At 43.7% G+C, this 144,179-nt stretch overlaps 1 protein-coding gene across 1 annotated transcript; it reads right to left on the bottom strand.

The window, feature by feature from the left end:
* Nucleotides 1-67,100: 67,100 nt before the first annotated feature.
* LOC147427747 (uncharacterized) lies at nt 67,101-132,955 on the bottom strand. The gene is made up of 3 exons (XM_086497483.1): nt 132,694-132,955; nt 67,858-68,177; nt 67,101-67,755 (listed from the first exon to the last, which is right to left on the bottom strand). Exons 1-3 carry the CDS (start codon nt 132,868-132,870, stop codon nt 67,236-67,238), a joined length of 1,017 nt encoding a protein of 338 aa, XP_086353609.1. The 5' UTR covers nt 132,871-132,955; the 3' UTR covers nt 67,101-67,235.
* Nucleotides 132,956-144,179: the final 11,224 nt, after the last annotated feature.

The following is a 144,179-nucleotide window of genomic DNA, read 5'->3' as shown; positions in this document are numbered from 1 at the left end:
TCCCTTTCTTGGATGAAATTATGAATGAAGTAGCGGGTTTTGAATGTTATACCGTCTGTGATGGTTATTCTGGATACTTTCAAATACGCATAGCCTTGGAAGATCAGCTAAAAACCACTTTTATCACGCCATGGGGTTGTTTTGCATACAGGGTTATGCCATTTGGTCTCACAAATGCACCTGCCACATTCCAAAGATATGTCACATATGTTTTTCAACCGTTCTTTGGAACATCCATAAGAGTGTTCATTGATGATTTTTGTATATATAGCTCCCGTATTTCACATTTAGAAAAGGTAACTGAAGGTTTGGCCAGGTTGCAGAGCCTAGGTGGGAAATTAAATGTGGATAAATGCCACATTGGGGAGAGTAAAGTCATTCTACTAGGCCATGAAATTTCATCAAAAGGTATCAATGCCGACCCAAGTAAGGTGTCCGCACTCATAGCCCTACCTTCACCAACGACCGCACGTCAACTGGTCTCTTTTCTACAGAAGGTGAGGTACTTAAGTAGATTCATACATCTACTATCACAACTTGTTCTACCACTGCAACAACTCACTCAAAGATCAACTTTCACTTGGGACGAGGAAAGCGAACATCACTACAACAAGGTAAAGGAGGTCTTAGCCACTCTGCCAACTATCTCACCACCTAAGTGGGATGAAAAATTCTATGTCACCTCAAGTGTTGGTGATGACTCATTGGGGGCTGTGCTACTCCAAAGGATACGACGACATCTTTCATGAGGCCAATCTACTTCTCTAGTCGAATGATGACAGCAGGAGAGAAAGGTTTCACCCATGTGGAACACTTAGTCCTAGCTCTTAGATTTGCAACTACAAAGTTTAGGTCATATTTGCTGCCTAAGCAATTTGTGATTCTAACCACCGATGAAATATTTCCCTATGTTGTACAACACATGGATGTGTCTGCTAGAATTACTAAATGGCTAGTTCGTCTGCAAGAGTTTGACTACACGGTACAGGACTCATGACCTACCAAGTCTTTGAAAGGAAGGAGAAGCAATCTAAGGAAGGAGAAGTATGATTACCTCCAGTACCACCGATGGTAGAAGGAGCATACTCTCTCTACTTTGATGGAGCCTACAAGCGAGCGTCCGACAAAGCAACTGCAGGCATAGTGGTCTTTGATGACAAAGGGACAAAGGTATTTTCGTTGGGCCAATTGTTAGATTCACATTCTAACAATGAAGCTGAGTATGCAGCACTAACCAAGGGTCTACAATGGTGCGTCTCACAAGGTGTACAACGCCTTAATGTATTTGGAGATGCTCTACTTCTGGTAAGGCAAGTAAATGGAGCATGGACATGCAAGAATCCTAGTTTAAGGACTCACTTAAGTGGTGTAAAAACCTTGTTGGATAAGTTTGAAGAAGTTCAAATACAGCATATCCCAAGGGCTCAAAACCAAGAAGCAGATACCCTAGCAAGTGAAAGACTACAGGAAGTGGTGGTTGGAGCAATAAAACTAAAGCTCCCTCTATTTCAAGGAAGTGATGCCTTGCCTGACATCATGCATTTTTTGGAAACAGGGGAATGCCCATCAGATTTAACAAAGGGACAGAAGCAATGGCTGACGCGGAAGGCCACAAGGTATCGACTCATCAATGACGGTTTGTACTGTAAGGGTAAGGACCAAATACTCAGGAAGGTCCCTCTCTCTCAGGAAATCACGGGAGTAATTGCTAGCTGTCACGATGGGGTTTGTGGTGGTCACTTTGCCCTAGACATAACAAGTAGGAAAATCTTGCAAGCAGGCTTCATATGGCCTAGCCTCAACCGTGATGTACACCACTGGTGCAAAACATGTAAGTTGTGTCAAAAGGCCGGCACTAGGTCACTTATGCCTGAACCACAGACACCTATTCTCTCATATGGCCCATTTGAAAAATGGGGTATCGATGCCATTGGGCCATTACCTAGGGCCAACTCAAGAAAATTCTACATTATCATGGGGGTCGACTACATGACTAGATGGGTAGAGGCTACAGCCACCACTAGAATCACAGCGGTAGAGGTAGCTAAATTTATCTACGAGCACATATGTTGTAGGTTTGGCACACCTTTGGAGATCATCTCTGATAGAGGGCCAGGTTTCAGAGCAGACTTGGTAGGAGAATTAATGCAGAAACTGGGCATTACAAGGAGGCACTCTTCACCATATTACCCTCAATGTAATGGCCTAGTTGAAAAGGTAAATGGAATGGTTTCTAAAATTATTACCAAGCAGGTAAACAATCATCTTGGAGACTGGGATAAGTATCTACTACCAGCTTTATGGGCCTACAGAACTTCATTTCGTACATCCTTGGGATTCACACCGTATCATCTAGTATTTGGTAAGGAAGCAATCTTGCCCATTGAAGTGCAACTACAAAGTCTCAGAGTAATGGCAAGCCAACTTCAACAACCCAACATGCATTTGAGAGATCACATCATCAACTTGGAAAGACTTCAGCTGGACAGAGAAGAAGCAATAAATTATTATGCAGCACAAGCAAAGCATAGACGTCTTAGCTTTAACGAGCATCTCCGGAAAAAAGAATTGAAGAAAGGAATGTTGGTGCTCCGCTACGACAATCGCTTCGACACGCGCAAGGATAAGAAACTCCTGCTCCGATGGGAAGGCCCTTTTATCATCAGGAAAAAGTATGCCAATGGAAGCTACCAGCTTATGGAGGCTGATGGAAAACTTCATAAAACCAAGGTAAATGGTTGGCAACTTAAACCTTATTTTCTTCGATTTGACCAGGCTCCACCAATTGACATTCCAGATGAGGACACACCATCAGCCGCCACCTCCGACGATAATGATCAAACAGATGAGCTAGAGACATGAATGCCTCTAGCCAAAAGGGGAGGGCTAATGATGGGGGCTTTTCACAAGCCAAGCTCCCATACCCCTCTTCTCTCTTCCCCACCCCATGAAAACCGCCTCTTATGGAGGGAGTGATAAAAGGCATTGGAAAAAGTAAGAAAAAAATAAAGTATGATTATGTAAATATATAAAAAAGGTAAAATAGGCCACCTCATGCCTGCGGGGTAGCCCATCCCCACCTTGCCTCCTTTTTCTTCACTGTTGCCCCGCCGGGTGTCCCTTTTCCTCTCCTCCACTCAAAAGGTCAACCCCCTCTCTCTTCCCTTTGTCCTTGCTCCCTTCTCTCTCCCCTCAAGCTACCCCACCTCTCACCAATAATGCATTATAACTCACCAATAACGCACCCTAACTCACATGCAACTTACCCAATCTTCCAAAATAGTATACCCCACCCCCTCTTTCTCTCTCCTATCATATCCCATGACCCAAATACCCCCCTCTCTCTCTAAAGGGCGCCATGTCTCTTGTCTTGTAGCTAAATAACCTCCCCCACACTCACACACTCAGTTTCACTGAAAAAGGTGCCCATAGACCCATCCCCACACGATGGTTACCTGATTTTTCTTGTGTTCACACACATCTGCACACAGATTCACCTCTGAGCACACTCCCCTCTCTCCCCTCTTGTAATTACTTTATTCTCCATGTCACCTCTCACTTTTTTTTCATCAATCCATCTCTCTCTCTTAGTCTCTCTCATGAGACTGCTGTTCTGGCACATATACACACAGCCAGACAAGTGGGGCCCACAGTCACATGGCCTATGTAGATAATGATTTCTTCATTTCTAAATTCTAGAATTTCTCCCCCCTCCTCCCCTATATAAAGAGGGGTCACCATCACACAAAAACACACAATATCACCAAAGAACACACTATGCACTGTGTGTGTCTAGTGCACACACACACACACCCACACCATCACCATCACCGCAATCACCATGCTTGTCTTGAGCATGACCTCTACACCCTTGGCTATGGAAGATGAAGGGCAACTAAATGAAGGATGATGGCCATAATCCTCGTGCGAGTCTTCGCCATCAACTCCCACCTATCCGCCATGTGCTCTACCACTCTCTCCCTTCTCATTCCCCTACCCTATGCTCCCCATTTCATCGCCTTATTCTCTAAATAAAGCTTGAGGTTTTGTGAGTATGTTTTCTTCCAATGTTTTGCCCATGTGAGGTGTGCGGAATCGCCACCTAGTCTTGTGTTTTGGAGTGAGCTGGTGTATGTGTGAAGGGTGTGCGGATTCGCCATCCTTTTGTGGTGCCTAAGTACTAAGCCGCTATACCCCCTCCCTCACTCTCTCTCTCTCTCTCTCTCTCTCTCTCTCTCTCTCTCTCTCTCTCTCTCACTCACTTGATCTCATTCCCTTTCCTCTTCATCATTACTCCCAAGCATCCATCTCTCTTGGATGAAAACTTTGTTATGGTGGTGTGTTGTTTGCGTCCTAGCCGCTGAAGCTAGCTGGTGCCCCCTGTTTGCTTTACCATGACAGGCTCGAGGCGTGCCATTCGGTCCCCGGTGTTTTAGAGGCCGTCGGGGTTTGGGGTTCGCTTTGCTCCCGTCAGCACTAGCTAAGGCTGCCGTTCCACCGGCATGGCATCCACGATGCCCTCTTCAGTAAAATTTGTAGGTTGTCATCATTTTTTTCCAGTTTTCAAACCAAATCTTGTAAAAAATCCCAATTTGTAAATTATCACCTCTCTCTAAGTGATGGCCACAAAGGCCCACCTAAGAGTTTTACTTTATAATATTCCCCAAGACAAAGCAAGGGTCAACCATCCAGGGCCCACCACCTTGCTTTGTCTCCCCGGATTAGGACCCTAAACCTAATCAAATTACCCTAATCTAAAGCAACCAGCACCTATAAAAAGGCACTGAGAGGTCACTATCAGGGGGCGGCAATTTCATCAAAGGTTAGCACTTGGTAGTATTTTGGCGGGAGGGATTGGCAACACTTACATCACGAGAGAGGAGACTTAGTGTAGCAATTTTGGGAATTTGCACTGTAAAAAAGCTATGTTTACATCTAGAATCCAATGGTCACTATACACACACTCATGTTAGCAAAGTCTCCGTGTCTATGAGTCATCTCTCGAGAACACACTATTAGGCTCACTATCTCTCCCTCTATCTCTCTATCACCATGATTGCCACCTCATCCGAAATAAGGTTGCTATAAATATTGCAAGAAAATAGTTTTCCCTCACACCCCAAGGGTTTTCATCACCTGTCTTATTCTCTCTCTCTCTCTCTCTCTCTCTCTCTCTCTCTCTCTCTCTCTCTCTCTCTGTGTGTGTGTGTGTGTGTGTGTGTGTGTGTGTGTGTGTGTGTGTGTGTGTGTGTGTGTGTGTGTGTGTAGAGTTTGTGATATCTCCAATCACCGTTGTCTGCGTCCTAGCCGCTCAAAGCTAGGCAGTGTCCCCTGTTTGCTTCATTGTGGCCGGCTTGTGGCGTGCATCGGCTCCTCGCATTTTCGAGGCCGTCGGGGTCTATGTCGTGCTTTGCGCTCATCATTTGGTGCCCCCAGTGACGAGGGCTTCTCGAAAAACTCTAGTTTACAATGTTGAAGACAACGCACATCATCAACCATGGATGAATAGCTGAAAGAATTCTCTAACTAGAGAACGGAGTAGAAGGAGACTAAAGAGGCATTGAAGTACTACTGCCAGGCTATAGTGTCATCAATAGTCAAGAGGTAAGCTCCCCATCTCGTGTTGCTCGTTCTAACTGCAAATTAAGATCATTAGGTGGGAAGTCTATGAAGTGCCATCACTGGCTGTCAACCAAAGCACACGCACACCTTCAATGAGTGCCAGCAATGAAGGTAACGAAGGAAGTGAAATCATCTACATCAACATTCATCGCGAGAAGGTCGTCCATATCAAGGGAGGAAAAAGATCAGTAAGGCCTCTCTATCCTAAGGAAACTGCAAGCAAAGGTATAACCTCTACTCCTAAGTGGCCAAAAGAGGCTGCTCAGGGCCAAAGGGAAGGAAGGGCTAAGCCAATCTGGAAACATATGACCCCAAAGGAAGAATCATCTGGCCACACGAGTGCTTCAAGTTCGGGAAGCCGGGTCGTACCCAGTTTGCTAAAAAGAAGGTCATCCGAGGCTAAGAGGTAGAGTTTGCCTACCAATTCGCACGGCTCATGCGAGCACTGCCAGTCCATTTCGACAATCCTGAAGCAAAAGTGATAAGAAGGTTTCCATGCCCTAAGGAGGAGTGGTTTGGCTACTGCTCTCGCTATTTTGGAGGACGGGTAGAGGGCCTTCCTCCTCTCCCCATATAGCTCATCCTGAAGAAACTCTCCACCACAGGTGAAACCTAGTGGGCTGGAGACGAGTTACAGCTGAATGGAGTGGAGTTCATGCAATGCGCCGACTACGGTAATTACCTGCAGCTCTGCTGCTAGCTAAAAGGCTAGGAGTAGTTAAACACGTCGCCATCACCCCGTACGTATTGAGCGATGAAGGAAAAGTGGAGCCTATGAGAGGCGACGACCTCCTGTGGATGTGTCAACTCATCAACACCGGCATGGTAAGAGTATAAGTAAGTGCTCCAGCCTCTGTGCATGATGGAAAACGGACCAACAGCGTTCCCGTTTCGATTTCTGCAACACATGCATGTGAGTATTTATGTAGATAGGAAAATCTTCTACCAACAGAAGATTGTGTATATGTTTGGTGTTGTGGTGATAGGAGAAATCCTTACTTCCCCAAACCCTATCATTCTCCCCATATTGGATTACCACCACTCCTTCAATGTTTCCATCTTTATCTTGTTTTAATCTATCCACCCAATACTATAAAAAGCCGCTATGAGTCGCTAATGTCATTAATGTTATATAAAAAAAAGTTTGTAATTTCTTGAGTTACTACCATGGCAAGTGTCTCTTTTCCCACATTCAGTGGAAAGAAGGGAGAAGACATCACCACCAACTTTCTGGATGACTTCGACATCGCTTGTGTGGTTTCCAACAAGGATGACGATGCCTCATGTCTACGAATTTTTCCTCTATTGATGAAAGTAGAGTCCAAGTCTTGGTACAATGCTTTGCCCCAAGCTACCAAAAATGCATGGGATATACTACGTGCTACCTTTGTGAAGAGGTTTGGTGGAGGCACAACCTCAGAAAAGTTATGGCAGCTACTGATAGAATTAAAGCAGGGAGGTCTGCTAGAGTATGCCACTTACGGGTCCAAGTTTTTGGATTTGTGGGAGAAATGGGTTGCCTCACTGGAGGGAGGTGAAGGAGAGCCTAATTTCTTGAAAAAGGACCGTTTCATTGCTGGCATGTGGTCACCGCTTAAGGAGAAGGTGAAGGGGAGGTTCCCTGCAACGTATGAGTTGGCAGTGGAAGTAGCCCGTCTTAAAGACAAGAAGTTGCGCATGCAAGCAAGAGTCAACGAGTCAGAGGAATCGAGCTCAGGCCGACGAACCCCAGTGACTGCAACAGCCGTTCATAGAGCCCAACCATAGGAGGCATCAGAAGAGCAGCAAGACCTGCTGAGTTGCATCACTACTCAGCTCGAGAGTTTATCCATGCATCTGGTGTAGTAAGGGCATGCACCTGTCACAAATCCAGAGCAAGGAAGAGGACAATGAAGGAAAAACCAAGAGTACCACTGCTATAATTGCGGGAAAGACGGCATGGCATGTACCACTGCCCACATCCAAGAAGACAGAATTTCAATAGAGGAGGAAGACACAATCATATCTCTCCACCAAGGGCAGTACCACCACCACCCAGGCAACCAGGGTTGATTCCACCGGTCCAAATCCTTTGACCACATGTACAACAACCACCACCACAACCTCTTATTCCACCACTACCCCCACCACCTGTTGTAACCAAGCAGTGAGTGTTATTAGCTTGGAAGCTAAAGGGAAGGCAAAGATAGAAGAACCGGTTCGAGAGAAGCACAAAGGGAAAGCAAAAGTAGAAGAAGTGGATGCCATGGGAGTGAAGCGTGCCAGGCATGAAGAAACCTCTCAAAAGGAAGAGAAAATGAAAGGAAAAGGCGAGTCTAGAAAGCAGGCATCTAAGCCTCGACGGCAGATTGACATCGTGGATTTTTCACTGGGTGAGTATGCTAAACCATATGACTTAGTTCAGGATGTGTTGATGCAGGGACCAAAGATACCAAGGATGAGGAGGCAATGGACGAAGATGGTAAGTACAAGAAGATCAGGACCAAGGATAGCTGGGGCTATTTCTGGGAGGTACCTTGACGACATCTTAACAACCATGGATGCCCACATCAAGGCACAACGTATCTCAAACGTCTACATAGATGGTGGCTCACAGATATGTTTCGTGAGTGAGAAAATGATGCACCATCTAGGCCTAGAGGTGAGTAGGCCAGCACCCTGCCGAGCCAAAATGGCCAATAACATAAGAGTGAAATGCATAGGCATTGTGAATGCGGTCAAAGTAAAGGCATTCAACACAGAAGTGGAGGTAGACATTTTTGTCATCCCACACAAAGGGGAGGGCTACCTTATCATTCTTGGAAGACCCTAGCTCATGGCTATGGAGGCTAAGCAAGACTGGAGTACCGGAATGATTCAGATGAAGGACGCAAAAGGGAAGTCCATATTCTATGACATGACGACTGAGAAGCAACACAGCATGATCTTGGAGGCTTCGGAAGATGAGTCCACCAGTGACTATTCGTCCACCTCAGGAGAAGAGACAATAAAAACTGAAGAAATTGATAGTAGCATCGAAGTGATGGGGGTCATCCTTAAAGACCCAAAATGATTGACACGATCTGAAGCACCACTAACAAACCAAGCGGGACCATCAGGTACGCAATCCTTAGAGGATACAAGTAAGTTACATCGGATGCTCTCCAATGAGTTAACCTCTGAAGAGAGGAAGGAATATGTCTCCATGCTAGGTAACCTCACCACATGGTTCATTGATGGTTATGATAAGATCACAGGAATCATAGTAGTACAACACCGCATAAGACTAAAGGAAGGAAGTAAGCCCGCAATGCAAAAGCTTAGAAGGCTTGGGGTAATCCAACAAGAGGCACTACTCAAAGAGGTGAGGAATTTGCTACCGGCAGGTTTCATTTACCCCGTCAAAGACTCAGAATGGGTCTCTCCAGAGAGTCTGTGTGGACTACAAACCCCTCAATGCAACCACAAAGAGCGATCATTTTCCCCTCCCATTCCAAGATGAAATTCTCAATGAAGTGGCAGGTCATGAGCGCTACACAGTATGTGATGGCTACTCATGCTACTTTCAAATTGGTATTGCAGAAGAAGACATGAAAAAGACAACTTTCATAACACCCTGGGGATGTTTTGCTTATAGAGTGATGCTTTTGGCCTCACCAACGCTCCAGCCACATTCCAGAGCTATGTGAATTTTGTCTTCCAACCATACTTTAGAACATCAATACGGGTCTTCATAGATGATTTTTGCATCTATAGTTCACGCTCCCTCCATTTGAGCAAAGTCTATGATGGCCTGACCAGGCTGCAAACCTTGGGTGGCTAGTTCAACGTGGATAAGTGTCACATTAGTGAAAGCAAAGTCACTCTCCTTGGCCATGTAAATTCAGCAAAAGGGATTGAGGCTGACGACCCTAGCAAGATTCAAGATTTGGTATCTTTGTCATCACCCACCACAGCTAAGCAGTTGGTCTCTTTCCTTCAGAAGGTAAGATACTTAAGCAAGTTCATTCACTTGCTATCTCAAGTGGTTCTCCCTCTACAACAAGTCACCCAGAGAGATGTCTTCTCATGGAGTGAAGAAAATGAGCAGCAATTTACCAAGGTAAAGCAAATCCTAGCCACGCTTCCCACCATTTCACCCCCCAGATGGGACGAGCCATTTTATGTGAACTCCAGTGTAGGAAGTGATACACTTGGAGCTGTACTAATGCAAAAGGACCCCCAAACTTCTTTCATGCATCCTATCTACTTCTCTAGTCGTGTCATGACCCCATCAGAAAAGGGATTCACCGCAGTAGAGCACATGGTGCTCGCATTAATGTTTGCTACTACAAAGTTCCGCTCTTATCTACTGCCTAGACCCTTTGTAATTCTGACAATGGAGGAGGTTTTTCCGTATGTAATGTGACACATGGATGTCTCATCTAGGATCTCTAAATGGGTGGTTAGATTACAAGAGTTTGACTACACCATGTAGGTAGAAAACTCCATCAGGGCTAGTCTAGCAGGTATTCTTACTCATCGTCACTATGAAAAGAAGCTGAAGGTCAACACGGAAGGAAAAGAAGAGACACCAATGGTAGAAAATCCTAAGCTAGAAAGAGCTCACTCTCTTTTATTTGATGGAGCATACAAGAGAACAGTGGACCAGTCTGCAGCTGGCATCATCATTTTCAATGAGCAACAAGAGAGGGTATTCTCCATTGGGCAGCTGTTACACTCCCACTCCAACAATGAACCAGAGTATGCAGCTTTAATTCTTGGGTTAGAACATTGTATTTTGCAAGGGATTCAATGCCTAAATGTGTTTGGCGATGCTCTACTTTTGATAAAGCAGATAAACGGCACTTGGGTTTGTAAAAGTCAGGTTTTACTTGGTCAACTACGCCAAGTTAAGGATCTTTTAAGAAAGTTTGAAGTAGTGCAATTATTTCATGTCCCTAGGACAGAAAATAAGGAGGCAGATGCTCTAGCCAAGGAAAGAATACAAGACGTTCCCATAGGAGCAATTAAACTAAAACTACCCCTCTTTCAAGGTAGTGATGCTATGCCTGATATCATCAGCTTCTTAGACACAGGAGAATGTCCTGAAGGATACACTAAGGGCCAGAAATAGTGGCTGGTAAGTAAGGCTACAAGATACCGCCTTGTAAACAAACACTTGTATTGTAAAGGCAAGGATCAGATTCTTAGGCGAGTACCAACCTCTAGTGAGATCACGGAGGTAATTTTAAGTTTCCATAATGGTGTCTGCGGTGGTCATTTTGCTTTAGATATCACCAGTAGGAAGATTCTATAGGTAGGATACTCTTGGCCTAGTCTGAACGGGGATGTGCATCATTGGTGTAGAACATGCAAGGCTTGTCAAGTGGCCAGTGATCGCACACTAACCTATGAGCCACAGACTCCTATCATCTCATATGGTCCGTTTGAGAAATGGGGAATAGATGCAATCGGTCCTCTAACAAGGGCCCAATCAGGTAAACTATACATTCTAGTTGGTGTAATCTACATGACCCGATGGGCGGAAGCAGCAGTCACCACCCGCATTACAGTCCAAGAGGTAGCAAAGTTCATATTTGAGCACATCTGTTGCCGTTTTGGCACTCCTCTTGAGATAATATCTGATAGGGGACCAGGTTTCAGAGGCGATCTGGTGGGAGAACTGATGAAAAAGTTAGGCATTACACGCCAACATTCCACATCGTACTATCCACAGTGCAATGGCCTAGTGGAAAAGGTAAACAGAATGATCCATAAAATCATCACAAAGTAGGTGAATAACCACACAAGTGACTGGGATAAACATCTCATGGCCGCTCTATGGGCCTACTAGACGACATTTTGAACATCATTAGGTTTCACCCCTTTCCATCTAGTTTATGGAAAGGAGGCAATTCTACCCATTGAGGTACAGATAGCCAGCTTGCGAGTCATGGCTAGCCAATTACAGTGCCCAATAGTCAATCTCCGCAACCACATCCTGGATCTGGAAAGGCTCCAACTAGATAGGGAAGATGCAATCAATCACTATGCAGTGCAAGTAGATCGACGCCGGCTCACCTTCAATCAAGGGCTGAAGGAAAAGGGTGTGGAAAAAGGCATGTTAGTATTGAGCTACGACAATAGATTTGACACCAGGAAGGACAAGAAATTTCAACCCAGATGAGAAGGACCATTCATTGTCAAAAGGCACTACGACAATGGTAGTTATAAGTTGATGGAAGCAGATGGGAGAATTCACAAGACTAGAGTCAATGGATGGAGGCTAAAGAGGTATTTCCTAAGGTTTGATCCAAAGTTCATGCTAGATATTCCAAAAGAGGGAGAACCCTCCAACTCCGTGACTAAATAATCAGAGGTAGGGCTAGAAGCATGAATGCCTCTAGCCAGACGGGAGTCCTAATGACGGCCGGTTTACGAAACCGCGGTCGCAAGAACCAACCCCAAGAAGGGGAGAGTACATTACCAAGGAAAAAAAAAAGGTAGTTTTTTTAACATTCACCACCCCTCTAGGCTTAACCACTAGCGGACCACCACCTGTTGACTTCATTCCCCCCTCTCCCTCGTTTCCATGGGCGGGACACACCAGGCTGCACCATCTCACCTCCCCGTCGTGTCTCTCCCTCGCTCTCTGAGTTGGCCCAAAGGCGCAGCAAGAAATCACCGAGCACGCTCTCTCTCTCTCTCTCTCTCTCTCTCTCTCTCTCTCTCTCTCTCTCTCTCTCTCTCTCTCTCTCTCTCTCTCTCTCTCTCTCTCTCTCTCTCTCAATCCACACACACACACACACCCTTACACGCCCTATCTCTCTCTCTCTCTCTCTCTCTCTCTCTCTCTCTCTCTCTCTCTCTCTCTCTCTCTCTCTCTCTCTCTCTCTCTCTCTCTCTCTCTCTCTCTCTCTTCGGCCTGTGCAGGCGCCGCATCAGAGCATAATTTCTCTCTCTCTCTCTCTTATTCACACACGCAACACACACACACACCCTCATTGCATCACTCTCTCTCTTACTCTCGCCATCTCACCTCCCCGCCTTGTCTCTCCCTCGCTCTCTGAGTCGGTCCGAAGGCGCAGCAGGAAAGCACCGAGCACTCTCTCTCTCCAATTACACACACACACTCACTACACACACACACGCGCGTGCATGCACTCACACACTCTTCACCCCCCCCTCTCCCCGCGCCCGCGTTCCCTCCCTCTCTCACTCTCGTTCTCTCTCTCTCTCTCTCTCTCTCTCTCTCTCTCTCTCTCTCTCTCTCTCTCTCTCTCTCTCTCTCTCTCTCTCTCGCCATTGCCAACACAATAATAAATAAAAAAACACATATAGTTTATTATATACATAAACATAGTAAATTTACTTTCTTCCCCTCTCTCTCATTCCCACTCACTTTCCGAGCACACTCACCCGCATACTCACATACATACACAAGTACACGGCACGCGCACCCACACAATCAAACAACACTCACGCATATACGCACGCACACAAAATAAAATAATAATAAAAAATGAATAATCAACATCGATGCCAAAGAAAAAGAAGACGGTCAAGTCACGCGTTGCCGACACTGAAACAAGAAAAGATGCCGAAGGCATGCCCCGACCGACCCCGAAAATGACGAATGTCCTACACCAACACACCAGCTAAGGCCGTCATTCACCGGCATTGCATCCACGACGTTCTCTTCAGTAAAATCCATAGGCTGTCATCATTTTTTCCCAATTTTCAAACCAAATCTTGTAAAAAAATCCCAATTTGTAAATTATCACCTCTCTCTAGGTGATGGCCACAAAGGCCCACCTACATGGCGAGGTCACCTAATAAAAATGTAAGCTATCACGTGAGTTCAACAGAAGGGCATTTCAAGTTCTTGAAACTTACATAAATATATATACAGAAGGGCATTATTTTTTCAAATTTGAAAAAACCTTATAGATTTTAAAAGAAAAGGGTATATTATATTCCTAACAAAATTCACAGATAAGGGGTTTTACAAACATGTCTTGAACGCACGTGATATGGTAGTTTTACACATAGTGAACTCCGCGAGCCCACCTAAGAGTTTTCCTTTATAATATTCCCCAAGACAAAGCAAGGGTCAACCATCCAGGGCCCACCGCCTTGCTTTGTCTCCCCTGATTAGGACCCTAAACCTAATCAGATTACCCTAATCTAAAGCAGCTAGCACCTATTAAAAGGCACTGAGAGGTCACTATCAGAGGGCGGCAATTTCATCAGAGGTCGGCACTTGGTAGTATTTTGGTGGGAGGGATTGGCAACACTTACATCACGAGAGAGGGGACTTAGTGTAGTAATTTTGGAAATTTGCACTATGTAAAGAAGCTATGTCTACATCTTGAATCCAATGGTCACTACACACACATTCATGTTAGCAAAGTCTCCATGTCTGTGAGTCATCTCTAGAGAACGCACTATTAGTCTCACTATCTCTCCCTCTATCTCTCTATCACCATGAGTGCCACCTCGCCGGAAATAGGGTTGCTGTAAATATTGCAAGAAAATAGTTTTCCCTCACACCCCGAGGGTTTTCATCACCTGTGTTATTCTCTCTCTCTCTCTCTCTCTCTCTCTCTCTCTCTCTCTCTCTCTCTCTCTCTCTCTCTCTCTCTCTCTCTCTCTCTCTCTCGGTGTGTAGAGTTTGTGATATCTCCAATCACCGTTGTCTGTGTCCTAGCCGCTCAAAGCTAGGTGGTGCCCCTTGTTCGCTTCACCGTGGACCGGCTTGCAGCGTGCATCGGCTCCTAGCGTTTTTGAGGCCGTTGGGGTCCGTGTCGTGCTTTGCGCTCGTCAGGAGCAACCAACTCGGTTGCACATATGATGAATGGGATGAATAAGATACTTTTTGAGGGATGGCTACTTGTGGAAGCATCCTAAACAAAAAGATGTTTAAAAAAGAGACTTAAGTAAAGCTCATGCAAGAGTTTTATGAAAGTCTATAGGCTGGACACAGGGGTGCGTGGGCAACCTTCTCCAAGTTGAAAGAAAAATACTGGTGGAAGGGTATGTATAAAGATGTATCTCAATTTGTAGAGTCATGTGTAACTTGTCAAATGTATTCAAATGTCCGACGTCGTGATGGATTGCACCCTACATATCCACTAGCCATGCACTATAAATGGTTGTAGATCTAGTCACAATTCCTTTAGGACTCTGGCAAATGAGATACTTAGTTCTTGCACGAGAGGACCTAACTAATGAGGTTGAAGGTAGCATTAAGAGCTAAAACCACAGAAGCTATATGCAAATTCCTTCTTGATGAGGTGATTTGCCGTATGGTTGTGTGGGAAAGATCATTGCAAACAGAGGTGGACTAGATGCCTAGGAAGCAAGTGAGTTCTTTTCCAAATTAGGAATCAAGCTTTCTCTTACTACAGCTTACAACCTTGAAAGCAATGGAAAGAGTAAAAGAGGGCATCCACCTACTCACGAGTGCAAAGCGCAACACGGACCCCGATGGCCTCTACGCCAGGACCGTGCACGCCGATCTCATCACAGGAAATGGAAAGGGGGCACCACCTAGCTTTGAGCGGCTAGGATGCAGACAATGGTGATTCAAAATAGCACAAACATGACAGACCGAGAGAGAGAGAGAGAGAGAGAGAGAGAGAGAAAGATTTAGGTGATGAAAATTCCTCGGGATGTGAGGGAAACTTGATTCAATGCAATATTTACAGAAACCTTAGCTTTGGCGAGATGGTGACTATGGTGATAGAGAGAGATAGAGAGATAGAGAGCCTATAATGCGTTCTCTAGAGGTGTCTCATAAGCACTGAGATTCTTCGTGTGTGTGTGTGTGTGTGGAAACCCTTGGAGTCAGGGTGTGGACATGGCTTCCTTCTCATAGTGCTACTTTCCCAAATCCCAATGCTCAAGTACCGCCCAAAATGCTACACCACTCTCCTAGAGTGCTCTCCTAAAATGTTGCCCCCCTTATAGTGACCTCTTAGTGCCCTTTTATAGGTGCAGGCTGCATTAGTTTAGGATAATCTGATTAGGTTAGGGCCCTAATTAGGAGAGACAAATCAAGGAGTTGGATCCCAGATGGTTGACCCTTGCTTTGTCTTAGGAGAATTTTTAAAATGATATCTCCTAGGTGGGCCTTTCTGACCATCACTAGAGAGAGGTGGCAATATACGATGGGTTTTTATATAAGATTTTGGCTTAAAACCAAAAAATAATAATACCCTACAGATGTTACTATGGAGATGCATCGTGGAAAAGATACCAGTGAATGGCAGGCCCCTCGCTGGTGCGTCGGTGTACCACGTTCGCCAGTTTTGGGGCCGGTCGGGGCATGCCTTCGGAGTCACTTCTTGATTTGGTGTTGCTATCGCGTGATTCGGTCGTCCTTCTTCTTTTGTGTTGGGCATCAATGTCAAGTTCCTTAGTTTTTCTCTTTTTGTGTGTGCGTAGGACGTGTGTGTAGTGTGTGTTTGATTGTATGCATGTGTGTGTGCATGTTATGTGAGTGTGAGTGTATCTGTGTGTGTGTGCATGTGTGCATGTGTGTACGAAAAGAGAGCGGGAGATGGGTGAGGTAGACGTGATTGAAAGATGGAGGGGGGGGGGGGGGGGGGGGGGGGGGAATGTGTGTGTGTGTGTGTGAGAGAGAGAGTGTGTATGTGTGTGTGTGTGTGTGTGTGTGTGTAGATGTATGTGTTTGTTCGTATATGTGAGTGTGTGTGTGTGTGGGAACGGGGTATAAGCGGGATAGTAATTTATTTATATATTTTTTTAACGCTTTCACGTCAGATTGGCCGACCAAAGAATGAGGGAGAGAGGGCGTGAGTGAGGAGTGAGAAAGAGGGGAAGAGGCTGAGGGAGTTGAGGTGAGTGTGTGGGTGTGTGTGTGTGCACCTGTGTGTGTGTGTAGGGGTAGATGTGTGTGTGTGTAGGTGAGAGAGAGAGAGAGAGAGAGAGAGAGCAAAAACTATCTGCATCTGCATGGGCTGCCCCTGTGCCGTCATTGAGAGCGAGAGAGAGAGTGTGAGAGAGTGAGCGGGGGGGGAGGAGAGAGAGGGAGGGGGTGAGGAGTGTGAGTGGTGTGTGTGGTGGAGGTTATGAGAGAGAGGGGATTATCCTCTTGCACCCTGGCTAGCAGGAAGGATAGAGAGGGAGTGAGCGTGAGCGAGCGAGAGGGGAAGAGAGGGAGGGATAGGGTGAGGGAGTTGGGGAGAGAGATGAGGGGAGAGAGGAATTTGGGTGCTTAGAGAGAGAGAGATATATACTCTTGTTGGCCTGTAGCTGCCGAGGACAGAGAATGAGAGAGAGAGAGAGAGAGAGAGAGAGAGAGAGAGAGAGAGAGAGATTTAGAGAGAGAGAGAGTCAACTATGGAGCGAAAAAGGGGGGGATGAACGAGGGGAGAGAGAGGGAGAGTGTGGTTAATGGGAAGAGAGGGAAAGTGGGTGGCCCATCGTGTTCAACAAACAAGAGGGAGAGAGAGAGAGAGAGAGAGAGAGAGAGAGAGAGAGAGAGAGAGAGAGAGAGAGAGAGAGAGAGAGAGAGTATCTTGATGAGGACAAGAGAGTGTGGATGAGAGGGGAGAGATGAGGGAGGAAGGTGTGAGAGTGTGTGGGAATAATGAGAGAGAGAGAGAGAGAGAGAGATACTCTTATCACATTGTATGGTGGCCCTTGAGAGAGAGAAAATTTGTTTTATGCGCCCATTGGTCTTGGTGACACAGGAACAAGGGGGAGAGAGGGAGAGATAGTGGGTTGGTGAAGCCAAGCAAGAGAAACAAAGAGAGAGAGAGAGAGAGAGAGAGAGAGAGAGAGAGAGAACTTGTCCTCTGGTGATAATGGAGGAGGGATAGAGTGAGTGTGGCCAAGCTGAGAGGCGTCCCACTGCATGCAAGCATGGAAGGGGTGGTGTTGCACTTTAAAAACGTTTTTTTTATTTTTTTCCTTGTATTATTGTCCCTCCCCGATCGGGGTTGGTTCTTGGGGCCGCGGTTTCGAAAACCGGCTGTTATTAGCTCTCCCTTCTGGCTAGAGGCATTCATGCTTCGAGCTATGCTTCTGATTCTCTAACAGCGGAGTTGGAGGGTTCTCCCTCTTCTAGAATATCCAGCATGAACTCTGGATCAAATCTTAAGAAGTACCTTTTGAGCCTCCATCCATTGACTATGGTCTTGTGCATTTGACCATCTGCTTTCATCAATTTGTAGCTGCCGTTGGCGTATCTCCTTTTGACAATGAATGGCCCTTCCCATCTGGGTTGAAATTTCTTATATTTCCTAGTGTCATATCTCAACACTAACATGCCTTTCTCCAGACACCATCATGGAAACTTGAGATTACGTCCTTTATTTCACTAGAGATTGGCACTCGCCTAAGAATCTGGTCTTTGCCCTTGCAATATAAGTTGTTGTTTACAATGCAGTATCTTGTTGCCTTTCGGACAAGCCATTGTTTCTGGCCCTTGGTGTACTCTTCAGGACATTCTTATGTATCTAAGAAGCTGATGATATCAGGCATAGCATCGCTACCTTGAAAGAGGGGTAGTTTCAGTTTGATTGCTCCTATGGAAACATCTTGTATTCCTTCCTTGGCTAGAGCATCTGCCTCTTGATTTTCTACCCTAGGGACATGAAATAACTGCATTGCTTCAAACTTTCTTAAAAGATCCTTAACTTGGCGTAATTGGCCAAGTAAAACCTGATTTTTACAAATCTAAGTGTCATTTATCTGCTTTATCAAAAGCATGGCATCGCCAAACACATTTAGTGTTGAATCCCTTGCAAAACACATTGTTGTAATCCAAGAATTAAAGCCGCGTACTCTGCTTGGTTGCTTGAGTGGGAGGGTAGCAGTTGCCCAATAGAGAACACATTTTCCTTTTGCTCATTGAAAATGATGATGCCAGTAGCCTTGTCCACCGTTCTTTTCTATACTCCATCAAAGAAAAGAGAATGAGCTCTTTCTAGCTTAGGAATTTCTACCATTGGTGTCACTTCTTTACCTTGTGTGTTGACCTTTAGTTTCTTGTCATAGTGATGATGAGTAAGAATGCCTACTAGATTAGCCCTGGTGGAGTTTTCTACCTGCATAGTGTAATCAAAATCTCTTGTAATCTAGCAAGTCACTTAGAGATTCTAGATGAGACATCCGTGTGTGTTGCATCACATATGGAAGACCTCTTCCATTATCCAAATTACAAAGGGTCTAGGCAATAGATAAGAGTGAAACTTTGTAGTGGCAAACATTAATGCAAGCACCATGTGCTCTACCTCGGTGAATCCTTTTTTTGATGGAGTCATGACACGACTAGAGAAGTAGATAGGATGCATGAAAGAGGTTTGGGGGTCCTTTTGCATTAGTACGGCTCCAAGTGTATCACTTCCTACACTGAGGTTAACATAAAATGGCCCGTCCCATCTAAGGGGCGCATTGGTGGGAAGTGTAGCCAAGATCTGTTTCACTTCGATAAAGTGTTGCTCATTTTCTTCACTCCATAGGAAGACATCTTTATGGGTGATTTTTTGTAGAGGGAGAACCACCTGAGGAAGCAAGTGAATGAACCTGCTCAAATACCTTACCTTCTGAAGGAAAAAGACCAATTTCTTAGCTGTGGTGGGTGATGACAGAGATACTAAAGCTTGAATCTTGCTAGGGTCAGTCTCAATTGCTTTTGCTGAAATTACATGGCCAAGAAGAGTGACCTTGCTTTCCCCAATGTGACACTTATCTACATTAAGCTAGCCACCCAAGGTTTGCAGCCTAGCCAAGCCATCCTAGACCTTGCTCAAATGGAGGGAGTGAGAACTGTAGGTGCAAAAATCATCAATGAAAACTCATATTGTGTGCTAAAGTATGGCTGGAAGACAAAAGTTACATAGCATTGGAATGTGGCTGGAGCGTTGGTGAGGCTAAAAAGCATCACCCTGTAAGCAAAACATCCCCACGGTGTTATGAAAGTTGTCTTTTCTTTGTCTTCTTTTGCAATGCTAATCTAAAAGTAGCCTGAGTAGCCATCACATACTGTGTAGCACTCATGACCTGCTACCTCATTGAGAATTTCATCTTTGAATGGGAGGGGAAAATGATCCCTCTTTGTTGCTGCATTGAGAGGTTTGTAGTCTACACAAACCCTCCACTACCGTTCTTCTTTGGTGTGACTACCACTGGAGAGACCCACTATGAGTCCTCGACGGGGTAAATGAAACCAACCTGTAGAAAATTCCTTACCTCTTTGAGCAATGCCTCTTGCTGAATTACCCCAAGCCTTTTGAGCTTTTGCACTACTGGCTTACTTCCTTCCTTGAGTCTTATGCAGTGTTGTACCACTGTGATGCCTGTGATCTTGTCATAACCATCAATGAACATTGTGGTGAAGTTACCTAGCACAGAGATATACTCTTCTCTCCCTTCACTAGTTAACTCACTGGAGAGCATTCAGTGTAACTTACTTGTGTCCACCAAGGGTTGTGTACCTGATGGTTCCTCTTGGTTCTCTGGTGGTGTTTTAGATTGTGTTAATCTTTTTGTGTCTTTGAGGATGACTCCCATCACTTTGATGCTACTGTCACTTTCTTCGGTTGTTGTCATCTCTTCTCTTGAGGTGGTCAAAGAGTCACTGGTGAACTTATCTTCCAATGCCTCCAAGTTCATGTTGCACTGGTTCCCAGTCTTCATGTTGTACAATATGGACTTCCCTTTAATATCCTTCATTTGGATCATTCCGGTACTCCAGTCTTGCTTAGCTTCCATATCCATGAGCCACGGTCTTCCAAGAATGATAGGGTAGCCCTCCCCTTTGTGTGGCATGACAAAAATATCCACCTCCACTTCTGTGTTGAATACCTTCACTTTGACTGCATTCACAATGCCTGCACACTTTACTGTGACGTTATTTTCCATTTTAGCTCGGCAGGGTGCCGGCCTACTTACCTCTAGGCCTAGATGGTGCATCATTTTCTCACTCATAATGCATATTTGTGCGCCACCATCTATGTATACATTTGAAATACGTTGCCCCTTGATGTGGGCATCCATGATTGGTAGGATGTTGCCAAGATTCCTCCCAGAGATAGCCCCAGCTATCCTTGGTCTTGATTTTCTTGTATTTGCCATCTTCGTCCATCATCTCCCCATCCTTGGTGCAAGATGGAGTAATTGGGGCCAGGTTATCTTTGGACCCTGCATCAATACATCGTGAACTAGGTCATATGGTTTAGCATACTCACCAAGTGAAAAATCCACAATGTTGATCTTCTGCCAAGTCTTAGATGCCTGCTTGTTAGACTCGCCTTTTCCTTTCATCTTCTCCTTCCTTTGAGAGGCTTCTTTGTGCCTAGCATGATTCACTCCCATGGCATCCACTTCTTCTACCTTTCCTTTTCCTTTGTTCTTCTCTCGGATCGGCTCTTCTACCTTTGCCTTCCCTTTAGCTTCCAGGCTAATGACACTCATTGCTTGGTTTCCAGCAGCAGGTGGTGGAGTTAGCAAGGGAATGAGAGGTTGTGGTGGTGGTGCTGGTGGTGGTTGTATAGGTGGTCGAAGGATTTGGACCGATGGAATGGGCCCTGGTTGCCTGGGTGGTGGTGGTCTTGCCCTTGGTGGAGAGATCTTATTCTATCTTCCTCCTCTATCGAAGTTCTATCTTCTTGGATGTGGGTAGTAATACATGCCATGGCCATCCTCCCCACAATTGTAGCAGTGGTATTCTTGGTTTTGCCTTCATTGTCCTCTCCCTTGCTCTGGATTTTTGACAGGTGCATGCCCTTGCTGCACCAGATGCACAGATGAACTTTCAAGCTGAGTAGTGATGCGACTCAATAGGTCTTGTTGCTCTTCTGATGCCTCCTGTGGTTGGGTTCTCTAAGCGGTTGTTGTAGTCACTAGGGTTAGTCAGACTGAGCTCAATTCCTTTGACTCGTAGACTCTTGCTTGCATGCGCATCTTCTTATCTTTAAGGCAGGCTACGTAAATTCCACTGCCAACTCATACGTTGCAAGGATTCTCTCCTTTACCTTATCTTTAAGCGGCGACCACAGGCCAGCAATAAAACGGTTCTTCTTCAAGAAACTAGGCGCTCCTTCACCTTCCTCCAGTGAGGCAACCCATCGCTCCCACAAATCCACAAACTTGGATTCATAAGTGGAATACTCTAGCAGACCTCCCTGCTTTAACTCTGTCAGCAAACCGCAATAACTTTTTTGAGGTTCTGACTCCACCAAACCTTTCACAAAGGCAGCATGTAGTACGTCCCAGGCATTCTTGGTAGCTTGGGGCAAAGAGTTGTACCAAGACTTGGCCTCTACTTTCAACAGTAGAGGAAAGATTCGCAGCCGTGAGGCATCATCATCCTTGTTGGAAACCACACAAGCGATGTCAAAGTCATCCAGAAAATCGATGGTGATGTCTTCTCCCTTTTTTCCACTAAATGTGAGAAAAAATACACTTGCCATGGTGGTAAAACAATGCGCAAGAAATTACAAACCTCCTTTTTTTCTAACACAAATGACTTGGCGGCTTATAGCAGCTTTCTTACAGAGTCGGGTGATAGATTTAAACAGGAGCTAAGAGGATCGCAAAGCTAGAACAGAATGAATATGCTTACATCAAAAGAGTGGTATAATAAAGAAGGGGTAAGATGATGGGACGTGGAGATCTCGGGATTTCATCAAACATTTTTTCTCTGAATAGGAAAACAATCTTTTGATGGTAGAATATCTTCCTATCAATATATATGTTCACATGCATGTGTTGCAAGAAACGGAAAGGAAAGACTTCTGGCCTATTGTTATTATCCATGCCGAGTGTAGGGAACTGATTACTAGAGTTGCATACCTTAAGGGTTGACAAGGTGACACCTTCACCACATGCCTCTACCTCCTGTTGAAGTCCACACAATCCTCCACATTAGGTTCAAAACAGACTGGGCGAGAAGATTCTACCTCAATCGGCTTTCCATTCTGCATGCGGCGGCGGCGCTTGGGTGGTCGCACTTCACTTAAACTCTCTAGGCCTAGAGAGAGCATAGGCCCACTTGCCTCCACCGAATGCTTTAGGCTTTGTGTCTTGGACTTTGTGGTTGATATAGCTGACAACTCTTCTCTGACCGTTTGGAGAGAAAACACTTGGTGCTACACAAAATCTGATTGACCTGAGAGTGTTGCGGTTTTCAAAAGAAAAACTCACCGTTCTTTCTTCACCTCCTCTGTCGGCACTCATTGATAGAATGCTTTGGTTGATAGCAGTGATAACATTTCGTAGCCCTCCCACTTGATGCTCTTGATTTGCGATTAGCACGAGGAATGCAAGATGGGGAGCTTACCTCTTGGATATTGATGACGCTACAACCTAGCAGTAGCACTTCAATGAAGGCGGTCAGTGTCTCTTCAATCTGCTCCTCCTCCATTCTCCAATTGGAGAGTTGTTGTGGCCATTTGCCCATGGTCGATGATGTGCATTGTTTTCAGCATTGTAAACTAGAGGTTTCTGAGAAGCCCTCCTCAGTGGGGGCACCAAATGACAAGTGCAAAGCACAACATAGATCCCGACGGCCTCTAGGCCAGGATCGTGCATGCCAAGCTCATCATGGGAAATGAAAAGGGGGCACCACCTAGCTTTGAGCGGCTAGGACGTGGACAACGGTGATTTAAAATAGCACAAACACGGCACACCGAGACACACACACACACACACACACACACACAGATGTAGGTGATGAAAACCCCTTGGGATATGAGGGAAACTTGATTCAATGCAGTATTTATAGAAACCTTAGCTTCGGCGAGATGGTGACTATGGTGATAGAGAGAGATAGAGAGATAGAGAGATAGAGAGCCTATAGTGCGTTCTCTAGAGGTGATTTCATAAGCACGGAGATTCTACTCTTGTGCGCATGTGGAACCCTTGGAGTTAGGGTGTGGACATGGCTTCCTTCTCATATTGCTACCTTCCCAAACCCCAATGCTCAAGTACCGCCCAAAATGCTACACCACTCTCCCAGAGTGCTCTCCCAATATGTTGCCCCCCTGATAGTGACCTCTCGCGCCCTTTTATAGATGCAGGTTGCATTAGTTTAGGATAATTTGATTAGTTTAGGGCCCTAATCAGGAGAGACAAAGCAAGGAGTAGGGTCCCAGATGGTTGACCCTTGCTTTATCTTAAGAGAATTTTTAAAATGATATCTCCTAGGTGGGCCTTTGTGACCATCACCTAGAGAGAGGTGGCAATATACAATAGGTTTTTATACAAGATTTTTGGCTTGAAACCGGAAAATAATAATACCCTACAAATGTTACTGCGACGATGCATCATGGAAGAGATGCCAGTGAATGGCGGGCCTCATTGGTGTGTCGATGTAGTGTGTTCGCCAGTTTCGGGGCCGCAGGGGCATGCCTTTGGCATCACTTCTTGATTTGGCGTCGCTATTGCGTGATTTGGTTGTCCTTCTACTTTTGTGTTGGGCGTTGACATTGAGTTCCTTCGTTTTTTTCTTTTTGTGTGTGCCTATGACGTGCGTGTACTGTGTCTTTGATTGTATGCATGCACGTGTGTGTGTGTGTGTGTGTGTGTGTGTGTGTGTGTGTGTGTGTGTGTGTGTGTGTGTGTGTGTGTGTGTGTGTGTGTGTGTGTGTGTGTGTGTGTGTGTGCGTGTGCTAATGTGTGTACAAAAAGAGAGCAAGAGATGGGTGAGGTAGGCGTGAGTGAAAGATGGAGTGTGTGTGTGTGTGTGTGTGGGGGGGGGGGGGGGGGGGGGGGGGGGGGGGGGGGGGGGGGGGGGGGGGGGGTATTTTGTGTGTGTGTGTGTGTGTGTGTGTGTGTGTGTGTAGATGTATGTGTGTTCGTATACATGAGTGTGTGTATGTGTGGGAACGGGGGTATAAGAGGGATAGTAATTTATTTATATATATTTTTATTGTTTTCACATCAGCTTGGCCGACCAGAGAATGAGGGAGAGAGGGCGTGAGTGAGGAGCGAGAGAGAGGGGAAGAGGCTGAGGGAGTTGAGGTGAGTGTGTGTGTGTGTGTGATCGTGTGCGCGCACACCTGTGTGTGTGTAGGGGTAGATGTGTGTGTGTGTGTGTGTGTGTGTGTGTGTGTAGGTGAAAGAGAGTGAAAGAGAGAGCGAAAATTATATGCGCCCGCATGGGCTGCCTGTGCCGACATCAAGAGCGAGGGAGAGAGTGTGAGAGAGTGAGCGGGGGGGGGAAGGGAGGGAGAGGGAGGGGGTGAGGGGTGTGAGTGGTGTGTGTGGTGGAGGTTATGAGAGAGCACCCTGGCTAGCCCGCGACACAGGAAGGCGAGAGAGGGAGTGAGCATGAGCGAGCGAGAAGGGAAGAGAGGGAGGGATGTGGTGAGGGAGTTGGGGAGAGAGATGAGGGGGGAGAGGAATTTGGGTTCCTAGAGAGAGAGATATATACTCTTGTTGGCTCGCAGCTGCCGAGGACAAAGAACAAGAAAGAGAGAGATTTAGAGAGAGAGAGAGAGAGAGAGAGAGAGAGAGAGAGTCTACTATAGCCAAAGCCTGGTTGCCCTGCATAATACCCAAAATAGCACACTGCAAACCATAAAACAGACTAATCGACATACCTGACAACCACATAGATGCATAATCGCAAGATACACGAACAGAGAGAGACAGAGTGCGAGAGAGAGCAATAGGACGCGTGCAGACGCACCTCCTATAATGGAGTGCTACGCCGGCACGACGAGAGAGAAGAGAGGAGAGGTGAGAAGAAGAACGCAGACACTGGGTGCAATCTCCCCTCGTGCAAGAGTGACCATTTCCCTCTTGCACGTATTTGTTTTATAGATTTCGTAAATGGTCAATTGTGAGTACAAATTGGCCGAAGCTCATAAAGAGCACTTGAATAATACATGAAATATATTTCCGTATGCATAGGCCTAGCTCGGTCAAGCCTTTTCCACCTGTCAGCTACAATAATTAATAGAAATATCAATTCCATTACATACCTCTCCGTTGGAAAGCAATTGTCCTCAGTTGCGAAGATAAAAATCTGCAAACCATACTTGTCAAAAATAGTGATTGGTATTCTGTGTCAGAAATAGCATATTGAAAAATAAAAAATTTATGAAACGAGATAACATTGCTTATGCTTGCCATCATCGACATACTGCCTATCCTAGTGTCCCATACCACTAGAATAAACAGTATATAGCATACCTTGATGAAGCAGGATATCATTGGTCACACTCATCATTCAATAATTCAATTCTCATCATTCTCAAGTTCAATACTATCGCGATAGAAAATCAACATATATCCATTCCAAATCCAAATCAAATGATCCATTTCAAATTCAATTTCAAATATCCTTTAATTTGTGTACCCAGGTAACAAAATCATACCAGTCACAGTGGTGGCCAGCCACTGCAGCATGATTTTGTGAGCGGTGTCGCCTCAACCTGCGAGTCTACACCAATAAGAGGTGCTGCCTAAATCAGAAAATATGCATCTGATATTGTGTTAAAATTAGTAATTTGCCATGTATCCATGTGCTGCCTAAATCGACGGATCTGCACAAAGATGATTATCTACACACTACCTAAATCAGCGAATCTGTGTGTTGGTGACCAATGGACTAGGCTAGACATAAAAAGGACAAAAAATGTATTACCTGTGTGATGCCACATTGAAGTATAGTTGAGTAGCAGAGTACTTACAAATTGTTGTTCATTAACTCAAAGAACCGTAGCTCATATGAGTAGCTGCATAGCTTAATGCAAAATCCTCTCTATAGAAAGTACATGCAATGCAAGCACACTGAACCAAAACTTTAGGGATGCTTAATTTCATATGCCATAAGAAAACACAAAGAAGTAAAAGATATTTTTTCTTTCAAATTGTCCAATGGTATTATCCCTATTGCAAATTGCTTGACTTTGGGTCCTTAAATATATGCACCAATTACAAAATAAACTTCCAAGCAAGTAGAGAAAGTGAGTAATATTGTAGGAGTATAGTAAGGGATGGCATTGTAGTATAGGCAAATGAGATCTTAAGAAATATGGTAGCTATATATATATTTATAGGAATGGATTCATTAAGGAGAATTAAATATCATGGAAAACAATGATAAAAGACGTACCTGGAGGTGGTGAGAAGAAGTGACTAGTATTCAAATCGTCAAATGCTAAATAATTTCTTGAGAACAAAGGTCAACAGCAAAATTCATCATTTGAGTAATATTATGCAAGTTAGAACAAACCAAAGTACAAATGCCATAAAGTTCAAGTCATACAAATGGGTCTCAGATATCGGTGAGGTGGATTGTATATGTGAGTAAGTTTTTAAACCATTGATTGTTGTCGCAAGAAAATTAAAAGCTAGTAAAATTTCACCAGTGTTATTGAAACTAGCTAAAATAGCAAAACATCGGCTAGATTCCATGATTTCTTTCAAGTAAATTGGTAAATTTTTACAAATTTTAGTGTGAATGCCTGAAAATCTTTGAATTTTGGCCTAAAAACAGAAGAGCTTTAAGTGTACCCTTGTTGTCTGCAGTTAGGAAAATTGTTTTTCGCAAGCCCTAACTCGATCAACAAACATTGCTATGAGTACTCTGATCCCAAGAGAATTTCTCGTGAAACATTTCTAGGAACTACTTTCGATGGTCATCTTTGAATGGATACAACAGACACTAAAATACCAAGAGACATAGCAGCGCTTATCGCGACCTTAAATATAGACACACAAATCTCACACCACATAGCCACGAGTATTAACATCAAGGTATGAAAGACCATATAGAACACTTACAATGTGTGTGTGTGTGTGTGTGTGTGTGTGTGTGTGTGTGTGAGAGAGAGAGAGAGAGAGAGAGAGAGAGAGAGAGATTGTGTGTGTGTGTGTGTGTGTGTTTGTGTGAGTGTGTATGTGTATATCATCGGAAGTGACGAGTGAGTGTGTGTGGAGGGTAAAAGGTCATCAACTTGCGAGGTTGGGAACAATCGAATACCAAGAAAGGGCCCGTACTTTGGTGGAGGGGGGAAAGAGAGAGAGAGACAGAGAAAATGAAATGAAATGTTATATTAACCGTCTTCAAAATGCTAAAACTACGGATGAGACCACACTAATACAATCCTTGTGGATCGAAACCAATGCCGCGGTACAAAAATAAAATGAAGTAAAGTGAAAGACGGAAAAAAAAAAACTTAAACCAAAAGCCTAAAAGCGTGAGTAAAATCAGCATCATCGTCAATGCTCGAGGATACCTGGCAAAGGGCATTATCGTTCGATCTTGAGTAGTACAAGTGGAAAGACCGACGCAACCAATACGATTGTAATCCTAACAGAAGTAGCGTGAGATTTCACCCACCACCTTTGATAATAAAAAAATAAAAATAAAAAATAAAGTGAACATTAGTAGGGGAAGAAGAATACTGGAATTCTTCCATCTCCAAATGATTACATAGAATTTACTTGCAGCCCTTCTAATGACTCTCCTACTAGCTCCACATTAAATAAAATTCTAATAAAATTCAATATTGTGTCAGATTTCGTCTAAAACACCTCCCCTAAAGTAGTGCCCTCTGGATAGGTTGAAAACAACCCTTGCAGTTGAATTTCAGCTAGGAATGAGTATCCTAAAGCTTTCAACCCCATCGTCATCCTTGTACTCGTCGTTTGTGTTTTTGGTCACCAGCACCACCACCCACTATTGCTGTCTTTAACCATCGACCCTTCTTATTCTCATTTTCATCATGCAATAATCAAAGATCAAAGCTTCATAAAGTGGCTTCTTCTCCAAAATAGAAGAGAGCAACCCAAATCGAGATCAAGCTTACCTTGGCAACGTCGAAGAGCCTAGGATGGCTTCAAATATGATGATGATACTGAGAAAGTGGGAGATTGGAAACTCCTAAAGCTACACGCAGCCGGAACTCAAAACTCTGAGTCCATATCTTCATATCAAGCTCCTAAGGCTTTAAAAGAAGATCAACATAATTTGTTTTCCCATTAACAGGAGGTAGGGAAGGGTTAGGATCAATGGTCCAAAACCAATTTTCTTGCAAAACCATGTGCTTCCAAGGAGCCAAGGTTGCTGGATAAAACATATAGGTATGTCACCTCTGATAGCTTTTGGTGGTTTTAAAAAATTGCTTTGCTACTCATGAAAAGTAACTCGTCACATGCACATTCTTCCACGAGGTCACCTATCCTCCATATAGGTATATGACAACAAAAGCCCCTTGAGGATCTCTTAACACAATTTGGTCCATGCCAACTGCATCTTTCAAAACTTCGTAGGGCATTGTAGCCAGTAAAATCTTGCTACTTTCATACAACAACAAAGGAATCCCGAGTCCTTACCGTAAGGCGGTAAAGCACTCTTTTTTTTTCCCTGCAGCGATGGTGCATCAACACACTGTCGATTCCTCTTCATGTCCGTATATGAACATTGCAAGTAGCAGCCTTGCTGTCGTGTGTACACATGTGATAGAGAGAGGGAGAGAGAAAGAGAGACTGTTACCGGCGGGTGAGGAGAGAAAGAAACGCTTGGACAACTGGCAGCAAGGGAGAGAGAGAGTTGCTGGTGCCAGGGTTGGTTGTTCACCATGGCAAGGAAGAATACAAGCCCAGAGTGGAGGATGCGTCCCTATTTGCAGAGCAGGCAACGAGAAGAGATCTGCTGACTACACGACTCCCTCAACCTCTGGTGCTAGTTCAGTCAAGTGATGAGAAGGGCCGACTTTCTGTGGCGCAGTATGTTGGTCACCACTGTTATGTGGTATAGAGAGAAAAATGGAGATTTGTGTATGTGGTGGTTAGTGGTGCCATCGATTGGTGGGGGAGGTTGCACTACATCGCGCAGTGCCTGCATGCTAGGCAGTGAGTTGGTTGGGCGAGAGCATGAGGTTGGCACGATTTGGCTGCTTCTGCAGATCTGTAGGGTCAGTGCACCGTAGTTTAATGGAAGGATGAGGTTGGTGCATGGGTGCAGCTGGCAAAAATTGTAGGCAGACAAATGTCACATTAAGTGGCAACTGGCCGTCGACGGCTACTACAAAGCTTGGCTTGTGCGGTCTAGAAGGATCAGCCGCCAGTAACTGGAGCTGAAAAAGGGGCTAGGGTGGTTGAGAGTTATTCTAGGCAGGTAATTGCAAGGTGGGCTACCTAACAAAATTTTCTACTATGGGTGGTGGCAGCCCCATAGGGATCTGCATTCTCGACGTCCGTGGGTGGTCACCTTTGCATGCAACGTAGGGTTGGTAGGAATCAGTCATGTCGGCCCTGAACTATAGATATGGTGTTAATGATGTTGTAACGACTGGGTGAAAGGGTGTTTCGAGATGGTTACGACTAGCAGTTGTAGGTGACAATAGCTTGCAAGGATGTTCAAAAAATTTGGGCCGCCCATGCTATTGAGCGATGGCATTTTCTGCTGCATCACCTTTTTGTCAGCTTACTACGACGCACGCTATTGTAATAGGTGAAGGAAAAGAAGCGAGAAAAAGTGGGAAGGCCTCATGTAGCACGTAGAGAAGAAGATCTACCTAGACTGCATTATCTACCGCTTTGCATCCAGGGAGTCGGAAGGGATCTAGGTTTATGAAGACTGTGTTTGCAATAGTTTGTTCAACCTGCATGGGATGAGCAAAGTTGGCAAGCATGAGCAAGTGTACGATGAGGAGGTAGTTGTGTTGTATCTTGGAGTTGTTGACAAATCTCGTTGCAGCACACATTGTCCTCTTCTGCCCCATATTTCTCTTCATCATCTCCTCATGTCTAAGTTTCTCGATTTCTATGCTTGAAACTCCATAGCACAAATGGTCGTGCTCATGTATTGTACAGGGAGATATGAGTTCAAATCCCATTGGGGTTAATAGATGCGCAAACGTCACTCCAGGTGATTAATCAATTTTTTGTATTGTTGTTGAAATCCAACAAAATTAACTCATAAACTTGCTAATTAAGCTTCAAAGTGTTACTTAGCTTTGCATGCGTAGTATTCTGCATGTCGCTAATTAATCACAATTAATCAAGCTAATTATAAATGATAGCGATGCATAGAATACACTTATCTTTGCATCTGTAGTCTTCTCCATGTGAGGTTGATTGAAGCGTAGCCATAGCTCTGATACCACTGCTACAACCGAAGCCTAGTTGCCCCAAAATAGCACATTGCAGACCATAAAACAGACTAATCGACATACCTGACAACCACATAGACACATAATCGCAAGATACATGAATAGAGAGAGACAGAGTGCGAGAGAGAGCAATAGGGCGCGTGCATACGCACCTCCTAGAGTGGAGTGCTACACCGGACGACGAGAGACAAGAGAGGAGAGGTGAGAAGAAGAACGCAGACACTGGGTTCAATCTCCCCCCGTGCAAGAGTGACCATTTCCCTTTTGCACGTATTTGTTTTATAGATTTCTTAGATGGTCAATTGTGAGTACAAATTGGCCGAAGATCATAAAGAGCACTTGAATAATACATGAAATATATTTCCGTATGCATAGGCCTAGCTCGGTCAAGCCTTTTCCACCTCTCAGCTATAATAATTAAGAGAAATGTCAATTCCATTACAGAGTCAACTATGGAGCGAAAAAGGGGGGGTTGAACGAGGGGAGAGGGAGGGAGAGTGTGGTTAATGGGAAGAGAGGGGAAGTGGGTGGCCCGTCGTGTTTGAAAAACAAGGGGAGAGAGAGAGAGAGAGAGAGAGAGAGATAGATAGATAGATAGATAGATTTTATTATCGTCCTCGGAGGTCAAATATGACCTATGGGACCAAAGTTACATGTGATGTAGTATGTGTACGGCTGATGAGTGACTCTCGATGCTCCAAAATTGTAGTGATGAGAGTCGCAATGGAGAGCCCACACTTTGGCTGGGAGAGGAAAGTGTGTAGGTCTAAGTTATGGCTGAAAATGTGAGAGAAGCAAGTTCGGATGTGATCAAAAGCTGAGCACTCTAGTAGTGTGTGGTACTCAGACTCTCGAACTTGCAGTGAGCATAATGTGCACAATCGATTTGACTCTTCTCCATTGCCCCAACGCCCTATCTCGCATCGAAGGAAATGGGAGCTAAGCCGAATTGCTGCGATAGTGCGTATCGCGGACAAGGGAATAGGCTCAAGCATGTAAGTGTGAGTACGGTTTCCTCTCTCAGCGAAGAACATGGTTTTGTAGTTGGGGGCAATATAGGTGGTGTAATGTATGAAGCGTGACCCACCGGATTTCTCCCAAGCCGTAATACATTGGCGTTGTAGAAAAGCTTCATTCACTTGAGAGTCAATTGAAGCATCATGTAGAAAGTGTAATGCATCCCATCTCCCAAACCACTTCTTTATGTCTTTCATCCATCCCGTGCTCAAGATCTTGCTTTTATGCGTCTTTTGAACTTTTTTGCTTGCTTCCCATGCAATTGTAGGAAGTCGATGTGAGGGGTTTTGACGCATCTTTATCATGTACTCCACAACCCTTTCCATGCCCATAACCTCAATTGGAAGAGATCCCGACTCAAGAAGTAGGAGCATATATGGTGTTTGTGTCTTAACTTGGAGAAAGTTTGTAAGAAAACGCTTTTGGACATTCTCAAACTCTTTCCAGGTAGACTTTGAGATGCTCCCACCCCACACTTCAACTCCATAAAGAAGAACCGGTGTCACCAATGCATCAAAAAGATACTTCTTGAGAACCCAACACTTGATGTTTCCCGCATTACACATGTTCTCAAATGCACAATATGCTCTCTTTCCCGCTTCCAAACGACGCATAGCACATTCATGCCACTTGTGATTGGATGGAACCTCAAGGCCAAGGTACTTAAAGCTCTCAACAACTTCAGGTGTCTCGTTGTTGTACACAATGCATGGCTTCTCCTTATGGTTGGTTTTCACAAGCATAACCTTTGTTTTGGATTCATTTACAATCAGCCCACTATGCAAGCAAAAGTTCTCAAGGACAACCATAAGCTTTTGTGCATCTTCTAAAGTGTGTGCTAGAAGCACTACATCATCCGCATACAACAAAAGCATGATTACCACATTGCAAATAGTAACCTCTTCAATGCCTTCTTCTTGCATAAAGTCAAGTACTATTTGTTCGAATTGATCGATGCATAGACCAAAGAGAGTTGGTGACAATGGACATCCTTGTTTAACCCCAATAGTGCTTACAAAAATTTCTGAAATTTCTCTTCCCATGCGCAATTGACAAATCACCTTCTCATGGATTCGAGAAACTGCAAGCATAAACTCACTTGGCACTTGGAGTTCTTCCATCCTTCTCCACAAATTGTTACGTGGAATCATATCAAAGGCTTTCTTAAAGTCCACAAAACAACAATACAATCGCTTGCCTTTCAACCGACTTTCCTCCATGAGAACACGAAGAGTGACAAGATGATCAATGGTGCTATGGCATCGACGAAAACCCGCTTGTCCCTTTGCACGCTTGTCATTCTCTTCAGCCCAATCACTCAATTTCATCTCCATTATGCACCCAAATAACTTTTCCATAAGAGACCCAATCATTATAGTCTGGTAGTTGCTTACATTCTTTACATCCCCTCCTTTATGCAAAGGCTTAACCCAATTAGTACTCCAATCATAAGGCATACCATGTTGAAGTGCAAGGTTGAACATATCACACATCCACTCATGGGTAAAATCTCCCGTCCATTTGATCATCTCCGGCTTGATACCTTGAAGATCTCCCGCTTTGCGAGTGGCCAACTTTTCAATCCCACCGCATACATCCTCAATAGTAAAAAAAGACGGCATACATGGGAGTGAACCATAAAATGGCATTTTTTCAGTATTTTCTTGCTCATATAATTGCCTACAATGTGTGTACATATCCACTAGACTCAAGTTACCAAAATTCTCAACCCGCTTGCCTCTCAAGTTTCTCCAAAATCTTCCACATGCATGTGCCTTTTCTTGGACTTGAAATTCTTGTTGCTTTACTTCCCATCTTCTTCTCTTCTTTTGAATCAATGCCTTGTATGTATGCAAATGACTTTGATAGTTGTCTTTGTCCATAGTTGCATCAAGCTTTATCAAGGACTTTCAAGCATCTTGACATTCTTTATCAAACCACCTTTTGCGTGATCTATCTTTGTTGATACCATGGAGATGCTTTATGGCAAAGCATTCTTCCGCACAAGAACAAATAGCTTTCTTGAAAGCTTCCCATTTAGTTTCCAATGGTGCATCACATTGAAGCTTTGTCATCCATAATTTTTGCTCAACCATTTCAATGTACATTGGTGCCTGTTTGAAATCCATACATAGTGATAACTTCTCTTTCCTTTGGCTGAGATTATCATGCTTAGTTGCTTCTCCACATGAAAGGTCAATACATAAGGTGCGATGGTCGGATTCCGGGGTCCATTGACCAAACATAAAACTCTTTATGTGATACATGATGGCTTCAGAGGGTAGCATATAGTCAATCACACTATCCCCATTATGTCTTCTACATGTAAATCCATTGGTTCCACTCCACAAAGATACACCATTGGCAATGAGCATACCCGTGCTATTACACATGTGTAAAAGTAACTTTCCATAGTGATCCGGCTCTTTCTCATCCATTGAAGTACGATCATACAAGTGAACTTCCTCCAACTCCCTTGAAATGTATGGCATATCAAATTGTTGAGTATCATGTTGCAATGTTTTTGTGCGAGCATTCATATCCCCAAATACAATAACATCACCTTCACCTTTGAAATAAGCAATGTCCTCTTTCAAATCAGAAAATGGTTGATCTCTATCCATGCAAGCATAAAAGGGAGAATCATGATGAGGAATGTAGCAACCGGCTACAAAAATGGGTGCTCTTTTTGGTGTCATAATTTTCAGCCATACATAACGTTTGTACTTGTCATCTTTCACAATTGATACAAAATCTTCCAATCCTTTCTTAACCATACATGCTAACCCTCCTTGTCCTCTTCGTTGCTTGAGATTCTTTGACCACATCAATGAATGTACATTGTAATCCTCCAAGCCGTTAATCCTTTGTGTATCATGCTCCCAAGTTTCAACAAGAAGTACAACATCGACTTTGCTTGTTAGTTCATCAATGCCAACCCCCGCATTCCATGGGTATCCATTACAATTCCAAAAGCATATTTTCAATTGTAACTCGGTCTCATAGGTCACGCATCCCTATTTGCTTGAGAGACTTGCCTCCTCCTTGGGCACATTTTCTTCATGAGAGATTTCCTTGTTTTTATTATTCTTTTCCTCATATGCCTTGCGACGCATATTTTGTTGCTTAATAGTGCGATCTTCACATACAAAACATTTTGTATTCCTCAAATAGATCCAACTATTATCAAGGATAATCTTTCACTTGGTCTCATCCGGCATGGTGCATACAATTGGCCGTTCTCCCGAGCGAGGAGCTCCTTGCTTCCCCACTCTATGTGCTCCATAGACCATAACTCCGGACATGCCAAAGTGGGTTTTGAAGAAATCTTCAATAACAATGGCAAGAGAAGGAGGTGTCTCTAACTTCTCTTCGGGAATTCCACGAATAACAATGTTCTTGGAACGTCGCTCCCGTTCCTTCAACTCCTCCACATCTACATTCTCAACATTCTTTGTTTGAACCATAGCTTGCATGAGTGAGGAATTAGAAACCACATTGCTACCACATACATCAGCCCAAGACTTGTTTGTGCATACATTTTTCATGTCGCATACATCCCGGCTCATAGTGTCAAATTTCTCCTCTTTCAATACATGGTCTTGCTCTACTTTGCTCATCCGCTCCTTCAAAGCATTCAAGTCCACAAGAGAGCGTTTACATTCCTTGACTTCCTCTTCAAGTTGCATCAAACATGTTGTTTGCATCTCAAGTGTCCTCTTGAGATTCTCATTCTCAACCACAAGTACCCTTAGTGTGCCATTCTCCATTGCAAGTGCTCGTAAGTCTTCGCCTTGTTTGTTTACGGTCTCTTGCAATGATACCAAGTACGCCATGATCATGGTTTCCGATGTCGTTGGTTGGGTGGTTGTGTTGCTATCTCCACACTTAGGAGATTTTGGATCATTTTCCACAATGGTTGTGGATCTTGTTGAAGAAGAAGAACCCTTGCGAGTGCCGGAAGACATTGTATGTAAAATAGGAGATGAGAATCAATTTTGTTGAACCTGTTCACTTCGAAAATGCTGCTACAGAAACGCCTTCCATAACTCTGAAAATTTTTGTCTTTACATCAATGCGTAGAGGACTTCGTGCTCTTCGATTGAGGCTATAGATCACCCAAATCGGAGTTCGGATGAAGAAATTATGATCAAAAGAGTGGACTGCTGTCTACTAGGTCAAAAAACGGCTGCACTGAGAGAGAGAGAGAGAGAGAGAGAGAGAGAGAGAGAGAGAGAGAGAGAGAGAGAGAGAGTATCTTGATGAGGACGAGAGAGTGTGAACGAGAGGGGAGAGATGAGGGAGGAAGGTGTGAGAGTGTGTATGTGAATAATGAAAGAGAGAGAGAGAGAGAGAGAGATATATATACTCTTGTCCCATTGTATGGCTGCCCTTAAGAGAGAGAAAACTTGTTTTATGTGCCCATTGGGCTTGGTAACACATGAACAAGGGGGAGAGAGGGAGAGATAGTGGGTTGGTAGAGCCAAGCAAGAGAGAGAGAGAGAGAGAGAGAGAGATCTTGTCCTCTGGTGATAATGGAGGAGGGATGGACTGAGTGTGGCCAAGCTGAGAGGGGGGCCACTGCATGCAAGCATGGAAGGGGTGGTGGTGCATGTTAAAAATGTTACTTTTAATCATTTTCCTTGTATTATGCTCCCTCCCCAATCGGGGTTGGTTGTTGCAGGCGTGGTTTCAACAACCGGCTATCACTACCATCAAAGCTTTGGCCAAGGCTTATGAAGGAAGAGTAGGTGAGTGGCCAAAACTATTGCTATATGATTTATGGGCTGATCGTACAACACATAGCTCAGTAACTGGCTATATGCCTGCGGAGCTGATGTATGGTCAAAAGCTAGTGATGTCGATTGAAGACACAATTCCCACATGGAATGTACTACCGTGGCAAGAGAGGCTTAGTAAGGAAGGTCTCCTTGCATTACGCATAAGGCAATTAAAGAGAAGACCTAAAGACATTGAGGCTGCAAAAGAACGACTCAAAAATGCAAGTTTGAAAAACAAGGATTACTTTGATAAGCAACATCGGCTCAGGAGTAAATCAATTGACAAAGGTGACAAGGTTTTAGTGTATGATAGTAGCCTCGATAACCAGCACATAGTCATGCGTAAGTTTTCAAAAAGATGATTTGGAACGTATGTTGTAAATCATGTGTATGAAAATGCTACTTACAGCTTGTCTGAAGTAGATGGTATAGAAGTAAAGATTCCCATTGCAAGAAAAAGGATCAAAATGTTTAAGATAAGAGGAGACATTGATCCAAAAGATGTTGACAAGGAGGAAGAGCAAAACATAGGTGAAGATCAGAGTGAAGATAAAATGTTGGAAGCTATCAATGAAAATGAAATCATGAAGATCTACAAGGGAATTGAAACTGCAAAAAATCATATGTGGCACATACTAGAGGATGTGTAGGTTTAGAGGGGGTGGATGTCGTGCTATGACATGTACATAGTGGGAACGACTACTACAGGATCTATCTTGCAAGTTTTTAGATACATAAGTATATTTCCTATAATGTACATATGCATATCTAAGTACAATAATAATCTTTGTATCTCATCCTATTATTTATCTCAACGGTAACATATTCTTATTTTACAATCAAAAAATACTATGGAAAAGCGTCAATAGCTCCGTTTCTTTAACTTTGGTGCAAAAAGCATTGATTCTTTCTTTCTACTATCTCATTATCATCTCACACCCTAGCTAGATCCTATATCTAAAGTAGCTTTCAATATATATATTTTCTATGTATTTGTCATATTTCTCTTATATATTTTTTTAATAGCTACTAGGAAGGAATCAAATCCTAGTGAGATACTAGCTTGCATGATTTTCAAAGATACACCTATTTTAATGCATTATTGCAAGCATGATTACAAAACTTTGTCAAAGAACAATGTCATGCTTTCATATTGCATGAGGTGTCCATTGGAATAAAATGAAAGTTTAGGCTAAGATGACCACAAGAAGACTTTTGCTGCTAGAAATGTACCCTATTATGAAAAAAACTTACACAAGGTTTCCATCCAAATTGGAAAACGTATATAAAATGGGCGTCGTAGCTTATGAGCTAAAATTTTTGCCCCTATTTATTTTATTTTTTTTTGAACCAGGGTTGAGGAGATATGATCAAAATGGTGGACCCCAGCCTACCCACATCATGCAGGGACAGCTCATTTCAAACTTTTCGAGTTTCTATTCACACTGGCTCTTCTCTTTCTTCTGTAGCCCTTGGGGGTTCCTTTTACCTATAAAAGGGGACCTCTTCTTTCTTGAAAATCATTCATGAGGGAGTGAGAAGATTGATGCCTAATTGTATTTAGCCATAAACATAGCCTAAGCCTACACTTGCTCCTAGAGAAAGACTAGCCAATCTTATAAGCTATCCTTGGAAGATCAACTCTAATCAAAGAAGGTCTTGAACTTGGTGCATCAATCAAGGCTTGAAGGCTTCCCTCTTCTTCTCTCTCCATAAAAATGGTGAATAACACCCGAAGAATTTATCAAGTAAGATGTGTTTTACTTTGATATTTTGTTGGTTTCTTGTTGTTTTCTTTTTCATCTCTAATCCAGCTTATATATCTAATTTCATCTCCCTAACCATATCTATTTCTCTAACTCTTAGAAAGTCATTTTCTCTACAAATTCTAAGTTCTCCTTGTTACAGGTACACCATTTTCCACATTATCCTTATTGCCTACGGGCATGACTAGTGCTTGGGAGGGAAATTTTCTTTCCTTCACTGCTCTCATATCTACAGTTTTCACATACTAAAGTTATTCTAGATGAATAATCTACATGATGTGAATTTCTATTGCTTCCACTCTATGCGATCTATTGCAATTAACATATGGATAAGCCATAAAATACACTTTCAACAACGTATAGTGTTTCTCTCTGGCCCAGAAAGGCTCAATGAGCTACTTCTTTCACTGGATCCCATCATACTACCCCTTATAGATTATAAATTTTCTTTTGATATAAGTGTAGTTATCTTAGTTATCTTGCTATGAACCAAGAGGATTTGTACACACAATTAATCCCAATCACTAGACAAAACATATATATTATGGTAAGCAAAAATTACAGTTCCAAAGAACGATTCATAGCATGTTTGGTTAGAAAATATTGAACGTCATTAACTCATCTATTAACCCTTTCATATTACCCATGATATGATACGACCATAGCTTTGATGTTTTCATCTTTGTGTTGTTTTGATATTTTCATTTGTGTTCTTTCGTTGTGTGTGTGAGTGCAAGAGAGAAAGAGTGGGGCTTCTTTGATTGCTCTTCCTTCCAAACCCAGACTTCATGGCATCTATGGTATAACTCCTTCATATAGTTTTCTGAGTTCTCTCACAAACTCTCACAGCCAAAACCCCAGTGATTTCCTGGCAAGACCACAAACTTCTTGAGAGCGCAGTAGTAGCATGCGTTGACTTGCTCCTAAACCTGTCTCCACCTCCCTGATCTCATCATTGTTGCAAGGATTTTTCTATTTCAGTTGAGCTAGCTGCTACTCAAAAACTTCAATGACATCTTTCACTCGCTTCACTATAGCATTCAAACCCTTGTAGCTCAGCAGCATCTCATTCTTGAGCTTGAGAGAAGCTTGCACCTTTTTCATACTATCTGAAATGCTCAAACACATCCAAGGCACTCTCTTAGCAAAATACTCTCTAGATCTATAACATAATATGCTATTTGAACTATACACGATAGAGACCCTAGCGGGGCTTCTTCACAAATGATGGCATGCTTCCATTGGATGCACCATTGGCCCATTGCAAGGCTTCAACCTTATGCTCTAGCCCTTGTGGATGGCTTCCACACATAATCAATGTGCTCTCTCCAAACCTTGTCCACATTACCTTATAAGCTACAGACATTTTGATCATTGCATGGCATTTCTCTAAGGCATAGCCACTCACAAACTTTGTGGTGATTTCACCACAACATGGCTTGGTAGACCTGGTGAAACAACAACGTGCAATCTACAACCAATTGTGGATGTACATGGTTCAAGTATATCTTGAACCCCTTCTTATGCAAATGTTTAAACATCGTTAACCACTAGTCATCCAGGGGGGTGTTTGTTACTAATGTCCTTTGGAAGGAGCCCTTCCAAAGGAAATTGGCATCTAGGGGAGTCTTTGTCACTAATTTCCTTTGGAAGGAGCCCTTCCATAACAAGGCTATACTCCTCATGGATCTCCTCATCTATATAGAAGAACCTAGTAGAGGGTTTTTTATAGGAGAAAAACATTTCGACGATCTCAAACTCAATTTGGACATTGCACAGTTTCTTAACGTTAAGAGCTCATCGTTAGTTGTCCCAAATTTGGTGTTGTATAGTAAAAAATTTGGTTCTTTACTATACCAAAGTTAAAGCTTTATAGTATCAAATTTGAAGCTTTACAGTACCAAATTTGGTACTATACACATATATGTTCATAGTTAATGCTTTTACAACTACTGACTGTTCATGTTTCAATAGAAAATGTGGAATGAACCCATGCACAATAATTGTTGATACATTGAAATCTTACAAAGCTCTTCTGATATAGAGCACTTATATTTCTTGCATGCAATGCAAAATAAGATACAAGACATACTTTGAATGTATGCAATGCAAATGAAAGAAAACATTCTATGCATGCACAAAGGGCAAGGCACAAACAATCCATGTTGCAATGAAGGAAAAGAATTTGCCTCTTTTTTGTGGTAGACATGTGTTCATCCTCAACAAAAGACCTTTTTGAATGATCAACAACCTTGGGGCTCTTGCTTGCTCTCGTCTTTAGGGAGCTTCTTTCCTCCTCCAGATTACCCTCTCCTTTATTGATGCTATGGGGAGATTTTGTTTCCATGTGGGGGGGTTTTGAAGGTGTGTCCTTTGTGTTGCTCTTCATTTCACAGCTAGTCTTGGCGGTAGCATTTCTTGCAAGAGTCCTCATATTAATAGCCTTTGCACAACGTATGGCACAAGAAGAAGAGAGAGTAGCAGCACAACAAATGCAACTATGGATCAAGGAGATGGTAATCCCTCTTCTCACATGCACAAACGTGTAGCCCAGCCACAACTACGTGAATCTTATTGCAAATCAAAATCTCTCCATTACCAGTCGTAATAGCCATCCCACCCACGTCTTCTTTCACACAAGTGGGAGTGGCCTTTTTCTTTTACAGTTAACTCACCAATAGCTTTATTTCTATTAAATTTTCATTCAAATAACCCATTGAAATAGTGTTGAAGCACCAAACAGGTGGATTCAAAAAATGTCCTTTTTTTGTACCACCAACCAAAGCATGCTTTTAGCTCTCTAGCACTCACAATTGTCAATATAGAAAAAAAAAGATGTTATTATTGGATACATAGCTCTTCTATGTAGAGGACTTGCATGTACATTGCAACCATCCCTCTCGCTTGGATGTCTTTTGTTTCTCCAAGGTCATTAAGCCCATGGGAGTAGCTTCATGAAGTAATGGTCACTATTAAGATGGTTGCAACATCAACAAGCGCCTTAAGCAAGAGCAGGGATGTCTACTGTCCAAGATGGGTACCATTCAAATACACATTCAATGCATCATCACAAAAAATTCCAAGCCAAATTCATCAGCCTCTTTTGCACGAATTTTGTCCTCGACCATGCATGTCAAAAGCAATGTAAGGGTAAATAAACAACCGCATGAGCTTTGACTAACTGCAAGTGTTGAAAGATATAAAAATTAGCCAAATTCCACTCGTGAAGCTTGAACTTTACGTCTACATTTAATTTCAAAGGTAATCGTACATGGAAGTAAAAAATCTCCACAATTTTCTATAGAGATCAAGTCTTACAGTCTTTTAAACATGAGTGTGTGTTTGGGTGCTATAAAAAATGTGTCATTGTGTTGAGAAAGAGAGAGAGAGAGAGAGAGAGAGAGAGAGAGAGAGAGAGATTAGGAGTTTGATTGGATTATGAAAGCACACAATTCTCTATAGAGATCGTCTTCCAATCTTTTAGACACGAGTGCGTGTTTGTTACCAAAAATGTGTCACTGTGTGGAGATGGAGAGAGAGAGAGAGAGAGAGAGAGAGAGAGAGAGAGAGAGAGATCTTAGAAGTTTGATTGGATTGTGAAAGCAGCTGAATCCATTTCAACTTCACTTTTGATTATGGTTTTCTTCTTCAAAGAAATCAAAATATGTGTTGGCCTTAATGTGTGGATCTCCCTCACTCATATGAACATAATAATTGCTATATATTCAAGAGAAGTGTTGTCTAAAATTTGATCGGAAGGCTTTACATGAATACTTTCGTATTTGTTGAATACAAATGTTTTCCTTAACATCACACCTATAAAAATGGACTACAACCTACCCTTATGTGTGCCATCTATGTGATCGTGTGTGTGTGTGTGTGTGTGTGTGTGTGTGTGTGTGTGAGAGAGAGAGAGAGAGAGAGAGAGAGAGAGAGAGAGAGACAGAGAGAGAGAGAGAGAGAGAAAAGGTTTAACGTCTTAGGAGCAATCCAAGAGACCCATAGATCTATCCAATGAGTCTTGATGTCAACACCTATCACTCAAGAGGGAAAGTATATGTCACACACACTCACACAGAGTATGTGTGTATATGTTCCGTATGAGAGGGAGAGGGAGGGAGAGAGAGAGAGAGAGAGAGAGAGAGAGAGAGAGAGAGAGAGAGAGAGAGAGAGAGAGAGAGAGAGAGAGACTACACCCCCAAGAAAAATCTCGGGAGCAAGAAAATACTGGCTCTGTGCACACATTGTGTTCAGAATTTTAGTGGACTATTCACCAACATTGGAAAAAACATTTCCAACTATGTTTGATTCGGCATGTTGCATCCTACTTTCAAGTGTTTCCCATATCGGATGATACCTTCGTACCATTATGTTACATTTTCTTAATGCAATTAATGGGGTGACAAGAAACTATCATTGGGAAAGATTCTTATTTGGTCACGAGGCGGCCAGCTAGTAGGCCGGTCTCCAATGCTAGTGGATTATAATGATGCTAGAGGTCAATAAGGCAACTGTTACAGTGGGGTCACTAAGGCATGTGTTACTAGGGTGAACAGCTACTTGCCAAGCCAAGGTGGAGAATAACCATTCATCGAGCCAAAAGTGAAAGATGACCTCGCACTCATGTCAGAGGGGTCCTCAGTCAAGAAGGAAAGAAAGGCCAACTACAAAGAGGGTGGCATTAATTGAGTTTGAACTATGCCGATCAGTGCAAAGTGCGAATACCCTACCCCTTGGCCAACCGTGATTTGATGATGATAGCAGCCAACTTATCACACAAAACCCTATGTGATAGTGCTTGGGTGGCTAAAAAGAAAAATGAGAGGAGGGTGGATGTCGAGTGTGACACAAGCGTACCTAACGAGTTCTTTACATTGCATGTGTGCCCAAACAATGTGAAGCTTCATGTGGGCTTACCTTTTTTCTTTGCACCATTGTGTGTACGAGTACGGCCAGCCGCCTTCGGCAGCCTCTCTCTCTCTCTCTCTTTCACTCCCCCTCTTTATCGTGTGCTTCTCTCACTTTGACATTTAACCTTCATCTTGCAAATAGAGACACGTGTAAAGGGTTACTACCTCCGCCATATTATGTTAGTACATTTAATTTGATTTTTGGAAGCAGCAAGAGACATACATATTGCTTACCATTAATTTTGATGTCAATAAGTTACGAGGCATTAAATAGAAAGCTCCTTCATGTATTAAAGAAAACATATTTAAAAAATTTGTTTGCCTTTCTTCCTTAGGTGCAACATAGAAAGTTTAGGTGCAATGTAGCTAGTTTGTTTCTTACCACTTTTACACTGAGTTTAACAATATGCACCCCTCACGATCATAATTTTCGCTTCTGCACAAATATGGGCATTTTTCTCATGCTATCATTGTTTTTTGATGTAAAGGTTTTTTCTTTGAAGATTTCTTGTATTTTGACCATTTGGGAAATCCGTATGTCTATATGCATGTTGCACCTTGCCACTCTTTTAAGTCTATCTCCTTATCTTCATTTCCATGACAAATCCAAACAACTTTGCCACAAGAGTACATTGTTCACATCTCCCCTACACCATGGAAGCTCTTTTTAGAGAGAGAGAGAGAGAGAGAGAGAGAGAGAGAGAGAGAGAGAGAGAGAGAGAGAGAGAGATTTTGCTTCGTAGGTTGCAAAAGCAACTAAGACAATTGAAGAGCGGATTGATGATGTCATGGATGTGATTGAGGGTGAGAAGCTACAACCTGGTAGACAATGAGTGTGAAGTTGCAATGAAAAGCACCACATAAGACAATAACAAAACAGAGATTGATTGTAAATGAGATTGATTTAGAACACCAATAGAAACATAGTTTTTTTTTTTGGTTGGAATTCTTGCCAACACAACTTAGAGTCATTTTCCACATTTTTTTTCTTTTTTAACAACACATGAGAGGGCCCACAGGGGGGAGGTGCTTCTCCCTTCCGAATATTAGCCATGAAACATAGTCGGGCAAAGGCCGCATATCATTGGGGCAAGAGCCACGTGTAGGCATCACCATGGCCACCTAGTTGATGTACCACATGTACTGGGAACAACAGAGAGAACTCATAGCAACAAGCTAGGAACCTCCTCCTCGGGTGACCCCACACGAGGAGGAGCATGCACTCAAGTGTCCAAGGGCAAGAGCCCTAGCAATGTGAACACCAGGTGAGCACAAAGTGTCCCTCTAGAAGGGACCCAACGGGGGATTTCAACCCACAGCCCGTAGGTTGAGAAGCCAAAGCCTTACCATTAGACCAACTCTTAAGGGATGTTTTCCTCATTCTTTGTAATATCGTGAAGAGCAACTGTGAGCTTTTCATGATTGGAAGAGATATGAGTGAGAGAATCTCTTTCCAAGGGTACTTTCGTTTCTCTTTTTGTGCTTACCATCAGTGTGCTATTCCTGGTACATTGCAATCAAAATGTTTTGTATACAACACGAAGAACTCACAAAAAACAATAAAGTGGGTCAGTATTTTTGTAGTTTTATGTTTTTTATCATATTTAAAAATATTATTTTTTGTTATGTATGGGTCCATTAATATGTTGTAAAAAGAAAAAGAAAACATGCAAGTTTCCTTGCACGCTTGCACAGGGGAGTTTGCGGAGTCCTCTTCAAGTTTATATAATACAAGAAAATGTGCCATTTCCATGCTCTTTCCACGCCAGCATGCAAATTTTGGTGTATTTGTTCACTGCATTCTAGTGTTCAAGAGAAAAATGTGGTAGAGCTTACTCACTGTGTGCTCCCTCGTTGATACATGCAACTTGCCTTTGACCTCTTGTGTTGTCTCTGCTCCTGTAAGAGGATAACATCACTATATGTAGTTTTTTAAAGTCCAAGCATAGATAACCACATCTAGAGAGAATGCACAGCTTCACAATCAAAGTAAAAATAATATGTACTAACTCTCGTCCACTTCTATAATGGTAGCACCTTTGGCATACATATCAACAAAAGCACCCCAAGAACAACATCTTTGTCCAAAAGTCCTTAAGTAGCAATTTCCTCACTCACCCGTGTCAACAACTTTGGAAGGAAACAGTCTTTCAAGGAACTTGCATCCAAGAGAGGCCATTGCATCCCAACTCGTCAAAACAGTCGAGATCTTCCTTGCCATTTTTGAAACAGCCCCTTACTAGCAATGTCTTTGTTGTGAATTCTCTCACCCATGTGAAGGTCTTGTGTAAGACCACATGCCTTTAGTCCAGAGCTTTCTTACCACATCCTTACAATTACAAAGGCATGAGCATCACTAGTTTTGTGTCCACAAAATGGGGGCACATCCATTGACAAATTCAGGGAAGAAGTCATAAGCACTAAACAATTCAAGCATTGAAATATGCAATAACCTTTGAAATATATATATATATATATATATAGATATAGAGAGAGAGAGAGAGAGCATGGAATTTGATGGGAATGTGATCGTGCTAGCTAGGGTGGATGAAAGAGAAACATCGTGCACATAAGGGGAGTGTGTGTTGGCTAGATTATCACTCAAGCGCATTAGGTTAGATTATCACTCAAGCGCATTAGGTTCCAAGATCAATTAACCTGGACTCATAAACACGATCTTGAGTATTTGCTAAGCCATCACAAGGTCACCATAAACAAGGGAGATGTAATGCAAAATAGACTTGTATTTTGAAATGAGTTTTAAGTACCTCTACAGTCTTACACCACTGCATGTGGGATAATTCCACTCTTCTCTCCTTGACTCACACTTCAGGACAAAGCTCACACTTTAGAATCCTCCCCTTGAGGTTTGGACTAGGAAGAAACTGACATCTATGGCACACTCCAATCCACGAGCAAAGAACATCTCCAATCCAGGAGACCATCCCCAATCTAGGAGACAAACTATTTCTAATCTAAGAGATACTCAAACACCTCCCCTCAAACAGATGTATAAAACTGAGACCAAACTAGTCCAAGCTATCTCCAAACAAATACAATTGAGGGGGGGAAGGCAAAACAAAAAATCTAGAGAGTGTCGTTGTAGACTAGAAGGCTATTGCCACCTTCTTCTTCATCTTCATCTTTGTCTTCTTTTGCCAAATACTCTTTGGGCCTTGGATTTTTGTTGGTGCTGCCTCTGTCCCTTTTGAAACATTTGGAAGGAAGATGACCCTTCTTCCGCAAATGCTGCAAGTCTTCGATGCTAGACAAATCCTTTTCTATTTGCCTTTCTTTGCCATGCTTGAAACAAGTTTTGTTACTAGAGCCAACTGCAAAGGCTCCTCCCCCTGAAGAAGCATTCCTCCCTTTTTCTTCTCCTCGGACATTAAAGAGTTGATGACATCTTGAAAATTCGGTGTTGGATCCTTCTCCTCAATGATGGTCATGATCTGGTCAAAGCTAGGTTGTAACGCTGCTAGAAGAAACGTGATTTTGTCCTCCTCTGGTACTGCACTATTTATATAAGCTAGTTGTGTGGTCATGCTTTTGAGGTGATTAACCAAGCTTGCAATATCTTTGCTATGTTCCATTTGCAATTTGTATAGATCTTTCTTTAAGCTTACTTTGCTTTTCTTTTTCCTAGCTCCAAATTTTTTTTCTAGTGCTTCCCATGCAGCTGATGAGGTATCACAATCATCAATAAAGTGAATATATTTGTCATGTAGTGCAGTGATTATGATTCCTAATGCCTGCTCATCCTTGGCTTGATTTTGTGCACTCATAGCTTGTGTCAGAACTTATGCACCAATAGTAGATGTCGAACCAGTGAGCATTGGCTTGACTATTCCCCACAACTGTTTTTTCATTAAGTAGCCTTTCAACTTGGTTTGCCAAGTATAAAAGCCCTCTCCGTTAAATTTCCCAAGCCCCTCTCTTCCATTGTGCTAATACAGGAGGGGTCTTAGCTTAGGAGACTCTCCTAGCCAGTGTCTACCTCTTTAGACAAGCATGGCTAAATTTTTATTTCCAAAAAAGTAGATAATATGTTCATCGCAAAAAATTGTTGTTGTGCTTGGTTGCAAAATTTTGAAATTTTAACATGAGAGAGAGAGAGAGAGAGAGAGAGAGAGAGAGAGAGAGAGAGAGAGAGAGAGAGAGAGAGAGAGAGATCCTTGTAGACTTTTTCTTGTGGGAGAGAGGCCTTGGTGAGATCTTTGAAGTTCAAATCTTGATAGGGTTGCCTTCAATATTTTTGTTGAAGCTTTGATATCCTTTGAAAGCTTGTGAAAATTTTTCTTGAGACCTTGCTTGTCAGTTGTGGGATTGCCTGGTTCTTGCTAGAGGCCCTTTGAGAACAAAAGCTGGTGGGATTGTGCCCTTATGGGAAGCCTTGGGGCTAAGGGGAGCAGCACGATAAGGGGGGCCAAAAGTATAGTGGGATTTCTTGTGCTTTAGGGGCGTGGGAAGGGGGCCCCATAGGGGTAGACCCGCAAAGTTCTTTAAAAACAATTGAGCGCGCGTGGGATTGCAACCGCCGGACGGTCAGACAGATTGGATAGTGACGTTGTTGGTGGTCGGTCGCTAGCAATTGAGGCACCGAAAACCATCGAACTTCGTTGCAAAGGCACGAGCGGCCACTACCAATCCAGTCATGGACTTGAAAAGGCTATGAAATGTAGTTCACCGCCTTGATGAAGTCCGGCTTGGACGGGTGCCCATTTGAGAGAGAGTTGACTTGGGGGGGGGGGGGGGGGGGGGGGGGGGCTTCCCACGTGGGCCTTTTAAAGGAAAGAAAAATCCTAGAAAGATTCAAAAGTCCTCTGAGCATTAATTGCACAAGGTTACACACACACACACACACACACAAACTTCCTCAACTGCAAGTCTGCAAAAAAACGAGAATTTAAGCAATGGGGTTGCCAAGCTAATTGAACATGCTAACGTAAGCTGATTTTAATGATCCAGTGTTCTACGAAATGCTCTTGAAAAATGGGTCGCACAAACACAAATTTTACTAGGCAATGATGCTTGCAATGAGAGTAATTATGTCATCAAGAAAGCTAAAATAGAGCACATAATGTACAACTAATTGAAAAATTGCGTACTCACGTAATCATTTGAAGATTACTAATCACCAGTCACTTAGTTAAGGAGGGTAGTGGCTCATTGGTATTGCCAAGAACATGCCCAAGCTTAATTAGTGACGCTAGTGATTAAGGAGAAAGAAACCTAATAGAAATGCTAATCGTACTAACACACAAATGCATAAGAACAATCCTAGTTTAGCACGACATGGCCCTAATACCACTTGATGGGAATGCGATCGTGCTAGCTAGAGTGGATGAAAGAGAAACATCATGCACATAAGGGGAGTGTGTGTTGTCTATATTTTCACTCAGGCGAATTAGGTTCCAAGATCAATTAACCTGGACTTATAAACACGATCTTGAGTATTTGCTAAGCCATCACAAGCTCACCATAAACAAGGGAGATGTAATGCAAATAGACTTGTATTTATTCATTTATGAAATGAGCTTTAAGTAACTCTACAGCCTTACACCACTTCATGTGGGATAATTCCACTCTTCTCTCCTTGACTCGGACTTAAGGACAAAGCTCACACTTTACAGAATTGTGGCTATAGCAATCACATTGGAAGCTATGAAGATTTTTGAGATGTTGATGGAGATGATGCTAGCTAATGGAGATGCCGATGGAGATGGAAGCAACAATAATATATAAAGATGAGGAAGATGACAGTAATGAAGACAAAAACAATGACAATGACATCAGATTCACGTCTGAGTCAAATTATATGCACACATACTTCCCCTCCAATCTTTGCAAAGCTTCCTTACCACAACCTCATAGCTACGAAGGCACCAGCATGGCATGGGAGTATCACTAGTCTTGTGTCCACAGAATGGTGGCACATCCACTGAAAAATTCAGGGAAGAAGCAATAATCGCTAACAATTCAAGCATTGACATATGCAATAACCTTTGTTGGAACATTGATAGAGAGAGAGAGAGAGAGAGAGAGAGAGAGACTGGAATCATGGCTATAGAGATCATAGTGGAAGTTCTGAAGATCGTTGAGATGTTGGAGATGCTGATGGAGACGCTGCTAGCTGATGGAGATGGAAATGGCAATAATCTCTAAAGATGAGGACGATGACATGAATGAAAATAAGGACGATAACGATGATATCAAATTCATGTCTAAGTCAGATTATCTACGCACATACTTCCGCTTCAATTGTTGTCGCCCACTTCTTCTTTACTCTATAGAATTGAGGGAAATAAAATGGTAGAAGTTGTCCCTCATAGAAGAGCTCATTACCTGCAAGCATGTGCTTTCTATTTTCTACATTCCGATTGCACTTAAGCATTGTGATGGCGAACTCAAACTCACGCACAGAATCCTTACATGATTAGTCCATTCTTGTGGCCTTGATGTTCATGCCTTCTGCAAATCCCCGACACCCTCAAGCTCATCATGTGGGGAGAAATCTTTAGATAAGGAGATACTAGTGAGACTGAGCAAACCCAAAGAAGGGGAAGAGCAAAGTTCAAGAGAGAAATCCTACATGTGGGAGGCTATTGTGCACCTAGGTTTTGATCGAGCACCATACCCATGTGTAATCCTAATAAAATATGCTTTTCCAAATGTCATCGATGAGTGTAAATACACCGATGCAAAATTGGTTCTTTTGAATTGTTGCCTTTATGTTGTTTGCAACCTACAAGTTTTCATTCAAATTGAGATTTAGTCTCTTACAACCTATTGTAGAGTCTCTATATCCACCTCACAGATGCGAAGGAACCAGCATTGCACAAGAGCGTCACTAGTTGTGTGTCCCCATACGAAGTCTCCTGATGCAAGCATGTCGGCAAGTTGTGTAACATTTAATGGCCTAGAAACTTGTGTGTAGTGGAAAATAACATAAACATAGTGAGCATTTCATTAGAATAGATTCCTAAATAGCATAGCAAGAGTGCTTGGATGGAGAGAGCAACAAAAAGCATAACATCTAGTTAGATAGGCATGAAAAATACTTCAAAAGAGAGAGAAATTAAGCTATTGACAATAGTTGAGGACCGGATTTACATGGAGCCGGCGGTCCCCCCTCCAAAAGGCTTTGTTTATAGGTTTCCCCCATCAAGGGAGACATTTTACAATACAATACTTTGTGTTCATTCAATAACTTGATGGTTCAATGAAGATGGAATCTTCAAGCACCATGCACACACTTATAAAACACAACATCAATTCCCTCACCGTCTTAGACCCAAGACCTCACACACCTTTGAAGATGGTGAGAGCTAGCGGGTATGAGAGCTAGCGGATATGAGAGTAGATTGAAAGGAAGGAGTATTATTACGAGAAATAAGTATATCTCCTCACATAATCACTTATAAAATCTTAGCATAGCTTAGTAATTAGCATGGTAGAGGAGATGAGCATGCATTGAAGCTTGGCTCTTGGTTGGATTTGCATCCCAAATCCAAGATTTATTGGTGTAGGCCTCCCTTCTCACAAGCTTGGAGTAGATGATGAGCTTTCCATTAAAGATTGAGAAGGAGAGAGTCTTCTTTTCTTCACACATGAGATTGTGTGAGTATATGTGTGTGATAATGCCTTGACAAAAGTAGCCCCCTCTCTCTCTTGGTTGACCCCTCATGCTTTTTACTCATGTCGACATCCCATTGGACCCTGTAAAGCCTAGCCAATGATAATTAAGAAGCATAAGTGATAGCCTTGTGGCATGTGTCCCCCTTTCCCCTTTTGTGAGAGCTTTAGGTAATTAAATAATGCAATTAAACTCTCATTGGACCCCTTTGTCTTCTGCCCAATAGGAATCAGGCAAGCCATTGGGATGTTGAATGCTCATTGGACCCCTTGGGAGACTGGCCAACAGTGTTCTAGAGAGCTTAATTCTTATTGGTTCTTTTATTAAGTGTTTTTAAATGAATTAAACTAGATTTACTCTAGCTTAACTCTCATTGGTCCGCCTCTATGGCCATCCAATAGGATTCGAGTGCACCTTGTGGGCAATTGGGCTAGGGAGCTAGGGAGCTGACATTTGTCCATTATGCCCTTTTTGTAAAGGGAAGCCTTGGAGTGTGTGTGTGTGTGTGTGTGTGTGTGTGTGTGTGTGTGTGTGTGTGTGTGTGTGTGTGTGTGTGTGTGTGTGTGTGCGTGTGCGTGTTCTCTCACCTTTTCTCTCTCGTCCCCCACCTTTAGGGCTCGCCCCCTCCTATCTAGGACCACTTGAAGACTTTTTGGTCATCACATAAGTATCCAATTCCACTAAGCTTGACCATTTGAACTTACCTTTGAATTTTGGAACCTTAGCATTTTGGAAGTCTTAATGGGTTGAAACCTAGGTCTTTGGAGCCCATTGTTGCACATTGCTCTTTTGCAGATGGCCCCTCTTTGGATCCGTATTTTCCCTCCTTTGGATCCCTACTGTGACCAAAATCTGCTAGCCTTACCAATAATCTAGCTTTTTCTCCCCTGGTACTTCCCCATATTAAATGATTAGTTTAACATGAGAAAATCATTTAGGAGAATTAGATATTAGTTATTATGACATTACCTCTCTCTCTTGAAATCATAGTCGTCCTCTCGACTATGGGGTAGAGAAGATAAATCCTATTCATTAGTCCTTTTTCTAGCGGGTAAAGGATCCCTCTCTTACCCTACGACATCGTTCCAGAATGGATGACTAATCCATTTGATCCTTGAGAGCATAAGGTTGTCGGAAGCATGTCTGCGAAGATAGAGATAGCATCCTTAATCTTTTGAAAATATTCTTGTAGGTCTCGGCTATACTCATCTGCAGCAAAGATCTTCCCGTGTAAAGTAGCAGGGGACTTTTAGATCTTCCCTCAATTACCTCGAAAGGTGCTTTTCTCATGGAAGTATGTACAGTGTTATTGTAAGTACTTCTCCCATTGGGACCTTTGATCTACTTCCGTTACATAGGCTTTAAGTAAATCAATAATTGTGTAGGTTAGCTATTTCACTTTGTCCATCCATTTAGGGGTGATAGGTCAAAGAGAAGTTTAGCCTTGTCCCTAAATTTTCAACAAAGAGACCCTCCAAAAATTACTGATCATTCTAGGATCTCTATCCGATACTATGGACATTGGCAAGCCATGGTACTTGAAGATTTGTGATATGAAGAGGGTTGGCATTTGATGGGCTTTGATAGTCTTTTTGGCAGGTATGAAATGAGCTTGTTTGGTGAACCTGACCTACTATCGTCCATATTCTCATATTCCCATGGATAGACTTAGGCAATCCAAAGATAAAATCTATGGATATGCTCTCCCATGGTGAATCAGGAATTGGCAAAGGTTGAAGCAATCCAAGTTGCTTTCCTCTATCATACTTTGTCTTTTGGCATACCACACATTTAGAAACATACTCTTGTATGTTTGCTTTCATGGCAGGCCAATAGAAATATGTTTCAAGGGTAGAATGAATCCCTCTATGCCCCGCATAAGAAGGAGCATGAGATTCATACATTACTTTCTCACGGAGTGAGTTGGTAACGCACAGTCTATTGCCATAGAGAATATAACCATCTTGTAAAATAAATGTTCCTCTTTCTTCCCTATTGCAAGGGTTGAAATCACATCTTTAAAATCGGGATCAATAGCGTACTCATCTATCATAGAAAATAGATCATTGTGAGTTGCTATGGAAACCGCATTCACTCTCGATCGTCTTGAGAGTGCATTGGCTATTTGATTATGCTTGCCAGCAATGTGAGCAATATGAAAATGAAATTGCAAAACCACCTCATTTGTTTGTCGGAGAGCTTGGTTTGCGTCATGAATTACTTAAGGCTTTGGTGATCCATCCGCAGAATGAAAGGAGTCCCCAATAAACATTGCTTCCACAAATCTAAGGCATGTAGAACTACGAGGAGTTCCTTTTCATATATGCCTAGATCTTTCTCAACAGCGTCGAGCCTTTGACTTTCATAGGCTATGGCGTGTCCTTCTTGGAGCAAAACAGCTCCAAGGCAATCACCACAAGCATCACATTGGACCTCAAATGGCTTTGAGAGACCCGACAGTGTAAGCACAGGTTGAGAGATAAGCTTTTCTTTGAGCTTTTTGAAAGCATTGTTCTCCTTGACAAACCATGTATAATTGACGTTTTTCTTTGTTAGGTCATGTAATGGTCCTGCTATTACTGATAACTTTTCTATGAAGCGTCTATAGTATGCACACATACATATAAAGCTTCTTAGTTCATGAAGATTCCTTGGATTAGGCCATCCTTTTATAACCTCTAGCTTTGATGGATCCATTTGGATGCCATCTTGAGAGATAATGTGACCTAAATACTGAATCTCTTGTAAGAAAAACTCACTTTTCTTTCGATTAACATAAATTTTATTCTCTCGTAAGACTTGAAATATTACCTAGAGATGTTGCTTGTGTTCGTCTAGTGAATTAGAGTAGATGATAATATCATCAAAGAAGACTCCAGTAAAGGTTCGGTGAGGCCTGAATAACTTCTCCATCAAGCGGCTGAATGTGGCTGGTGCATTGGTCAAGCCAAAAGGCATGACAATGTATTTGTAAATACCAAATGTAGTGCAAAATGCGGTCTTTACAATATCTTGATCAACTGATGGTAGCCACTTTTTAGGTCAATCCTTCTGAAGTAGGGCGACCCTTGCAGCTTATCAAATAGGTCTTCTATCCATAATAGTGATCCTATTTAGTGCTTTATAGTCAACGCACATACCATATGTGTCGTCTTTCTTTTGCACTAATAACACAAGTGAACAAAATGGAGATGAGCTAGGCCTAACCATGTCCTTCTCAACTAACTCATGCACTTGCCGCATAATCTCCTCTTGTTGAGCTTGAGAAACACTATAAGGAGGTTTATTAGGCGGTGAACTTCCTGGAAGAAGTTCAATTGCATGGTCATCATTGCCTCGTTTAGGAGGTAGTTCACAAGGGATGTCGTCAATAAAAACATCTTGAAATCCCTTGAGAAAATTGGATAACTCTAATTCTTTGTGATTGTTTATATTTTCTTTTGCTAAAGCATTAGGTTCATTTTGAGAATCTTTAACAAAAATCATGTACACGGAAATAGAGCTCTTTATTGACTTATGAAATCTTGCGTATGTAGAATGGGTATGGTGTTACCCATCTCCTTAGTGTCTATGTACATATCTTTTTCCTTGAACCTAAAGTAGATTTTCCTTTCAGGGAATTTAACATTGGCAACCATGCGATCAAACCATGATGCCCCTAGGATTACATCCTAGTGCTTGAGAGGAGAGATAAAAAAGTCCTCTTTGTCTACATAGCTTTGGAGTGATTGAAGCTTCTTGCCCCTTGAAAGCACTATCTGCGGGTAGGACACCTCCCATCTCATAGGCTTGGATTGCCTAGATTGGTGGCTAGCTCTATGAATATAAAATTGTGAGTAGAACTGTTAGACAAGGGGAACTAGAACCTAGGAGTCCACCTCCCAACCACCCACTATATAGCACGGCTCCTAGCCCTTTGCCCTAGTTGGACTCCCTTTCCACACTCCCTAGCCCAGCCTTGCCCTTGTCTAGTCCGGCCTTGCCGTTGTCCTGACATTACTCCCCCCTTAAAGAAGAGTTTTCGTCCTCGAAAACAAAAGTGGGGAACTTCTTCTTAAGAACACTAATGCTTTCCCAAGTGGCGTCCTTCATGGATCCAACTGTTTGGTTGACCGGAACACGGTTCAGCAAGAGGTTCAATGAAACCAAGAGTAACATGTTGATTTTTCACATTGTTGTCCATTTGCAACCATCTTGTGTTACCGATTCCTATCCAATCATAGTGTGTAGACTCCATTTAGAACACACATGAGTATGTAAAACGAGTTATCACACAAAGATGTACCCTAAAGAGTACCTCTTTTCACTTTCCATGAAAGTAACTTGCTAACATGACTCATCAGCCAAGTGTAAGTCCTTGACTTATTTTCCAAGTTCATCATTAGTAAACAACCCCACCCTAACGAGTGTTCAAACTTGAGAACTTGACTTATACATGAAGAGACTACCTAGTCGCAACATGCTTCAACTGATAGTAAGTAAATTCCAAGAAGAGCAATAAATGCTTACTAATCGGAATGCTTGGTGCTAATGTACGCACTTTTCATATCCTTTAGCCCAAGATTACACTTTGTAATCTGCCTATCCCCTTGGATAGCTGACAATACTGAGGTGTGTTTCCCCCACGGTTTACATACAGTCTTTCGAGATGACTAGTAAATGGGAATCACAACATCGTGTAACAGTGTTGAGAAAGCAACAATTTCTGGAATAACCATCGTGGTTAACTTGAAAAATGTTAGACAAGGGGCACTAGAATCTATGATTCCACCTCCCAACCACCCACTATATAGCATGGCTCCTAGCCCTTTGCCCTAGTTGGACTCCCTTTCCACACTGCCCAACCCGGCCTTGCCCTTGTCTAGCCCGGCCTTGCCCTTGTCCTGACATTACTCCCCCCTTAAATAAGAGTTTTCACCCTTGAAAACAAAAGTGGGGAACTTCTTCTTAAGAACACTAATGTTTTCCCAAGTGGCATCCTTCATGGATCCAGCTGTTTGGTTGACCGGAACACGGTTCAACAAGAGGTTCAATGAAACCAAGAGTAACATGTTGATTTTTCACATTGTTGTCCATTTGCAACCATCTTGTGTTATCGATTCCTATCCAATCATAGTGTGTAGACTCCATTTAGAACACACATGAGTATGTAAAACGAGTTATCACACAAAGATATACCCTAAAGAGTACCTCTTTTCACTTTCCATGAAAGTAACTTGCTAACATGACTCATCAGCCAAGTGTAAGTCCTTGACTTGTTTTCCAAGTTCATCATTAGTAAGCAACCCCACCCTAAGGAGTGTTCAAGAGTGAGAACCTGACTTATACATGAAGAGACTACCTAGTCGCAACATGCGTTAACTAATAGTAAGTAAATTCCAAGAAGAGCAATAAATGCTTATTAATTGGAATGCTTGGTGCTAATGTATGCACTTTGCATATCGTTTAGCCCAAGATTACACTTCATAATCTGCCTATCCCCTTGGATAACTAACAGTACTAAGGTGTGTTTCCTCCACGGTTTACATTCAGTCTTTCGAGATGACTAATAAATGGGAATCACAACATTGTGTAACAGGGTTGAGGAACAAAAATGTCTGGAAGAACATCATGGTTAACTTGAAAAATCCCCAAGCACCCAAACCGAGCTATGACCCCTGTGGGTGATTGGTAGACTCTAAAGTAGTCCCATAGAGATACTGCACATAGAGTGCAAAGTGCTTCATAAGCAACAATTGGATGAATACGCATGCCGTTCCAAATCAGATTTTGCTAAACACTAGGGCCCATAACACCTAGTGTAAAACAGATCCGAACCTGTATATCCATGATCATCCTTGCCAATACTGATGACGAATATGATGTGCGTAGCACACAGTAAAGAGAAATGTAAATAGTTCCAAAAAGAAACTAAATACTTTCAGTGGTAATCATTTTCAAGCCTTGCTGAATGTTTGAACCATAATAGAAGATGAAACATTAATCACTTCTAGGGACAACAAGGAAACATTTTCATTAACCACTCAGAGCCTTGCTATATGTATAAACAACCATCTGTAATGTTGTTTATCAATACTTGTACCTAAACAAGTCATTCTAAGAATCAGACAATTTTTTGCCACCGAAATTGCTCCTGATACGTCGTGCTGAAAATGGTCTAGAAAATAGATTTGACTAGCACTTAGGGACTTTGTCGTGACACATATTTGAAATAATGGGTGCCAGTGTCAGTCCAGAGACTCATATTCTCCACATGTGGAATATGTCTCATGTAAGAATGTTTAAAAAAGAACACTATGCAAGTACAAGGTGTACTTGTGTGTGGAGGTAACTCTAAACACTGCTCAACAAGAGTGAGAGGGACCCTCATTCATTGCTCCACACTGGCTAAACCAAACTCCTTGAGTCCCTAGACCATGTTGTATTCCATGTGACAACATGTGCCAAATCAAATCCGACAAGTGGGTGTATAACAACATAATGTACATTGGACACTACGACCCAAAATACTTGTTACGACCTGCCCTTGGCATGGCCCTGGGGATTGAACTGAAATTTCAGTTACCCATATTCAAATGCATAGGAGCACATCTCCCACCTGTAAAAAAACCAGGCAACATTGCATTGGAAACCCTGGGTGTTGCCTTTGCAATCCAAACCCGTTGGGTAGAATCTACGTAGTCAACCCCTTGGTAAGACCCTTTGTAGAAACTGCTCAAGTAGCAGGTAACGGTAACCCACATAGTTAACCGTGAACAGAATGATGAGAATCAACTTGAAAAGTTGAATTTTTTCGCTACCACGTGGTATATTGCGGAATTCTTTCCTTAAAAGTATAACGGGAATAGATCAAACTGTGATCCTCAATGCCTATGGGGTGATTTAGTAAGCACCCATGGGGTCTTACCCCAAAACAATGCGTCCATAGACACTCGTAGTGCTATAGAGAGAGCAGGAGATCCACACAAGTGGAAAGCCTAGCTCTTATGGACAGCCATGCTATCGCAATGGTATGTTGCATCTAAAATCCGTGGTAGAAATCAGCTGAGTTGAGTTTATGGTTATCAAAAACTCAACTCGAGCGTCGCACTGAAACCATGTTGTGCAAAAATGACACCGTAAACTTCCGTAATGACAAGACTCTTGCTTGTCCATTAATGTTGTTGTGTAGTTTAGTGGATAGATCTGTTCGATCTTAAGAACAATCACCCAAGGAGTGCCAACAGTTGGGTTATACCCGAGATCTGACAATGACTCTTAGCCAGCGTGTGTGGCTCATAGCCCTTATGGCCATTAGTGTTCAATCGACGAAATGATGAAGACTAATGTAGAGGGCGTCCTTCCCAATTTCTAGCTGAGAGTTAGAGCACCTTGGCTCATGCTGACTTCCAAACAAAACATGTATCAAAAATTGCGTAGAAAGTTTTCATTATTCATGGAGAGAAATAAGAAAGAGAGAGAAAATGTTGGGCTGAGGAAATTTCTTTAAGTGACAAGTTTGTATATGTTGTGTCCAATCTATGTGCTCTGACGCATCTTATGCCTGACTTGCAGCTTATCCTATAAGCATGCAACAATCTTCCTGTATAACACTCTCATCGAGAGAGGGAACAAAAAACACAAGCCATATCTTGACCCACTTACCATGTATGGGATCGTGACTTTACAAAAATGACTTAATATGGCACTTGGCCTGTGAAATAAGTCCTAGATTTAGGTTCCATTTAGTGGTATTGTGCGTTGATAGCAACCAGAAATTTAAACAATCCAGAACTTAGTTTGTCCGTGACAGAGTGTCTGGTGTGATAGCAGAAGCGTAATCTCGAAAGCGGTGGAATTCATGCCACCTGGTTAGCAAGCCTTGCATACATATTTTTAAGCCCTTGGAGAGAGTGATGGCCTCAAACGTGAGAGCCAAAACTATTAGTGCCTTGCACAGTCTAAACTGGTAGGGATTCTGTGAGGTTATATTCCCTATTTTGCCAATTTTTCAAACTTGTGTGCCACTACCCGTGATTCCAAATCATTGGGCAGTACCTTGGCACAAGGGAGAAGCCTTGCTTCATGTAAAATTATCATAGAGCTTTGATTTACACAAAAGCATTAATTTCCAATGTAAATGTATAAACATGGAAAAATAAACAATACTGAACATGGTCTAACCTGGTCATCCTGATGTAACCAGTTGTCTAGAGATGTCAGAAGAAAAGCTCGCTCAAATGTAGATCATAACCATCTCTGTTACATGAGAGAAATTTGACCTGAAATATCCTGCAGGCATATGGAGAAATTCCCCAAAGGAGTGTGCTCATAGCATACGCCAAACGGGAAAAATCTCAACTTAAGAGTTGTAGATTGAAGCCTTCCTTCACATAAATATGTTTGTGCTGAAAGCCTATGGTAGTAGATACCATAACAAAAAGAATCGACCGTGTCGAGCAATTTCAATTGAAATTAACCAGTATTGTGTGGTAAGCATCCTCCGTCATCGTGTAAAACCCGTGGACAAAGAGTCGGCCATGCCGAGGAACTTGCTTCCTTCTTCAAGTTGAGTAAGAGGCCATGCATGTCTCCTTGAGATATTAAAAAATAAGCCCTTGCTATTAATGTATGCAACAAAATTTGAGTGCTTATGTGATGTTAGAGGCCATGCTTGTGCTTGGAGTGGAGAAAAGTGCATTACCTTTGATGCATGTTAGATATATGCAATAGAGGTGATGCATATTCCATCTAGGTCAAATGCTTCATAAGCAATTGACAGCCCTGATGTTGTTACATCAATTCGTGGTCGACGATCAAAAAAATGTATGGTAAGTGCATCATTCCATTCGCATACATTACCTTATGTAGAGATACGACCAGAATTGTGTAACCAGCTATGCAGATGACAATAAACAAAAATCAACTGCGTACCTTCTTAAGTACACCTGCCGACCAACCTTGCCGACCCCAAAAATCGAATGATTTGGAAGCAGTAAGAAAAACGAGAAATGATTTTCTAGACACCGTTGCTTGGTGCAATAAACGATATACTCCTGCTATCAAGGGCCTTGCCCGATGCGCAAGAAAAGTGGACATAATGACCATGGGCATACTTGACCCATAGGTAGTCTCGTAGGGAAACATAGCCAAGATTAGCATAATTACATGTTTTTGCAATACAATTGCACACATGAAAACTGCAATAACATGAAATCTCAAACCTGATAATCCGTTGTGTCCCTGTTCGAGGTCAAGCACTTTCTTCACCATCGATGCCTTATGTGATATCTAATGATCTTTTTCATATGTCCTTGTGAAATACTTGCATCAACATGTCTGTCGTGTTTAGATGCCTTACTTCTTGCTGCTGAGGGCCTTGGCCGAGTTGCACCAAGAGGATTGCATGCTTTGCCTACATGCCTTGTATGGCACAATTACGGTGGTCTTGCATGGCCTTGTATGCGTGTGATCTTACACCCTCACTCCATCCGTGAATTCCATCATAGGAGCGTGTCGGTTGTACTCCATGCCGTGAACGGCCACGGTCGAATGCAGCCTCTCGCTAGCACGTGCATGATGAATCTTGGAAGCTCATCGGCCACAGATCTCTGAGCTTGGCGAAACAAGTGTCGAGATGTTGAGGGGTGTTTGCCCGGGGTGGGCATGCCCCCTTACTTAGGGTTTAGATCAAAAAACCCAAGGTTGGGTGCCCGCGTATGAACAAAAAAAAAACAAACCTGCGTTGAGCCATGGCGGGCCGCCTTCGCGCTGCCAGAGAAATCGCGAGCCAAGACGCATTGTGATGCTCCACAAATGCCGAGCCTGTGTTGGGAACACCTCCTCATGGCCTTGCGACCTTAACGAGCCCGCCCTAGCCTGATTTGGTGGAGTTCGAATTCGGCTCTCTTCTCGGCCCAAGCCTCCATGCACGCGGGGCTTCGACTTCTTCCTCGGCTTGTCAAGCATCTCTGCACACGCCGTGAACTTTGACCCTGGTTTGCATGTAGCATGCAAATTCATGCCAAGAACTCCACGGCCTTCTTCTTCCCAAGGCCCTTGGCCACGCCTGTCTCCATGGAACTTTCACACACACACACACATACACACACACACACACACACACACACACACACACACACACACACATGCATGAGACGTGCTTCCATGCCATCCACCCTTCTTCTCCTTCCTCTCCCTTGAGCTGTGATACCAATGTTAGACAAGGGGAACTAAAACCTAGGAGTCCACCTCCCAACCACCCACTATATAGCATGGCTCCTAAACCTTTTCCCTAGTTGGACTCCCTTTCCACACTACCTAGCCCGGCCTTACCCTTGTCTAGTCCGGCCTTGCCGTTGTCCTAACAAGAACCAGGGTCAAAGAGAATAAAAGCATCATGTTCTCTTACCTTTCCCTAAGCATGGCATAGAGGAGATCCTTTGTGGTCACTGGTGAGCTTCCTCTTCTTGGATTTCAACCAAGGTAGCTCTAGGAGGCTCATGGCGGGTGTTCTTTTGGGGGCAATCACGATACACATGCCCTTGCTCGTTGCATTTGAAACAATGGTTATCTTTACGATAACGCTCAAGCTCTTCAAGAGAGAGTTTTTTTTGCCTTTGTAAACTCCCTTCTCCTAAGCTTTGTTGTTATTGGAATTGCCCTTAGGAGACTTTTGGACATTGTCCTTCCCCTTAGGCTCATTGGAACCCTTGTTTTTCGTGGGCTTAAGATTTCTCTTAGCCCCTGTTTGGAAATTGATTTGTGAAGCCACTATGGTATGGTGTATGACCGCAAATATGGTGCGTGGCCTTTGGGAGTTGACATACTCCGCCATATCTTCAGTTAAGCCCGCACAAAATTCTTGTTTTTTCTCTCCAAAATCCATCTTTTTGAAGACATTGGCTTTGCGAAGTAAGTCCCAAAACTTGTCTACATATTTGTGAATAGATTCGTAAGGAGAGAGCTTCAAGCTTCTCCATTCGGTGAGTACTTTGTCTTTGGCATCTGTGGCCAAAAACTGCTTCATGATGGAAGCTCTTAAAGCTTTCCATGTTCATGGAGCTTCACTGTTTGCCCGTAGGCTAGACCACCATTGCCTGGAGGACTTTTGAAAGTTCATAGCTACATGGCGTAGCTTAGAGGACTCTGTGAAGCCCTCTAAGCTAAGACTTTGTTCGTAGCACCAAAGGTGCCATCGTAGGTAAGGAAAGGGATGTTTATTCCTCCCTCTTTGAACTTCTTGAGCTTGGACGACCTCTTCCATGCGGCATAGGATTTCCTATGGCCTCTTCTTTTTTATGGTTCAAAAGTTGCACCATCGCTTTCTTCAGAAGATGAAGAATTTGAGGATGACCTCTTTCTCGCCTTTTTCTTGCCTTGTTCCTCTTTGTCTGCACCATCACTTTCTTCATAAGAGGAAGAGGATGAAGAAAATGGAGAAGAGGGTGACCTCTTTTTCGTCTTTTTCTTCTCTTGTTTTCTGTTATCCCTCTTTGAATTATGGCGTGGAGAAGTGTGCGATGGTCTTCTCCGTTTAGGAGGTGATGGAGAGCATTTTGCCCGCCGTCTTTGTGGAGCCATCTCTACCGAGGTGGCAGAGACTCACTTATTTCTCGTTCTTTTGGTGGGGGCTCTTGAGTTCTCCTTTGGGAAGGAGATGCGTCATCAAGAAGTAAATTTTTGAGCCCTTCGTATGGATTCTCTTCTTCTTCCCGAATTGGAGAGAGGCCTCTTTTGGAAGTCTCACAAGGAGGCTTCCTAGGTACTCTCTCATCATGGTGGGGAGTTTGGAGAATCCCATGAGCACATAGCTTCCGTTGCACTTCACTTTGGAGAGACGGATTGCCCATGGCTTGTTGAAGCCTAGAAAAAAGGTAGTTAACAAGCATAGGGGCATCATTAGTAGCCTGCTCATTAGCAAAATCAAAGCTATCAACATTAATTTCACTCTCTTTACTGTTGTCAACCATTCTAGCAACTTTTAGGTGTAATATTTTTAGGTGTACTTTGGCACTTCAAGCCCTAGTTGCTGCTCATTTTACCGCTTTAGAAAAGCACTCAAACTACTGTACCCGTGGCTCGAATATCATTAATTGCAAGGAATAGAAGAGAGGGTCTTTCAACACCAAAATAATACCGGCTCCTGTCAAGCTTCTAATAGCTCAATAGTGGTTAAGCCATAGGCAAGCCCTGTAGGACTCTACTATTAAGACCATAGCTCTTGACGGTGATGCTCCGTTATCTGCACGAAGGCAGGCTCACTGCAAGGCTGAAAAATCCCTATTCTACTTAATCAATTGCAATTAATAATACCAACCATTTATAACTAGCTTGAGGACCTCCCTTCTTGAGCAAGAAAAGAGAAACCTTTGTTAAAGAATATGATGTTAAAGAATATGTCCAGCCGCCCATAGCACAATGGACATATTCTTTAACATCATATTCTTTAACACCATAGCACAATGGACATATTCTTTAACATCATATTCTTTAACAACCTTGTGCTCTGATACCAATGTAACATTTAATGGACTAGAAACTTGTGTGTAGCGGAAAATAGCATAAAAATAGTGAGCATTTTATTAGAATAGATTCCTAATGAGCATAGCAAGAGTGCTTGGATGGAGAGAGCAACAAAAAGCATAACATCTAGGTAGATAGGCATGAACAATACTTCAAAAGAGAGAGAAATTAAGCTATCGACAACAGTTGAGGACCGGATTTACATGAAGCTGGTCCCCCCTCCAAAAGGCTTTGTATTATAGGTTTTCCCCATCAAGGGAGACATTTTACAATACAATACTTTGTGTTCCTTCAATAACTTGATGGTGCAATGAAGATGGAAGCTTCAAGCATGATGCACACACTTATAAAACACAATATCAATTCCCTCACGGTCTCAGACCCAAGACCTCACATGCCTTCGAAGATGGTGAGAGCTAGCAGGGTATGAGAGTAGATTGAGAGGAAGAAGGAGTATTCTTACGAGAAATAAGTATATCTCCTCACATAATCACTCATAAAAGCTTAGCATAGCTTTGTAATTAGCATGTAGAGGAGATGAGCATGCATTGAAGCTTGGCTCTTAGTTGGATTTGCATCACAAAGCCAAGAGTTGTTGGTGTAGGCCTCCCTTCTCACAAGCTTGGAGTAGATGATGAGCTTTCCAAAGGAGAGAGAGTCTTCTTTGCTTCACACATGAGATTGTGTGAGTGAGTGTGTAATGCCTTGACAAAATCAGCCCCCTCTCTCTCTCTTGGTCGAGCCCTCATGCTTTTTACTCATGTCGACACCCCATTGGACCCTGTAAAGCCTAGCCAATGATAATTAAGAAGCATAAGTGATATCTTGTGACATGTGTCCCCCTTTCCCCTTTTGTGAGAGATTTAGATAATTAAATAATGCAATTAAACTTTCATTGGACCCCTTTGTTTTATGGCCAATAGGAATCAGGCAAGCCATTGGGCTACTAAATGCTCATTGGACCCCTTGGGAGACTAGCCAATAGTCTTCTAGAGAGCTTAATTCTTATTGGTTCTTTTATTAAGTGTTTTTAAATAAATTAAACTAGATTTACTATAGCCTAATTCTCATTGGTCCACCTCTATGGCCATCCAATAGGATTTGAGTGCACCTTGTGGACAATTGGGCTAGGGAGCTGACATGTGTCCATTATGCCCTTTGTGTAAATGGAAGCTTTGGAGTGTGTGTGTGTGTGTGTGTGTGTTTTCTCTCACCTTTTCTCTCTCTTCCCCTACCTTTAGGGCTGGCCCCCTCCTATCTAGGACCACTTGAAGACTTTTTGGTCATCACATAAGTATCCAATTCCACTAAGCTTAACCATTTGGACTTACCTTTGAATTTTGGAACCTTAGCATTTTGGAAGTCTTAATGGGTTGAACCCTAAGGTCTTTGGAGCCCATTATTGCACATTGCTCTTTTGCAGATGGCCCCCCTTTGGATCCCTACTGTGACGAATCTGCTAGCCTTACCAATAATCTAGCTTTTTCTCCCCTGATACTTCCCCATATTAAATGATCAATTTAACATGATAAAATCATTTAGGAGAGTTAGATATTAGTTATTATGACAAGCTGAACTCTCTTACGGCCTGTTCTAGAGTCTCCATCTGCACCTCTTTGTAGCAAGCCCGTGGTTGCTACACATCCATGTATTTGAGAGTCCAGCTTCGACGAGTGTGGAGACAAGGTTGTTTCCAAGATGAGGGGCAGACTCATGACTGACAATGTCGATGTTTGCGAGAAAGCAACGAAGGAAAGACAAATTTTTGGCCTACCTACATTTGCGAAGCATGGGGATGACATGATACATCATTTCAATGGTTGAGTTCCACCCACAATGTGTGAGAAATCCACATACAAAAGGCTGTGCAAGGATCCGTAACTGAGGAGCCCAATCGACAATGCATCCTAGTCATTGTGGTTGAAACAAAAGGTCTAAGATACGATTTCCAGTTTCTACAAGGTTAGGACAAAGACTCCATGCAAAACCTATAGATAACATTGATTGCTATAGAGAAGGACATTCACAATCTCTTCAAAGTGAGGTCTAGAGAGGAGGGTGATACTACCCAAAGGAGATATAGAGCACGGAGAGGGGGGCTGCTAGTCAAGCCAAAGCATGCAAGCCTCGTCTTCCTTCCATAGATTAGGTGGCGGTCGCACGAGCCTTAGTTTCCAGTTATATGCACTGGTTACTAAGCCTCCTTTCTGGTCACGCGCTAATAACTAAGCCTGCTTAGTAGAACTATGCATGCCTTGGCCAATTATGTCAAAATCGGCATAGTTGTAAAACGCAAAGGGGAATGAATTAATGTGCGCAGAAGCAAAACCGCTAAGCACAAGTTTCTCCAGCTTTGCCTCAGAAATGGTGGAGCCTAGATCCATTCCGCTCTCGCCACATAAGGCATGTAGCAATGTGCAGCTTTATGCCTACGTGCAGGTCCTCACAATTCTCGTCAGATTCTAACGAGCCACCGACTAGTCGCTACCTTGCAACCTCCAGTTGGCAGTTCTCCGTGTACCGAGACCTCTCACATGACCACTCAAACCTTAACTTTTTAATATAAATTCCCTAGTAATGGATAACTATACCTCGTGTGACCATGCCCTTAGTGGTGCTCTCCTCTACAAAGGAACCCACTCCATAAATGGGTATGTTCACACGAGCGGACAAGGCCTTGAAGGCGGGATCCTCCAACTCGTTGAAGCTGCAACTTGTGGAAGCTCTTTTAATTCTTGCATCCCAAGAGTAAGTTGGGCAAGTCCCACACTCGAACGACAATGGAGAACCCTTGAAGGCCCTCTACGAATCTGCTGGGCTGGTTGCTTGCTAAGAATTTCTACCACTGCAAGTACTACAAACGAATTCACTAAAGCTATTCTCTGTGTGCACGGAGAGGGAGAGTGTGTGTGTGTGTGTGTGAGAGAGAGAGAGAGAGAGAGAGAGAGAGAGATGCGTGCTGCACTTGGTTGAAATGATGGGGTCTATCATGATGTGGTAATACAACAGCTGCATGCTTTGGATGGAGGGGAAGAGAACGATGCGTGGGAGATTGAAGGCTTCGGCCAAGGGCTGAGTAGGGGAAGCCATGAAGAGGTCGGAGATGAGGCAGGTTGTCCAATTGATTCAGGTGAAGCAAGAGCTGGTGCAGGTGAGGTTTTATGGTCTGTTGTGTTTCGAAGAAGGTTCCATTAGACAGAGCAAAGCCCTGGCTACGATCGGAGCCCTCAATGGGCAAGTGGGCTCGCCATAGGTCCAGCTTGATCCGACTGGCCATGGCCACGTGGTTTTGCTCCTGCTGCTGATGTTGAAGCTCTTGAATGCGGTGCTGGATGGGGTCGATACCGACAAAGGTGACAATGACACTCTCCTTGGCCAGCATGCAGCGATCAGCAGAAGCTATATAAAGCTGATGCATGCAATTCATAAAAATACTGTGGAGCCGTTAGACAATTCCTGAAATGTGGACGAATCTCCTGCGAGCTTTTTGAACCTGCCTATATGCAAGCGAAGTAACCAACTGTTAAGGTTTTCATTTTAATAACAATGTCTGTCTGAAAATTTAGCTATTCCAGCAATTTCTGAAGAATTTTGATCTCAACCTTCTTTATTAATATCAACGCTCGAAAAAAGTCTAGGTTTAGTGCAATCCCACCTAGAAATACTGAAATTTACAGGGATATTTAGTATAATAGCCTTCAAATATAGTTAAATTTTTCTTTTCTCTGTACAGGTTTTCGAAATTGCCAACTTTCTTTAATCAGAGTGTCTTTATTTCCTGGGGCGGAAGGTTTACAACATCGTCAACGCCATTGTTTTATAGTGTTTCCTCTGTACAAAAATGGTTTTTGTTAATAAAAATTTACACCTTTAAACATGGACTGCATCTGCCTCAATCATTTTAGAGGCGTTAGATCAGTTTGGGTTAAGATGAGTCATTTCAGCTCCACAAGAGCATGACGGATCGCAGCCTTTTGCAGTGCAGAAAGGTGAGCTGGAAACACAATGTCAAAGTGCAATAGAAGGTTCCCTTTACTTCTCTTTCTGTCTTCTGCAGCGCAAGCATCTCGTAAATACACACTTTCTTCTTCGCTGAGATGGTGGGTAGTTTTCTCCTCGAATGGACACATTGGCATGCCCTCATTTTGCACAATTACCTCCGAGCCAGGGTGCAGCACATCTACGCACGGCACCATGAGAACCCTTCCATCTAAAGTGTCCACATGAGCTGTGTAACCAGTGAGGGCGTCTACAAGAGCAACTCTTGCCACCATCATCAAGTCATTACCGTGCCTCTTGTATGTTTTATGCGGTTTTTCCTCTATCAAGAACACCACATCAGATGGCAGCATGTCCGGCTTACTGTTTCCTATTCCTGGGAAGGTAATCCTCATCCCTGTTCTCCATCCTGGCTTCACTTCAATTGCTAGAATTCGCTCGTTTGGAATCATTCGCCTGCATAAAGTGTCACATCAATACATACATACAGCAAGACCCACATTGAAGTTTGACGTACTATGCACTTATTGAGAGATTAACGAGTAATCATATAATCACCCGCTCGAATCCATCTGATTTGTCGAAATCTTGACCTTTTTGGTGCATCCGTTATAGAGCTCCTCAAGAGAGCAGGAGAGGGTGCGCTCAGTGGGAGGTGCTTTGCGCGTGATCTCAGGTTTAGATGTCACTTCCAAAGCTGACTCGAAAACTTTCTCAAGAGCCCCTTGCAGACCCCCGGGCTGCTTTGCATTGACATCCAGTGGGCTTGAAAATCCAAAAACTTCCTGGAAGAGCTCTCCTGGCTCTTTAAAGTCTGAATTTAAACTCCCTTCCCCCAGTTCATTATACACTTTCCTTCTCTCAGGATCACTTAACACCTGCTAGAGCACATGAAGATGTCAAAATAGGCTCTCTCTCTCTCTCTCTCTCTCTCTCTCTCTCTCTCTCTCTCGTGTGGTAGGTTGGTTATCCCGAATCCCTCTGGAGTATTGCATCTTGAGTTCAAGACTTGTCAGATAGATCTTTGAGGTCTCTTGGGAAAGTTCCTACCACATTAAAATCTCTCTTCCTCTTCTTCTTCTTCTTCTTCTCTCTCTCTCTCTCTCTCTCTCTCTCTCTCTCTCTCTCACAACTCAAGGAGAAGAAGGCAGAACTCCAAAAGATGCAAGAAGCACGCATAGCAGGGGAATGGGCAGTCTACCGAGGAAGTAAAGCCATTATTCAAGAGTTCCGAACTACCAAACCGGCTCCCTCCTCACCCCCCTCTCCATAGGTTTTGATCCTCTTATCTTACTTCCCTTTTTGGACCCTCAGTCCCTAACTGAGATGTATCCCACAACTCACCACGTTTGGCTGAACTCTTTGTAATGTTTTGTCTCCAGTCCCATAGGTCATATCTGACCTCCATGGACGATAATTCAATCTCTCTCTCTTTTTTTGTGGAAAAAGTCAGGGCTGTATATTACTCAGTACAATATAATCCCCAGCGGCTGCCAAAATAGCCTATCACGTGGGGAGTACAAGCTGAATGTAAGGAGGAGAGCCACTATAGTGACTACTCGACTAGAACAATCTCATGGTGGTCGGTGTGATGAGTGGAGGAGAAACCACCGAGGAGGGGCATAATGCCACGTAATCTGGCCACTTGTCAGTGTGAAGAAGAGTGGGGATCGAGCCCAACGCCGAAGGAAGGCAAATCGGCGAGCCTCGGCTGCACGATATGTACCTGAGGAAGAATCCCACTGCCAAATCAGGGTGTGAATGATGTCCAGCCAAATGGTAGTGAGGGTATCCTGAAGGAGCCGTGGAGCCGCACTTAGAATGTGAAGACAACGAGCTCTCCAAACATAATTCAATCTCTCTCTCTCTCTCTCTCTCTCTCTCTCTCTCTCTCTCTCTCTCTCGTGCGCGTGCATATATATATATATATTCTGAAGATATCCTTGCGGGTTGTAGTTTGTGGCTAGTCATTAACAACAAAACAATCGATCAGTTCAGGATATCCCCACTATCGGAATACTACATTTTGTTGCCAGCCATGCCTCGACAATGACACCTGTCACAACTTTATACCTCCATCTGTGAGTTTATGCAATGGGGAGTGGAACTTCGACTTCTAAATTTGATTTTGGAGTTTGAACTCTCTTAGGGTTGTTCCTACCACGTTAAAAGTTCTCTCTCTCTCTCTCTCTCTCTCTCTCTCTCTCTCTCTGCACCTCCACACACACACACACACTCAATCAGCTCACCATAATGCATGCAACATGTTTCCTTCTATAGGAGATATTTGACATTTGAGGACGATAATACTCTCTGTCTTCCCCCCTTCTCCTTCAACATACACCATTTTTTACCTTGATTTTATAAGAATGTTTTGAACCATACTGGTCGTTTAACTTGTCCACGTGTAGCCAATAAGCATACGACACTTGGCAAAGTAAATTGATTAGCTGGGCGACAATGGGCAGCAGGAGTTAGTAATGAATGACACTAACACAGATTGATTAGTGGGCAACAGAAGTTAGTAGTGAATCACACAACACAGATTGGAGTCGGAAGCAAATCCATAGAAGCCCTCTTGAGGGACACCAAGGTATATACTGAGGTTCACAAAAAGGGCTAGTTGATCATTGTATAACACATGTGTTGCAGACTCGTTTATCTCGAGGTCGATCCGATGCGGATTAATCATTACTCCCCATCCAAACCAGCCTCGAAGATCGCTCGCCTGGCTGTTGTAGCTCAGCATCTGTTTTTTCTCACTTTTTTCTCACTGACCCCATGACGTTAAAAATTCTCTTCTTCTTCTTCTTCTCACTCACCCCATGAGGATTGTCTCATGGAATATCCATGACTTGGAGGACCACAATTTGTACGCCATCGGGGCTGTTCGAGACAAAAGCTTCAGAGATGCCTTGTGGGTGGGCCTATTGATATTCTGAGTGAGCTGCATTTGCTGACGTTGAAACGTTCTGCAAGGTAGATATGAGACATTTTGGTCAGCTGCTTATGGGTCTGAAAGCCTTCAGGGAGGTGTATGTATGATTATTGCAGACTCATGGCAGCAGGCCATTGTGGGTAGAGGTATCATTGTGCCAATTAGGGCCCAATGGGTCACCATGCAGATCCAAGGTAGCCTTGTGAGCTTCTTGAACATTATGCACCCAACCATGCGAGTGCACCGACTAACTTTTGATCACATATTGTGGATCCTTGCCTCACGCAGTCCAATGGTGCATTCGGGGGGACTTGAAGATGCTGGAGGACCCTTGGATAGGATTGAAGGTAGCCATGCTACTCATGGGACTGAGTTGGCTGCTTGGGAGCGCCTATGTATGACTATGAGGATTTTGGATGGATGGCAGCATGCAGGTTTTGTACGGCCCTCAAATAGCCTCTTTCTCTTGGTCTAACCATCGAGTAGGGGCGTGAATCTATTCACGATAGATCGGTTCTATGCTAGTGACCACTTTTGTGACTTCGGCGGCTCAGTACACATCTTGGTATGAACTACTTTTCCCATCATGAGCTAGTGATTTTTACTGTGTCAAATAGACAGAGGAGTGGCAGTGTCATGTTACGCATTCCAAAGAGGATTTTGATGGATACTAAGCTCAGGGAGCTTGTTGTGGTATTGTGAACAGAGAGCTTGGACACGCAGGGGGACCCTTCCGCTAGAGCGGCCACTGGCCTTGGGGAGTTTAGTCGTTTCTTCCTCCAGGGGAGGAGGAAATGCAGTAGGAAGGACGAGTTGATCACCATTGACCACCAGCTTGCCTTTCAGCGACAGAGCTACTAGTCAGTTTTTTGAGATTGTGGGTCCTCGCCATGTGCACACTAGTGTTGCTCAGCTTACCGTGAGTTACTTTCAGCGGAGCCACAATCATCTGGCACATCACCCACAAAGGGTCTTAGAAGACTCACGTGGAATGCATTGTGAATCTTCGGCAATTTCAGCCTATAAGCCACATCGTTAATCTTGTCAAGTACTTGAAAAGGCCCATAGTAACGCATAATGAGCCTTGCCCTTCATCTTCTTTAACCTTGCCTTTTCAAACCGTAAAAGAACCCAATTACCTGTCGATGACGATTAACAACCTTTTTCTGCTTTGCTCGAGTCTTCTCTAAGGCAAGCTTGATTTTCTTATACATTTCATCCATGTTCTCTACATATCGGTCTGCTTCAAAAAATCTTATCCTTTGTGTGCAAAATGGGAAGAACCTTTTTGGCACCCTCAACAATTTCAAAAGGTGCCTTGCCTATCGACGTATGCACCGTATTGTTGTATGCATACTCAAGCATGCGTAAATACTGTTCCAGTTGTCCTTATTGTCTTACACATAGCATTTTACAGATCTAAGAGTAGAATTACCCTCTTCTGGTTGTCCATCGCTTTGTGAATGAAATGAGGAGGAAAACTTGAGCGTAGTGCCCATGTTTTCGAACAAGTCTCTCCAAAATAGGCTTGTCATACAAGGATCACGATTACTACGATAGACTGTGGCAGATCATGGTACTTAAACACATTGTACATAAACAATCGTGCCATGTGGTCAGATTTTATCTTCGTATTAACAGGAATAAAATGGGTTTACTTACTGAACGTGCAAAGAATGGTGTCACAAGGGCGGGGCGATTGCTAACCTTAGTTGTTGGTTTCTTTCCAATGATTTTTGTTTAACTTTTGAGACCATTACTTCTAGTAATTGGTAGCGTAGAAGGTACTCAAGCTTAGGGAAAGCTTTTCTTTGCTCGAAGTTTCTAAATGGTTCCTTCATAATGTGCTACTTTTGTAGCAGGTAATCTGAGGGAGAACTGTCGGATATCAGATTGATCATTGACCTTCTCGATGGTTGATCAAACCACTTCATCAAATTTTTCAACTCAAATCTACTCTCATAAACACTAGAGAGTGATGCCTTTGTTAGGCACATCCATACCTTGTGCAAAAAAGCAAAGAAGCAAAAACGCATTGGAGTTTTCTGCCAAGATGGAACATTAATCAAAGACTTGCCCTCTCACTTAAAGTTGAGGGTCCTCTGTACATAACTCAAAAGTTAGGCTCCTTGACTCCAAAACTTTCTTAGGGGAATATGCATTCTTCGAGGAGGGGCAACAAAGATTTACTAAATCTGTGTTCAATGGTTCCCATCCAATGCAGGGATTACATTCTTCGTACACTGAGGTGTACACTTTCAGCTTGCATTGTTGAAGCCACCACCCAATGCAAAGTATCTTAAGGATACATCTTCATGTTGCAACAAAGTTCAAGTAAAAGGCTTTCTTTGAATTTCATCTTTTCGTCATCAGAAAGGTTCAAGGATGGAACCACCTTAGAAAGAGTGAAACAATACATGTTTACGTAATCCGTGACTCGCTCGTGCTCCTTTTGAGTAAACCAATCACAATCTTTTCTGATGTCTTCCCCAAAGTGTAGAGGAAAGCCTTGAATTGAATCCAAGTCTTTTCTTGAGTTCCTTGTAAAGCTTTGGTATACCACAAAGAACTCGCAGTCCCCTTGAGGTGATGTCACATGCCTTATCTTCGACTCTTATGAGAAATTGTAGTCGGCAAAGGAAAATTCATCCTGTCGAATGAAGGGCGTAGCTTTCGGGATACCTCCCCTTTCGTCAAAAGTATCAAACTTGACTGAAATGTTCTCAAGTCAAAAGACCTTCTTTATATCCTTCCTAGGATGGCGGAATTTCTTGGCTATGGTTCTGGACTTGATGTTAACAAGATTCTAAAAGAGAAGTGAGGTGTAGCTGTGGATGATAGGGATTCAAGAAAGTTCTCTCAGACTTCTCTGAATTGAAACAGAAGAATTCCTCTCACTTCTAGAATCTGAAGCATCTCGAGCATTCCGCTCCTTGGATTCTCGAGGTTCTCGATCACCGTGCTCATGTCTTGTCTATAAAAAATGCAACCAAAATTGTAAATCGGGTGATGTCTCGTCTGCAACAGCAAGCTAACCTCCTCTCAGGACCGGGCAGCCAATGGATCTCGGATCTATCACAATAAATTTCCACGTACACAAGCTCCTTGCACGAACCCCCCACCATAAGGGCAAAACCACCACCTCCAAGCAAACACGGCACGTGTAGGGTGTCTACACGACGGGGAGAGGGAGCGCTAGAGAGAAGAAGAGAGATCGTTGGAGAAACGCAAGAGAGAGATCACTGATGATGAAAAACGCTAGAGAGAGGACACACACAAAAAACGCTAGAGAGAGTGTGTCCAAACATTGGATGCTTTGCACCGATACTGTCACGTGACACATCCAACCCTATGTGTCTGTGGACAAGCTACAGCATGACCAGGGTTCAGTTCAGTCAAGTCAGTCTAGATTAGAAAGTGATATGGCACTTTTGTGAGTCTGTTCGCAGGCCGTGCATGTCCAGACACTTAGATTAGATGCATATCCTCTGGTTGCACATAGCATGATCATCACATTTCCATCAGAATCCATCAGGAGCATTTTCCGGTGCATTAAACCTATTTTCCCTATTTTTGACATTTTTCACTTATTACTTTTAAGTGACTTTTGTTGGAAACTGGGTAGGGCAAATTCCATAAGATAATATATAAGGAAACCAGGGTTAGCATTCCACAGCAGAAGAGGCAGCAGGAGCATTGCTCAACAGGCAACTTCTCAGGCAAGATCCCTAAAGAACCCGGCGTTTTCCCCTCAAGGCAAACCAGCGTTTGCAACCGTGCATGCAGCGTTTTCAGCATTGCAGCGTTTCCACCACTTCAGCGTTTGCAAGCCAGTAGAACCCCATCGCCAAGCTGCATCAGACCTGCGTTTTTCAGCCTGTAAAAACAGCGTTTTTCAAGCAGTAGAACCATCGTTTTTGAAGCCTTCAAGACAACGATTTACAACCCTGCAATTCAGCGTATTCAGCCTTTCAAAGCAGCATTTTTAGGACAGCATGACCAGCGTTTTTGAAGACAGCAGTAAGCCAGCGTTTTGCATGCAGTTACCGCCCTTGGCGTCCACCGCATATCAGCCCCGCCTTGGTGCGACAGTTGTAGATTCGCAGCCGTCAGTTTTCAGCCCTAGTCTCGTCATCGTCGGCACCACCGTCGGCCTCTACATAGCATCACTTAGATTTGCATCAGCATCTTGTACCAGATTGTGCAATCAATAGCATAGAGTCCGGGGAAACATTTCAGACCCGAAACGTTTCACCCCGAAACGTGTCACCCTAGGCTAAGGCTTCAGTGAAACGTCTGACCGAAACGCCAATTTTGTGTATATATAGAGTTATGTATCGACAAAATAGGTATTCACAGTGCAGTGAGTAGAGACACATGCTATGTTAACCTTGAAATAGCATATACATAATAAATAAATAACTATTTCATGGCTAAATTCTCTAAAGGCAATTTTTCATTTCAAGCGTTTCACTTCAGGCTTCACCTTGCAGGTGAAACGTTTCACCCGTTTCACGTTTCAGGCCTGCTGAAACGCGTTTCGCGGTTACGCTGGCATAGACCTCTCTTGATGGCGAGAGAGGGGTCCTTGGAGGAGGGTTTGACAACTTACTGGTGTCATATTCTTCTCTCTCTATCTCTCAGTCTCAGCACCTTCATTCACAGTGTCGTTCACTTTGTTTGTGTCCATTGCACTCTCTCACTAAAGGAACGGAAGGCTCTCCCTTCCGTAAGTAAAAGGAACCTTGAGCACAGTTCGGAGCACTCATCTTGAGCAAAGTTCAACATTCACTTCCTCTGCACCTTATATTGGTATCAAAGCTTTGGCAGTGTTCTGTATCACTCAAGGAAAGAACCACAAGAATTTCTTTTTGCTTGTTGCGGTCGCACGTAACCCAAGTCCTCTTGGGCGTGTCGATTCCTAATCGTGTTTTTGAAGAGTGACAGGAAACCCAAGAAAGAAGGGCTTGTCCAGCCTCCCCTTGTTTCTCTTTTCACTCATTGAGAGTGGACCGTGCCTTAGCGGCCGGCCAATCGATGTGAGGTGGGAAAAAGCAACCTTGGTGTGAGCGCAAGGCCGGCAAGGGTGCGCCCGCGGAAAAGAGAAGAGCTCGGGTGAAGAGAAGATCCTTCTCTAACACAGATTGCAAGCTAAAGAAGAACCTCAAGACCCTCAAGAACCTCAAGACCCCAAGAACCACAAGAACCCAAGTTCCTCGTGAACTTAAGAACCCAAGACTTCAGTGGCTGGACATCACCCAAAGCGGAATGGATACTTCGCATGAAGGTGGTGAGCATGGGAGTGGCGAAGAAGAGTTTTTCCCACCAGGAGGTTTTTCCGACCCTCCGCCTTCCCAATATAGGCCAAGGATTGCACTAACTCTTATGGAGGCTTTCGACAAGAGGATGATGGACAGGAAATTAGCAAGCGAAGAAAGAATAGCAGCCATAGAGCGTAAGTACCAAGAAAGAATTGCAGCCATAGCACGTGAGCACAAGTAAGCACGCTTGGAAGCCAAAGTAAGACAAGCCGACTTGGATCGTAAAGACGCAGAAAGAAAAGCAAAAAGAGAAGCAAAAAGAAAGGCTGACTTGGAACGTGAGCGTGAGTAAGCGCACGAAGTGGCTGAAGAAAGAAAGGCAGCTAGTGAGCGTGAGCAAGCGCGCTTGGCGGCCAAAGAAAGCCTAGCCGATTTCGATCGCAAGTGCGAAGAAAGACGGTTAGCGTATGAAGAACAGAGCGCCCGACACATGAAGGAGATGTTGCAACTCTTTTCTCAAGTGCAGGCACAGATACAAGAGATTTGGGAAACGGACTCTCTCCGTCTCTTCCTCTCCCAAGCATGACACACATGATTTGCATGATTATGATAAGCACGATGATTTGAATGATAATGACTAGCATGATGAATTGTATGATAATGATGAGCATGATGATTTGGATGATAAGGACAAGCATGATGATCAAGATGTTATTTCTCACAAGCATGATGATTTGCATGAAGATGATGTGATTGTTCACAAGGATGATGCGTTAGTTGATACTTTCTCTAGTGAAGCTAACCTCCTTGCAGATTCGATCTGTAAGGTGCAGCAGAATGAATTTTTGGACTTTGCTCAAGATGAGTGCTCCGAACTGTGCTCAAGGTTCCTTTTGTTCTTGTGGAAGGGAGAGCCTTCCGTTCTTAATGAGAGAGTGCAATGGACACAAACAAAGTGAATGGACTCTGTGCATGAAAGTGCATGAGACTGAGAGATAGAGAGAGAAGAGAATACGACACCAGAGACGTTGTAAAACCCTCCTCCGAAAGGCCCCACTCTCGTTGGCGAGTGTGGTCTACGATTGATTGCACAAACTAGTTCAGAGTGAATGCATGTGACTGATGCAAGTCTAGGCCAGATCGATGTCGACGACCGGGATGACGAGACCGATCTAAAGGATGAAAATAGGTGCTCTTATCCTGCTGTCCAAAAACGCCATGGGCTGAAATCTGCTACTGCTGAAAATGCAAGGAAAAAGGCTGGTTTGCTGGTCTTTACTTGTTGAAAATCTGCTGGTCTTTAGGGCTGAAATCTGTTGTCGCCTTGCTGCTGTCCCAAAAATGCTAACGGCTGAATTCTGCGACTGCTGAAAAACGCTGATTTGCTGGTCTTTATCGCTGAAATCTGTCGGTGCTTATCTGCTGAAAAATGCCAGCAAAAAGGGGGGCGATTTGGGTCTAGAAAACGCTAGGGCTGTGGGTCTTCTTGCAGTGGAGCCTTGATGAAAAACGCCAGCAAAGGCTATGCGATGCTGATGAAAAACGCTAGGGAAGTCTTTGCTTGGAGGAGAAAACGCCACCAAAGGTTCTTGCTGAGAAGTTGTCTGTTGAGCAATGGTGCTCCTGCTGCCTCTTCTGCCAATTAGTGCTAGTCTAGGTTTGCTTATATACAAACTTACTCAATTTGCCCTACCTACTTTCCAACAAAAGTCACTTAAACATAATAAGTGAAAAATGTCAAAAATAGGGAAAATAGGCTAATTGCACTGGAAAATTCCCTTGAAGGATTCTGATGGATTCTAATGGCAATGCTTATGATCATGCTGTGTGCAACCAGAGGATATGCATCTACACTAAGTGCCTGTGCATGCACGGTCTGCGAACAGACTCACAAAAGTGCCAGTACACTTCTAATATAGACTGACTGGACTGACGGAACCCTTGTTATGAAGTAGCTAGTCCACGGACGCATAGAGTTGGATGTGTCACGTGACATCCCCTCCTTTCAAAGCGAGGTATTGGTACAGAATTGTATGGCGTCGAGGGAGATCGCCAATAGCATCCAGAATCTTGGAAGGGACTCTTTGCCGGCCTACTCTGATGTGTGGGTCGTGCGGTACTTGAACTTCATAAAGGTCTGCAACGCTTGCTTCTTTGGGCCGTGCCAAAAGCGACAAAGTCTTCTGTGGCTCCTTCAATGCTTCAACTTCGTCTAGAGTCATGCTTCTTTCTTCTTCAAGAATCTCCATGGCTGAAAATTCTTGAAACCACTTCCAACACAAAAACATGAACATACCTATTTCATGTAAAGTGACTAGAAAAAATAGTCTTCCTAAAATACTGTGCATGCAATGTAGATGAACAAAGAGACGGAGTGCTAAACCGTTCACCACACACACGCAAACAATGAGATCGAATCTGTCGTGCGGATCTAAATCAATCAACTGTGGCAAAACACAATGGAAATGCCCACGCTTGGTGCTCATACTTTCTTGTGCTCTTTCTACAACTGTGTCGCGCCAAAGAAGAGACATGGAATGTGACTTCCTTGAATGCATACTTTTCAGCTTTTCATGAAAAATCCGCATACGTTCGTGCGCATTCATGAGTGAAATGTGCTCAACGTACAATATGTCATGCCTAGAAAAAGAGAGCACATAAAGACGCTGACTAAAATACAAGAAACGATCACGAATGAAACACTCGTACAATGCGTGCTGACTAATCATGTGAACACATAATACTTCCTGTGAGGGTTCTGTGGACCTAGGCTCAAGAGCCAAGATCGGTGCTTCCTGATCGAACGAATCGTCTTGTGGGGGTTCTATGGACCTCGACTCGAGAGCCAAGATCGGTTGTTCGTGATTGATCGAATCTGCAATGAGGTTAGCTTCACTAGAGAAAGTATCAACTAACTCATCATCCTTGTGAACAATCACATCATCTTCATGCAAATCATCATGCTTGTGAGACATCACATCTTGGTCATGCAAATCATCATGCTTGTCAGTGTCATCCAAATCATCATGCTTGTCATTGTCATCCAAATCATCATGCTCATCATTATCATTCAAATCATCATGCAAATCATTGTCATTCAAAATCATCATGCAAATCATGTGTGTCTTGCTTTGGAGAAGTAGAGACTGAGAGAGTCTCCTTTTCCTGATTCTGTGCAAAGTGCGCTGTTGGGCACATTTTTGACACCCCGTTTTTTGTAAATTTGTACATATGGACATGACTCTCGATGTCAAAAGGGCGTGTGGGCTTTCTTTTTGTGGGTTTTTTAGCTTGCTTTAGCAAGCACATGTACATGCACTGCAAGTCGCTAGTCTAGTGACAGCTGTCGGGCTACTGTAAGTGCCCGTGAGTGAGTTTTTTGAAGTGATCCTTGTATATAACTTAAACTCATGTAAAAACTTAAAAACATCAGAAATTTGCAGGTTTTAGCTCGTTCTGTCTCCTTGGTGCTCTTGGATGCAGTTTTTTGCCCCGACTAGCCTTCTCTACGTGTAGTCGTGCTGGGACAGCTCTCTGTTCACGTCAATTTTTCTCATGGGGGCGTATGGAATCAATTCTAGTCATCTTCAGCTTTCTCGCCAGTCATTTTTCAAGCTTTCTCTCAAGCTTTAAAGTGCCCCAATTGGAGTTGTGCTCATCAGGTTACGACTAGTTCTCTGCAGGGTTATGGCTATGGCAGCCTAGTGGCAAATTGTGTGTAGACAGATTCGGAGGGCATGTATCTATGAATTGTGGAATTAATGTTGAAGTTGTGGGTTTGTGATGCTTGATTGTGAAAGGAGAGGCTCTTGTCTTCATATGCATTGGTCGGGGTGTGCTGTAAATCCATGCTTTGACAGGGTTTTGCTCCTATGTGATATAGTCTCTTGGGTGGGCGACGGCTAGTAAATTCCCAAGGGTCTACTCCTATTGGACTTGTGGTGTTTCAAAAGGATTTTGCGAAGCTTTTGGTGTCTTGTAGTTCTCTTTCAACGTTCTTGGGTGACATCACTATAGAGGTGTTTCAGTTTGTTTGTTTCCAACAGTGTTTTGGTGCCCGCCATCGAGGAATCGCTTCAAGTTACCTTCAATTTACAGGTTTTGAAGACATCTAATTTTCTGGAGTTTAGTGGGAAATCAAATGAAAGTTCCAAAGCTTTCATTGAGAGAATGGAGTTTGCTTGCCTTCTTGCTGACAAGCAAGACCCAGCGTTGGTGCTACGAATCTTCTACTTCTGTTTGAAGGGAGATGCTAGGGAATGGTTGGAAGGCTACGAAAAGGATCTACGATCAGCCCAACCTCCTCAAGTTATGACTTATGAAATGGTAAGGCATGCTTTTCTTACACACTTTCAACAAGTGGAAGACCCACAAAAGGTATGGCAGTCTATTCAAGCCTTAGTACAAGATGAAGGCCAAACCATAGAAGACTTTGTCAAGGCATTCAATGCGTTATGGGCAAAGTGGTGTACATCTTTGGGGGTTGAAATTCCTCTAGCCATGTTGAAGAAGGACAGGTTTCTTGCAAGCTTGAGGAGTAACCTACGCTTGAAGGTAGAGCTTAAGCAGCCAAGGACCTTTGAGGAGGCAGTTGAAATTGCAAAGAATAAAGAGTGGAAAGCAGAGCGTCTGCATCAACTTGGAATCAATGTCGAGCCAAAGCTTGAAGTGAAAGCGGTAGAGCAACCAAGGTTCCTCATAAGGGAGCCAAGTTATGATCAACAAGCTTCTCATGATGTGAATGCCTTTCGCAAGGAGGTGCAAGAGGTTGTAGGTCTTATGAAGAATCTTAGTGTGCATATGATGGGAGGTGGAAGAGGTCAGAGTTATGGATATGGACGTGGTTATGGAAGCAATGAGGGTTATACAAGTGGTAGAGGAAGAGGCATGGCTGGAAGAGGGGATATGTTTCAATGCTACAATTGTAGTGAATGGGGTCATAAAAGCCCTCAATGTGACAAGCCAAAGAGAATGGGTGGCGACATGTTTCCTCTTCCTCCACAAATTCCTTCTCGAGCTCAAGATTATGGTATTGAGATTAAAGGGGAAGCAGGACCAAGTGGATTGACAGCAGAAGAGAAGGGCAAAACAAAAGTGGTAAGCATAATCCGTTTGGAGAAGAAAGAGGATGATTTGGAAGCTATGGTCATGCCTGTAGGTAAGAGGGTTACAAGAGATCATGACATGAGTGATGCAAGTCCCAGCCATAAAAGAGGGAAACAGGTTGAAACAGGTACAGGTAAAGAGAAGAAGAAGAGAAAGCCTAGGAAACATTACAATGCATCCGACTTTCCTTTGGGAGAAGGGCAACCAAATTATAGTTTAAGGGTTGATTTGGTGGGTAGAAAGGCTGATGTTACCTTTGGGCAACTCATGGAGATGTGTCCCAAGTTAAAGAGGCAATGGAAGCACGTAGTCAATCCCATCAAGAAGGAGCCTACAAGGGGGTCAGTGAGAGTCCTATCTTTGAATGAGCTACCTGATATATGCCCAACTATGGATGCATGGCATAAGAGGAAGTGCATTGGAGATTTTTTATATTGATGGAGGTGCACAGGTATGTGTTATTACTCAAGCTTGTGTATCAAAGTTGGGACTCAACATGGTGAAGAATTCAGGTTTTCGCATAAAGCTTGCCAACCAATCAAGGGTGAGGTGCTTGGGAGTTGTAAAGGACTTGGAGGTGGATGTATTTGATGTTAAAGTGCTGGTCAATTGCCATGTTATGCCCGCGGGTATTGGTGCTTTCCCTTTCATCCTTGGAAGACCATGGTTACAGGCAACCAAAGCTATACAAGATTGGGGACATGGTACCATCACTCTCTACAATAGAAGGGGTGATAAGAAGAGGTTTGACATGGCTAGCAAGCAATCTTTGGATGCTGATTTTGATGAGAAAAGTGATGAAGAAGAGTACTCAGGTGAAGAAGAAGACAATGGGGATGAGGGCAGTGAAGTGGAAGATAGTAGCGATAGTGATCTAGATGTTTCCTCCTTGTTTCTTGAAGAAGAGCATGATGAGAAACAAAGATTTCTTGGCTTTATGGAGAATGAGGATATCTTTGGTCCTTATGAGCAAATTGAAGAGCTGATGCAACCCAAAGTTCAACCTAATGTCAAACAGGAGCTGATACAAGGTATGTTGTCTCCCGACTTGACTAGTCATGAGAAGAGTGAGTACCTACATATGATACAACAATTTTCCCATTTATTCATCACTTCTTATGAGGAAATTAGAGGCTTTAAGGGAGAGGAAATCCACATTCCAATCAAGGAAGGAGCTCAGCCCGTACGCCAAAAGCTAAGGAGAATGGGACAGGTACAACTTAATGCTTTAAAGGAAGAGGTAGACAAGCTTCTTGAAGTAGGTTTCATATGTCCTGTGAATACTGCAGAATGGGTGAGTCTTGTTGTTGTTACACCCAAGAAGGATGGAAAGTGGAGGATATGTGTTGATTTTAAGCCCCTAAACGCAGCCATGAAGAGGGATCCATACCCTCTTCCTTTCATAGATGATATACTTGATTCTATTGCAGGGCATGAGAGGTATAGCGTATGTGATGGATTCTCTGGATATTTTCAGTTCACCTTGGCTTTGGAAGATCGAAATAAGACCACATTTATCACGCCATGGGGATGCTTTTGTTATTGTGTGCTTCCTTTTGGTCTTATGAAAGGCTGTGCGTGGTATCAAAAGCGTGTCAACAAGGTGTTCTCTCCCTTTCTTGGCAAGTTTGTGAAGGATCTTATTGATGACTTTTGTGTTTATAGCTCTAGAAAGGATCATTGTGCAAAGCTTGGGATGGCATTGAAGCAATATGATGAAAGTGGAGGTCAACTCAACCCAAAGAAATGTCATCTTGCTCAACCAAGAGTGAAGTTTTTGGGGCATATGATCTCAGAGAATGGGATTGAAGCGGATCCTGACAAAGTGAAGGCTTTGGTGCTCCTCCCATCACCTAAAGATACAAAGCAACTTTCTACTTTTATTCAAAAGGTGAAGTATATGGCAAGGTTCATTCCTTTGTCCTCTCAACTTCTTTATTCTCTACAACAAGTAGCAAGGTTGGATCCTCTACAATGGACAAATGAATGTGAAGAGGTTTTTCAAGGTATCAAAGAGGTTCTTGGTTCTCTTCCTGCTATGCAAGCTCCTAATTGGGATAAGGAGTTTTATGTGAATCCATCAGTAGGTGAGGATGCTATTGGAGCTATGCTTCTTCAACGAGGTAACAATTCCCACTACATGAAGCCTATCTATTGTGCTAGCAAGGTGAAGCTAGAGGTGGAGAGAGGCTATACTGAGGTGGAGCTCATTATGGTGAGCGTGATTTATGCATGTAGAAGGTTTAGGCACTATCTTCTCCCTAAACCATTCACATTCCTCACTAGCTACACTCTTCTACCTCAATTGGTGAATAGCTCTACTTTGTCAAAGAGGCTCATGAAGTGGATTGTGGAGCTACAGGAATTCCAATTCTCTTTTCTTGTTGAGGAGAGTACAAGGGCTACATTGGCTGATTTGCTTACCTATAAGGAAAGCCCTCTTCTTCTTAAGGAGGATGCAGTGAAGAAGCAACACATAGAAGCTCCTGACATAGACAATGCCTATCTATTATTTTTTGATGGATCTTACAGGAAAGCGCATGGTGAATCTTCGGGAGGTGTTGTAATTTATGATCCTCAAGGTGCTTTGGTAACTAAAAGGAGTTTGAAGCTTACAGCACAAAGCAACAATGAAGCTGAGTATGCTACTTTGGAGAAAGGTCTCAACCTTTGCCTTGAGCTTGGCATCCGTCGTGTGAGGGTAAGAGGTGATGCTCTTTTGGTGGTGAAGCAAGTACTTGGGGTGTGGCAAAGTAAGAATCCAAGGCTGAAAAATATGTGTTTTCAAGTGAAGAATCTGCTTAAGCATTTTGAAGCTTGGAGTTTAAGGTATGTGGACAGGTCTCAAAATGAAGAAGCACATGGTGCAGCACAAGCTTCAATTGGGCAATTGTATGTGATAAGGGCTGATTCTCCTCTTTATTTGGGAAGGGAAGCTTTAGAGAAGGAGGAAGAGTTTCTACAAACATGTATGCTTCCATCAGAGTTGGAGAAGCCAAAAAAGTACGCCTTCTTACGTCGTGCCAAAAGGTATGTGCTACTTGGTGATGCCTTGTATATGAAGGGGGCTGATCTTGTGATGAGAAAAGTGCCTTGGAAAGAGGAAATTTACAAAATTTTAGAGGAGAATCATGAGGGTTATTGTGGTGGTCACTTTGCTTCAAAGATCACTTTGCATAAAGTCTTGCACGAGGGTTATGTGTTGCCAAGCGTTCAACGTGATGTTCATCATTGGTGCAAGTCTTGTAAAGAGTGTCAAAGCATGGCAAATAGGGTTCTCAAATCAGAAATTAGAGGCACCATTGTGGCTTATGATGTGTTTGAGAAGTGGGGTATTGATGCAATAGGTCCTCTACCTATGACAGCTAGAGGCAAATGTTACATACTTACTGCTGTTGACTATCTATCTAGGTGGGCCGAAGCCAAAGTTGTTAAGCACATCGCGAGTAAAGATGTTTCCTTATTTATATATGAAGATATTTGCTGCAAATTTGGCATGCCATTGGAGTTACTTTCTGACAAGGGTCCAGGTTTCAGGGGAGAGTTGGTGGATTATCTATGTGAAAAGCTTCATGTGCATCGCAAGTCTACTACTCCATATTATCCCCAATGCAATGGCATGAATGAAAGGTTTAATGGAGAGCTCATAAGGATGCTTACAAAGATGACAAGAAACAATGTGAAGACTTGGGATTTAGAGCTACCTTGTGCTCTATGGGCTTATAGGACTGCCATCAAATCAGGTACTGGTTTTTCTCCCTTCTATCTAGTTTTTGGCAAAGAGGCTTTACTTCCTATTGAGGTGGAGATACCAGCCTTGAAGATGATGCTAAAGCTTGAAGAAGAGCCCAAGGATGCATTCAAGGAAAGACTTTTATATTTGCAATGTGTACAATTGGATAGGGTGTTAGCTTTTGAGCATTATGAGCAGGTCTTGAAGAAGAATCAAGCAAAGGCAAATGATAAGGTAAAGAACAAGGACATCAAGAAGGGTGACATGGTGCTTCGTTACAATAGGAAGCTTGATAGCACTTTTCAAAAGAAATTTCAAATCAAGTGGCAAGGTCCTTTCTTGGTCTTAAACAGGTTTCCGAATGGCACATATCAGCTTGCTGACTTGGATGGTACCCCGCATAAAGCACGTGTGAATGGCTACAGGTTGAAGAAATATATTGCAAGGTTGATGACTGTGATTGAGGATGAGCCTTCTTTTGAAGAATGTTCTGATCATGTTTCTAATGATAAAGATGAAGTGAAGACTCCCTCATGTGGTTTACAGGATCTCTTTTGTGCTGCTGATCATGAATGATCTAACAGGCTGGGGTGTGGCAAACTATGTTGGGCGCATTTCTGACACCTCGTTTTTTGTAAATTTGTACATATGGACATGACTCCCGATGTCAAAAGGGCGTGTGGGCTTTCTTTTTGTGGGTTTTTTAGCTTGCTTTAGCAAGCACATGTACATGCACTGCAAGTCGCTAGTCTAGTGACAGCTGTCGGGCTATTGTAAGTGCCCGTGAGTGAGTTTTTTGAAGTGATCCTTGTATATAACTTAAACTCATGTAAAAACTTAAAAAAGTTCAGCCAAACATCAGAAATTTGCAGGTTTTAGCTCGTTCTGTCTCCTTGGTGCTCTTGGATGCAGTTTTTTGCCCCGACTAGCCTTCTCTGCGTGTAGTCGTGCTGGGACAGCTCTCTGTTCGCGTCAATTTTGCTCATGGGGGCGTATGAAATCAATTTTAGTCATCTTCAGCTTTCTCACCTGTCATTTTTTAAGCTTTCTCTCAAGCTTTAAAGTGCCCCAATTGAAGTTGTGCTCATCAGGTTACGACTAGTTCTCTGCAGGGTTATGGCTATGGCAGCCTAGTGGCAAATTGTGTGTAGACAGATTCGGAGGGCATGTATCTATGAATTGTGGAATTGATGTTGAAGTTGTGGGTTTGTGATGCTTGATTGTGAAAGGAGAGGCTCTTGTCTTCATATGCATTGGTCGGCGTGTGCTGTAAATCCATGCTTTGGCAGGGTTTTGCTCATATGTGACATAGTCTCTTGGGTGGGCGACGACTAGTAAATTCCCAAGGGTCTACTCCTATTGGACTTGTGGTGTTTCAAAAGGATTTTGCGAAGCTTTTGGTGTCTTGTAGTTCTCTTTCAACGTTCTTGGGTGACATTACTATAGAGGTGTTTCAGTTTGTTTGTTTCCCAACAGCGCCTGCACTTGAGAAAAAAGTCACAAGGACTCTTTCATGTGTTGGTCGCTCTTTTCTTTTCTTGCTTGGTTCTCGCGATCAAATTTGACTTGACTTTCTTTTTCTTCCAAGTCGTACTTACGCTCTATGGCTGCCATTTCTTCTTCGTAGGCCTTTCTGTCTGCTTCTCTTTTTGCTTTTCGGGCTTCGCGGTCTAACTTCATGTCCATCACTATCTTGTCGAAAGTCTCCATAGGAGTTGGTGCAATCCTTGACGTAGATGAGAAGGGGGAGGGTCGGAAAAACCTAATGGTGGGGAAAATTCTTCTTCGCCTCTCTCATGCTAATCACCTCCAAGCGGAGTATCCATTCCGCTTGGAGTGATGACCATTCTGAAGTCGTGGGTTCTTGTGGTCTTGGGTTCTTAAGTTCACAAGGAACTTGGGTTCTTGGGGGTCTTGAGAGTCTTGAGGTTCTTGCGGGTCTTGAGGTTCTTGAAGTTCTTGGGTTCTTCTTTCGTTTGCAATCTATGTTTGAGAAGGATCTTCTCTTCACCCAAGTTCTTCTCTTTTCCGCGGGCGCACCCCTTGGCGGCCTTACGCTCACACCAAGGTTGCTTTTTTCCCACCTCACGTCGATTGGCCGGCCGCTAAGTGCACGGTCCGCTCTCAATGAGTGAAAAGAGGCACAAGGGGAGGTTAGACAAGCCCTTCTTCCTTGGGATTCCTGTCACTCTTCAAAAACACGATTAGGCATCAACACGCACAAGCGAACTTGGGTTCGTGCGACCTCAACAAGCAGAAAAAAATCCTGTGATTCTTGTGGTTCTTTCCTTGAGTGATACAGAACACTGCCAAAGCTCTGATACCCATGTAAGGTGCAGCGGAATGAATGTTTGAACTTTGCTCAAGATAAGTGCTCCGAACTGTGCCCAAGGTTTCTTTTGTTCTTATGGAAGGGAGAGCCTTTCGTTCTTAATGAGAGAGTGCAATGGACACAAACAAAGTGAATGGACATTGTGCATGAAAGTGCATGAGACTGAGAGATAGAGAGAGAAGAGAATACGACACCAGAGACGTAAAACCCTCCTACGATTGATTGCACAAACTGGTACAAAGTGAATGCATGTGACTGATGCAAGTCTATGCTAGATCGATGTCGACGACGGGGATGACGAGACCGATCTAAAGGCTGAAAATAGGTGCTCTTGTCTTGCTGTCCAAAAATGCCAAGGGCTGAAATCTGCTGCTGAAAATGCAAGGAAAAAGGCTGGTTTGCTGGTCTTTACTTGAAAATCTGTTGGTCTTTAGGGCTGAAATCTGTTGTCGCCTTGCTGCTGTCCCAAAAACGCTAAGGGCTGAATTCTGCTAATGCTGAAAACGCTATTGGAAACGCTGATTTGCTGGTCTTTATCGCTGAAATCTATCGGTGCTTATCTGCTAAAAACACCAGCAAAAAGGGGGGCGATTTGGGTCTAGAAAACACTAGGGCTGTGGGTCTTCTTGCGGTGGAGCCTTGATGAAAAACGCCAGCAAAGGCTATGCAATGCTGATGAAAAACGCTAGGGAAGTCTTTGCTTGGAGGAGAAAACGCCACCAAGGGTTCTTGTTGAGAAGTTGCCTGTTGAGCGATGGTGCTCCTGCTGCCTCTTCTGCCAATTAGTGCTAGTCTAGGTTTGCTTATATACAAACTTACTCAATTTGCCCTACCTACTTTCCAACAAAAGTCACTTAAAAATAATAAGTGAAAAATGTCAAAAATAGGCAAAATAGGCTAATTGCACTGGAAAATTCCCCTGAAGGATTTTGATGGATTCTGATGGGAACGCTTATGATCATGCTGTGTGCAACCAAAGGATATGCATCTACACTAAGTGCCTGGGCATGCACGGTCTGCGAACAGACTCACAAAAGTGCCAGAAAACTTCTAATCTAGACTGACTGGACTGACGGAACCCTTGTTATGAAGTAGCTTGTCCATGGACACATAGGGTTGGATGTGTCACGTGACACGATCAATCACCAAGAACCAATCTTGGCTCTCGAGCTTAGGTCCAAAGCACCCCCACAAGAAGATTCCACCAATTAGGAAGAACCGATCTTGGCTCTCGAGCCTAGGTCCACAGAACCCTCACAGGAAGTACTATGTGTTCGAGTGATTAGTCAGCACGCATTGTTCAAGTGTTTCATTCGTGATCGTTTCCAGTCAACGTCTTTATATGATCCCTTTCCAAAGGCATGCCATATTGTACGTTGCGCACGATTCACTAATGAATGAGCAGGGATGTATGCGGATTTCTCATGAAAAGCTGAAAAGTATGCATTCAAGGAAGTCACATTCCATGTCTCTTCCTTGGCATGACACGGTTTTCGAAAGAGCACAAAAAGGATTGAGCATCAAGCATCGGCATTTCCATTGTGTTTTGCCATAGTTCATAGATTTAGATCAGAAAGACAAGTTTCGACCCCATTGTTTGCGTGTGTTTGATGAACGGTTTGGCACTCTGTCACGAGGACGTGGCAGTTATTAACCATGTCACAGAGATGTGGCAACTGCTAACCTTGGTTGTTGGTTTCTTTCCAATGGGGTTTATTTTATTTGTTTAAGACCCTCTTTTTGAAGTAGCAAACGGTCGGACATTGTACGGCCAATGTGAACGGTAGATTCACCCGCAGATGGGAAGTGGTCGGCACTGGAATTCGTATGGTAAGAGGATGTCTAGGCTCAGAGCAAGATCATATAGGTCCCCCCGTCGCACTTAGCAAGTTGGTGGATACTAGGAAGTGAACTCAATTAAGGCGTAAAGTCAAGGTGGGACTACCAACAAAAAGTATCCGACAGTTGGGCCACATTGCACTTTTGGATGCGGTCCCAATGAGGATAGATGGTCAGAAGACCAGTGGGAGCCCAACGGAAGCATCTCCTAAAATTTAGGGAACTGCTATTTTGGACCGTGAAAAGTGTTCGCGTCATTACCTCCGGTATGACTAGGGGAACATTTTATAACTCTGCCGCGAAGTCAACTGGGCAACCGGTCAGGATATTTTTAAGCGGCGAGCCTGAAACGGGCAAATGCTTGTAAATGCGCCAAGTGTCAACTTTTCATGCACTTTCCTCTTGCAGAAGAATTGGCGCTGAATTTAGAGAAGGGAGAGGCTTCATTTGCAACCCGTCACAGGTTAAGAGCTATGGAGTGCTTCCTTTCCCTCTCATGTACAATGTGGTGCTAGGAGTGATGCCCTGCACACTACACACTGCTCTCTCTCTCCCCTACATGCAGTTATGTGATGCCCCACAAGAGGGCTACTCATTTGTCTGATGTACAGTTGTGTGGGTTCATGCTTTTGTGCTGAGGCAAGAGCCTCCTTGAGCAGGAACAGGGGTAGCTAACTGCTGTTCCAAAGCAGGCACTGGTGAGGGTCATAACCTCACCGTACAGGTGCAAAATCAGCGCTGTGTATGCGCTGTAAATTCACTGTTTTTCAGCCGTACGGACGCCAGGATCATTGGGAATCGTGCCCCACTGGCAAAGGACAGTTAGGGGACTGTTTGGGGCTGAAAACAGGGCAAAAACCAGTAATACAGCGTGCTGTATTTACTGTTTTTGGACAGGAATCAGAGGGTATACGACAGTGCAAGCGAGTTCCAGCAGGGGAATTGGTTTCGCGCAAGTTTTGGGGCTGTTATGTTGCCGAAATTTGGCCAAATCAAATGGTATTTAGGTGGATACACGTGAAGGATTCTCAGGACCTTACCTTGTAATTTACCCTCCTAAAGAATAAAGAAATACCGAAAGGGGCGCCAATTTTGGGGCCTACAGGTTGTCGGCGTCTGCTCGGAGTATTTTAGCTTCCGAGCCGTGTGTGTGTTTAAGTGTTAACTCCCGTTACAGGTCTCCTTTGCAAAGTGCTCTGTGTGTGTGTATAAAGTAAAGAATTTCGGGTGAAAGCCAACGCCTACCGCCCTACGGGCCGGTTTCATGGTTCCATTGCCGGGACATCAATCACTTTTTCCTTAAAGAGTGAGCCTGGATTGTTCAGGGTAAAGACACACAGTGCAAGAACGCGGGGATTACACTATGGCCGACAAGGGGAAGGGAATTATGGAAGAGGGTTCCTCTCCAAAGGACAGGCAGGAGATTCCTATGGTTTTTGAGATTGGCGAGAGCTCACGGCCACGTCAGTCTGTACCTCCTGTCAACGTGAATGTCCCTCCAGTAGTACAGGGCTTTATGGCAGGGCAACTTGAGGATGATGCGTTTAAGACTCAGTTAGTTGCCGCGGTGAATGTCTTTTCGCAACTGGTGCAGAATCCGAGGTTTATGGAATTCTTGCAAGCGTCACCAGTGCAACATCAAAATAGGCAACCTACGCCGCGTACAGAGCTTGTTGAAGCTCAAGCCCAGGTACTTCATGAGGCGCAGGAGGAAAGGGAACACTCGCATGTTGCGGAGTCGGGGGCTCCAAAGAAGGTTCCTCCCGTGCTTGAACAAGTGGCTAGAACGCCTATTCCACAGGTTATGCCAGTTCAGCCCGCCACCTTTCAGAGCCAGCATGCTGTCTTGAATGGACAGGGAGCTGGATACCAGGCTATGCACTCAGTTTTTCCACCACCCACGATACATCCTGGGTATTTCGGGGGTGGATCAGTGTTCCAAAGTATGGCTGGTTATGTGCCTGGAAGTCAGCCGTACATGCCAGGAACAGTGTTCGGGGGTATGCAAGGCATCATGCCAAACCCCATGTATGGTACTATCGGCATGCAGCAAGGTTTCCACGGCAACCAGGGCCAGTTTGGGGTGCCACAGGCTCATTTTGGCATGGCTGGTTTTTCTGGACAACAGCCAGATATCGCACCTCTTACGCAAAATGTGAATGGCCAAGGCGTGCCGATCATGCCTAGTACAGTGTCCATGTTGCAGACCATTCCGTATGACAACTTGGGGGCACTAGAGAAGCCGAAGGCTTACAAAGAGGGTGGTGCAGCAATAAAGTTCAGTACCTTCAGTGGTTTCGAGGACAAGACAAAGGCACTCACTTTCCTCCAGCAGTTTGATACAGCTTATGCGGGAGGGAATTTTACAGAGGCCTCGAAGGTCAGGAAAGCTGCCACTTTCTTAAAGGACAATGCGCTTACATGGTGGACGACATTGTTAATGCAAGGACAGGCACCCGCCACTTGGGTTTACTTCAAGCAAATGTTTGCATCTGCTTGGCTATCAAATGAATTTGAAGCCGATGTCCTGACAGATTGGCACCAGCTTACGGCAGCTTCGTGCAAAAGCTTGCTGGAGTACAATAGGAGGTTTTGTAAAGCATTACTCTCAGTGACCTCCTACAGATTTGTGCCACTGACAGAGCAGATAGAGAAGTATTGTTGTGGGCTGCCTAAAGGGCTTCGCGATTACTGTACAAAGAATAGAGTGGCTACCCTTACTCAGCTTATGGAAGTTGCGAACACTGGTCTTGCCCTGTTGAAAGGAGAGGACAGTGGATTTCCGAGCAGTGATAAAGGAGGGCAGCAAAAGAAAAATTCAGCGAAGAAGCCCTTTGTGAAAACGGCTCCTAATGCGTCACAGGGGTCAGAACAGGCCACCAAAGACAAGGATTCAGCTGGGACTTCTGGAGCGCAGGCAAAGAAACAGAAAAGGAAGCCTTTTGTGCGCAAGTCGCTCGAGGAAAAGAAGGTCCTAATGGCTGAGAACAAATGCTTTATATGCGAGCAGCCTGGTCATATTTCTATAAATTGTCCACAAAGGAAAAGGCCAGCTGACTCAGAGGATAAAGAAGACCAGAAAGGCAAGAAGCCTAAACCCACGGCAGGTTTAGTGCCAGACAAGGTGGGTGACAGGCCCAGCACAAATGCCAGTGAGTTATGCAAGGCATGGGGTAAAGTTAGAGATCAGACGGCACTCATCTTCTTTGATCCAGGTGCCAAAGCCAGCTTTATCTCACCAGAGTTAGCTATGAAGCTGGGCATGAGAGCTGAAGAGATGGGGTACACAGCAGAGGCAGGGTTGGCATGTCCTGGCCACTCAGAGTGTGTTACTCCCATCATTGGAAAACTGCGTCTGCATATTCAGTTGTATGTGGACACTGAAGAGTTTTACATCATGCCGCTGGAAGGTTGTGACGCCTTGTTGGGGATCCCGTGGATGTTCCGAGTGCATGGAGTCTTGGATGCCTACAACAAAAAGATCACTGTACAGCATAGGGGCAAAACTCACATCTTGGATGTAAAGCTTAAAGGAGAGTCAGTCCCTATTGTATCTGCTTCTGCTATCACTTCTGTAATAAAGAATCATCTTTCTGTGTACCTGATTTTTGCACGTGATGTCTCAGATAGAGATCGGTCAAATTTATCTGTGTTAGATAAAGAAAGGTCAGCATTTTTGCAAAAGTTTAGTGACTGTTTTTCTGATTCATTACCGTCGCAATTGCCGCCAGAGAGACCTGAGGACCATCGGATAGATTTGGTGCCAAGGTGTAGCCCACCAAATAGACCTCCCTACAGGGTTAGTGCGGCGCAGCAAAAAGAGATTATGGGCCAGGTTGAGGAGTTATTAGAGAAGGGGCTGATTCAGCCTAGTTCTTCACCCTTTTGCTTCCTAGTGCTCCTAGTGCAGAAGAAGGATGGCTCATGGCGCATGTGTATTGATTACCGTGCGTTGAATAAGAATACCATCAAGAATAGGTTTCCTATTCCTCGCATTGATGATATTCTCGATCGTTTAGAGGGTGCTGCAATTTTCAGCAAGATAGACCTTAAGAGTGGGTACCATCAGATTCGTATAAGCCCAGAGGATGTGCACAAGACTGCGTTTAGAACGACATTTGGTCTTTATGAGTTTCTAGTGATGCCGTTTCGGCTAACAAATGCTCCTGCCACGTTCAACAGAATGATGGACCGGATTTTCCGCTCGCATCAGTTTGTTGGAACATTCTTCGATGACATGATTGTGTATTCGAAGAATGAAGAGGAGCATAGGCCTCACTTGACCATTGTGTTCGAAGAGCTGCGCAGTCACAGGTTACTTGTCAATCCTAAGAAAAGTGAATTCTTCCTCGAAGAGATCCACTTTCTGGGCCACATAGTCTCAAAGGATGGTGTTAGAATGGATCCCGCAAAGGTCGAAGCTATCAAGACATGGCCAGACTTGAAGACTGTGCACGATGTCAGAAGCTTCTTGGGATTGTGTTCCTACTATAGAAGGTTTATCAGAAATTTTGTAGAGATAGCATCGCCTCTTCACGCATTGCAAAAGAAAGAGGTCACTTTCAGATGGACCCAAAAAGAGATTTCAGCTTTTAGTCTCTTAAAGGAAAAGTTGACTTCAGATCCAATTATTGTTTTGCCAGATCTCAGGAAGTCATTTGTGGTCCAGTGTGACGCGTGTGGAAGTAGCATCGGAGCAGTGCTAATGCAAGATGGACGGGTAGTAGCCTATGAAAGCCGAATTTTGCAAGGGCCAGAGAGGACTATGCAAGTCTATGAGAAAGAGCTCTTGGCCGTTATTCATGCGCTTTCTAGCTGGAAGCACTACCTCTTAGGTGCTGATTTTGTTGTCCAAACAGATCATCAGACCTTGCGATACTTCTTGACACAGTCAAAGTTATCCGAAAAGCATATGCGATGGGCAAACATTCTTTCCATGTTCCACTTCCAGATTATGCATGTGGAAGGCAAGAAGAATGTTGTGGCTGATGCGTTATCAAGAAAGCCACAAATTTCAGCTGTGTCAATTCCTTATCATCATGAGTTAGATGATAAGGAATTGACACATTCTTTCCATGTTCCACTTCCAGATTATGCATGTGGAAGGCAAGAAGAATGTTGTGGCTGATGTGTTATCAAGAAAGCCACAAATTTCAGCTGTGTCAATTCCATATCATCATGAGTTAGATGACATGAAGGAACAGTATACTCCTGATGAAGATTTTGCAAGGATCTTTGAACAATTACAAGAGGGGCAACATCACGAGCACTACCTCCTCAGAGATGGTTTTATGATGATGCATGGCAGACTTTGTGTCACTAGGCCACTGCGACATAAGGTCATGGAAGAGAGTCATGTCCCACCGTATGCAGGGCATCGTGGCATTGATGCGACAGTTAAAGCGGTAGAGACGTTCTTCTATTGGCCTACCTTGAGGAGAGATGTGGATGCCTTTGTGCGAGCATGCATAGTTTGCCAAAAGGTCAAGTTTGACAGGCAAAAGGCACCAGGGTTGTTACAACCACTCCCGATTCCGGATAAGCCATGGGAAAGCATTGCTATGGACTTTATCTTTGATCTTCCAAGGACGCCAACAGGGAATGATGGTATATGGACCATTATCTGCAGGTTCAGCAAGCAAGCCCATTTTATCCCTGTCAGGAAGAAGATAAAATCTAATCAGATGGCACGCTTGTTCATGTACAATGTGTTTAAGTACCATGGTATGCCACAATCGATTATCAGTGATCGTGATCCTCGCATGACCAGTTTGTTCTGGAGAGGATTGTTTGAGAACATGGGCACTACGCTCAAGTTTTCGTCTTCGTTTCATCCACAAACTGATGGACAGTCAGAAGAGGCCAATTCTACTGTCTTAGATCTGCTGAAATTCTATGTGTCAGATAATAAGGGCAAGTGGGAACAGTATTTGCCTATGCTTGAGTATGTGTACAATAATACGGTGCATTCGTCTACTGGCAAAGCACCTTTTGAAATTGTTGAAGGCGGCAAAAAGGTTTCTCCCATTTTGCACACAAAGGACAAGATCTTTGAGGCAGATCGATATGTTGAGAACATGGATGAGATGTATAAGAAGATTAAAGTTGCCTTGGAGAAGACTCAGGCAAAACAGAAAAAGGCTGCTGATCGTCACCGTCGTGAATTGTTACTATCACCTGGTGATTGGGTTCTCTTAAGGTTCGAAAAGGCAAGGTTAAAGAAGATGAAGGGCAAGGAACGGCTGTTTCCTAAGCTCAGCATGCGTTACTATGGGCCTTTTCAAGTGCTTGACAAGATCAGCGATGTGGCTTACAGGCTGAAATTGCCTGATGCGTGGAAGATTCATAATGCGTTTCACGTGAGTCTTCTAAGACCCTTCGTGGGTGATGTGCCAGAAGATATGCCAATTGAGGATCAACCAGAAGTTGAGGAACTTGATGAGATCCTGGTACCTGAGCAAGTTTTGGCACATAAGGACAGAAAAGTTAAAGGACAAGTTGCAAGACGTTATTTGGTGAAGTTCAAGAACTATCCACCTATGGATGCAAAGTGGATGGAAGAGCATGAACTGTCAGAGTCACCAAATGTATTGTAGCTCTACCTTGAAGCCTTTGGGTTACAGCCTACTTATGCCCCAACCCAACGTGTGCAAAGGAGGGGTAATGATAGAGCTAGTACATCAAATGTACATATGAATTCAGTGCCATAGATAGAAATGGCAAAAGTATGAAGGCCTCATTAAGTCATTTGTATCTATGTATGTTACGACCTTTCTTGCGGATACATGCGATGATAAAAGAGTGTTGATAGCACAAGATCATCAGTGGCGTATATTTATGGTATGCAATCGAGGACGTTTGCGATTTCAAGAGGGGGGTATGTCACAAGGACGTGGCAGTTATTAACCATGTCACAGAGATGTGGCAACTGCTAACCTTGGTTGTTGGTTTCTTTCCAATGGGGTTTATTTTATTTGTTTAAGACCCTCTTTTTGAAGTAGCAAACGGTCGGACATTGTACGGCCAATGTGAACGGTAGATTCACCCGCAGATGGGAAGTGGTCGGCACTGGAATTCGTATGGTAAGAGGATGTCTAGGCTCAGAGTAAGATCATATAGGTCCCCCCGTCGCACTTAGCAAGTTGGTGGATACTAGGAAGTGAACTCAATTAAGGCGTAAAGTCAAGGTGGGACTACCAACAAAAAGTATCCGACAGTTGGGCCACATTGCACTTTTGGATGCGGTCCCAATGAGGATAGATGGTCAGAAGACCAGTGGGAGCCCAACGGAAGCATCTCCTAAAATTTAGGGAACTGCTATTTTGGACCGTGAAAAGTGTTCGCGTCATTACCTCCGGTATGACTAGGGGAACATTTTATAACTCTGCCGCGAAGTCAACTGGGCAACAGGTCAGGATATTTTTAAGCGGCGAGCCCGAAACGGGCAAATGCTTGTAAATGCGCCAAGTGTCAACTTTTCATGCACTTTCCTCTTGCAGAAGAATTGGCGCTGAATTTAGAGAAGGGAGAGGCTTCATTTGCAACCCGTCACACGTTAAGAGCTATGGAGTGCTTCCTTTCCCTCTCATGTACAGTGTGGTGCTAGGAGTGATGCCCTGTATACTACACACTGCTCTCTCTCTCCCCTACGTGCAGTTATGTGATGCCCCACAAGAGGGCTACTCATTTGTCTGATGTACAGTTGTGTGGGTTCATGCTTTTGTGCTGAGGCAAGAGCCTCCTTGAGCAGGAACAGGGGTAGCTAACTGCTGCTCCAAAGCAAGCACTGGTGAGGGTCATAACCTCACCGTACAGGTGCAAAATCAGCGCTGTGTATGCGCTGTAAATTCACTGTTTTTCAGCCGTACGGACGCCAGGATCATTGGGAATCGTGCCCCACTGGCAAAGGACAGTTAGGGGACTGTTTGGGGCTGAAAACAGGGCAAAAACCAGTAAATACAGCGTGCTGAATTTACTGTTTTTGGACAGGAATCAGAGGGTATACGACAGTGCAAGCGAGTTCCAGCAGGGGAATTGGTTTCGCGCAAGTTTTGGGGCTGTTATGCTGCCGAAATTTGGCCAAATCAAATGGTATCTAGGTGGATACACGTGAAGGATTCCCAGGACCTTACCTTGTAATTTACCCTCCTAAAGAATAAAGAAATACCGAAAGGGGCGCCAATTTTGGGGCCTACAGGTTGTCTGCGTCTGCTCGGAGCATTTTAGCTTCCGAGCCGTGTGTGTGTTTAAGTGTTAACTCCCGTTACACGTCTCCTTTGCAAAGTGCTCTGTGTGTGTGTATAAAGTAAAGAATTTCGGGTGAAAGCCAACGCCTACCGCCCTACGGGCCGGTTTCACACTCCGTCTATATGTTTATCTCCATTGCATGCACAGTTTTTTCAAAAGATTAGAATTTTTCCGATCACTTTACATGGAATGGGTATGTTCATGGTTTTGTGTTGAAAGTGGTTTCAGGAATTTTCATCCTCGAAGATTCTTGAAGAAGGTAGACGCATGACTCTAGATGAAGTGGAAGCATTGAAGATGACTTTGTGTCGCTTTCGGCGCAGCCCAAAGAAGCAAGCGTTGCAGACCTTTATGAAGTTCAAGTATCGCATGACCCACGCATCAGAGTGGGCCGACGAAGAGTTCTTTCCAGGATTCCGGCAGTTGTTGGCGATCTCCCTCGACGCCATACAGTTCGGTACCAGTAACTCACTTTGAAAAGGAGGGAATGTCACGTGACACATCCAACCCTATGTGTTCCTGGACAAGCTACAACATGACTAGGGTTCAGTTCAGTCAAGTCAGTCCAGATTAGGAAGTGATCTGGCACTTTTGTGAGTCTATTCGCAGGCCGTGCATGTCCAGACACTTAGATTAGATGCATATCCTCTGGTTGCACACAACATGATCATCAGATTTCCATCAGAATCCATCAGGAGCATTTTCCAGTGCATTAAACCTATTTTTCCTATTTTTGATATTTTTCACTTATTATTTTGTCACGTGACACATCCAACCCTATGTGTCCGTGGACAAGCTACACCATAACAGGGTTTCCGTCAGTCCAGTCAGTCTAGATTTAGAAGTGATCTGGCACTTTTGTGAGTCTATTCGTAGACCGTGCATGCCCAGTCACTTAGTATAGATGCATATCCTCTGGTTGCACACAGCATGATCATAAGCATTCCCATCAGAATCCATTAGAATCAATGAACTGTGCTCAAGGTTCCTTTTAGATCTTATGAAAGGGAGAGCCTTCCGTTCATAATGGAAAGTGCTATGATCACGAACAAAATAAATGGACAATGTGCGTGCAAGTGTATGAGACTGAGAGATAGAGAGAGAAGAGAGATACCATACAAGAGACGTTGTAAAACCCTCCTCCGAAGGCCCCACTCTCGTCGGCGAGAGTGGTCTAACTTTGATTGCACAAAGGTGTACAATGATGATGCATGGACTGATGCAAATGGGGGCTATGTCGATGACGACGATGATGACTTTAGGGCTGAAATTTGGGATCTTCTAACTGCTAAATTTCGGGACTGTTTCGGTGGCTGAAAATGACTGTTTTGGCTGCGTTTTCATGGGCTGAAATTGGGGATGCTTCTGCAACCAATGGGCTGAATCTACTGCTGTCCAATAGGGCTGAAAACGCTAACCTTTTGACGCGACATTGGCTGAAAACCAAAACGCTGGCTGATTGCTGAAGTTGCTGATGAGAATCAAAAACGCTAATGCATCCTTGCTGCTAGCCAAAAACGGTAGGCTGATCTGGGACAGAAATCCAAAAACGTTGATGGGGCTGATTTGGAAAACGCTAGCAAAAGCTGGGATTGCCGGCGATGATGGGGATCTGCAGTCGCTAGGTAATGCTGGTGGGGCTGGCGATCAAGCAATGCTGAAAAACGCTAGGTCTTGGAGATACTGATGGGTTCTTGCTCTGAGAGAGGGAGTACCTGCTGGCTCAGGGTCTGTTGTGCTCCTTGCTCATCTGCCCAAGAGTGCTAGCTTTGGTTTGCTTATATATTTTCTTACCCAGATTACCCTACCTACTTTTGTTGGAAAGTCACTTAAATTAATAAGTGAAAAATGCCAAAAATAGGCTAAATGCACTGAAAAAATCCCCTAACTGATTCTGATGGATTCTGGTGAGAATACTGATGATCATGCTGTGTGCAACCAGAGGATATGCATCTACACTAAGTGACTGGGCATGCACGGTCTACGAATAGACTCACAAAAGTGCTAGATCACTTCTAAATCTAGACTGATTGGACTGACTGAACCCTGATCATGCTGTAGCTTGTCCACGGACACATAGGGTTGGATGTGTCACGTGACATCCCCTCCTTTTCCAAGGGAGGTACTCGTACCAAACTGTATGGCGTCGAGGGAGATCGCCAATAGCATCTGGAATCCTGGAAGGGACTCTTCGCCGGCCCACAGTGATGTGTGGGTCGTGCGGTACTTGAACTTCATAAAGGTCTGCAACGCTTGCTTCTTTGGGCCGCGCCGAAAGCGAGACAAAGTCTTCTGTGGCTCCTTCAATGCTTGAACTTGGTCTTTAGTCATGCTTCTTTCTTCTTCAAGAATCCCCATGGCTGAAAATTCTTGAAACCATTTCCAACACAAAACCATGAACATACCGATTCCATGTAAAGTGAGTGGAAAAAATCTTGTCTTTGCTAACGATTGTGTATGCAATGTAGATGAACATAGAGACGGAGTGACAACCCGTTCACCAAATATATGCAAACAATGAGATCGAATCTTTCTCTTCTGATCTAAAGCAATCAACTGTGGCAATTCACAACGGAAATGCCCATGCTTGGTGCCCATACTTTCATGTGTTCTTTCGGGTACTGTGTCATGCCAAGGAAGACACATGGAATGTGACTTCCTTGAATGCATACTTTTCAGCTTTTTATGAGAAATCCTCATACATTCGTGCCCATCCATGAGTGAAACGTGCTCAACGTACAATATGTCATGCCTAGTAAAAGGTATCACATAAAGACGCTGACTAAAATACAGGAAACGATCACGAATGAAACACTCGAACAATGTGTGTGTATCAATCATGCGAACACATAATACTTCCTGTGATGGTTCTTTGGACCTAGGCTCGAGAGCCAAGATCGGTTCTTCGGAATATATCGAATCTTCTTGTGGGGGTTTTGTGGACCTCGACTCGAAAGTTAAGATCGATTCTTCGTGATTGATCGAATCTACAACGAGGTAAGCTTCGCTAGAAAAAGCATCCACTAACACATCATCCTTGTGAACAATCATATCATCTTCATGCAACTCATCATGCTTGTGAGAAATCACATCTTGATCATGCAAATCATTATGCTTGTGAGAAATCACATGTTGATCATGTAAATCATCATGCTTGTCATAGGCATCCAAATCATCATGCTTAGCAATATCATTCAAATCATCATCATGCTTCACACAATCATGCAAATCCTGTGTATCATGCTTTGGAGAAGAAGAGACTGAGAGAGTCTCCTTTCCCCAAATCTCTTGCATCTGTGCCTGAACTTGAGAATAGAGTCGCCAGAACTCTTTGTTGTGTTAGTCGCTCTTTTCTTTGAGGGCTTTGTTCTCGCGATCAATTCTGCTTGTCTTGCTTTGTTCTCGCGATCAAATGTAAGGTGCAACGGAATGAATGTTGCATTTTCTCAAGATTTAGTGATCTTTATTTCTCAAGGTTCCTTTTAGTTCTTAGGGAAGGAGAGAGCCTTCCGTCTTGTAGAGAGTGCTATGATCACGAACAAAGTGAGTGGATATTGTGCATGCAAGTGAATAAGACTGAGAGAAGGAGAGAGAAGAGATACGACACCCGAGAGGTTGTAAAACCCTCCTCCGAAGGCCCCACTCTCGTCGGCGAGAGTAGTCTACTTTGATTGCACAAAGGTGTACAATGCGTATGCAATGGACTGATGCAAGTTGGACTATGCCGATGACGACGACGGTGATGACGACGACGACTTGATGGCTGAAATCTGTGATCTTCTAATCGCTGAATTCGGGGACTGTTTGGTGGCTGAAAATGACTGTTTTGGCTGCGTTTTTATGGCTGAAAATGAGGGAACATCTGCAACCGACTTGGGGGAGTTCTGCTACTGTGTCTTAGGGCTGAAATTGTGTGCATCTGTGGCGGTTAGGTGCTGAAACCAAAAACGCTGGCTGGATACGTCTCTTCACCAAAACTCTAGGCTGATTTGTATCTGCAATTCCAAAACGCTGATGTACCTGCTACATGCGAGGCTGATTTGACTTTGCAAAGCAAAACGCTGAAGGGCAGCAATGGAAAAACGCTAAAAGGCTGATCTGTTGCTGGCGTTTTTGCTGAGGGGCTGATATCCCAAAACGCTAAGCCTTTGGGGCTAATCTGCAGGGAATTGTCGCCAGAAGGGGGGGGCTTCAAGGCGATGGGTAATGCTGTGAAAACGCCAAGGAAGTGGGAGGTATGGCGATGGATCTGATGCTGTGGGGGGGTACTGCTGAGAAGTTGCCTGTTGAGCGGGAAGCTCCTGCTGCCTCTTCTACCCGAAAGTGCTAACTATGGTTTGCTTATATATTAACTTAGCAAAATTGCCCTACCTACTTTTGTTGGAAAGTCACTTAAAAATAATAAGTGAAAATAACCAAAAATAGGAAAATAGGCTAAATGCACTGGAAAATTCCCCTAACTGATGCTAATGGATTTTGATGGGAATTCCGATGATTATGTTGTGTGCAACCGGAGGATATGCATGTATGCTAAGTGACTGGGCATGCACGGTCTACGAAGACTCACAAAAGTGCCAGATCATTGCTAATCTAAACTGACTTGACTGACTGAACCTTGCTGTGGTGTAGCTTGTCCACGGACACATAGGGTTGGGATGTGTCACGTGACATCCCCTCCTTTTCAAAGTGAGGTACTGGTACCGAACTGTATGGCGTCGAGGGAGATCGCCAATAGCATCCGGAATCCTGGAAGGGACTCTTCGTTGGCCCACTCTGATGCGTGGGTCGTGCGGTACTTGAACTTCATAAAGGTCTGCAACGCTTGCTTCTTTGGTCCGCGCCGAAAGCGACTCAAAGTCTTCTGTGGCTCCTTCGATGCTTCAACTTCGTCTAGAGTCCTGCTTCTTCCTTCTTCAAGAATCTCCATGGCTGAAAATTCCTGAAACCATTTCCAACACAAAACCATGACCATACCCATTCCATGTAAAGTGAAGGAAAAAAATCGTGTCTTCTCTAAAGACTGTGTATGCAATGTAGATGAACATAGAGACGGAGTGACAACCCGTTCATAAAACACATGCAAACAATGTGATCGAATCTTTTTTGTTTGATTGAAATCAATCAACTGTGGCAAATCAGAATGGAAATGCCCATGCTTGGTGCTTATACTATCATGTGAGTGTCATGCCAAGGAAGAGACATGGAATGTGACTTCCTAACATACAAACTTTTTAGCTTTTCATGAACAATCCGCATACATTCGTGCTAATCCATGAGAGAAACGTGCTCAACATGCAATATGTCATGCCTAGGAAAAGGGATCACATAATGATGCTGACTAAAATACAAGAAACCTTCACGAATGAAACACTCGAACAATGCGTGCGTATCAATCATGCGAACACATAATACTTCCTGTGATGGTTCCTTGGACCAAGGCTCGAGAGTCAAGATCGCTTCTTCGGGATCTATCGAATCTTCTTGTGAGGGTTCTTTGGACCTCGACTCGAAAGCCAAGATCGGTTCTGCGTGATTGATCGACTCTACAACGAGGTTAGCTTCGCTAGGAAAAGCATCCACTAACACATCATCCTTGTGAACAATCACATCATCTTCATGCAACTCATCATGCTTGTCTTTTTCATCCAAATCATCATGCAAATCATTAGCATTCAAATCATCATGCTTCTCATAATCATGCAAGTTCTGTGTGTCATGCTGTGGAGAAAAAGAGATTGAGAGAATCTCCTTATACCGAATCCTTTCAACCTTGTCTTGCATAGTAGCAATGAGAGATGGAGAAGGAGCAATGTCCTCTCCATGAAAGACAATAGGAGACTCACTGTCAGCATTGATAGTTATAGTGTTAGCCTTAAATTTCATGAGAGCGTCATTATCACGAAACCATCGAATGCCCAAAATCATATCACATCCTGAGAGAGGAGAAACAACAAATCTTCTAGTGAAAGCAGTCTGTTGAATTGCAAACAACACGTCAAGGCATTCCTCGGTGATGAGAGCGTCCATATCGGGACGAAAGCCAGAGACCTCGATAGGAGATCTCGGACTAACTTCGAGGCGGGCTCTCTCAACAAGAGAGCAACTGATCACATCATGCATACTACCTAGGTCAAACAATGACAAAACAGTGCCCCGACGTACGACCATAACATTTAATGAGAGAATCATCAATGGGAGGGTCCTGAGAAACTTTGGGCACAATCGTGTTATCATTCATTGCATTGACAGATGTAGTGGGTGCTGTGGGTTCTTTAGATTCATTCGATTCAAGCTTAGGATATGTTCGTTTTATGTGACCCTTAATGTGACAATGAAAACAACGACCTTCCTTAGAATAAGTGCTTTGTTCTTCCGACGTGATGTAACCTCCTACAATTCCTTGTGCTACCTTTTCATCTGGAGTAAGCTTAGGTTTAGCAATTGTGTTAGCCTTATCCTTAGATTCATTGGAAGAATTCTTTGATGAGAGACTGTTGGAAGATTGGTTAGAAGAGTTATCATTCTTACCGTTCTTATCGTTCTGCGGGTTCTGAGAAGTCTGCGAGGTACTTATGGAAGTCTTGTTCTCCTTAGGCTTTGCCTTGTTGTGCTTCATCTCCTGTGCGAGAGCAATCGCTACCGCCTTGTTGAGATCGATTGGATCGAATACCTCGACATCGTACTTGATATACTCGTCCAATCCAAAGAGAAAAGCCTCTTTGCGCTCTTCATCCGACATGCGTAGTTGGGTACCTAGCTGCAAAACACGGTTAGAAAAAGACATAACCGGCATACCATTTTGCTTGAGAGCGCGCCAATCGTCCTTCAATCGTGCGAGGTACTGAGGTGGCATAAACCGCGCCTTGAGCTCGTCCTGGAAATCAGCCCAATTGAAGGAAAGGGGCGTGAAATCGTCGGCTTCCTCTAGGTGCACGGCTAGCTGTGCCTCTTGCCATGCGTGGTACCAATTAATGGTATCACCGGCAAGGTACATAGCTGTCGTCAAAACTTTGCTATTGCTTGTCTTCTTAGTTGTCGCAAAATAAGCATTAAATTGATGCAACCAAGAATGAATAACTGTAGCATCCATCTTGCCGTCATACTTACCGAAAATCAACTTTTCTGTAACTGGATGGTTGGAATCCGCATCGTGGCTTGCGCCACTTGACGAACTTCCACGATCTTTGGGTGGTTCGGTCTTCGAGGCTAGGACTTGGGCAATCAATTCTTGAGTGCGTAGCTCTCGTCGAGCTTCATGCTCGGTCTCCAAAGCCAATCTATGAGCGGCACGATCGGCCTCCAATGCCGCGTTTCGTGTTGCCGCTTCTTCCTTCCTTAGTTCTTTTCTTTCTTTTCTTGCGTCGCGCTCGCGTTCTAAAGCAAGGCGCTTGTCTTCCTGTCTATCCATCATGGCCATCATCTATTTCATCATTGCCTCCATAGGGTCTGGCGTAGATGGCGAAGGGGGAGGGTTGGAAAAATCTCCTGGTGGGGAGAATCCTTCGTCGCCTCTCTCATGCTCATCACCTGAATGCGAAGTATCCATGCTGCTTCGGGTGACGACCATGCACTATGATCTTGGGGTTTTAAGCTCGCGAGGAACTTGGGTTCTTGAGGGTCTTGATGTTCTTGAGGTCCTTGATTCGTGAGAATCTTGGGTTCTTGAGGTTCTTGATTCTTGAGGGTCTTGGGTTCTTGGGGTTCTTGAGGTTTTCTTTTGCTTGCAAATCGCGTTGGAGAAGGATCTTCTCTTCACCCGAGTTCTACCCTTTTCTGCGGGCGCACCCCTTGGCGGCCTTGCGCTCACACCAAGGTTGCTTTTTCCCACCTCACGTCGATTGGCCGGCCGCTAAGTGCACGGTCCGCTCTCAATGAGTGAAAAGAGACACAAGGGGAGGTTGGACAAGCCCTTCTTTCTTGGGATTCCTGTCACTCTTCAACAAAACACGATTAGGAATCGCCACGCCCAAGTACACTTGGGTTCGTGCGACCTCAACAAGAAAAAAAAATTCTTGTGGTTCTTTCCTTGAGTAATGCAGAACACTTCGAAAGCTCTCATACCAATGTAAGGTGCAGCGGAATGAATGTTGTATTTTCTCAAGATTTAGTGATCTTTATTTCTCAAGGTTCCTTTTAGTTCTTAGGGAAGGAGAGAGCCTTCCGTCTTGTAGAGAGTGCTATGATCACGAACAAAGTGAGTGGATATTGTGCGTGCAAGTGAATGAGACTGAGAGAAGGAGAGAGAAGAGATACGACACCCGAGAGGTTGTAAAACCCTCCTGGGCCACTCTTGTCGGCGAGAGTGGTCTACTTTGATTGCACAAAGGTGTACAATGCGTATGCAATGGACTGATGCAAGTTGGACTATGCCGGTGACGACGACGACTTGATGGCTGAAATCTGTGATCTTCTAATCGCTGAATTCGGGGACTGTTTGGTGGCTGAAAATGACTGTTTTGGCTGCGTTTTTATGGCTGAAAATGGGAAAACATCTGCAACCGACTTGGGGGAGTTCTGCTACTGTGTCTTAGGGCTGAAACTGTGTGCATCTGTGGCGGTTAGGTGCTGAAACCAAAAACGCTGGCTGGATATGTCTCTTCACCAAAACGCTAGGCTGATTTGTATCTGCAATTCCAAAACGCTGATGTACCTGCTACATGCGAGGCTGATTTGACTTTGCAAAGCAAAACGCTGAAGGGCAGCAATGGAAAAACGCTAAAAGGCTGATCTGTTGCTGGCGTTTTTGCTAAGGGGCTGATATCCCAAAACGCTAAGCCTTTGGGGCTGATCTGCAGGGAACTGTCGCCAGAAGGGGGGGGCTTCAAAGCCATGGGTAATGCTGTGAAAACGCCAAGGAAGTGGGAGGTATGGCGATGGATCTGATGCTGCGAGGGGGTACTGCTGAGAAGTTGCCTGTTGAGCGGGAAGCTCCTGCTGCCTCTTCTGCCCGAAAGTGCTAATTTGGGTTTGCTTATATATTAACTTAGCAAAATTGCCTTACCTACTTTTGTTGGAAAGTCACTTAAACATAATAAGTGAAAATAACAAAAAATAGGAAAATAGGCTAAATGCACTAGAAAATTTCCCTAACTGATGCTAATGGATTTTGATGGGAATTTCGATGATCATGCTGTGTGCAACCGGAGGATATGCATCTATGCTAAGTGACTGGGCATGTACGGTCTACGAATAGACTCACAAAAGTGCCAGATCACTGCTAATCTAAACTGACTTGACTGACTGAACCTTGCTGTGGTGTAGCTTGTCCACGGACACATAGGGTTGGGATGTGTCACGTGACATCAAATTTGGCTTGACTTTCTTTTTCTTCCAAGTCGTACTGACGCTCTATAGTTGCCATTCCTTCTTTGTATTCACGATCTATGGCTGCCCTTCGTTCTTCGTAGGCCTTTCTTTCTGCTTCTCTTTCTACTTTTCTTTCTTCGTGTTCTAACTGTCTTTCCTTGAACAACTGCTTCAACTCCTCCATAGGAGTTAGTGCAATCCTTGACGTAGATTGGAAAGGGGGAGGGTTGGAAAAACTTCCTGGTGGGGAAAATTCTTCTTCGCCTCTCATGCTCATCACCTCTAAGTGAAGTATCCATTCCGCTTCGAATGATGATCATTCTGAAGTCGTGGGTTCTTGTGGTCTTGGGTTCTTAAGTTCACGAGGAACTTGGGTTCTTAAGGTTCTTGGGGGTCTTGAGGTTCTTGAGGTTTTCTTTCGCTTGCAAACCGCGTTTGAGAAGGATCTTCTCTTCACCCGAGTTCTACTCCTTTCTGCGGGCGCACCCCTTGGCGGCCTTGCGCTCACACCAAGGTTGCTTTTTGCCACCTCACGTCGATTGGTCGACCCCCAAGTGCACGGTCCGCTCTCAATGAGTGAAAAGAGACACAAGGGGAGGCTGGACAAGCCCTTCTTTCTTGGGATTCCTGTCACTCTTCAACAAAACACGATTAGGAATCGACACGCCCAAGTAAACTTGGGTTCGTGCGACCGCAACAAGCATAAATTTTTTTTGTGGTTCTTGTGGTTCTTTCCTTGAGTAATGCCGAACACTTCCAAAGCTCTGATACCAATGTAAGGTGCAACGGAATGATTGTTTGCGCTTTGCTCAAGATGAGTGCTCCGAACTGTGCTCAAGGTTCCTTTTAGATCTTATGGAAGGGAGAGCCTTCCGTTCTTAATGGAAAGTGCTATGATCACGAACAAAGTGAATGGACAATGTGCGTGCAAGTGTATGAGACTGAGAGATAGAGAGAGAAGAGAGATACGACACCAGAGACGTTGTAAAACCCTCCTCCGAAGGCCCCACTCTCGTCGACGAGAGTGGTCTAACTTTGATTGCACAAAGGTGTACAATGATGATGCATGGACTGATGCAAATGGGGGCTATGTCGATGACGACGATGATGACTTTAGGGCTGAAATTTGGGATCTTCTAACTGCTAAATTTCGGGACTGTTTCGGTGGCTGAAAATGACTGTTTTGGCTGCGTTTTCATGGGCTGAAATTGGGGATGCTTCTGCAACCAATGGGCTGAATCTACTGCTGTCCAATAGGGCTGAAAACGCTAACCTTTTGACGCGACATTGGCTGAAAACCAAAACGCTGGCTGATTGCTGAAGGTGCTGATGAGAATCAAAAACGCTAATGCATCCTTGTTGCTAGCCAAAAACGGTAGGCTGATCTGGGACAGAAATCCAAAAACGTTGATGGGGCTGATTTGGAAAACGCTAGCAAAAGCTGGGATTGCCGGCGATGATGGGGATCTGCAGTCGCTAGGTAATGCTGGTGGGGCTGGCGATCAAGCAATGCTGAAAAACGCTAGGTCTTGGAGATACTGATGGGTTCTTGCTCTGAGAGAGGGAGTACCTGCTGCCTCAGGGTCTGTTGTGCTCCTTGCTCATCTGCCCAAGAGTGCTAGCTTTGGTTTGCTTATATATTTTCTTACCCAGATTGCCCTACCTACTTTTGTTGGAAAGTCACTTAAATTAATAAGTGAAAAATGCCAAAAATAGGAAAAATAGGCTAAATGCACTGAAAAAATCCCCTAACTGATTCTGATGGATTCTGGTGAGAATACTGATGATCATGCTGTGTGCAACCAGAGGATATGCATCTACACTAAGTGACTGGGCATACACGGTCTACGAATAGACTCACAAAAGTGCCAGATCACTTCTAAATCTAGACTGACTGGATTGATTGAACCCTGATCATGCTGTAGCTTGTCCACGGAGACATAGGGTTGGATGTGTCACGTGACAGTTTGCAATTCAACAAGCTGTCTTCACTAGAAGATTTGTTGTCTCTCCTCTCTCTGGATGTGATATGATTTTGGGCATTCGATGGTTTCGTGATGCTAACCCTCTCATTGATTGGGAGGCTAACACTTTCACTCTCAATGCCAAAAGTGATTCTCCCATTGTCATTCATGGAGAGGACATTGTTCATTCTCCATCTCTCATTGCTAAAATGCAGGACAAGATTTGAACGGATTCATGCGAAGGAGACTGTCTCAGTCTCTTTTTCTCCAAAGCATGACACACAGGATTTGCATGATTGTGAGCAGTATGATGATTTGTTTGACAATGATCAGCCTGATGATTTGGATGATACAGACAAGCATGATGATTTGCATGATCAAGATGTGATTTCTCACAAGCATGATGAGTTGCATGAAGAAGATGTGATTGTTCACAAGGATGATGTGTTAGTTGATGCTTTTTCTAGCGAAGCTAACCTCGTTGCAGATTCGATCGATCACGAATGATCGATCTTGGCTTTCGAGCCTAGGTCCAAAGAACCCTCACAGGAAGTATTATGTGTTCGCATGATTGATACGTACGCAATATTCGAGTGTTTCATTCGTGAACATTTCCTGTATTTTAGTCAGCGTCTTTATGTGATCCCTTTTCCTAGGCATGACATATTGTACGTCGAGCACGTTTCACTCATGAATGAGCACGGATGTATGCGGATTGTTCATGAAAAGCTGAAAAGTATGCATTCAAGGAAGTCACCTTTCCTGTCTCTTCCTCGGCATGACACATTCGTAGAATGAGCACACGATAGTATGAGCATCAAGCATGGGCATTTCCGTTGTGAATTGCCAAAGTTGATTGCTCTAGATCATAAGAGAAAGATTTGATCTCATTGTTTGCGTGTATGTGGTGAACGGTTTAGCACACTGTCTATTGGTTCATTTACATTGCATGCACAGTCTTTGGAGAAGACAAGATTTTTTCCACTCACTTTACATGGAATGGGTATGTTCATGGTTTTGTATTGGAAATGGTTTCAGGAATTTTCAGCCATGGAGATTCTTGAAGAAGAAAGAAGCAGGACTCTAGACGAAGTTGAAGCATCGAAGGAGCCACAGAAGACTTTGTGTCGCTTTTGGCGCGGCCCAAAGAAGCATGCATTGTAGACCTTTATGAAGTTCAAGTACCGCACGACCCACACATCAGAGTGGGCCGGCGAAGAGTCCCTTCCAGGATTCCGGATGCTATTGGCGATCTCCCTGGACGCCATACAGTTCGGTACCAGTACCTCACTTTGAAAAGGAGGGGATGTCACGTGACACATCCAACCCTATGTGTCCGTGGACAAGCTACACCATAACAGGGTTTCCGTCAATCCAATCAGTCTAGATTTAGAAGTGATATGGCACTTTTGTGAGTCTATTCGTAGACCGTGCATGCCCAGTCACTTAGTATAGATGCATATCCTCTGGTTGCACATAGCATGATCATAAGCATTTCCATCAGAATCCATCAGAATGAGTTAGGGGATTTTTCCAGTGCATTTAGCCTATTTTTCCTATTTTTGACATTTTTCACTTATTAATTTAAGTAACTTTCCAACAAAAGTAGGTAGGGCAATTTGGGTAAGAAAATATTTAAGCAAACCAAAGTTAGCACTAAAGAGCAAATGAGCAAGGAGAACAGCAGGCCATTGGCGACAAGTTCCCCCCTCTCTCAGTAAGACTCTCCAAGACCCTCTTGGCGTTTTCCCTCACCCAAGACCTAGCGTTTTGCAGCATCGCCAGCAGCCCCCCTTTTGCCTTGGCGTTCTCAGCAAATGCTTGACCGTAGCCCCCCCTTTCACCTAGCGTTTTCATCATCAGAAGGCTGCAATTACCCAACGTTTTCAGCATCAGATCGCAGCATTTTCAGCCATAGATCACAGCAGTCATCAGCGTTTTTATCAGGCTACTGCAGCGTATTTCAGCAGCCCAAAACAGCCCCAAAAAATCAGCAATTCACCCGCACCAGATTTCAACAGTTAGCGTTTTTGGATAGCAGTTAGAAGCATTCCATTTTCAGCCCTATTGTCGTCATCGCCATCCCGGTTGTCGTCGTCAACATAGCCTAGATTTGCATCAGCCACATGCATCAACATTGTACCACTTTGTGCAATCATAAGTAGACCACTCTCGCCGACGAGAGTGGGGCCTTCGGAGGAGGGTTTTACAACGTCTCTGTTGTCGTATCTCTCTTCTCTCTATCTCTCAGTCTCATACACTTGCACGCACAGTGTCCACTCACTTTGTTCGTGATCACAACACTCTCCATAAAGAACGGAAGGCTCTCCCTTCCATAAGAAGTAAAAGGAACCTTGAGCAAATATGGATCACTCATCTTGAGAAAGTACAACATTCATTCCGCTGCACCTTATATATTTTTAAGCGACTTTTGTTGGGAAACTGGGCAGGGCAAATTCCATAAGATAATATATAAGGAAACCAGGGCTAGCATTCCATAGCAGAAGAGGCGGCAGGAGCATTGCTCAACAAGCAACTTCTCAAGCAAGATCCCTAAAGAACCCGGCGTTTTCCCCTCAACTCAAATCAGCGTTTCCAACACTGCAGCGTTTTCAGCATTGCAGCGTTTCCACCACTTCAGCGTTTGCAAGCCAGTAGAACCCCATCGCCAAGCAGCATCAGACTTGCGTTTTTCAGCCTGTGAAAGCAGCATCGGATCTGCGTTTTTCAGCCTGTAAAAACAGCATTTTTCAAGCAGTAGAACCAGCGTTTTTGAAGCCTTCAAGACAACGATTTACAACCCTGCAGATCAGCATGTTCAGCTTTTCAAAGCGGCGTTTTTAGGACAGCATGACCAGCGTTTTTGAAGACAGCAGCCAGCCAGCGTTTTGCATGCAGTTACTGCCCTTGGCGTCCACCGCAGATCAGCCCCGTCTTAGTGTGACAATTGCAGATTCGCAGCCTTCTGTTTTTAGCCCTAGTCTCGCGGTCTCGACATAGCATCACTTAGATTTGCATCAGCATCTTGTACCAGATTGTGCAATCAATAGCATAGACCTCTCTCGCCCTTGAGAGAGGGGCCCTTGGAGGAGGGTTTGACAACTTACTAGTGACGTATTCTTCTCTCTCTATCTCTCAGTCTAAGCACCTTCATTCACTTTGTTTGTGTCCATTGCACTCTCTCACTAAAGGAACGGAAGGCTCTCCCTTCCGTAAGTAAAAGGAACCTTGAGCACAGTTCGGAGCACTCAGCTTGAGCAAAGTTCAACATTCACTTCCGCTGCACCTTACAGATACAACATGCCAAAAGTACCGCGGGGGGGGAGCATATATCGGGCAATACCAAAATTGCCTTACCAAGCCTACTCGGTGGGTCGGGGCCAGCCACAAAACAACCCCAACTCCCTTAAATGCTCCTAGAAGATACTGGAGCCACCACTAGACAAGTATATAAACTCTTAACACCCCTCTCAACTCCTAGACAGGAAACAAGTCCCAAGGGAGCTAGCATGAGAGGATAATGTCGCTCGCGAAAGAGGGTTGGTGAAGATATCAGCAGGGTTATCTAACGTCGGAATATACTCTAGTCGAATAGAGTCATCCTTGCTCTTCTCACGAACAAAATGGTAGTGTATCTCTATATGCTCAGTCCGGGCATGAAACATCGGGTTCCTCGCAATGGCTATACAACTTTACATCATGGTCGTCTGCTGGGAAAATCTAATCTCCGAAAACCACACTGACTCACATGTAGCATTGCAAACAACCTTGTACTCCGCCTCTGTGGACGGTAAGGCAATTACTTATTGCTCCATGAAACTGCTCTTGAGTCAAAAGAAAAGGTGTAACCTGTAGTCGACCGTGGTCCATCTAGATCTCCACTCCAATCTGAATCACTCCATCCTCGTAGAATGATGTTGGAGTCTTTATCGCATAATGAATGCCTAATGACTTGGGAGCCTTTAAATACCGTAGAGTTCGAAGAGCCTACTCCAAATGTAACTGGGCAGGTCCCTGCATGAAAGAACTGAGAAGTCCTACTAGGAAACTAACATCAAACTGGGTGTTGAGAACCCAAATAAGAGAATCGACCGATTTTCAGTACTTTGTAGCATCTGCTACATCTGAGGGGTCTATATTTGTAACAACTTCTGATTGAGATCCATAGGAGTTGAGATAGGTTTGCACTCAATCAATACCCCAACGTTCTTCACGGGCTCGTTCCTCGAGCTGGTTCCTTTACTCTTCCTTTGAGTATTGGTGTCATGTTGTGTATTGGGTATTGATTGCACAGTTCAGTTGTGGGAGTTGTGGGTATGTTCTCTTCAGTACCAATAAAAAGGACAGTTTTGATGAAGATTTTAAGGAAGCAAGATACAACACTGGGAGTATATGTGCTCATCCGAGTCCGTATGCAGTTTGGCATATTGTATTGGATTGTACCCACAGGGTTGACCTTGGCAGATGCAAAGGAGTGGCAGACATTTAATTTGCTCTCTGGTAGTTTTGCTTGAGTAGCTAGGTCTTTGGACCCGGATTGCTTCTTTGGCAAACAAGATCCTCAGGTGACAACCTTTCAGGTCTTCCTCTTCTTAGCAGTCCGAGTTTATCGATGGTGTGATTCTCTTTGAGTCTCGAGTTCCATGAGATTCAGGCTTTGCTATTCAGTTACAGAGGAAATAGTTTTACTCCAGGTTGTCTCAAATTTCTTTCTGGTGGTACTCGTTCTCTTTTCCTAAAATTGAGCGGGAGGGGGACTCCCTCTCTTGGGGGGAGTTCTCAGCTTTAACTCTAGAGCTTTTAATGCGAGTGTTTGCTTTGTTCCGACGTGGGTTGAGTTAGTTGCTACCGCAAAGTGTACTTTTGCGGATATTTCTCTTTCAGAAGGGGCTTCCAGGTTATTATCTTCAGTCGACTACCAGTGCTCCATTCAGCGGGGTACCATGCACTGTGTCTTCCAGTCCTTGGTTTCCCTTGCCCATTTCTTGCGGTTTTGGATGGTGTGCTTAGCTGTGCTTAGCCCTTTGCAGTTAGTATCTTAGCAGATGTTCTCATTTAGCCATTTCGGTGTTTGCCTCGTCTTTTGGATTTGTGGTGTGCCGGGTGCTCTTCCGAGCAGTAGTTTATATGCCTTGTCTTCCAAATCTATCCCTGGAGACTGTACCATTCTAGACACACCTACTTCCCTTATCCTTAGGCTCGCATGTTATTCTGTAGAGGTGGATAGTGGTCCTCGGACTAGGCACCAGTTATTACAGGTAGCTCGAGCATTCTTCATAATGGCGAGATAGTCTTCTCGGTGCTTCCAGATTTGGTTTCAAGTTCACCGAGTATATTATTTTCCTTTTGGATTCACCTCCCTTTGATCCAGTTACACACGCAGAGACTGTTGGAGAGTTATGACATTATCCATGGTTTGAGCGTTCTCCCTTCAGAGGGGGATGTGGAGCCAGCTTGAGAGTCGGTTTCCGCGGACTACTTCCTCCTGTGGTTCCATGTGCAACGGACAAGATTGACATTCTATTTGGTGGCTTTCCACAGCACCTTGTTCTTCTCTTGCAGAGCTTGGGAGCAGAATCTTCTCTTGATCTTTCCGTGTTCGTTGCAGTCTCGGTATTGATGTGTGTTCCTTTCTACTGGATGTCTGTTCTTGATTCACTTTGAGAGTGGGGTGATACTACCTCGAGATGTGTTTCAGACAGTTGAAGATCAGTTACAGTTTCACTCTCAATTCCGATGAAGTTACTTCAGATACAGTTTACAGTTCATCATTGTATATGATGGTTGGTGCAGTTCTTTGGTTCCTCGTCGTTGGATATATAATTCCTCAATAGCCTCGGTTGTCCCATTCCTTGGACTTCCCATAGCAGCATAGAGATTCCGGCATGTGGTATATGATCGGAGGTGCATATTTCCAACTCTTTCCTCGAGGGTGGAGCGCTTTAGAGATGGGAAATGATCTGGATACTCGCAGTATATGCCTCTACCTCAGTTTTGATGCATTCTCTTGGAGCGGTCAGCAGCAGTACCTTCTGCAGATGCTTGTGCGACTTGTAGGTCGGTTGGCTTGAGGAGATTCTTGTTGGAGCTGGATTAACTTTCAACGGACATCATTTTATTTCCAGGATGTTTTTCGAGGGTAGCAGTTGGATTGTATACTGCAGGATACTTTCTACTGTGGAGTTTGTAGCAGATATCCTCATCCACAAAACCCTCTCTTTACACTTGCAAATTGCTCACTCCAGCTTCCTGGTTCGACTTCCTTTCCAGGAGTGGAGAGGGGGTGTTAGTGTTCAGGCATCTCTCTTGGTTCATCCAGTCAGTTCCAGTTTCTCCCAGGGACAGGTGCTACGGAGTGGGGACAAATTTCTGGCTGTGCCTAGCCACTGTGAGATAGGTTTCTCATGTCGGGTTGTGTCTAGCCATGTTTAGCCTTGGGTTTTGGCTTGGTTCCATGGCCATTAGGCTCCTGCAGGTTGGGGGTATTTTTCCTAGCCTTGGCAGTATTTTTTCCTCTGCTTATATAGGGTATTTTTCCTAGCCTCTGCTCATTTTTCCCTATTTTCTCCCATTTCTCAGGTCGTGGGGGCTAGTGGACAGTTGGCCGACCTGGTCATCTGGGGATATATATGGAGTAGGCAGGGCACAGGAGCAGTCAGTTGTCCACGGGCCTACAGGGTGTAGGGCGCCCCTCTGTGTCACGTGGACGGTCACCACATGCCAACGGAAAAGAACAGACTGAACAACTTTAAGCACTTCGCATAACATTGAATTGAAAGAGATTCACGACACACGAGACGAGGAGTGACAGAGCTCCACCCCAAGAGAGCACTGGCCCCAAACGTTGGCGTCCCTTTCGAAATTTCTTCATATTGCTTGAACTCAGTACAATGCTGATACTCCATCCTCTGCATTTCTCATAGAAGCATGCCAGAGAATGACCCCTTGGCTCATATTTTAAGGCCCTTGGCCATAAAAAGCAGTTACATGAAAAGCTTCAAACTCAAAAGCATCTGGTTCCAAAAACTGGCACTAAAAGCTGCCCAAGGTAAATCACAAAAATTTGTACAAGTTGCCACGTGTCATAGATGCTTGAGAGTCAGTCGTTGCCTGCATCATCGCCTATGTCATCGCCTACATCATCGCTAGAAGAATCTAGAAGGATCTAGAAGATTCTAGAAGTTCTAAAAGTATCAAGGAGATTCTAGAAGTTTCTAGAAGCATGGAGAAGATTCCGGAAGAATCTAGAAGTTTTTGGAAAGCTCTAGAAAGTTGAAGAAGGAGCTAGAGGGTTCTAGAAGAACTAGAAGGATCAAGAAGTTTGGAGAAGATTCCGGAAGAATCTAGAAGTTTCTGGAAAGCTCTAGAAAGTTGAATAAGGATCCAGAAGGTTCTAGAAGAACTAGAAGGATCAAGAAGGTTCTAGAAGATTCTAACCTCCTCAAGAAGAACCTAGAAAGTCCTAACCTCCTCAAGTAACCTCCTCAAGCACTAGTATAAATAGGGGTCTTGGGCCACAAGCCCCTCAATCTTGTCAACACCAGTTGTGAGGCTCCTATGAGGAAATCCCTCTTCTAGTTCTTATATTCAAGTCTTGTCCATGCAATCAAGCCTTGTCTTGAACTCATGTAATCCAAGTCTTGTATCTAACTCTCTTAATAAAGTATTAAGTCTTATAATCAATATTAAGCTTATCATCAAGTCCAAGCTCCTGTACATTGTGAGCGCCTCCTCTAGCTCTATATGTGCTCATAACACCACGTCAGCACAGTCAACGCAAAATGGGAAAATCTGTTTAGTATGCCACATGGCACTACCAGCACAAATCGTGAACGTTCCTACAACTGCCACGTCATCATCTTCTGCACAAGAGTTGGAGAGTGTACGTGTTTGTGGGTCCTACTCTACTTTAATGTCTTTATGTTACTTGGGCCCCATCGGACAGGGTCTCAAAAGTTGGTGGAAACTCATCTTTAAAATAGGCCAAGTTTGGTTCCGTTCTTTAGTGGCTTGACACTTCAGCAGTTTGTGACATCCCGTGACAAGCACCACGTGCCAATAGAAAAGAACAGACTGAACAACTTTAAGCACTTCACATAACACTAAACTGAAAGAGATTCACAACACACGAGACGGGGAGTGGCGGAGTTCCTGTAACAGACTCGGACACTCCAAGTCAAGAATCAACCGCGACAGCACCAAATAACCACTTCAAAACAATTCACAGATCACAATAGATTTGCACTGGCCCGGCGGAGTTCCGTACCTAGAGATATTGGCCCCAAAGACTCGCACCCCTTTCGGTATTTCTTTTTATATTAATCAAATCAAAGTACAAGAGTGTGGCTAGGGTTTCACTCTCAGACTCTGCGTCCAGATGTTGAGAAGTGAAGCCCTCTCTACATATTTAAAGGTCCAAGGGATGCCCAAAAGCTTTTAAAATAAAAAGCATAAGAGTTCAAAAGCTCTTCTCTCTCAAGTTCTCCTTTTTTTTTGTTAAAAAAAAGCATTCTCTTCAAAAGCGAAATTCACATCGCTCATCATTCTTTCTTTTTAAAAAAATTTAATTTTAATTTTTTCAACCTCCGCGATTTCCAAAAATTAGGGTTTTTGGCAGAAATTAGGGTTTGCAAGAATTTTAGGGTTTTTGGCAGAAATTAGGGTTTCTGCTGTCCGCCACGTCATCACTTTGTGACATACCTCCCTCTTGAAAGCATTGTAATCGACCGCGATTACGCCTGCAAAACCGACAAAAGCCATAAACCGTCTTAGCAGACAGTGATTGTTAGTACCTACCTACTAGGAACACACATCTAGCACATGTACAAAATCGATAGTCACATCACACGACATCACAGGACATCACCAGACATCACATGACATTCAACATTCATTCGGATCTTAGACCATGATTTATCGGTGTGAGCGGGATGAAAACACACACAGCGCCTCTATAACGACCCGACACACACTCTTGGGAAGATACACACACACACTATGGGGCACCACTCGGCTTACACAACACACCTGGCCGAGACAGGGAACACACCTATGGAATGGGGGGAGAGAGAATACCCACTTGCCCACTCCACACACACACACACACACACACTCAGCTCAAAAGAGGAGAACTTCTGATGTTTAGATAGAAATGAGCCTTGGGCAAACACCAATGGGGCAAATAGCTCACACAATATGGGTAAAATAAGCCAGATACAATCACAAATTGGAGCAGAAGCTTCGATAATAGGAGAAACTTACACAGCAAAAACAGCAGAAAAAGAGTGAGGAATTTGGCAAAATGGACAGCGCCATCGCGTCCGGAACGGCCCAAAACCCCAGTCTACAATGTCAAAGTGCTCAAATCCGACCTCGGATGAGCAGTTTATGGCCAAAACAGGCTCCAAAAACCCCAAAAACACAATTGCGGCTGTTCCTCCTCTCTTCTCCACGTTTTTTCTGGTCTTCTCTCAGTTTTTTCAGCTTCCGCACTTAGCTTTATTACTTGGGCACCCTTGGCCTTTTAGATGACCTCAAACGGACCCCGAACAGGCCAAAAATTGACCTCGCAGTGCATAGTTGTCACCTTTTTGCATCATCCGCACACCCGGCACTCTGCTTTTTCCAATAATGCATCTCGCCACCACGTGAAGTGGCCCCAAAATATGGTCCTCATGATGATCTTTCTGCATAATTATCACAAGGAAACACCCACGTTGTGTCCGTACTCATCCGCGTTTAAGTATTGACCCCATTCGCCCTCCTGACGCCACCAGATGCCATATGACGCACCTGCTGACCTCATGTCGTCGGCCCGCGGATAGCTTCCTCGAGAAGTTTTACACGCTATAAACTCCTCATTATTGTAGAAAAACACAGTGGTACTGGTAATAGTGAAAATCGAGGCACTATGTATACCCTGTCCTACCTGTACACATGTGGGCCCCACATAACCACCTGGCTAAGGAAAATGGGCAATCCTTTATTTGATGCACCATGCATGTATATGTACATATGCGCAATCCCTTGCTCCAAAAAACTCCTGACATAATTTGCCCATCCCCTAGCCTGCTAGATCATTCATGATCAGCAACAGCAAAGAGAGATATGAGACTCGCCGCATCAAAGGTCTCCTCATCCCTCACCAACACTGATTGATCCACAGACAGCTCATCTTGCTCCACCATCATCAATCTAGCATGATACAATTTAAGACGCAACCCATTTACCCTTGACTTATGTAGAACACCATCCAGGTTAGCCAGCTGATATGTGCCATTTGGAAAACACTCCACTACCTTAAAAGGGCCTTCCCACTTAATTTGAAACTTCTTTTGGAAGGTGTTGTCCAGCTTACTATTGTAGCGCAAAACCAAGTCATGTTTCTTGATACCCTTACTTTTAACCTTTTCATTTATCTTTGCCAAAGTCTTATCCTGCATCTGCCCATAATGCTCCAATGCGCTCATCCTATCCAACTGGACCTCTTGTAACTGCAAGAGCCTCTATTTGAATGCATCACTAGGCGACCCAAGCAACTTCTCTAACATCTTGACCGCAGGCAACTCTACCTCCACAGGCAATAGTGCTTCCTTTCCATACACCAAATGAAATGGAGTAAACCCTCTACCTGTCTTCACCGAAGTACGGTAAGCCCATAATGCACTAGGCAATTCCAAATCCCAATTCTTTCCTTGGTGCTCTGTCACTTTAGAAAGAATTTGTACCAACTCACCATTGAATCTTTCATTTAAGCCATTACACTGCGGGTAATAAGGAGTGGTATGCTGGTGCCTAATCTTCATCTTTGTGCATAAGAAGTCTAGCAGTTTAGCTCTAAATCCTGGCCCCTTATCTGAAAGTAGCTCTAATGGCACCCCAAACTTGCAACATATTTCATCATACACAAATTTTGCCACATCCTTTGCAGTGATCTGTTTTACTGCTATAGCCTCTGCCCATCTAGAGAGATAGTCCACTGCCGTCAAGATATAGCTTTTGCCCTTGCTTGTGATAGGTAACGGGCCTATTGCATCAATCCTCCACTTTTCAAACACATCAAACGCCATAATGGTTTTTCGTAGCTCTGGCTTCAACACTCTCTTCCCAAATGCTTGACACCTATTGCAAGACCTACACCAATGGTGAACATCCTTGTGCAAACTAGGCCATACATACCCCTCTTGCAAAATCTTATGCAAGGTGATCTTTAGAGCAAAATGGCCACCACATGCGCCTTCATGATTCTCTTCCAACACTCTGTAAAGCTCCTCCCGCCAAGGTACACGCCTCAACACGAGATCAGCCCCTTTCATGTATAAGACATCACCAATCAATTTGTACCTGTATGCTCTACGCACAAAGCCATACTTCTTAGACTTCTGAATCTCCTTTGGAATGATTCCTGTTAGCAAAAACTCCTCTTCTTGAGCCAAACTTTCCCGGCCATGATAAAGAGGTAAATTGGTCCTCAACACGAATAGCTCCCCAATCATGCCTTGAGCTGCTTCATGTGCCTCTCCATTTAGAGCACGTTCAATGTGTTTGATGCTCCATGCTTCAAACTTTTTTAACAGGCCTTTAATTCTAAAGCACATTTGCTTCAATGAGGTGTTCTTGCTCTTCCACACACCCAACACTTGCTTCACCACTAACAAGGCATCACCTTTTATGCTCAACCTTCGAACTCCATGCTTCAAACAAATGTGTAATCCGGCTTCCAATGTAGCATATTCAGCCTCATTGTTACTATGCGCATCCAATTTGAACCCTCTCTTGCATACTAGCTTCCCCTCTGGATCATAAAGTGCTATACCCCCTGAAGCTGCATCGTGGCTCTTTCTGTATGAACCATCAGAGAACAACACATGTGCATTGCTGATCTGTGGAACTTCTTCAACTACCTTTCTCACCACCTCTTCCTTAACAATAAGTGGATTCTCCTTGTAGGTCAACAAATCAGCTAGGGTAGCCCTTGTACTATCTTCCACTAGAAAAGAGAACTCAAACTCTTGCAGCTCAATTACCCATTTCTTCACCACATTTGACATGTTAGTACCATTAATTAACTGTGGCAAAAAGGCATAACTCGTCAAGAAAACAAAAGGCCGTGGTAGCAAGTAATGACGAAATCGTCGACAAGCAAATATTACACTGGCCATCACTAGCTCTACTTCCGATAACTTTCTCTCTGCTACCAACTTCACTCAGCTTGCACAATACACTGGCCTCATATAATGGCTGCCCTTTCCCTTTTGCAATAGCATGGCTCCAATGGCATCATCCCCTACTGATGGATTTACATAAAAAACTTTCTCCCAATCAGGAGCCTGCATGGGTGACAACCCCCCTAACACCTCTTTCACCTCTTGAAACACTTCTTCACACTTGTCATCCCATTGCAATGGATCATGCTTTGCCACTTGCTGTAATGAATAAAGAAGCTGCGAAGACAATGGAATAAACCGTGCCATGTACTTCACTTTGTGTATAAAGGTTGCCAATTGCTTCGTACTCATAGGTGATGGAAGAAGAATAATAGACTTAACCTTGTCTGGATCAGCCTCAATGCCATTTTCTGACACCATGTGGCCCAATAACTTCACCCTTGGCTGTGCTAGATGACATTTCTTTGGATTTAGTTGTCCTCCACATTCATCATATCGAGCCAATACCATCTGCAGCTTCTCATGGTGATCAGCCCTACTGCTATAGACACAGAAGTCATCCATAAAAGCTTTAACACAACTACCAATGAATGGTTCCAACACCCAATTTGCTCTCTCTTGATAGAAGGAAGGTCCATTTGACAACCCAAATGGCAATACTGTGTAGCAATAGCAGCCCCATGGCGTAATAAAAGTTGTCTTTGTGCGGTCTTTAAGAGCAATCTTCAATTGAAAATAGCCTGAAAAACCATCACACACACTGTACCTCTCATAACCTGCCACTGAATCCAAGATGTGATCGATGAATGGAAGAGGATATGGGTTCTTCTTAGTGGCTGCGTTTAAGGGTTTAAAATCCACACAAATTCTCCACTTCCCATCCTTCTTTGGACTGACTACAACTGGACTCACCCATTATGTGGTCTCCACTGGAACTATGAACCCTGCCTTCAATAACTTGTCCACCTCTACCCGCAAGGCTTCCATTTGCTCTTGACCCATCCTTCTTAGCCTTTGCCGCACTGGCTTAGCACCTTCTTTCAGCTCTATATGCATCTCTTCACCCTTGAACCCTCTGATCTCTTCATATGAAGTAATGAACAAATCAGGAAAACTAGCCAGCATATGCAAAAATATATCCTTCTCCATAGCTGAGAGGTCTCCACTAATCATTTGCGTCATTAATTCCTGCTTCTTTGACAACTCAACCTTGGTTTGCATCAGCCCTTCAATCACTTCATAAGGCCCTTCACTTTCATCTTCAACCTCATTCGCAAATGCAACTAAACCAATCTCCTGGATTTCTTTGTCCATCAAAAGAAATGCAACATCAGCATCCTCATCACTGCTGGTAGTGCTATCACTGTCCTCATCTGTCACCGTGAAAGAGTCTTCATCACTAGACTCATCCTCATCTTCATAAAGCTCCTCTAATCGTTTCCTTGTGTCCATATTATAATGCTTCTTGGTACCTGTCTTTCCATAGAGGCTAATCGTACCATGTCGCCAATCTTGAACAGCTCCCACTGCACGTAACCATGGTCTTCCCAGTATAATAGGATATGCTCCCAACCCTGCTGGCATCACATGAAAATCAACCACTGCCTTTGCATCATATGCCTCCACTTCTAAGCTCTTTACCACACCTAAGCATTTTACTTTTTGATGGTTTGCCAATCTGATCCGAAAACCTGACACCCCAGCCACTGTGAGACCCATCTTCTCAACGCATGAGTGTGTTATGACGCATATTTGGGCTCCGCCATCCACATAACCTTGTCCCAAATTTTTCCTTTTATGCCCACATCTACTATTGGACAAATGTCTGGTAGCTCGTCCATTGCCAACACCTTCACTGAACCTCTCTCTGGCTCTTTCTCCATTGGGTTAACCATCCTCGTCCACTGTCGCTTTAGCTTAGGCACCATCTCTATAAGCTGCCCAAAAGTAATATCTGCCTTCCTGCTCGTCAGATCCTCCCTCAAGTCATAGCTTAATTGCCCATCCCCTAGTGGAAAATCTGAAACATGAAACTTTCGACGAGCTCTCCTTTTCCTCTTGGCCTTGACATCCTCGCCTTCATGGCTCTTTCTCTTCTTCTTGCTAGGACCTGGGACACTTCTTCCTTCCTTTTTCTCTGTCGTCCTCTTTCCAATAGGCATCACTAATGTATCCTCTAGCTTTGATGCCTTCTCCAAGGTGACTACACTTAGCACTTTTGTCTTTCCCTTTTCCTCCTAGGTTAATCCGCTGGTTCCTTCATCTCCCTTAATTTCGATGCCATAATCGTGCGACCTAGTTAGCACCTGTTTTGGCAATGGATACATGTCTCCCCCCATCCTTGGTGGCTTATCACATTGCGGGCTGATGTGGCCCAACTCTCCGCAATTATAACATATGGGCGTCTGCCTCCAAAACCTACTATTACTTTGTCCAGCACCATTCCTAGGTCTTTCTTCACCTCCTGGCTGATTTGCAAACCGCCCTCAACCTCGATTATTTCCCACTTGACCTAGCATGTTTAGGCTGAGATTCTTCATCAAATCAACCACTTGCCTTAGGCCATCATCTTGCACTGCTGTAGTGACCACTGCTGGCATAACCTGAGTAGTAACAGGAACCACTGGTTCATGATGAACCCCTGACATACGACCTTGTAAAGAGTCCATAGGCTGAAATTCAGACCTCATGGGCAAAGACTCCACCCCTAACTCGCTCATTTTCCTCAGCTTCCACTCTTTGTTCCTTGCTACCTCTAGTGCATCTTCATATGTCATAGGCTTCTTTAGCTCCACTCTCCAACGTATATTCTCCCAAAGACCAGCTAAGAACTTGTCCTTCTTCATCATGTCAGGCGGGGGTACCTGTGGTGCTAAGGCCTTGTACATTCGCTCCCATGCCAATGAAAACTTACGTATGTACGCATCTACTGGCTCACCTTCCTTTTGCACCAAAGCCTGTACTTCTTGCCACACTTTGTCAGGATCTTCTATCTTCACAAACTCCACTTCCAACCCATGTCGTAGATTGTCCCAACTCAACCTTACAGGTGGATCATCCATACGCAACTCCTCTTCAAATGCTTTGGACCAAGCTCGTGCATCACTCTTCAAACAAATTTGGAGAAGACGTAACATTTGCGCCGGTTCATGAATCTGGTTGCTAATGCAGGCAACCTCCATCTTTTCCAGAAAGTCCTCCACATCTTCATCACTTCTTCCATGAAACTCCGGATAAGAGAAAGCCATGGCTAGAGAACCCCTTCAAACACACGTGCAAGAACCCAAAACTTTTCACTACCCAATCCCCAGAAACTTCAATGGAGCTCAGCTTTAGATGAGAACAAACACATGCACATCAAATGAGTTTTCATAGTTGATCATCGGAATTACAACAGGCAAAGGACATTCCAGGATCTCTCTCAATCTTCTTGGCCCAAACATAAAGACTATGCGCTGCTGGAAAAAGATCTTCCTGGACACATGAACATTAATCTGAATTCTTTGAGTTAAATGAAAAGGAGTGAACTGAGGGCCATTTTGATCATCCATTAAAGCCAACCATGAAGCTCCCAAGAAGGCACACCTGACTCAACCTTTGATTTTGCCAAAATTTCAGCAACATAACAGCATAAATGGCTCAAAATACCAAAAAACCAGCCATCATAACTTGGGAAAATTTCGACAGAGTTTCCCCAGAAGTAGAGCAATGAGAACTCAAAATATAGACGGTATCAGTATGCATAAACTGCCAACAATAGAACCCGAGCATCAAATAGGACTCACTAGTACATAGCTTATGGCGAGGTCACAAAAAGGGTGCTTCAGCTACCTGCATCACCGAAAGGATCTCCACATTTGAGAATCCCCCAGCTCAATAAAAACCTCACGCTATCGACCCTCACACGAAGGCTAATGCAAATCGCATATAGTCAAGTCTCAGAAATGACTATCTTCCAGACCAAGTCTCAGAAATGGCCGGGACTGCCAAATACAACCAAGTATGGCTCCACAAATGCGTACAATGGCAGTTTCCACAAGTAACGTACAATCCAGCAGACAATGCGCTCAAACAGGCGCCAAGTGATACATACCCACAACGACTGCAAGTGACATCACTGCTAGTATACCACTGTACTCCAGCTACCTGTACCTGTACCTGTAACCTGTAACCTGTAATCTGCACCCTGCAACCTGTAATCCCGAATCTCGAAGCAGAAGGTACTCGAAGAAGATCCTTAGTGGGGGCACCAAAAGAATGTGAGCGGGATGAAAACACACACAGCGCCTCTATAACGACCCGACACACACTCTTGGGAAGATACACACACACACTATGGGGCACCACTCGGCTTACACAACACACCTGGCCGAGACAGGGAACACACCTATGGAATGGGGGGAGAGAGAATACCCACTTGCCCACTCCACACACACACACACACACACACTCAGCTCAAAAGAGGAGAACTTCTGATGTTTAGATAGAAATGAGCCTTGGGCAAACACCAATGGGGCAAATAGCTCACACAATATGGGTAAAATAAGCCAGATACAATCACAAATTGGAGCAGAAGCTTCGATAATAGGAGAAACTTACACAGCAAAAACAGCAGAAAAAGAGTGAGGAATTTGGCAAAATGGACAGCGCCATCGCGTCCGGAACGGCCCAAAACCCCAGTCTACAATATCAAAGTGCTCAAATCCGACCTCGGATGAGCAGTTTATGGCCAAAACAGGCTCCAAAAACCCCAAAAACACAATTGCGGCTGTTCCTCCTCTCTTCTCCACGTTTTTTCTGGTCTTCTCTCAGTTTTTTCAGCTTCCGCACTTAGCTTTATTACTTGGGCACCCTTGGCCTTTTAGATGACCTCAAACGGACCCCGAACAGGCCAAAAATTGACCTCGCAGTGCATAGTTGTCACCTTTTTGCATCATCCGCACACCCGGCACTCTGCTTTTTCCAATAATGCATCTCGCCACCACGTGAAGTGGCCCCAAAATATGGTCCTCATGATGATCTTTCTGCATAATTATCACAAGGAAACACCCACGTTGTGTCCGTACTCATCCGCGTTTAAGTATTGACCCCATTCGCCCTCCTGACGCCACCAGATGCCATATGACGCACCTGCTGACCTCATGTCGTCGGCCCGCGGATAGCTTCCTCGAGAAGTTTTACACGCTATAAACTCCTCATTATTGTAGAAAAACACAGTGGTACTGGTAATAGTGAAAATCGAGGCACTATGTACACCTTGTCCTACCTGTACACATGTGGGCCCCACATAACCACCTGGCTAAGGAAAATGGGCAATCCTTTATTTGATGCACCATGCATGTATATGTACATATGCGCAATCCCTTGCTCCAAAAAACTCCTGACATCGGCAATGTAGCTAGCAATCACATCTAGGTCCAATCGGGACCTCATCGATGTCCGATTAACTAACCCCTATTGCAACCATGTCTATTCGAGATCAATCAAACCAAAATGCTGCAGTCATTTCGGCTATCAGTTCCTGCACTCAAAAGAAGTCAAGAACAAATCAGTATCATTATCAGGAATTCCATTTCATAAAGTCATCCAGCAGAATACTGTCAGCTCTTAGTATCCCCGGAGCTCAAACAGACATCAGTGACTTTAGTATCAAAATCGAGGCATCTGTTGACAAAGGAGCGAAGTAACTCCCCTCTTGTGCATCCCACTGCACTAGATCTTTGGCCAAGCTGAGTTTCTGGGTTCCGTTTGGAGTAGACTATGCTAAACCAAAACATCGAGATAAAGTTTCACAATCAGAGGAGTATCTGCTAGGTCCTCCTACTCCATCCACTTCGCATCAAATGCAGGAAAGTTCTTGAACTAAACCAAGAACCGCCTTCGGACTTTACCTTTCTTCATATCGTTATGTGCCAAAATCTGTTCAGGAACAAGGATCTCCTCGTTTTCTTCCACTTCGGGTTGCTCATCAGGCTCCCCATCATCAGGCACATCACCCTTAACAGGGTTCAAGAGACTCACATGCAATGCATTGTGAATCCTCCAAGTATCTGGCAGTTTCAATCGGAAGGAGACATCATTTATCTTGTCAGTGATCTGGAAAGGTCCGTAGTATCGCATACTAAGCTTTGGAAAAAGCCTCTCCTTTCCCTTTTTCTTTCGTAGGCGTGCCTTCTCAAAACATAAGAGCACCCAATCATCCTCCTTCAATTTCAAGTCGCGACGATGGCGATCCGCTGCCTTTTTCTGTCGTTCTTGAGGCTCCTGCAAAGTCTCGCAAACCTTGGCAAAAGCCGTATCCAAATCTCGCGAATATTCATCCGCTTCAAATATCTAATCCTTCGTGCTCAGGAATGATGGAACCTTCGCAGCACTTTCAACAATCTCACATGGCGTCTTCCCCGTCGAAGAGTGTATCGTGTTATTGTAGGTAAATTCCACCAAAGGTAAGTTCTTTTCCCATTGAGTCTTCTGATCCGAGATACAAGACTTCAATAAATCTAAAATCACTGAATTGGCAATCTCAAATTGCCCGTCAGTCTGCAAGTGGAACGATGACGAGAACTGCAATTGCGTGCCAATGTTCTCCCAAATTGCCTTCCAAAACAAACTCATCTAGGATCTCTGTCGGAGAGAATCATCTCAGACGTGCCATGTAATTGGAAAATCATCGTGATCATTCTGTGTTCTCGGGAGATAAAAAATGAAATCCATTGCAATACTTTCCCAAGGGTGGGTGGGTATGGGTAAAGGCTATAACAATCCCTGTGCCTTATGCCTGTCAAACTTGACCTTCTGGCATACCAAGCAACTGCGCACAAACTCTTCCACATCCTTTTTGAGTCTCGGCCCAAAGAAGTATCTCTCTACCCCCTTCATGGTGGTAGCAATGCCGCGGTGACCCGTAAAAGGTGGACAGTGGTATTCAGTCATAACCTTATCCCTCAACGGCTGTGTAACGCACAACATAGTCTTTTTTATCAAGTAGCCTTCCCGAAGGGAGTATCCAGCTACTGTCTCCCCATCCCGTATCCGTGTGAAAATATCTGCAAAATCTGTATCTGTGGCATACTGATCGACCATATCCTCGAAGCTCCTATGATCTATCGCGGAAACAGTCAGAACCAACGGTTTCCAAGACAAAGCATCTGCCACCACATTCTTCTGTCCCTGCACATGGACAATCTGGAAGTGGAACTGTGACAAGATGTTCGCCCGCTGCATCTGCTTTTCCGAAAGCTGCTTTTGTGACAAGAAGTAGCGCAAACTCTGATGGTCTGTAAAGACAGTAAAATCCGCTTCGAGTAGGTAATGCCGCCACTGAGTAAGAGCATGGATAACCGCCAAAAGCTCTTTCTCATAGATCTGTGCTGTCATCTCTGGCCTAGAGAACAAACGGCTCTCGTAAGCTATGACATGGCCTTCTTGCATCAAGACCGCACCCAGACTACGACCACAAGCATCACAATATACTTCAAATGACTTCTGTAAGTCCGGCAAAGTCAAAATAGGTCCCGTAGTCAATTTCTCTTTCAATGTCCGAAAGGGAAGCAACCTCTGTAGACTTTCGTATGAACCGCCTGTAGTACGAACACAGTCCCAAGAAGCTTCTAACTTCATGGACATTCCTCAAATCGGGCCAATCACGGATAGTCTCTATCTTGGCCGGGTCCATTTGCACTCCTGCTGCTGACACAATGTGTCCCAAAAAGTGTATCTTTGGTAGGAAAAATTCACTTTTCTTTGCATTAATCACTAACGTGTGATCTCGTAATGCCTGAAAGACTTGAAGCAAATGATCTCTGTGTTCTGCCTCATTCTTGGAGAAAACAATGATGTTGTCAAAGAAAATAGCCTGTACTCTCGAAAAATCCTGTCCATCATCCGGTTAAATGTCGCAGTAGCATTGGTTAAGCCAAAAGGCATCACCAAAAACTCAAATAACCCAAAAGTCGTCCGAAAAGCTGTCTTGTAGACATCTCCTGGCGCTATCCTGATATGATGATATCCACTCTTCAAGTCAATCCTGCTAAAGCACGAGGATCCCTGTAACCTGTCAAGTATATCATCGATCCTAGGAATCGGAAATCTGTTCTTGATGGTGATTTTGTTGAGAGCGCTATAATCGATGCACATTCTCAAAGATCCGTCTTTCTTCAAAACCAACAACACTGGAGAGCAATACGGTGAAGTACTAGGCTGGACAAGACCCTTTTCCAAGAGGTCTTTCACTGGGTTCATAATCTTTTCATTCTGTACTCGGCTCACACGATAAGGTGGCCGATTCGGTGGCGTGCTTCTAGGTATCAAATCAATGGTTTGATCTTCAGGCCCTCTGAAAAGCAATCAGCATGTGTGGAGAAAAATCTTGGCGTTCTTTTGATCAGGTCAAAACATATTCAACCTTTATCCAGCTTCAGTTCTCTCCCAAAAGAATGAGTAAGAAACTGAAGTTCATCAAGTACAATCTCTAAGCCCTTCATTTATCAAAGTCGCTTTCTCGACCCGGTAGTCAACCACGGCGTAGTTCTTGTGGTACCAAGGGATCCTGAGTAGAACGTCACTCGCGTGCCCTGAACACCCCTGTCATTGCAAACAAAGTTTGCCAATGCTCGGTGTAATGGCAACATCCCATCCGGGTGCCAGTCAAACTACCTATGCTTGTGGTGTCAGTCTGGCGGGCGTAATTCCAAATCGAGCCGCCAATTCCAAGTGAAAAGAAGTTGGCCTTGGCTCCTTCAAAAGAGCTTCCTGATCCTTCACTTTGCCCCAAAAGCGGCAAAGTTTGTACTTTCATTCATTAGATTCGGTGCAGGTCCCACGCCATGTGGTACCAGTTCTGCTTTTCTATCTGCCTTTTCTGCCACATTCCTCAGCTGCTCTCAAACTCTCAGACTTGTCGTCGTCTTTATCATTCTGTTCTTTCTGTGCCTTATTAGGGCACTTCGCGGAAATATGTCCCTGTTCACCGCATCCAAAGCACTTCCCCTCTCTGATGAAGCGAGCTCTCTCCTCAGGAGTAAGCTTGGGTCGTGCATCATTTTTCTCTGGGTTGCTCTTTTTTCTTTCTACTTTCATTCTCAGAAGTCTGTTCGGCTCGTTGTGTCATGGTCTCATCTGTGGGGTAGGTCAGACTGCCAGAGTGAATGGCAAAGCCTTGCTTCGCATGACTCATCAGCTCCTGAATAGAAGCTGACTTCTGTTCCAAGCAGTGATCTCGGATCTCTATGTGTAGACCCAAGGTAAACCGCTCAATCTGTTCTCTGAACGAGATCTTCTTGAATGAAGAGGCGGGTAGAAAAGAGCTCCAGAATCTTTCACAATAAGCATTGATTGTATCTTTCTTGGTCATCCGAAGATGGTTCCAAGCAGCTCGTACATCTCGTTCATATTCTTGCGTCAACCAAGAAGAAATAAAAAGCTTCTTAAATTTCAGCCATGTAATTGGCACAGTCTTGCTTAATAGAAGCGTTGACCACCAAGTGCGAGCATTCCCCTTAAAATACGAGGCAGCTCTCCGAATCTTGGAGTGCTCTGAATAACGTCCTCCCGCGAAAGCGATGTCAAACTGTTGTATAAAAGACAAAGCCTTCGAAGCATCTAAGTATCTTGAGAAAGTATCAAACTTGATCGAGTGGCCACCTTCCTTAAACTCTCGGACTTTCTTGCTTTTATCTTCGAGAAAGTCATACTGGTTGGCTTTGTAAAAATTCTTCTTGTTCGCATAAAAGTTCTCGTCATCGGAATTTGAGCTGTCTGTAGACGAGTCCTCAGTAGAACTGTCAGTCTCTGGGCGAGATGTAGCCTTCTTTGCCTTTTTCTTGCCCTTTCCGAAGCTTTGTTTCTTGCTTCGCTTTTTACCTTTTCTGTCTTCTTCGCTCGAATCCGAGGACCTAGAATAACTATCAGAAGAAGAAGAAGAAGAAGAAGAAGAACTGGGTACTCCTTCAAATCGAACACGCTTCTTCTATTTCTTTGCCTTGTCAAAAGTCGACTGACGACCCAAATAACCTGGAAAGTCAGTGCTTTTCTTTTGCTTTTTGCCGTGCTTTTTGGCTTTCTTTTGCGTGTCAAAAAGCTGAGCAATCCGTGCATCAACCACGTTCTCCAGTTTCTTCTCCGTATATTTTCTTGGAGGCAGAAGGTTTCTTGAGAGCGGGTTTCGGGAGTGGTGTTGTGGTTCTCTGCCACTCCATATGTACCTCTTCCAAAGAGGTCTGGTTCATATATTTTGCCATCTTCGGGTCCTTGGCCAAATTGAGCGTCATCTTTGTTGCATCGCCGATCAACTGGCGACGCTCTTTCACCGCTCCGCCTAAGTAGGCCAAGGCGGGCCATACTCTCTGTTCGAATCTTCGTTGTGATCCCTGCCCGCATCTCCAGATGCAGAGGGAGTCGATTGATCATTGCCTGAAGCCATAGATGCCGCATAAAACAATTCGGGGATCGGATTCCTCGTAGAAGAGAAATCGGCCGTGCTCTGATACCACTGTAACAGACTTGGACACTCCAAGTCAAGAATCAACCGCGACAGCACCAAATAGCCACTTCAAAACAATTCACAGATCACAATAGATTTGCACTGGCCCGGCGGAGTTCCGTGCCTAGAGATATTGGCCCCAAAGACTGGCGCCCCTTTCGGTATTTCTTTTCATATTAATCAGATCAAAGTACAAGAGTGTGGCTAGGGTTTCACTCTCAGACTCTGCGTCCAGATGCTCTGAGAAGTGAAGCCCTGTCCACGTATTTAAAGGTACAAGGGATGCCCAAAAGCAAATCCCCAAAAGCTTTTAAAATAAAAAGCATAAGAGTTAAAAAGCTCTTCTCTCTCAAGTTCTTTTTTTTTGTTTAAAAAAACCATTCTCTTCAAAAGCGAAATTCACGTCGCTCATCATTCAATTTTTTTTAATTTTTTTAATTTTTTTATTTTTTTCAACCTCCGTGATTTCCGAAAATTAGGGTTTTTGGCAGAAATTAGGGTTTGCATGAATTTTAGGGTTTTTGGCAGAAATTAGGGTTTCTGCTATCCGCCACGTCATCACTTTGTGACAGTTCCACCCCAAGGAAGCACTGGCCCTAAACGTTGGTATCCCGTTTGGTGTTTCTTTATATTGCTTGAACTTAGTACAATGCCGGTACTCCATCCTTTGCACCTTCCCTAGAAGCATGTGAGAGAATGAGCCCTTGGCTCATATTTAAAGACCCTAGCATGGTGATTGCAGGATATGCCCCTCATGGTTGTGGCAAGAAAGCTTTGGGTTGATATGCCCCGGATGCGAAGGGAAGGCCTCTCTCCACATGCAGCCACATATACCTGCACCTTGCAGGTGCTTGGCTATGCTTTGATCAATAAACACGCAAAGTGTCATGCCCTTACGAAAGCAAAAAAGTTATTGATGAGATTTCTGTGCAAAATGTAGTTTCTTGGAGTGCATCCGGGATGTCATCTCTTGAAGTGCGTGGATTGTAGAAATGCCAAACCTGTTTGTGGCAAGGAAGAGGTTGTTTCTCACCAGATGGAACAGAAGGCCTTTCTCTAAAGTACTCATTTGTGCCTGCACTTTGAAGGCATGCTCGGTGGTGCTTTTGTCGATATGTATGCCAAATGTGGTGCCACCAAGAAAGCATAAAAAGTTCTTGATGGGCTGTTGATTGCAGGATGTGGCAAAGAAGCTCTGGCTCTCTTAACCAGATGCAAACGGAAGGCCTTTCTCCAAATGCATTCAGCCTTGCACCTTGGAAGCAGGTGGCCTTTTGCAAGGCCTTCACAAGGGTGTGGGAATTCACTATGAGATTGCTAGTTAGGGGCTATTAGAGTGTGCTTGGTGGTCCTTTAATTGATATGTATGCTAAATGTGGTGCCCTCATGAAAGCGGGATGTCATTTCTTGGAGCGCCTTGATTGCAGGATATGCCCAACATGGCTGGCAAGGAAGCTTTGGGCTGTTTAACCAAATGCAAAGGTGCTTGTAACTTGAAGACAACTGGCCTTATGCAAGACGTTGACATGGGTGAGAGAATTTTCGATGAGATTGCACGTCAAGGACTGCTTGACAATGATGTTGTGCTTGACAATACATTGGTTGATATATATGCCAAATGTGGGGCCCTCGTCAAATCACAAAAATTTTGTGATGCGCATCCCAGCATGTGATTGGCAGACATGACATTACATTGCTGAAATGTATGCCAGATGAAATTTTACATGTTGTGATGCGTTCACAGCTAAATGGTTGCATTTTACTGAGTTAATGTGATGCAGCATATCGAATATATGCCAAGAACAGGTCAAAAAGGTAGTCCGGGAAATTGTTATGCTGACAATGTGTCCAAACGGGTGGGGTTCTTCATTGCGGTGTCCAATGGGATCCAAAACAAGGCCGGTACAGCCAATTTTGGGCTTTACAGCGGAACTCAAGTTGGTCAAGCTATGCTTAGTTCGCCCAACAAGAGCAGACATTCCACATGCATATGATTCCGAGAGAGAGAGAGAGCAAAGTACCTGATACGCATGTGAGATATTCTTGAAGCGGCTGAGAGCAGAAAGCCTCTCTTCTTGAGGGTGGTTGTCAGGGTGCCATTTCATTGCCAGCTTGCGGTACGCTCTACTCAACTCATCTTGGCTTGCTGAGTTTCGCACCTTCAGCACTGCATAGTGATCCACCCCTCCTACGTTCATTGCACGCTGAGTGTATGTGGAGAGAGAGAGAGAGAGAGAGAGAAGCGGTTGCAATCAAAGCTCAATTGAATGGAACGCTTAAAAGAAGAACGACTACGTTCTGGTATAAATTAGGAGGTGGGTTAAAATGGATACGACACTATCTCACGACCCGAGGGGATCAACGGTTGAGGTAATTGGGGCCGTCCGATGCACATTTGTTAATTCGAGACATTTAGGAGAAAAGTAAAGGGGCGAGTCGCGTCCCATGTCTCGAACCCATGACCTCCCCACTACAAGCTATGTGCTCTAACCACTACGTCCGCTTGCGTTCATTGAAATATAAGGGATTTGAGTACGTCATATTGTAAATGTGAGGGGGATTTGTAAATTCGGAACAGATTTGTAAATTCGGGTCGCCCCTGTGTCACCAGATGCGACGGTCCACCATTGACGCACCCCTCGTTTTTGTCCTCCGCCATTGATCCCCTCTTGCCCTCTGAGGTAATGGGTACAACCTTTTATTTTTAGTGTTGCCTCACTCTTTTTTTGGCTGGTCAAAATTCTAATTTTATAACTCTCTTGAAAAATAAACCAATTGGTGAATAGGATGGTCATTATTATGATAAGGTCAAGGTTCACTTTGCTAAATCAATACCAATGAAAAATAAATCAAATGATGTAAAACTTGAAACGAAAGATTCATTGAGAACTTCAAAACAAATGAAAATTTTATTTTTTCACAAGTGAAAGATAGGAAAAGATACATTCGCATCAATTTAAACAAGAGGGAAAAAAGTGATAAAATCACGAGGCTTGCTAGTCAAGGGACAACAAGAGGATGGGATTCTGAAGCCAAAAGGATGCAATAGAGGCAGGGTATTGGTCGTTCACTTCCCATGATCATCGGCACAGAAGGTCGCGCGAGGAAGGGATGTCATTGAGGGCTACGGGTTCCAGCTCCCTGCTCCATTGCCCTACGAGGAGAACATTTTCTGAAGAGAGAGATAGAGACTCTCACCTCAAACATACCATTGCGACACGGGAACTTGCATTCGTAAATTGAAAAAAAATCCACCCCTTCTCTCTATCTTCCTTTCGCTCCACCGCGTGGCCACTTTTAATCTTGAAGACAAAAGGCAAAGCGGATCTTTCAAGATACCCCCCCCCCCCCCCCCCCCCCCCTCAAAACCCAAAATTGGCACATACTACCTTGGCACATACGGTCTAAAATCTGTAAAGCCCATTACTTTCTCAGGTTCTGAACAAATCTTTGAATCCTTGTCGCCATCATTCCATGTGCGTTGCTGTCATGGTTCACCCTTTGTATGCCAAATCCTCTTGCTTGTGACTGCCTTCCATCCTCTGTATTACTCGGTGCTACGATGCATTTGTCGTGCTCTGCAGTAGTACACGCGTCCAACCATCGGGCTGCCTACCTTCCTGTTTATCCTGCCATGCCCTGGTTGCAATCCTTGCCCTTTCCCTTCTTCCCTGCACCCACCTACGTTTGCCGTCCCTTTGAAATGGTAGGCGCCATGGTTGAGATTGGTTTACACAGAAGACTGTCTATGGCACACACACACACACACACACACACACACAGAGAGAGAGAGTCCTTGGATGTGGTGAGAGAGACAGAGAGAGAGAGAGATTTCCCACTTGTCTATGATGCACCCTCCCTTGCCATTTTCTTCCTACACATGCTTTGCATGCAACACTATTTTCTGCACAGCTGCTGAGTCCCCCATTCGTGCGTCTACCCTCTTGTGTTCTCTTGCCACCGATTGCATCATCGGTGGCAAGACTTGAAGCAGGTGCTACATCTGCAAGGCAATTAAGCATAGCGGCAAGGTCTAGGATTGTGTATCTACGTGGGGTGCCATCTGCATTATTGCAAGAGCAAGAAAGAATTTGAATGGCCATCCTAGAAGTGGCAGATGCAGGTTGAAGGGCAGGACATTTAGAAGTGATAGCATTGTTACCATATACATGTGGTAGTGATGTGTGTGAACACACTAGGACCGTTGGGGCATTTTTTCCCTCTTTAGGAGGTTTTTCCCCCCGTGCATTGTATATACGTCCATCACTCTAAGGCTATCCATCTTTTCATTGCACATTAAGTAACACACTCTCTATTGTGTGCCTTGAGCTTTCTTCGTCTTCTCCAAGCTGTGTGCGTTTCTCTGCAACCCTAATTCCAACAATTGGTATCAAAGCAGGTTGCATCCTCTCGAGCTTAGTCGCCAGTTGCTCCAGTACACGCCTGCTCACTTTCTTCGATTTCAGCGAGCTTTGGCGAGCGTTTGCAGGTTGACATATATTTCGGGAGAACTCTAGAGCTTGGTCTGCTCAGATTTTTGATTTGGGCTCATTTCGGCCTCCGTTTCCACTACAGGCAGTACTGCACAGGCTATTTCGTCATTTTGTGCAGAATTTCTGTCAGTGTCGTTTTCTGCATAACAGGTGCTTTATAGTCTTCTACGGTTTGTGTTATACAGCACGTGTTGTTCCCGCTCCGTTTCTCCTATTTTCGGGCAATTTTCACATCAGGTGCAACATTTACCATGGTTGACAACAACAACACAGATGTGTTCAAGATGTTTGTTGCTGAGGACAGGTTGGATGGGGACAGCTATCCTATGTGGGCTTATATGATGCAACATGTTCTTGTGTCAAAGGGCGTCTGGAACATTGTGTAGGGGATTGATGTACGTCTTGGTTCTGAGGATGTAGGCGATATTGAGGATGTTGCAGGTCTTGCTGCAAGGATTGCTGCTGTTAGAGTTGTTTTGCCTACGGCAGAACAAGCTCGTTGGGATGTTAAGGATGCGCAGGCTCATGCATTGATTGCGTTGTCAGTGAAGTACACCATTGTTCCTCACATCCGTTCAGCAAAATCTGCAAAACAGGCTTTGAATATTCTAGCAGGTCTTTATACAAGTCGCAATGAGGCTAAAATTGCTTTGCTGCGTAAAGAGCTGGAGTCGAAGATTATGCATGAGGAAGATGATATGGACACTTTCCTTGCTAGTGTCAAGGATATCAATGAGCAACTCATTTCTGCAAGTGAAGTCATTTCAGACAGTTCCCTAGTGCAGACTGTTCTTGATGCCTTACCAGATTCCTACAAGACTTTTGCTAGTACTTGGAGACTGATGACCCAAGGAAATCCTGAAGTTGTCAAGTTTGATGCATTATGCACATTGTTGTTGGGTGAAAGCATAGAATGGTGTCTAAATACTTGGTGTCCATGGACACCAAGTATGATGCTATGGATGGCACCATAGCTGGGCTTTTAAGTCAATAATTTCTAAAAGAATATATTTAAGATAACGGACTTCACGACTCCACTACTCGGATGGAAAGACATGGAGCAGTTAGCACGCGTGGACCTCTCCCTCTCTCTCCCTTTCTCTCTCTCTCTCTCTCTCTCTCTCTCTCTCTCAGATGGCCTCCAATGCCCATCTCCATCTCTCTCTCTCTCTCTCCTACTCTCCTGTTCAGAATATGGATGATAAAGACTTCCTTCCTCTCGCTTTGGTTCCAGCTCATACCTCCTCACAAGCAGCAATGGAGCTTCTTGAACTCAACAGTGCAGCACAAATGGATTTCAGTTCACTATTACAATCAGGAAGTTTTGTACGACTTCATTCATTTCAAACGACTGCAGACTGTTCCAGGATGGTGGACAACGGATTTTATGATGAGGCACATGGAATAGACACCATTCATATGCAGGTGCACTCTAAGAGAAAGGCTTGTCTAAATGAGGATGAAATTATTGCAATGAGAAAGTATGAAGCACAGGCTAAACGTGAGTACAGAAAGCGATGTCGTGCAAGAAAGAAAGTACAACCAAGCGTCAACATTGGAGCGGAAGATTGTCACATGGAAGATTGTCATAGGGAGGACGTCAATGTACACACAAAGGAAGACAAGAAGCAACATACTATTCAGAATATTGTTTAGCACATTGTGAGACAGTTGCATAGTTACGGGAAAGAAGATAAGAATGCAATTCTTCAAGGTGTTTTCAATGATGATAGAATCTTGCCATTTTGTGAAGATTTGTATCTTCCTGCAAATGGCCTTATTTCTGCACTCAAGGTTTCCTTACATGAATTAAAGATTCCAAAATCAGCTGACGAGATGTTTTTAAAACGAAGCACATTCAGCATGTTGGTGAATGGATTACTGCATGATAATGGGAGCCAAGGTAGAGGTGTTACTCTACATAAAGTGGCAAAGCTATTAAATGTTCATCCAATGAATTTATATTCAGCTTTGGGTAGACTTGACAACGATCCTATGTCAAGTACGCTGCGGTTTGACTTATGCAAAAGGAAGTCTGGAAATGCTGGGTCCTTATCGGAGGAATTGAAGCAGACAATTATTACATTTTGGATAGAGGACAGTAGGGTGTCTCCAAACAAGAAAGATATTTGTCGGAAACGATTGGGCGAAAAACATTATCAAGAGCATCCCATACACTTACTTGATGAATCTCAGGTAAACATGTCTCATTCTTATAATGAATAACTCTCAAGTGAAACATCTCACTCTTATGAATAGCTACCCATTGGGTGTTGTGGAGTTGTGTACATCCTACTATATGTGATATGTAGCCAAGTAATGTGTCAAGATAGTCCATTGTCTCTACCTACGCTATTATGTGTGCTATATTGCACAAGTGTAGCCCAATGTCCCTGTCTATGCTATAAGTGTGCCATGTAAAAGGACTCTATTGTAGTAAGATAGCAACATGTGTGCTATACAGTAAAAGTGTGTGTAAGAATAGCACAATGTTCTTGTCTATGATATGATGTGTGGTATGTGAAAGAGCTATATTACATATTGAGAGCACTATGTGTGCCATATAGCGTTAGTGTGTATAATAAGAGGCCAATGTCTCTATCTATGCTATTATGTCATAGTATTTCTTGCAGTATGAGTGCTATATAGCATAACTATGTGTAATAATAGCCCGATGGTCCTGTCTATGCTATTATGTGTGCCATGTAGCAGGACTATCAGAGTTTGACAACATCATGTCTGCTATATAGCAGACATGTGTGTATAATAGCACAATATACCTATCTATGGTATTATGTGTGCTATCAGATTTTATAATATTATGAGAGCACTATGTGTGCTACATAGCAAATGTTAGTGTAATAGTAGCACGGTATCCATGTCTATGCTATTATGTGTGCTATGCAGAGTGTGATATGTGTAATAATAGCACAATATCCCTATCTATGCTCTTTTGTGTGTTATGTAGAAGAACTGTGTTATAATATGAGAGCACTATGTGTGCTATATAGCAGAGGTGTGTGATGTGTGTGTAATAACAACTAAAAATCCCTATTTATGCTATTATGTGTTATATAACAAAATTGAGCATGTAATGAAAGCTGAGTTATCTATCTATGCTATTATCTGTGCTATATAGCATAGCTATATGTATTTATACCAATGCATCTGTAGCTATGCTATTATGTGTGATATATAGCAAAATGTAATTCTAATGCATTTTTTTTTTCAAGCAGACAGAGTATTTCTTGCAGTTTAAAGATAGCCACCCACATGTGACAATTGGGCAAAGGTCCTTTGAGAAGCTGAAGCGTTGGTTCGTGCGAAAGTTGAAAGATCGAAATACTTGCTGATGTGTTTATCATATCAAACTGATGTATCTCAAAGATGCATTTAATGTTATGCGCTCATCTGCTTTTGGTTTTCATGGGAGGTCATGTACATGTAAATGCAATGTTTGCAAATCAGATGGGGTGAATGCAGAATGTCTTGCTGTTGAGCACTTGTTTTCAGGGATCACGAAGTTGTGGGAATCATGCGTATGTACAAAGGCTGAGGGGGATATGTTCCATAAACACACCTGCTTGATGGGCCAATTCAAAAACTGTGGTGTGGAAAAGCTCAGTCTTTGTCCACGAGAACTTGTAGAGATGACAAAGACAGTTCCACTGCAAGTCTTCGAGGACATTAAAGTTCAAACTAAGCATGGTCTAAGTAAGAGAAAGATGTTATCACTCAAAGAGGTGGCTTTAAGTGAGCTGACAGGGAGGATAAAAGATGCCATCAGAATCTTCATTGAGCACAATTTCACTTACAGATGGCAGGCACATCAATACAGAGAATGTTTGAAGGTGTTTCCTTCAGATACCATTATATCTGTAGTAGACTTTGCTGAAAATTACTCATTCAAAGAGCAAAATGAAGTACAATCCATGCATTGGCATACAAATCAATGCACCATCCTTGTTCACATAATGTACATGCGTGACAACGAAGATGACAGTATTATCAAGCATATGCATTTCTACATCTCCCATGATAGGCAACATGATACGCTATTTGTCTAGCATTGTTTTCTTCTTTGTGATCAGTGGCTTAAAGACCAGGAGATGAATTTCAAGAAGCACTGGGTGTGGTCAGATGGTGCAGCCTTGCAATTCAAGGTTTCAAGGCCATTTTACTTTGTTGCTAGATATTACCAACTAACAGGTACAGAGATGACATGGAATTTTTTTGGCTCTGGCCATGGTAAGGGGGAGCATGACGGCGCTGGCGTTGTGATAAAGAGAGCCCTTACACATGAACAACTCAAGAGTAATGGAGTTGTTCTTAGGAAAGCTGCAGACGTGGTTGCATTTTTTACGAGAACAATGTCCAATGCTGCATGTAGCTCTTATGCACAATCCACTAAAGTAGGTCCTACTATAAACATGAAATTTTGGCTAGTAAAAGATACAGAAGGGGACAGGTCTAATCTATGGGGTTGTGAGAGAGTACCAAGATCTCGATCACTCCATTGCATTTCAGGCTTTTGTCGTCATGATCCTACTCAATTAAGGACCAGGCGGCTTTCTTGTTTTTGTGATGCTTGCATGAAGGGCCATCGGAGGACTTGTTCCTGTTAAAGAATATGATGTTAAAGAATATGTCCATTGTGCTATGGGCGACTAGACACTGAATATACTATGTTGTAAATATACTTTGGATAATTGTTCAAAGTGAAGAAGAGAGAAGAGCAGCTCGTTGAATGGCTGCTGCAGGGTAACGATTGTGTGTGTGTGTATGTGTGTCTCGATGTGTGTGTAGTCTTTTTTCCTACCTTCTCCATCACCTGCGCACTCTACAAAGTGGTATCAGAGCTCAGTTTAAGGAGCTACAGTCAATACACAGGTTTTCGCAGCTCTGGAAAACAGTAAAAAAGAGAGAATTGGATTCATAACTCCCTCACCCGAACTCGGAATACAATGATCCAGGAGTCTATCTTTATGTTTTTGGGCATTCCGGACGCATTGGCATACTCAGATTTGCCAAAATCTCCAATTTTCTACAGCAAACAACCAACTCACACAAGCATAGGAGATGTCCAGTTTTGCACTCGACAATAGATTTATAGGTTACAGGTGAAGAATTCAGCATTTACACAGGTTTTGGAGAGCGACATACAGCTTTTGCATCATGATATTGTGTTATGAAAGATTATGTTTGGTTGTTGTGGGTCCGTTATGGACATCCGCCTATGTAAGAAAGGTTGTGGGAAGAAGTTGAGGCGGTTATATTGTCAGATTGAGTACTTTGTGGTTATGTATGGATATGCGGTTAATGTATTTTGGAAAACTGCAGCCTTTGTGAGGGTTGAGTGAGGTTTTTTGAAGCCTTGCCTTGGGAGCTTTGGTACCTTGGCAAGGTGGATTAGGTACTGGAGCGAACCCCCGACTGGCCCCGCGAAAGACCTCATATGTCGTTTGCGACTATGTGAAGAAGGTGGATGTATGGATATGTGGTACAGGACAGCGTATGGATTGCATTTGCATACAGGTCCATGTGGACATTGTTTTAGAGTATTTATGCATAGTATTAAGTCAGTCTGTGGCAAAGTGAGTCAGTGGTTTTTTCCTTGGCAGTGAGAGATTTTCTGTCAGTGTTTATGAGCACTTTGGTTGAGATTGTCACTTGAGATATTGTCCAAATACAAACAAAACTCTGCCAAAATTTTTTCAAAATCCTTTGGAAGAAATTGAGAGAGTGAAGATGGAAGAAAGTTCAACTCAAGTCACACAGATTGTTGGAGAGAAGCTGACCAGAGAGAACTACAGCATATGGTCTTACATGATGGAGAACTTTATCATGGGCAAAGGTTTATGGGATTACATTACAGGTGAACAAGAGTGTCCCGAGGTTGGTTTGGAACCAAATAGAGAGAATGTTGAAGCACATAAAATATGGCAAGCAGGAGTAGAATCTTACAAGAAGTGGATCGAGAATATGTTGGTTCAGTTCCATTGCTAGAAAAAGACGGGACATACAACACATTGGGAGATGTTCTATATGTGCCTTCAATCACAAAGAATTTAGCATCAGTTGGACAGATGACGGATCAAGGGTTGCAAGTCCGTTTTAATCGTTATGGTTGCTTTATAGAGGAGTTTCACAAAGGCAGACCAGGCAAGATATTGGCACGCGGAAGAAAGAAAGGTTGCTTGTTCTCATTGGAAGCTGGAGATCCATGTTTACACAGTGGTATGTATGCAAACAAATCAGCCACTCAAGATAATTGGGCAGAGTTATGGCATAAGAGGATTGGTCATGTCAATTTTAGAAGACTAAAGCATATGCAATCAAATCAAATTGTACGTGGATTACCAAAGTTTGGCAGATTGAATTTTGATCATGTTTGTGAAGCTTGTCAATTTGGAAAGCAATCTCGTTTACCATTTCCAAAGAGGGGGAGAATTAGCCAAAGTCCTTTGGAAATTGTTCATTCAGATATTTGGGGACCTTGTGATCATGCTACACCAAATGGTTGTCGATATTTTATCACATTTACGGATGATTACAGCAGAATGACATGGGTTTACTTTCTAAAGGCAAAGTCAGAGGCATTTGAGGTATTCTTGGAGTTCAAAGTTATGGTTGAGAAAGAGAATGGTTGTCAAATTAAATGCCTACGTACAGATGGAGGGGGAGAGTACATGTCACACAATTTTGATGATTACTTACGTGAACAAGGCATAAGAAGACAGATTACTTGCAGATACATACCACAACAAAATGGAGTTGCTGAGAGAAAGAATAGAGTCATAGCAGAGATTGCAAGAGCCATGATGAATGAGATGAATATGCCATTAACATATTGGGCTGAAGCAGTTCATACAGCAGTACACATTATGAATCGAACACCAACAACTGCCATTCATGAAATTTCACCTTACGAGAGACTTTATGGGATCAAGCCAACAGTTTCCTACATGAAAGTTTTTGGATGTGTTTGTTATGTTCATGTGCCAAATGAAGCAAGAAAGAAGATGGAGCCAAAGGCAGTGAAGTGTATATTCTTGGGCTACCCAATTGAAAAGAAAGGTTACAAGTGCTATGATCCTACGACAAGACAAGTTTATGTCAGTAGAGATGTCAGATTTTGTGAGCATGAACCATGGTATAAACCAAAGCCAGTGATGATAGAAGATGAGTATGAAGAGCAAGAGAATGTGCGTCATGTTTTTGATAAGCCAGGACCATCAACAAGAACTATTTCAGGACCACATATGGCAAAGGAGAGTACAGGAAGTGTCAACCCATGGAGCGGTCGTTTGCGAGATAAGAAACAAGACGAGAAAGGAAAGAAGAAAGTGGTTGAAGAGAGTTCTGGAGATGAAAGCCTCGATGAAGAGCATGGTTTACCACATTTGAGGACACCTGGCAGTAAGCATATTGAGAAATATGTACCCCCATATGCAAGAGTTGAAGAGAAGAGTGCACCACAATTGAGAAAATCAGAGAGGGTGCGTTATCCAGTTGATAGATTGACATACAACGGTTACATGCGTACACATTATGCATACATGGTTTCACGTGTGCAACATAAAGAGCCTACATGTTTTCAAGAGGCAATTGGAAAATTAGAATGGGAGTCAGCTATGGATGATGAGATGGATGCTCTTGTGAAGAATGACACTTGGGATTTGGTTCGCTTGCCAAGTGGAAAGAAAGCAATTGGTTCAAAATGGGTATACAAAGTCAAGTGCAAGTCAGATGGTAGTGTGGAAAGATACAAAGCGAGGCTATGCACAAACAAAAGGTCTTGATTATGATGAGACATTTAGTCCAGTTGCAAAGATGACAACAGTCAGATTGGTGATAGCAATGGAAAGTATGTTCGGTTTGAAGTTACGGCAAATGGATGTCGATAATGCATTCTTGAATGGTGACTTGGAAGAAGAAGTTTGTATGATACAGCCAGAGGGTTATCAACACCCAGAGTTTCCATATTATGTATGTAAGTTGAAGAAAGCATTGTATGGTTTGAAGCAAGCATCTAGAGCTTGGTGTGAAAAGATAACCAGATTCTTGAAGAAGATTGGATTTAAACAGTCTACTGCTGATCACTCATTGTTTTTGAAGCATGTTGATGGAGAGATCGTCGTTATTGTTATCTATGTTGATGACTTGATTCTCACTGGAAGTCATGATGAGCAAATTTTGCATGTCAAGAAGAGTTTGTTGAGAGAATTCAACATGAAGGACCTTGGTGAGTTGAGATATTTCTTGGGAATTGAAATTGTCAACACTTTATCAGGAATTTGGATGATACAAAGACAATACACGTTGGATATGCTTGAGAAGTATGGAATGACAACGTGCAAACCGGTTGATACACCTCTTGATCAAAATGTGAAGTTGTTTGATGATGGATATTACATTGAGGATGTCACTATGTACCGCAAGATGGTTGGAAGCCTTATTTATTTGACAATAGCAAGGCCAGATTTGAGTTATGCAGTGGGTGTTGTGAGTCAATTCATGCAAAAGCCATGTAAAAGTTATCTTGATGCAGTGAGACGGATTATGAGATATGTGAAAGCCACTGTCAGTTATGGAATGTTTTATGAAAAGAATGGGAAGCTTTGTCTTTATTCTTACACAGATGCAGATTGGGCAAGAGATTTTATGGATAGAAGATCTACAAGTGGTTATGCATTTTCCATTGGCAATGGTATGATAAGTTGGAGTAGTAAGAAGCAATCAAATGTAGCATTATTAAGTACAGAAGCTGAATATCGTGGAGCAACTTTGGCAGCATGTGAAGAGTCATGGTTGAGAGTACTTATGGTAGACTTTGGTTTTGACTATCTTGACAGTGTCATTATATATTGTGACAATATTAGCAGCATCATGTTGGCAAAGAATCCAGTCTACCATGCTCGAACCAAACACATTGAAGTACATTATCACTTCATTAGAGAAAAAGTTTTGGCAGGTGAGATTGATTTGGTGTATGTGAAGACAAATGATCAAGT

Source organism: Adiantum capillus-veneris, chromosome 23, assembly GCF_014529385.1.
Source record: "Adiantum capillus-veneris isolate H3 chromosome 23, ASM1452938v2, whole genome shotgun sequence".
In the NCBI taxonomy this organism is placed as follows: Eukaryota; Viridiplantae; Streptophyta; class Polypodiopsida; order Polypodiales; family Pteridaceae; genus Adiantum; species Adiantum capillus-veneris.
The sequence above is the reverse complement of the archived record's forward strand: the minus strand, read 5'-3'. Positions and strand labels throughout refer to the sequence as shown.

Excerpts from the sequence above, each read along its gene's own strand:
- LOC147427747 (XM_086497483.1), bottom strand. The coding sequence starts at position 132,870 with ATGAACGTAGGAGGGGTGGATCACTATGCAGTGCTGAAGGTGCGAAAC. Across the intron at positions 68,178-132,693 it reads ATATCTCACATGCGTATCAG|GTGTTAAGTGATCCTGAGAG; the intron begins GTACTTTGCTCT and ends GTGCTCTAGCAG. Across the intron at positions 67,756-67,857 it reads AATCAGATGGATTCGAGCGG|GCGAATGATTCCAAACGAGC; the intron begins GTGATTATATGA and ends CACTTTATGCAG.